We start from the raw sequence: 115,156 nt of genomic DNA, 5'->3' as shown, positions 1-115,156 counted from the left end.
CTATCCCCAACTCCTCCATTTTCTTAAACTCCTCTTTGGCGAGGGCAACTTTCTCGGGGGGAAGTGGCGCACCCTGGCATGGAGTGGGGGGCCCTCTGTGAGGATGTGGTGCCCTCTGTGAGGATGTGGTGCCTTACCTCATGCTTCAGTTCCATGGAGGAAAATTGAGGCACCACGATGGCAGGGAACTCCACCAGGATCCGTGTGTAGGTGTCATCAAGCTTAGCTTCCCCAAGGGGCATCGTTTGAAAAGTTCTGGCATGGACCAGACGCTGCCCTTTTAAGTCTACCATCAGGCAGTGGGTGCGCAGGAAATCGACTCCCAGGAGCAGTTGTGACAGTGAAAGTCCACTTAAAGCAGTGGTCAGCAAATCGTAGGGGCACGGTGGGGGTGCCATAAGTCTGTATGGGGGTTCCATTCTCTGCCCTCAGTGCCGGGCCTGGCTTGGTGTTCCAGGTGTCATAAGCCGTGAGGGGAGTGGGGGGGTGGGGGTGTGGAAGGACACTTATTTCAGCACCGGTGTCCATGAGGAACCTCCTTCCCAACAGAGAGTCCCACACCTGGAGGAGGCTGTCATGTTGGCCAATCACCACAGCCATTAATGACTGATAATAACAATATGGCTGGGTAGGGCGTCCACTTGCCTCTCCACCTGCTGTGGCCTTGTTGCCAGATGAGGTTGGGGCTTGGCGATCTACTCCACCAAAGCATCGTTTTCTTTCTTCACTTTCCAGAGCATTTCCGCTGGCCTGCGACTTACCTCGGGTCGCTGAAGTCCTCATAGATGAGCAAGAGTTGGATATCCTTGGGCAGCTGGTCCAGGAAAATGCTCAAAGAGCAGGCAAGGCCTGCACCCCTCAGTGAGTGAGAGCATCTAGTCCATATGCAACAATTAGGTGACGCGCTCATGCCATGAGATCCCGAAAGTGTGGGTTAATATCTCTGTGATGGCACCGTATTTGCCTTGCTCAGGAGGCTGCCATAGGAAATTCATGACCCTCGCTGTCATGTCCTGGTCGAGAGAGCTCACAAGGTAATAGTAACGGCTATTGGCGGTGGCAATCTGTTGAAGTTGGAACTTGGCCTTGGTCTGTTCAAATCACAAGTATGGGTGTGATGCCCAGAACGTTGTCAACTTTAACGAGACCGCATGGAGAGCTGCTTCGTGTCCAACTGTTGGACCCGCTGGGGTCACCAATATAGCATGCGTGTTACGCAAAGTGTAGAGTAAAAACAACACACGCAGTCGAGTCAAGGTCAAAGACTGATTTATTGCACTCCCAGATTTGTTTATATTCACTCCCTGCCTCTGAAAACAGGAGTGACATCACCACTGTGTCGGCCTCCGACTAGCCGGTGTTCCCGTCGTTGCCCGCTTTTTCCTGCCATGCGGTAGGTCACATGAGACAACGGCTTTGGTCCCTATGGGACCCTCACGTTCGCCAGCCATTTTGTGAGTCGCACCTTGGTTCTCAGGCCTCTAAATTGTTTCATGTAAACACCTCAATCTTTATAGAAAAAGATGCATCTCTGGTCTTTTTTCTATCGTTCTAAACCTGTGCCCTCTAATTTTAGACCCACTCACCCCCACTTTCTCCCCTTAACCTTTGATACCCTGATTAATCAAGACCTCTCCTTTAAATACACCCAATGAGCTGCCCTCCACACTGGCCTGTGGCAACAAATTCCACAGATTTACCACGCTCTGGCTGAAGAAATCTGTTATATAGTCAGGATAAAGTGAACTATTTTGTAACTGCTTAAGAATGAACCCTTCTCACTATAGTAACTGTAGTGAACCAAGTGGTGTGTATGTAGATGTAGCCTATGTAGATATGGGAGTGTGTGAAAAGCTTCCTGAGATGGTGGAAGGCATCAGTGAGTAAACTCTCTTTCGTTATTTGAATCTTGCATCTCTAAGTTATTTAAGAAGCCTCCTAAGTAAAAAAGAGACATAACATGGTGGCAGTGGTATAAGAGAACAAGAATAAAGCCGTACAATTGATTGTAAGTCACTGAAATATGAAGGGGAAGAGGAGAAAAAATATTACTGGAAAAAAAAATGGCTGGAGCAACAGCAGTTCACCTAGTGATGGGCTGGGAGGCTGAAGACAGTGTTGAATCATTTAAAAGTTGCAGCAGAAGTGAAATTTAACATTCAAAAGCTATTTTAAAAATGCAACAGCAGAAGAGAACACAATAATCACATCGACATGATGGAGTGATTAAATTAAATTACCAAAACCTGAGCATTACTGATAGACTACTTGACCAGCTTCCAGGTACAGGAACAAGAGGGGGTAAGTCCAGGCACGCCAGTCTTTATTGTGAAATTTGGGGAGGAGCCAAGCGAGGGATTAGGGAAGGTCAGGTAGATTCTGACTGACCAGTCCGTACATCTATGCAAATGCATTTCACCACAGTTGTATACTTCTCTGGACAGGCAACTGAGCCCTTGACTTGTTTAATAGCTGGGAGCTTACAGAGGTGGAGAAAAATGATCCAGAGCAGATATTTGCAAAATTTGCTTCTCACCTTGAACCCAGGTCTAATCATAGAATTAAATGCTATGTATTTCAAGGCTTAATGCAAGAGACTGATGAAACTGTTGATAACGTCCTCACGAGACTAAAAATTGTTGCTGCAAAATGCAAATTTATGGATATAGAGGAAAGATTAGTTGGTCAACTAATATGTGGGAGTGCCCATCCCGAAATGCAAAAGTCTCTTATAGGGAAGGATAGCTTGAAGCTGGCCAAAGCTATAGACACAGCCAGAGCCTTGGAAGCCACAAGAACACAAATGGAATCCTTATTTATGCAGACCCACCCACAGCAAAGAGAAGGAAGGGTTGATGCTATAAAGAACACAATCAGAAAACCTCCAAGTCCTGTAGGAAGTGCAGCAGACAACTTAACTTCCCTTCAATGACCGAAACAAATGCCCCACATACAGTTCTGAATGTAGAGCCTGTGGTAAAGCAAGTCTGATATGAAGAAAAGAGTAATACCTGTGAAGAAAAAAGACAAGAAAAAGATCCACCGCATAAAAGGAAAAAACAATGAGGATTCCGACACCCAGATAATGGACGTAGAATCCATAGACCTTCATGAGATGTCGGATGAGATGAAAGAAGAAAATGAGTTGCACACAAGGATCCAAATACAGAGGACAATCCAGAACAAGCCTATGATATTTAACCTAAAAGTGAAGCTGGATACTGGATCACAAAGCAATGTCCTTCCACTCAGACTCTACCACCAGATGTTCCCAGAGAACATAATAAAAGGGTATCCAAAAGAGGATGCATTGGAAACCGCAAATGTCACATTAACAGCCTCTGGTGGACCCATGATCAAGCAGCTCGGGAGAGATAAGATCAATGGCTTCCATAAGGAAAAGAACATTATCTGTACATTCCATGTGGTAGATGCAGACAGACCAACAATTCTAAGACTGGATAGCTGACAGGAGTGGCAGTTGATTTCTGTCAATTATGAGATTCAGATGAAGAATATATCCAACATCAACCGAAACATGCAACAAAAAGAGGACATGATTTCCACAAAAGTACATTCCAGGCCACGGCATACAGTGGGAACAGACTTGTTCACTGAGAATCAAATTGGTATTTAATAGTAACCTGTTACTACTCTAAGTTTCCATTTGTATAGAGGGTGAAAGACCTGAGAGTGTCAACTATCACCTTAGAAATGAGAGCGCTCCCTGCTGATCAAGGAATAACCAAGCAAGCAATACGTGACAATGGAACACAGTTCACTTCACAAGAATTCAGAAAACTGGCTGCAGAGCTATCACTCATGGGTTCATTGAAAGACAAGTGCAAACTGTGAAATGCGCACTAGTTAAGTGTTGCAAAGCAAAAGAATACCCATACTTAGCTCTGCTATCATTTTGAGCAACACCTTTAAGGGCTGACGTGAAGTCCCCTGGCAGGAGATATAAAACAACTCTGCCAAGCAAAATACACCCTCCAGAAGACCAGGAGGAAACCAGGAGTCTGGCTATCACACAAGAAGAAGGATGCCAGCATTATAACAAACATGAACAAACACTGCCAGAACTCTTCAGAAGGCAGCATGTGCATATTTAAGAGCCGATTCTGAAAACATGGACCCCAGCAAAGGTCATCAGAGAAGCTGAGACACCAACATTGTCGAGACAGACTCTGGCAATCAGCTGAGGAGGAACAGAATTCACATCCGGCCGACACAAGATGTGATGAAGCAGAAAGCTTTAATACCAGCAAAGCCTGCAACACTAATATCAAGTGAGGTATCAAATGAAGAGACCGCAACCAATAATACTGAAGAATCCACACAGCAGTTGTCAGGTGAAGCATAACAAGTTACATCATCTACACGTGTACCTCTTATAAAGGACTGTGGTAGGTTTCCCATCAATATCACTTTTAGGTACGCCTAAGTTTAACAAGGTTAGAAAAAGGTCCTTTCTTGTCGGTTCGTTATTAGTAGCAGCCCCTCTCTTTTCATCTTGCTTGTCTGATTTAACCTGGGCTGTACGTGAGTGGATTTTACCTCCCAACTCTAATTCTCGAAGCCCAGATAAGGCGTGCACCGCCTCAGACACAGGGTGCCCAATTAGCGGACTACTTACGGACAGAACCAGTCCCCGTACAGTGGGTTGGGCGGAACGAACCAATCTGGTATGCATTCCGGCTGTGAATATCTCTTCATCAGGGCTCCCCCCATGTACCCACAGCCTCAAACGCCCTGCATACAAGGCAGAGGCCAGGGCCTGCTTACAAATTACTGCTATACCCTCCTCTGGGGTGCCCCAATTGTTCTGCAAATGTAAATCCCAATCTACTGGTGATGGGTATACTCGTAGCAGTGCATCCCCTAGAATGGAAAGTAAGTAATCCACCTCTCTTCCTCTACCCCGCAGCTCAGCAGTGACCCAGATATCAGTAGTCAATGTTCCTAATCCCAACAATTCCTCAGGAGTTAAATATACATTACCCCCTCCTTGTTCCCAAACACGCAGGAGCCAGGCTGCCAGAGTTTCTCCCGCCTTTTGCCTAAATCGATCTCCAATGGCAGCCAGCTCTTTTATAGAGAAGTCGCGGATCATTGACTGCTCTTGACCTCTGCTCCCACTTTGGCCCACAGGGTCCTTTGCCCAGTGGACGGGACGAGGCCTAGGCCATCCCGTAGAGGGAGTAGGCCATAGAGCATAAGCAGGGGTTCGGGTATTTTCCCCTGGGTCCGCTTGGGAGATTGGGCTATCTATCCCTTCAATCTCTACCCTTACATTATCTCCCCTTCTGTCTGTTTGGGAAATCTGCTGCCTTATGGGGCGGGCGTGAACAACAGGTGGAGAGGGCAGTATGTTAGGGGCATCCGGAGGAGTATCTGCATTATTACCATGGTCTTCATTCCAGATATTCCCGTCCCATTCATCAATTACATCAGGATCATCACCATTCCTTATCATGGCATGAATATATGATGTGGATCAGGTTCTACTCCGTGCCTTTCTTTATCTGCACAGAGCTGCTGCTGGAGTTTAATATTACGGCAGATCGTTTGGACATGCTTATCTTCCCATTCTTTGGCTCGGTCCTGACTGGTGCGAAAAATCTCGCTCATCGTGGAACAGCATTGTCGCATGGCTTCTAGCTCCTCCTCTAATTGCTCTCTCTTGTGCTGAGATTCTACTTCTCTTTGAATTAATTCTGCTTCACGCTGAACGGAGTGGTGAAAGGCTGTGGCCAGCAGCCAAAAACCATCCGTCAGCATCCCCTTTTTACCAGGAAATTTACTTTCTCGAAGGAGAGTGGCAACCCGTTCTCCCAGAGGTGCACTTGATGGGTCTAACTTCTCATCCCAACTAATGGGTGGTCCCAACAAAGACAGGGTATTGGGCAACATGCCAAACCCATCGTCTTTGAAAGTCCATCCTGGACTGCTCAGGGCTCACCTCTTTCTTTCGGCAAAACATCTTGAGACCAACCCTGCTCGTTGCACCAATTGTCTTAGGTAAACTTATACCTCTCATTTTGTTCGTTTTAGATTGGTCACAGTGTTTGAGCTACCAAAAGAGAATAGACACACACACACCGAGAGCAGTTCAGTTTATACAACGCTTTATTACTAAATCTAAAGCTGAATTCACACTACAATATGCAAGCCCTTCAATGCCTGGACTAGTCCCACTGCCAAAGCGAGGCGACGACTGCACACTTGTAGTAGGTTGTCTGGGCGCCAGTACCAGCTTCTCCACCTCCCCAGACCAGGACATTGGTTGGAATCTTGAAGTTCTTCTTCTTGCTGAGAGATGTTGCCACCTCTTGGAAAGTCTCAAACTTCAGCAGTGGGACCATGGCTTATATTACCCAAAAGTTGTTTACTTCAGATCTTATCTCTTTGAACAAATAATTTAATTATCTTCAAGGTCTCCTGACAGTCTGCGACCAACAAAGCACAACTGCATGTCTGGGCCTCATGGTGGAAGTTGGATAATGTCTACTGATTCATATGCATCCCTGGGCCCCATATAGTGTAAATTTAGATAATGTCCTCTGAATCAACTGCATCCTGGGCCCCATGGTGGAATTTAGGTGTGTCTACTAATTCATATGCAACAAGCAGGTTCTCAGCCTTGTAGAAGCAAAGGTGGCAAAAGTAAGAAACACGGTTTAAATCTTCCATTACAGTTGTGTAAATAAACTAGTCTACAAATTCAGTTACTTAAGTTGCACTGTAAAGAAAATGGTAAAGAACACTATTTTTTTCTTTATCTTAAGAAGGAGGGATGTTGTATAGTCAGGATAATGTGAACTATTTTGTAACCACATAAGAATTCTCACTGTAGTAACTGTTGTACTCCACTGTGGGGTGTATGTATATGTATATGGGAGTGTGTGAACAGCTTCCTGAGATGGTGGAAGGCATCAGTGAGTAAACGCTCTTTTGTTATTTGAAACTTGTATTTCTAAGTTATTTAAGAAGCCTCCTAAGTATCACAGAGACATAACAAAATCCACCTCCCTGTTCTAAGGGGACATCTGAAGTCGTGCCATCTTTGTCCTACACCAGTGATCCTGTGGTTAATAGAATAATACCTAGTGTCGCCGAGAATATTCTCCCAGAATTACAGTGCGGCTTTCGCGCAAACAGAGGAACTACTGACATGGTCTTTGCCCTCAGACAGCTCCAAGAAAAGTGCAGAGAACAAAACAAAGGACTCTATATCACCTTTGTTGACCTCACCAAAGCCTTCGACACCGTGAGCAGGAAAGGGCTTTGGCAAATACTAGAGCGCATCAGATGCCCCCCAAAGTTCCTCAACATGATTATCCAACTGCACGAAAACAAACAACGTCGGGTCAGATACAGCAATGAGCTCTCTGAACCCTTCTCCATTATCAATGGCGTGAAGCAAGGCTGTGTTCTCGCACCAACCCCCTTTTCAATCTTCTTCAGCATGATGCTGAACCAAGCCATGAAAGACCTCAACAATGAAGACGCTGTTTACATCCGGTACCCCACGGATGGCAGTCTCTTCAATCTGAGGCGCCTGCAAGCTCACACCAAGACACAAGAGAAACTTGTCCGTGAACTACTCTTTGCAGACGATGCCGCTTTAGTTGCCCATTCAGAGCCAGCTCTTCAGCGCTTGACATCCTCTTTTGCGGAAACTGCCAAAATGTTTGGCCTGGAAGTCAGCCTGAAGAAAACTGAGGTCCTCCATCAGCCAGCTCCCCACCATGAATACCAGCCCCCCCACATCTCCATCGGGCACACAAAACTCAAAACGGTCAACCAGTTTACCTATCTCGGCTGCACCATTTCATCAGATGCAAGGATCGACAACGAGATAGACAACAGACTCGCCAAGGCAAATAGCGCCTTTGGAAGACTACACAAAAGAGTCTGGAAAAACAACCAACTGAAAAACCTCACAAAGATAAGCATATACAGAGCCGTTGTCATACCCACACTCCTGTTCGGCTCCGAATCATGGGTCCTCTACCGGCATCACCTACGGCTCCTAGAACGCTTCCACCAGCGTTGTCTCCGCTCCATCCTCAACATTCATTGGAGCGCTTTCATCCCTAACGTCGAAGTAGTCGAGATGGCAGAGGTCGACAGCATCGAGTCCACGCTGCTGAAGATCCAGCTGCGCTGGGTGGGTCACGTCTCCAGAATGGAGGACCATCGCCTTCCCAAGATCGTGTTATATGGCGAGCTCTCCACTGGCCACCGTGACAGAGGTGCACCAAAGAAAAGGTACAAGGACTGCCTAAAGAAATCTCTTGGTGCCTGCCACATTGACCACCCCCAGTGGGCTGATATCGCCTCAAACCGTGCATCTTGGCGCCTCACAGTTTGGCGGGCAGCAACCTCCTTTGAAGAAGACCGCAGAGCCCACCTCACTGACAAAAGGCAAAGGAGGAAAAACCCAACACCCAACCCCAACCAACCAATTTTACCCTGCAACCGCTGCAACCGTGTCTGCCTGTCCCGCATCGGACTTGTCAGCCACAAACGAGCCTGCAGCTGACGTGGACATTTACCCCCTCCATAAATCTTCGTCCCCGAAGCCAAGCCAAAGAAAACTTAAGGTAGTGAGTGGGAACAAAAAAGGTTGAGAACCACTGTCCTAGACTCTCACTATGGGAAACAATTTTTCTACATGTACTCTGTCAATATCTACTTTGTCAACATTTGAAATGGTTTAGTGAGATCCCCTCATTCTCCTAAATTCCAATGAGTACAGGCCAAGAGCTGTCAAACACTCCTCACCCTTTCATTCTTGGAATCATCCTTGATTCCAACTTCTGAAATGAGGAGCCCAAAACCGCTCACAATACTCCAACTCAGGTCTCACCAGGGCCTCTAAAGCCTCAAAATCACAACCCTGCTCTTGTATCCTTTTCTTCTTGAATGCCAGCATTGCATTTGCCTTCTTCATCAGTGACTCAACATGCAAGTTTACCTTCAGGCCATCCAGCACAAGGACTCCCAGCTCCCTTTGCATCTGGATATTTTTGTGAGAGATAAGTAAAATTGATATAAAAATATGAAGATGAGGAAACTAGTATAGATATATGTGTAATGAATAAAGCCAGTATGAATAGGATAAGAATAGATATTAGAATGTAGGAAGTAAAGTTAGTCTGAATAAGGTAAGGGCCTTCTAGCCTTTAAGACGGAATCAGCAAGTTCGCCAGTATGAATAAGATAAGGTTAGATAATAGATAACAGAATGTAGGTAAAGTTAGTTTGAATAAGATAAGGGTCTTCTAGCCTTAGACAGAATTAGCAAGTTCTGCATATAAGAAGGTAGCTCTGAGAGTCGGGAAGGTGTGAATTAGAACATGATAGGACACCAACAGGATACCCCCTGGTCCTCCAAGTTCACAGAAACAGCACATAGGCAGACAGGATTGCCTAATGCCAAACTCACCCAGGAGGCAGAAGAATGTAAGGGGGAGGGTATTTCTATACTGAAATCAACTGTATAAAAGTTGGGTGAGCCCCAGTGTATGTGTGTATTCCCAGGGTAAGGGGAAGCACCCAACTTTGCATTGTTGTATAATAAATGTTCTTTGTTCTCAATTTTTGTCTCGAGCAAATTCTGTGAAGGGACTTCTGCTTCTCACATTTTCAATGTTCTCCCCATTTTAAAAAGTCTGCCAGTTTATTTTTTTCTCTACCAAAGTGCATGAAAGTAAATTTTCTGACTTTGTATTTCATTTGCCACTTCACTACCCATTCGTCGAATCTAAGTCCTTCTGCAGCCTCCTTGTTTCCTCAATACTAGCTGCCTCTCCACCTCACTTTGCATCATCTGCAAACATGGCCACAAAGCTATTCATTCCACAATGCAGATCACTAATATACAGTATAACAGTGCTCTGGCGACACTACAACTCCCCCAGAAGGCATCGAACCGTCCATGTGACATAATTGCATGATGACATCAGTGCGTGTCGAGCACATGATTCAGACTTTTAAAAGGTTATGGAGGTGATGAAGAATAAATCCGTTTTATTCACTCTAAAAATGCCTTGTTTGGTTATTTTGTTGTGTCCACTGTGATTCCAGTGGCCACAATTGGTGACCCTGATGAGTCCAAAAACAGATTTTTGGACAAACATGGACTCTGCAGCTGTTGCTGTGAAACTACCACCTTTCTGGGCAGCTGAGCCTGAACTGTAGTTCCAACAGGCTGAAGCACAATTTTACCTTCACAAAGTCGAATTGTTATTACCATCTCATCAGTGCCCTGGACCAGGCCTTCACTAAGAGGGTCGGCGACTTCCTACAGGATCCACTATGTATCAGCAAGTATGACATTTTAAAGGTACTATTATTACATGTATATGGTATGTCCTGTAGGGAAAGGGCAGCCAAGTACAACATTTCAATGGGTCAGGATATTGTGCCCCTTCAGAACTAATGGATGAAATGCTGTTCCTAGCATCTGGCGCAAGTCCTAATATGTTATTCGAGCAGCTTTTTTAAAAGCGAATGCCAGATGATATTAGGCTCTTATTATCCAAGTGTTCATTTGAAGACCCAAGGGCTGTAGCGGAAGAGGCAGACATTCTATGACTGGTTTAAAAGCACAGCAAGGAAAGACAAGTCTGCACAACCAACTCTCCGATACTGACCCCATGTCACATTCTAGTGCTCTTAGCACATCACTCCCTACAAGCAGGCAACACCCCGCGACAAGCAAGCAGCCTGTGGACACCTCGTTTTGGTGTTATTTGGTGTTAGTATATTTCCACCCATCGGTTTTGACACATGACATCCTACCCCAAACCTCCAACTTTGAGCAGTTAACAGTTCCAACATTCTGACCTTTGGCATCAGGAAGATGAATGTCAAGTTCCAGAATCATCTTTACGCTTGGCCATTTATTATAGCAGCGGTACTCTGACCTTTGCTTGGACCAGATTTTATTCGGGCTCATTCATTCCTCATCGACTTGAAAGGGCATCAACTAATAGATAGAAACTACTTTTCACAGTATTCCTCTAGCAGATGCCTATAGCCCTGCTCTGTGCCGCCAAACAGTAGACGAATTCTCCAAGCAGTTGGAAGATTTCCCTAAGATTGCTACTCTACATTTGTCTGCCTCCATTCCAAAGCACAGTATTACTCACCACATTTGTACTAAGTGCCATCCTATCCATGCTAAAGCTTTCCACTTGCCTCCAGAGAAGCTGCATTTAGCTAAGGAAGAGTTTGCCAAGATGGAGGAACTAGGCATAATTCATAGATCCAACAGTCCCTGGACATCTCCATTACATGTGGTTCCGTCCGAAACACAATGGAGGTTGGCGACCATGTGGAGATTACAGATGGCTTAACGATGCCACCATTCTGGATCGTTATCTGGTACCACATATTCAGGATTTCTCGGATAATTTTCATGGAATAAAGATCTCCAAAATAGACGGTGCGTGGCCATGACCAAGTACCTGTAGAGCCAGAAAACATTTCAAAATCAGCAATAATTAGTCCATATGGGTAGTTTGAATTTTTACCAATGCCATTCAGATTAAAGAAAGCTCCTCAGTCATTTCGATGGGTGATGGATACTTTAGGACGTGGTATGACCGATGTCTTCATTTTCCTCTATGACATTTTAGTGGCCAGTGGGACTAAAGAACATTGGGAACATCTTTTTATTCATCTTCAAAACTTTGGACTATCCATCAGTCCAGATAAATGCATTTTTGGACAAGAAATTATTGATTTATTTGGGCATAGGATTACTCAGGAAGACGTGACTCTCCTACCATCCAAAGTTGAGGCCATTAACCAAATACTCAAGACCTGCTGCAGTTAAAAACCTGCAGAAATTCTTGCGAATGGTAAATTTTTGCCGTAGGTTTCTTCCAGGAGCAGCTCATATCTTGAAGCCTCTTTTCAATTTACTGTCCAGTTACACCAGAACCATCCATTAGACTGAAGAGGGAAACAATGCCTTCTTGAAGATTAAAGATTTGCTGATTCATGCCACTATGTTCAGCTACCCAGCTTTAAATGCAGCCACCACCCTTTCTACAGACGCTTCCAGTATGGCCGTAGGAGATGTGCTTCATCAATATGTCAGCAGGCAATGGAAACCATTAGCATTCTTCAGCTATCATCTTCAAGAAGCAGAGAAGAAATACAATGCTTTGATAAGGAGCTTTTGGGGAGTCACGTGATGGAGTAGTGGCCGGACGGTGAACTCCAGCCCTCTCCAGAAAAGTCGGGAAAAACAAAGGAAAACACAAAGGCACAGAAATAAAAGTTACAGAAAAGTGAGTATAAAGGTGGAAAGAAGATGGCGACAAAAAAAGAAAAATCGAAAGCAACGGTAAGAAGAGAGGAAGAGAAGACAAAGGAGGAAAAAGGTGAAGGCCTTACCTGTCTGAAGAGGCCCGCTGCGGAGAGAGAAACCCGCTCCCTCAGGTCGGTAAATAATGGACTACAAAAATGGCTCGCTGAGCCGAGTAAAAGTGCGCAACCGTGCATGCGCGATTCCTCGCGCATGCGCGATGTGAATGAAAAAAAACACACCGACGGGAGGGGGGACCAGCTGGGGTGTCAATCTCCACAGCCGGCAACGACAGCTGCAGAACACCTGCAGCAAGAAGAGACCACAGAAGACAATAGAAACAAGAAAGAAGAGAAGGAAAGGGCACCAAAGAAACAACAGATGGCCAACCCAGAGGAAGAAGAAGAGGAAGAGGAAGAGTACAGTGAAATAGAAGAAGAAAAGAAAGGCAAGATAAAGGAGGTACTTTCTCTTATTAAAGGATACATGGAGTCATTTAAAGAATGGCAAACACAGGAATTTAATGATTTAAGAAAAAGAATAAACAACACAGAAGAGAAAATGAATAAAATAGAGATGACCTTAACAGAAATGGGAAAGAAAATGGACAAGATGGAAGAGCAGGCAGTAGCAGTAGAAATGGAGGTAGAAGACTTAAAAAAGAAATTGGAGAAATCTAATAAAAAAACTAAAGAGACACAAGAACTACTAGCTCAAAAAATAGATACAATGGAAAACCATAACAGAAGAAATAACATAAAGATAGTGGGCCTTAAGGAAGATGAAGAAGGCAAGAATATGAGGGAGTTTATAAAAGAGTGGATCCCTAAGACCCTAGGATGTCCAGAACTACAGCAAGAAATGGAAATAGAAAGGGCACATAGAGTATTGGCCTCTAAACCACAACCACAACAAAAACCAAGATCTATTATAGTAAAATTCCTAAGATATACTACAAGAGGAAAGGTACTGGAGAAGACAATGGAAAAAGTAAGAGAGGGCAACAAACCACTGGAGTATAAAGGGCAAAAAATCTTCATTTATCCAGATATAAGTTTTGAACTCCTAAAGAAGAGAAAAGAGTTCAATACAGCAAAGGCGATTTTATGGAAGAAAGGGTATAAATTTATACTAAAGCATCCAGCGGTATTGAAAATATTTATTCCAGGACAACAAAACAGACTATTCTCGGATCCAGAAGAAGCACGAAAATTTGCAGAACAATTACAAAAATAGACTGAGGGAGGAAGACGGGTAATGAGAGTAAAAATGATCATGATTGATATGTATGTGGGTAAAGACAAAAATAGACTGAGGGAGGAAGACGGGTAATGAGAGTAAAAATGATCACGATTGATATGTATGCGGGTAAAGAGGTATAAGAGTGAATAGAGACAATGTGCATACGTGAATGTATCTGTACTTAGAGGAAAATATAGATAATATAGACAAGAATTAATAAGGGAAGGTAATGGAATAGAGAGAATAAGGAGGGAATTAAAAGAGTGACCTTTGTGACATATGAAAAGTGAAATCTTTTCTGGGGGGGCGGGGTGGGGGGAAATAGCGGTCACTGCAAAATCAGTTGACGCTTGCGAGTGGATTCGCAAATCCAAATGGAGAGGGGAGATGTGGTTGTCCGACAAGGGATAAAGGACAACTCAGGAGGGGAAGGGGAGATTGGGGATAAATAAGATAGAAATAGGAGAATAAGGAAAATGTTGGATGTTGTAGGAATGTTGTCTTATAAAGAGTTGAAAATAAGAAAACAGAAATGGAAAAGGAGGAAAGGTAATGATGGAAAAACGGAAAGAGAAGATAAACAAAATATAAAAGGGCTACGCTGAACTATATGACTTTAAATATTAATGGAATACATAACCAAATTAAAAGGAAGAAACTACTAAATTTAAATGAATAAATGTATTCCATTAGAAAAAATAACATATAGGTTAAGAAATAATATTGAAATATTCGAACAAGTATGGGAGCCTTACATTAAATACAATAGCGAAAACCTACCGGGGACAAACATTACCTAAGTTGATGGAAGGAGAAGGAAAGAAAAGAATGGACTCAGTAGAATTTCTGGTGTATTTTTGTTGAATTACAACATTGTCTGACTGGCTTAATGCAACCTAGATTGTATACCTAAAATGGATGAGAGGGGGGGTGGGGGGTGGCTTGGGAGGAGGGAGGGGGGGGAGAAAAAGTCACTGTATATGTGTGAAAAAGAAATAGTGTATATCATGGCTAATGTGATTTATTGAAAAATAAAAAATTAAAAAATAAAAAAAAAGATAAGGAGCTTTTGGCTATTTACTTATCTATTTGACACTTCCATTATTTTTTGGAGGGCAGAGATCTTACAATGTACACCAACCACAAGCCCTTAACATTTGCATTTTCCAAGGTTGCAGAGCCCTGGTCAGCACGACAACGACAATTATGATTCATTTCAGAATTCTCCACAAAAATAGAACATATTTCTAGAAAAGATAATGTAGTAGCTGATACACTTTTCCACTCTGCTCCACTTGAGGTTTTGTCCGTAGATCAAGGTATTGACGACACAGCTTTAGCTGCAGCCCAAGAACATGACCATGAAACAAATGCATATTGGACTGCAATCACGAACCTGCAAGTGAAAGATGTCCACTTTTGCGTTGATGGCAAACTACTCCTCTGTGATATATCAACAGGACACCCCCACCCAGTAGTTCTGGCATGGTATTTGACTCTGTGCATGGACTCTCACATCCATCGACTAGATCAACTGTTCATATGGTTTTGGACAGGTTCATGTGGCATGGTCTTAAAAAAGATGTTACACAAATGGCAAGGTCCTGCATTGCCTGCCAGAAAGTAAAAGTTCAGCGACATACTAAGGCACCTCTGCAGTCCTTCCCACCAGTTACTCAGTGTTTTGCTCATGTCCACATGGACATTTTTGGTCTGCTTCCTGTTTCAAGAGGATACCATTATCTTTTTACAATAATAGACATGTTTACTCGATGGCCTGATGCTGTGCCTATGGTAGATGTACCACAAACACTTGTGCTCGGGCGCTCCTCAGTTCCTGGGTGTCTTGTTTTGGTTTACCGGCACATGTTACTTCGGATAAAGGACCACAATTTACTTCCTCACTGTGGACAGCCTTGTCTCACTTTCTCAGTACAATTAATCATACAAATGCCTACCATCCCCAGGTTAATGAAATGGTGGAAAGATTTCATCGACATCTCAAGTCGGCCTTGTGATGGCTTGATTAGAGGGTCTGAACTGGGCTGATGAGCTGCCCTGGGTATTACTGGGCATTAGAACAACTCCAAAGGAGGACCTCCAAACCTCATCTGCAGAGCTCATGTACAGTGCACTGTTGGTGGTTCCAGAGGAGTTTGTCCCCTACCATTCCTACTCCAGCGATGATCCTAAGGAACTATTGAGCAGGCTAAAGGGAGACTGTAGGAAAATTGACCCCTATATCACCATCTTCACACAGAGAACACTTTCATTGTACCTGAAACCCTCAAAAACTGTGAATATGTCTTCGTCTGTAGGGGAACACTTGGTCAACCTTTGCAGACGCCCTACGAAGGACTTTATAGGATACTCAAACAAACTTGGTCAACCTGTATTTTGGACATTGGAGGGAAGCCACAGTCTTTCACTATTGACGAGCTTAAACCTGCTCATGTGGACAAGTTTTTCCCACTGCAACAGCCAACAGTCCGTCGCAGAGGTAGTCAGCCTAAATGACAGACAAACCTTTCTGCCAGTTCTTGGGGGGAGGCGGGTCATGTAGTGGCACTAACGCGGCACTACAACTCCCAGAAGGCATCAAACTGGCCACATAATGTCAGTGTGTTATGACATCAGTACATGTTGAGCACGTGATTCGGGCTCTTAAAAGCTTGCGCGGGTGATGAAGAGTAAATCCATTTGATTCACTCTAAAATCACTTTGTGTCATTATTTTGTCATGTCCACTGCAATTCCAGTGGCAACAATAGCATTAAAAGAAGTGGCCCCAACACTGACTCCTGTGGAACACCACTAGCACTGATAGCCAACTTGAATATAATCCCTGTATTCCCAGTCTCTGCTTCCTGCCAATCAGCAAATGCTCTACCCATGCTAGTATGTTTCCTGTGGTACCATGGGCTCTTACCTTAAGTAGCCTCACGTCCAGTATCTTGTCAAAGGCCTGAAAATCAAAATACACAACATCCACTGCATCCCCTTTATCTAACCTGCTCATCTCTTCTTTAAAGAATTCCAATAGGTTTATCAAGCAAAATTTTCTCTCAAAGAAACCATGCTGGCTTTGGCCTATTTTGTTATCTGCCTCCAAATATTCCATAAACTCATCCTTAACAATAGTCTCCAACATCTTTCCAACCACTGACATCAGGCTTACTGGGCTATAATTTCCTTTCTGCTGTCTCCCTCTCTTTTTGAATAGTGGGGTTACATTTGCAAATTTCCAGTCCTCCGGTACCATACCAGAATTTATTGATTCCTGAAAGATCATTACCAATGCCTCTGCAAATCTACTACTACTAATACTTTCAGAACTCAAGGGTGCATCCATCTGGACTAGGAGACTTATCCACTCTTGGACCATTCAGGTTTCCGATTACCTTTCCCTTGAAATAGCAACTGCATTCACTTCCTGAAGTGCACGTCATAACAACCAAAGACTTGTTGATCCAAACCAAGGCTTTTATTAACTAAAAGACTGGAGCATATCACAAGTAGGTCGACCAGTCCAGAATGACCTGGTCTAGATAGGAGCAATCCTTCAAGACCTGCCAGTAGGTGTGGCAATCACAATCATCCTACACTACCATGATAGAATCTGTACTATCATATTCACCCCTTCTTTGAGAACCGATCCCAGGGTGAATGGAGGTTAGGGGCTGTACCGGTCAGGGGGTCTGTCCATCTGGCGTGACCGCCATAGCGCCAGGATTGGGTCGCTGAAGTGTCACTGGCAGGCCCGTAGGGTGCGGCCACTGCTTTGCTCAATTCCCCAACGACGTTGTCGACAGTCTGGCCTGAGCTGGTGGGGTGGTGCTGGTCTCTCTGTTCAAGCACATGACCTGGGGGAGAAGGAATAGGGGGAGGTTGGGTTAAAGGCACTGCTGCGTCTGATCCGGCTTGGGCTAGGTCCCTTACTGAGACTGTGTCCTCCCGTCCGTCTGGGTATTCAACGTAGGCATAATGCGGGTTCGCATGGAGCAGAGTCACTCAGTCAATCAAGGGGTCATTTTTAGAGTACCGGACGTGGCGTCGTAAAAGGACTGGACCAGGAACCGTGAGCCATGCCAGCTATATCGTACCTGACTCAGATTTCCTCGGGAAAGAGAACATCCTTTCATGGTGTCTTGGGTAAACTTATACCTCTCATTTTGATCGTTTTAGATTGGTCAGTGTTTGAGCTACCGAAAGAAAATAGACACACACACACACCGAGAGCAGTTCAGTTTATACAAGGCTTTATTACTAAATCTAAAGCTGAATTCACACTACAATATGCAAGCCCTTCCCAATTATACTTATCAATGTCTGGACTGGTCCCACTGCCAAAGCGAGGTGACGACTGCACACTTGTAGTAGGTTGTCTGGGCGCCGGTAGCAGCTTCTCCACCTCCCCAGACCGGGACGTTGGTTGGAATCTTGAAGTTCTTCTTCTTGCTAAGAGATGTTGCCACCTCTTGGAGAGTCTCAAACTTCAGCAGTGGGACCATGGCTTATATTACCCAAAAGTTGTTTACTTCAGATCTTATCTCTTTGAACAAATGATTTAATTATTTTCAAGGTCTCTTGACAGTCTGCGACCAACAAAAGACAACTGCATCTCTGGGCCTTATGGTGGAAGTTGGATAATGTCTACTGATTCATATGCATCCCTAGGCCCCATAGTGTAAATTTAGATAATGTCTACTAATTCATATGCAACAAGCAGGTTCTCAGCCTTGCAGAAGCAAAGGCTGCAAAAGTAAGAAACACGGTTTAAATCTTCCATTACACATGGGGGGAGGCATTGGTCGCGGTGCATAGAAGGGAGCGGATGGAGTGTAGGGCACTAGTGAGCACATCCTGTCAGGGAGAGGTGGGGAGACCTTTGGGCCGGAGGGCAAACATAACCGATTTCCAGACAGTGGCATTCTCTCTTTCGACTTGCCCATTACCGCATGGGTTATAGCTGGTGGTCCTGCTTGAGCAATACCACGCTCTATAAGGTACTGCCGCAACTCCGCATTCATAAACGAGGACCCCTGTCACTGTGGATGTAACTGGGGTACCCGAAGATGGCAAAGATGCTGTGCATGGCCTCTATAACTGAGGAGGCAGTCATGTCCGAGCAGGGCACAGCGAACGGGAAACAGGAGTACTCGTCGATGGCCATAAGGATGTAGGTGTTACGGTTGGTCAATGGTAGGGGTCCCTTGAAGTCTACGCTGAGACGCTCAAAAGGGCGGGTGGCTTTGATGATGTGGTGTTCTCCAGATGGAAGAAGTGGGGCTTGCACTCAGCACACACTGGGCAGGCCCGGGTCATGGAGCGAATCTCCTCGACTGTGTAGGGCAGGTTGTGAGATTTGACAAAGTGTGCAAAACTAGTGACCCCTGGATGACAGAGCTCCTCATGGAGTTTCTGCAGTCTGTCCAATTGCATGTTGGCACAAGTCCTCCTGGAGAGCGCATCTGGCGGGTCGATGAGTTTACCTGGGTGATACAGTATGTCATAATTAAAGGTGGAGAGCTCGATTCTCCACCTGGCGATTTTGTCATTCTTGATCTTACCTCGCTGGGTATTGCCACCACGGTGGTCACGCCAGATGGTCAGAACCCCTGACTGGTACAGCCCCTAACCTCTATTCACCCTGGGGTCGGTTCTCAAAGAAGGGGTGAATGTGATAGAATCTGTACTACCACACTTCCCCACCCTGATACACTTCGACATCTGGCACACTGCTCATGTATTCCACAGTGATGAGTGATGCAAAATACTCATTTAGTTCCTCTGCCATCTCCTTGTCTCCTCTTATTTCTCCAGCATCAGTTTCTATTGGTCTCACCTCTCTATTACTCTTTACATACATGAGGAAGCTTTTATATCTGTTTGATATTATTTGCTAGCCTACTTTCATACTTCATCTTTTCCTTCCTTATTGTTTTGTTTGTTAACTTCTGCAAGATTTTAAAAACTTCCCAGTCCTCTATCTTTCCATTAATTTTTGCTTCCTTCTATCCACTCTCATTTTGACAGCCACAGTAGTGACATTTTTCCATTTGAATATTTCCTCAATTTTCATGTGTATTTATTTTCCCCCTACTCATTTTGTTTTGCAGAAACTCTATCTATTTCTATTCTTCCGTCTTCTCTACTAGTGCCTCTTTCAATCGACTTTGACCAGTTCATCTTTCCTGCCACTGTAATTCCCTTTCCTCACTGAAATACCAACACAGCTCACTTTAGTTTCTCTTTGATAAATCTCAAATTGAACTCAATTGTATTGTGATCACTGCCCCCTAATGGTTCCTTTACTCATAGCTTTCTAATCACCTGTGGTGCATTACACAACACCCAATCTAGTACAGCCAATTCCCTAGTGGTGTTATCAACAAGCTGCTCCAAGAAGCCACCTCGTAGGCTTTCTACAAATTCTCTCTCTTGAAATCATGTCCCAATCTGGTTTAACAAATCTACATGCATTTTACAATCCCCATGACTGCCTTAACTTTGTCCTTCTGACACATCTTTTCTATTTAGTTGTTGTAATTTGTTGTCCACATCCCAGCTACTGTTTGGAGGTCTGTATATAACTGCCAACAGTATCTTTTTACTCCTGCTATTTCTTAACACAACCTGTAATCTTCTAATCCAATGTCACCTCTTTCTAATGATTTCATATCATTCACACAATGACCATTTCACTTGATTTTACCTTCCTTTTATTGGCCATAGCAAATTAGCCAATTGAGAAATTTAAACAGGCGCCTACCTCTCCCACCACTTTTTAAACTCTTCTCCCCGACGTGAGTGTAGCTCTCTTGCTCTGTGAATCAATTGGTCTTGTTGTTGTTGTTGTTGTTCATGTTCATGTTCATGTTCAGGTTCAGGTTCAGGTTAATGTTCAGGTTCATGTTCTTGTTCTTGTTCGTCCTTCATAGTCGAAGATGACCATGACTTCAAAATCAAATTGGAGATTGGTGGCTGTGGGTCCAGAAGTTACTGGTGAGGCCAATCCGGGCTCTGAAGGCTCGCCCACATGTGGGACACAAGTGGGTGGGTGCTGTCATGGCAGTGGATGCTGCTCGGGCCTTGTGCTCAGCACACTTTTGTTGCGCCTCGGTGATGCACCTGACTTCAGCTGCATGGGCATCCGTGGTGATCTTGCTGTGCCAAGCTGGATGGTCGAGGGCAAGCATCTCCCACGTGTTGATGTTGAAACCCAGGCCTTTGAAGGATGCTTTGAGGCAGTCTTTGTAACATTTCTTCTGCCCCCCCCCCCCCCACCCTCCTGACTGAGCGCTTGCCTTGACACAGTTCTCCCTAAAGCAATTGCTTAGCAATCAGCTGTCTGGCATTCTGACCACATGTCCAGCCCACCTGGCTTGGGCTTTCAGCAGGAGGGTGTAGATGCTGCAGAGCCCAGCTTGTTCCAGGATTTCCGTGTTGGGGGCTTTGTCCTGGCACCTGATGTGGAGGAGTCTGCAGAGACAGCTCAGGTGAAAGTGGTTGAGCTGTTTGGCGTGACTGATGAAGACAGTCCAGGTCTCGCTGGCGTAAAGGAGGGTGGTAAGAATTATTGCACAGTAGACCTTCAGTTTGGTAGTAAGGCCGACTCCTCTCTGCTTCCATAGATTCTCATGGAGTCTCCCAAAGGCAGTGCTGGTTTTGGCAATCCTATCGTTGACCTCAGCGTCTGTGTTCACTTTGCGAAAAAGTTGACGACTGCCTGGAGGTTCTGGCCCTTCACCGCGATGCGCAGCTCCTGGTATGGCTTTCCTGGACATAATTTTCGTCTTTTTGGTGCTGACAGTGAGACCGAAGTTGTCTCAGACTTGTGAAAAGCACTCCATTGCATCCTGCATCTTCTGCTCTTTGCTGATTGGAGAACATGTCTCATGAAGCAAGGTTGAATGAAGTGATGAGAGATGACTTAAGAGAAGTATACAAGGCTAATGGGCATTGACAGGATGGAGAGTCAATGCCTTTTTCCTAGACAATAGTAGCAAATACTAGATGACTTCTGTTTCAGGAAAGTGGAAGAAAATTTTCGGGAGATGTCACAGAGAGTGGTAGGTACCTGGAATGTATTGCTGGTGGTGGTAGCAGAGGGTGGTAGTAGAGACATTTAAAAGACTTTTGGATATGCACATGGATATAAGAAAAATAGTGGTTTATGGGTGTGAGGTAGGGAGGATTAGATTCTTGTGGCAGGGCGGATTAGATACATTGGTCAACACCACATTGTAGGCTGAAGGGCCTGTACTCTGCTGTGATGTTCTATGTTCAAATCTATCTCTGCTATACTTACTCTACACCCACAAATGTATGGCCAAGCATTGCTCCAACTCCATCTATAAATTTGTGGATGACACCACCATTGTAGGTAGGATGTAAGTGAATGTAGGCTGGCTTCATTCCTTGTTCTCATGGTTAGAAAATTCAGAATGTTGTGTGTAAAGTGGGGGCTGGTTACTTCAGGAGGGATGTGTTTTGACAAGTCATGAACTTCATCCAAACCAAAGCTGCATTATCAGTCAAATCCTGCTTCTCATATTATAAGTTCTCAATTATATCTTCCTGAATGCAGAAAAAGTTGATAAAACAGACAAAGTTTGTCCAGTGATAAAAGAATGTGAATGACTGGATAAAATTGAAGCATTCCACTCCCACAAAAATGAATTGGTGTGCAAGCTTTCAACCGAATAGAGAAATGCTTGTCAGTAGAAAAGTACAAAGTAAAGGGAGGAAAGTTTAGGGGAGTCATCAGGGGTAGGTTTGTTTTTACACAGAGGGTTGTGGGTACCTGGAATGCCTTGCCAGGGAATGGTGGTGAAGGCTGAAACATTAGGGGCATTTAAGAGACTTGTAGACAGGCACATGGATGGAAGACAAATAGAGGGTTATGAGGTAGGAAGGATTTAGTTTCTTTTCGGTAGGAATATTTAGGTCAGTACAATATCAAGGACCGAAGGGTCTGTACTGTGCTGTAGTGTTCTACCTATCCGCAGAAGGACTAGAATGTTGTGCTAGGTGCTTACACACCTTGCATCCTGCTTCAACATTTAACTTTTTGAATATTTTTGAAATGTCCTTGAATTTGCCAATGTTTTCTTTCCTATTTTCCTATCTAACAAGTACATTTGTCCTGCAGTTTCACCTAAACACTTGAGTACTTATTTTCATAAAACTTTATCGTTCCCTGATGTACCCTGCATAGCCTCAATAGATTCTATCCAGAGTGAACACTCACAAAGCAACAGGCCCAGATAACATATCTGGTTGGGTGCTGAAAGTCTGTGCGGTCCAGCTGACAGAGGTCATAATGGACATCTACAACATCTCACTGCAGCAGTCTACTGTCCCCACAGGTTTCAAGGCAGTCACTACCATCCCGGTGCCCAAAAAGGTGACAGTGACTGGACCAAATGACTACCACCCAGTGACACTAACATTGCTGATCATGAAGTGCTTTGAACGGCTAGTGATGGACTGCATTAAATCGTAACTTCCAACAACATTGGAGCCATTTCAATTTGCCTCCCATCCAAACCAGTCCACAAATGTTGCAATTACCTTAAACCTCCACTCTCTCCTGACCCACCAAGAGAATAATGTCTCATATGCCATGCTGTTGTTCATTAACTTCAGCTTGGTGTTCAACATGATCATTCCTCAGAGGCTGGTGAATAAACTGTCCTCGATGGGACTCAACACCCCATCTTTTTTTAAATTTTTTATTTTTCACACCATAAATCACATTAGCCATGATATACACTTTTTCTTTTTCACACATATACAGTGACTTTTTCTCCCCCCCCTCCCTCCTCCCAGGCCACCCCCCCACCCCCCCCTCTCATCAACACCCCATCTTGATGGAAAAAACCACACAGCCTTGATGACGTCAACAGTGGAGCTGCCAATAGTCAGCAGAGCATTGTTCCCTGGGCCCTCTTGAAGAAAACAACCATCTCTTTTTTTTTGTATTTTTCTGACATACTGATTCAGGTTGTTGGCTGTGCATCAGTCCATTAGTAAGTGCACTTCATCTTTGTACACTGACTCGTCATTCTTACTGATCAGGCCCACCATGGTTGTGTCGTCAGCAAACTTGATGATGTGGTTTGAGCTGTGTTTAGATGTACAGTTGTGGGACAGCAGAGTGAACAGCAGTGGACTCAGCACACAGCCCTGGGAGCTGCCTGATCAAAGTGATGATCTTGGAGATGTTGTTAACCGATCCAGACTGCCTGAGGTCTCCCAGTCAGGAAGTCGAGAATCCAATTGCAGAGGGAGGGAGGTGTTTAGACTCAACAGGGTCAACTTCCTTATCAGATACTGTGGAATGATTTTGTTGAATGCTGAGCTGAAGTCAATAAACAGCATTCGAACATAGTTCTATAGATGATATGTACTGGGAGCATTGTCTAAATAGAGCTCAAAGTATTATAGAAGGCCCTTTCTATCAGCACACAGTATCTTCAGCCCACTATCATGAAGAAGGTACAAATATGCCAATATCAGGACTGTCAGGCTGGGGAATAGCTTCATCCTGCAGGCTGTGAGTCTGATGAACTGAGAATCCTGTAATTGTGTAAATCATCCCAAATATTTATATATATTTATTATTTATCTCATCATTATGTTATGTGTTTTCCTGTGTGATCTATGGTCTGGAAATACACTGCTTCATTGGGTTACATAAGTACAATCAGATGATAATGAACTTCAACTGGATGTAAATCTATAATTTCATGGATCATAAAGACCTTCTGGAGAATTTAGTTGATTCCCTTTGGATGGTTTGAGGGTACTGAAATATCGTTACCATTCATTTTAGATTTAATTTTTAAAAATTTCAAAGAAATCACACTTAAAAGAATTTTAATGTCAGATATCCCTAAATCACATGACCCTTGATGTTTCTTACATGCACATACCTATATAAGAGTCTTTTAAATATCTTTATTGTCCTGAAAGTTGTATTATTGTAGCTGGTGACTTAAATCACACCAAATTAAAAACACTCTTGTCAAAGTTCCAATGTCAACTTTACAATCAAAGGAGAAAATACCTTAGATCTGATCTATACCAATATCCTGCACTCCCATAGGCACCATAGGTATGGCAGATGGGGCAGAGAACAGGGGCACCACTTGGAGTGGGGTGTCATTGTTCTCGCCTTACCCACCAAATATCCAAGACCCTAGCCCAATAATCTCCCTCCTAGGGGTGCAGTGCTGTGCTGCCGGGGCTCACTTGAGTGCTCCGGAGTGCCGCTCTGGACCAGCATCTCATCAGGCCACTTCGGGGCCACTCTGGCACGGTCGTCACTTCATTCAACGTGGGTTGTATGGGAAAAATGGCCGTCTTTGTCTTCCTTACCCATAATCCCCCACGCAGCTGGAACCACTCTCTGTTTCCTGCCGCTGGCACCTGGCAGAACAGTTCCACCTACAAGGAGGATTATGGGTAAGGAAGACGAAGACGGCCATTTTTCCCATTCAACGTGGATTGTGCGGAGTAGCACATGGGCACCGGATAGCAGAGACGGGCGTGGAGCTCTCTGTGGAGGCTGGTTCCCCGGTGTCTGCTGCGGCAGCATCGGCGGACAAGGCAAGAGGTTACAATACCTCTGCACTGGTCAAGCCCTGCACCTCTTTTCCCAGTCCCAAGGCTGCCACAATGCTGAAGCAGGGGGAGAATACGGGCACGATGCTGCCTATGAACCAGTCAACAGCATCAGGAGAAAAACAGAACATCATACAAATGGGTTGGAGAGGCCATCAAGGTCAGTGAGATATTGCCAGCCAGGTGCGGGCAGTGGCAAAGATCCAGGCTTTGTTCCAAGGTTACCAGATCAGGAAATTATTAGGGAGCATTGGCAAGCATCCGGAGGTGGAGGAGGGAGGCAGCTCCAGGGATAATCCAGGGAAGTATCCAAAGATGTTCTCAGGCGATTACCCTGAGAATGTCCACCTGCACACAAGATCTCAGAGCTGGAGAGATGGCAAGCCGGACAGCTCATGGCCGAGGGACCAGCAATTTGAATCAAGCGCATCACTTGCTACAACCCCCACAAAGTGACCATACATGTGAAGGTGTTGGTGGCAGACATGCGCTGAAATAGGTACCTTAGAAGCACCGTTAAAGCACATCGCAAGCCAGAAATAAACAGGGATATTGGCACTGTGAATAAAAAAGATAATGGCCTACTAATACACTGGGTTGGGTGGGGGGTGTGGGTCACAATACCTTGTTGGGGACTAAGAAATGGCCATGAATTCCCTCCTCCTCCCTTAGTGCCAACCCTGTTGCTAGCTTTAGCCTCACAACAGAGTACAACATTTTCTTTTCCATAGAAAGTTCGACTCTCATTAATATTATCTAATTTTATCTATGCTCTATCATATGATTTCTGAAAAGAATTGTTGCAAAAGTGGCTGGATAGAAACCCTCCAAGTTGATAAATTTAAATAAAAAGAAAAGCAATGAAAGGGCTAGGGGGAATATTAATAAAACCTTGCTCACTCACATTGTCAGAACTTTATCATGAACACTGGGGTTTTATAAAGAAAGCAGCAAAGAGTTTAACTTGGAGGGCATTTTTGTGCTGTTTTTTTTAAGTTCTTTTAAAGGGGGAGGGGTGTAGATGTCATTGGAGGCACTATGTGCCCCCACCCTGAATATTCAGACCAGACCAGGTATCCATTTTGCTAATCCCTGTAGACATACCACTGGAAAAACAAGTCAAACCAGTTCACAGAGCAATCAGGGCCTAGCCAAAAGAAGCTACAGCAATGCTGCAGGACTCTTCGAAAGCATTGACCTGAGTAGACTCAAGGAGGAAGTCGCCTCTAATAATCACATCAAGGTTGATGAATATGCGATCTCAGGTACAGAAGATGTTACAGTACCGTGATCAAAAGCTGCACAGGAAGGGCAAATAAGAAACTTTAGCTAGTGTACTGTCAATAACCACAACAGCAGTGCGAGTATAAGACAGCTTTTAAAAACTAATATGTACACTAAGAGGTCTTGTCTCTCTGCAAGACAAACCTGGAAGGCTAGTCTGTAGTTCTGGACTGCTTTATATACAAGGTCACCAGGATGACCTCTGGTGACCTAGTGGTGTAATTGCATATCACCACATTCACCCCCCCCTTAAAAAATTGTTATCCCCTCCACCCCACCTCCTCCTTCTCTTGTTCATAAGTCCAAAATTTTTGTGGTTTCCATTGCCTTCTGGACCTCCTCAGTTGTGGTATAGGGGTGGGGAGTGCGGTCTGCCTTTCGGCCTTTCTTGGTGGAGGTGTGGGAGTGGGAAGTACTAGATGGCCATGTGGCCATGTGGGCTGGGGATCCTCTTGTATGGGATTAGGTCCTGCCATCAAGTCTAGGGTGGTGATATTTTGTGGGGCGGGCATACCCAGGGTCCTGATTTCCAGGGTGGGTGGTATAGTCCTCTGGGGTGACTCGATGGACGACTGTTCTAGTGACTGCTGCTGTGCTCCTTGTTGATCCGTAGACATCTGTGTTTCCTCCGCGTTGTTCACACATCCGGCCGGCATGAGATCCCTGGTGGCCACCGAGTCTTCTCTTCCTCGGCTGCCTGGAAGAAGCATTTTAAATTCGTGTCATGATCCTCTTGAGTGTGGCCACAGATTGTCTAAGTAGGGAAACACTTCTTTCAGTTGGAACTCATCTACTATTCGGTCCATTTCTCTCTGAAACAAAGACACTCCATTGGTGACACCCAAGGGAAGTCACAGAAATTGATACAGCCTGCCGTCTGCCTCAAATGCCGTGTAAATGCGATCGCTGTTTCTAATGGGCAGTTGGTGGTATGCTGCCTTCAGGTCTATGGTGGAGAACACCTTAAACTGCGCAATATTGTTGACCATGTCTGCTATGCGTGGCAGGGGGTAGGCATTGTTGGAATCTAGGGGTGAAAACATTATGAAAGAAATTATTAATTAATAATTTTATATTTACTGCATAGTTCAGAGAAAAAGAGGAATGCGATTAAGTGGCAATCACAGCATGGAGCAAAGTTGGCTGAGCAAAATTGTCTGCTCCCAAATACAGGGAGAGGAAATGCATAAAACGATTTAGGAGGAATGCTCAAACTGAAGGAGGTGGGGAGTAGCACAGGAGACACAGGCCAGACCAGAACAAAGAATGGCCTGCAAGAAACAAAGGGAATGGAAAACCAGTCTAGGAGGAAGATTAAGGCAGGAGGAGGTGTTAAAGAGTACAGCAGAAATTGGCCAGACAGGAACAGAATGGTGATTAGAAATATCTGGGGATGAATTAATTTCTGATCAAATCAACAGGATAGTCTGGCCTGGAGGATTAAGATGGGAGTGCTACACCCCAGATATCTGCAAAACAGGAGATGACTTGTGATAACCCTTATGAAAAAAGATCTAGCAAAGGAAGCCAACTTTTGTTCTGTATGATAATGAAATCTAGCAAAGGAAGCCAACTTTTGTTCTATATGATAAGGCTGACCTATATAAACTGAGCCAACTGGACAATAGGGGTCAGTCTTGGGGAGTAGCTCACTGTGCAGGTGACCTATGAACTAATGAGTGACCCAGAGCTCTGTTAAGTTTTATTCTTGTGCTGTGTAATAAATTGACTGTTGAACCGAATACCTTCTCCTATCACTTCATTCAAAGAACACGCTGGACTCAGACTACACATAGACTAAATTAAGAGTAAGGTAAAGCCAACAGTAAAAGAGATGCTTTCGTTTTTGGGTTTGTCAGGTTATAGTAGGCAGTTTATCCCATCGTATGGTGAGTTGACACATCCACTGCGAACTTTGGTGAATGAGCAGGGGATGAGGAATCTGGGAGCTACACTTGATTGGACTGCACAGGCTGAGATGAGTTTTATTCTATTGAAGCAAGCTCTTACAACAGCTACAGATTTGGCGATTCCAAATTATAAACTACCTTTCTTTTTGGATGTTTCTGAAAAAGCACACACAATTGATGGTGTTCTTTTTCAGAAAAAAGGGGGTGGAAGATGTGTGCTCATGTATGTGAGTATCACACTAGACCCAACAGAAGACAGACACCCACCATGTACGAGACATGAGGCGGGAGTAGCAAAGATTTTACAAAAGGTGGCACACAGAGTAATGGGACATGGCCTGACGGTATTAACAACACATAGCATTGTAGCATTTGTGAGCTTGACAGCATTTACAATGACTTCACTAAGGCAGACGAGACTAGAAAAGATCCTGAATGCTCCAAATGTTACATTTACCCATGAAGGCATTAACATGGCAGACAATATGGGAGAGGGAGAACCACACTGTTGTGAGAAGAGGGTAGTGAAGGATATTAAAATAAGACCTGACTTACAGGCTACACCCTTAAGAGAACCAGATGAAACCTTGTTTACAGATGGGTGCTGTTACAGACACCCCACAGATGGATTGAAAGCTGCCTATGCGGTGGTATGAAAAACTACAGGAGGATTTGAAGAAATCATTACAGGGACAGTGAGAGGAAAGGAGTCAGCACAACTCGCAGAACTACAGGGAATGATAGCAGCATTAGAATGGGCAGAAGGGAAGGAGGTCAATATATATACAGACTCGGCATATGTGGTAGGGACAATTCAGGTTGAGCTTAGTCAATGGATTAGAAGTGGGTTTTTAACAGCAGCAATGACCCCAATTAAACACGAGAAGGACGTTAGGAAACTGGCTGAGGCTCTCCTGAAACCAAGGGTATTAGCAGTTCTTAAATGTAAAGGACATGATAGAACAGATACGATGGTGGCTCGGGGAAATCAGGAAGCGGACATGGCCGCTAAAAGGGCAGCAGGATACGGCCCTCAGATTATTATGATACAGGCAGACAGAAGAGCACATGACTTATTACCACCATGTAGGGTAGAAGTAATAGTACAGGAACCAGCAAAGGCATCACCTCAGGAAAGGATGGTATGGGAGGAAAGGGGGGCAACCAAGGATCAAGGATTATGGAGATCGATAGACGGGAGGCCAGTCTTACCATCTGGACTCATGAAACCCCTCCTCGAGGAGGCGCATGGGCTAACACACTGTGGAAAGAAGCAGATGATAAGGTACTTGATACATTGGTGGCACCCCTTCCTGCCGGTGATGGTGGAGAACCATATTAGAGAGTGTGAGGTATGTATAACTTTCAATGTAAAGGCGACTGTAAAGCCACATGAAGGTCAGTTCCCGCTACCTAAGTTACCAGGGCAGGAAATCGTACTTGATTATACAGACATGATTGAGAGGGTAAGTGGCTATCGATACCTCTTAGTAGCAGTAGATGTGTTCACAGGGTGGCCGGAGGCAATCCCTGCCAAAAGAGAAGATGCAAGGACGGTATGTAAATTCCTGATCAACCAGTATATTCCGAGACACGGATTTCCTAGAAAAATTAGGTCCGATAATGGAAGTCATTTGGAACGGTGTACCATCCACAATCCCAAGGGAAAGTGGAGAGGATGAACCAAACAATAAAAGGTAAGATCGGGAAAGTACAGGCATGGACCAAACTAAATTGGGTGAATGCGTTGCCCCTGGCATTAATGTCAATAAGGAGTTCGGTAAGTTCTGTGACAGGATTTACTCCATATGAACTACAAACGGGGCATCAGTTTCCGGGACCGGGAGCCGGAATTCAGACTACGAAGCTTTATTATGATAAACTAACGGCTCTGGTGTCAGATTTTTCACAACAGGTCTCAAGTCCCAACAGAAAAGGGGAAACACCGACACCTTCAGTCGCGGAGTGGGTTCTGCTAAAGGTCATCAAGAGAAAGTGGTCGGAGCCCAGGTGGACAGGACCCTAGAGTGGTGGAGAGGACGTCCCACGCGGTTCTACTACAGGGGAAAGGCGAGACGTGGTATCATTGGAGTCAGTGAACAGCAACGGACCCACCGACACGGACACTGGAACAGATTCGAACGGAGATGACTGAGAACCTGTGAAGCAACTACAGATTAAGAACTTTTTGAACGGGTCCCTTTAAAGAGACTATTGGATTACGGTGACTGTATTTCAGTATTTGAAGTGATATTTCTATATTGAAGTCAACAGAATTTAGGGGGCTGTGATGGACACTATGTGGGGACTATGGGTGATGTTGTTCCTAGTCCTTGAAGCATCTGGAGAAGGAAACAACTGTACAAAGGGTTTGTGGTCAGCCTGGGAGGCCCATAACGAACCGAAACAGTACTTTGCGGATTGGACTGATGTTCCTAAACACAGTGTTGGGGCCCCCACTGGACTGAAGTGTGTTCATAATGGCCAAGTTTGTGAGGTTAAGTTTAACAAGGGGTCGGAGATGCCGGTCCTTGCAAAAACTCCTGAGGCCTTGGTCCCATAAGTTAACTGGTGGTTGGTCTCATTTTCATGAGACCAAAAGGGGGACTGTTGGAATCTAGGGGTGAAAACATTATGAAAGAAATTATTAATTAATAATTTTATATTTACTGCATACTTCAGGGAAAAAGAGGAATGTGATTAAGTGGCAATCACAGCATGGAGCAAAGTTGGCTGAGCAAAATTGTCTGCTCCCAAATATAGGGAGAGGAAATGCATAAAACGATTTAGGAGGAATGCTCAAACTGAAGGAGGTGGGGAGTAGCACAGGAGACACAGGCCAGACCAGAACAAAGAATGGCCTGCAAGAAACAAAGGGAATAGAAAACCAGTCTAGGAGGAAGATTAAGGCAGGAGGAGGTGTTAAAGAGTACAGCAGAAATTGGCCAGACAGGAACAGAATGGTGATTAGAAATATCTGGGGATGAATTAATTTCTGATCAAATCAACAGGATAGTCTGGCCTGGAGGATTAAGATGGGAGTGCTACACCCCAGATATCTTCAAAACAGGAGATGACTTGTGATAACCCTTATGAAAAAAGATCTAGCAAAGGAAGCCAACTTTTGTTCTGTATGATAATGAAATCTAGCAAAGGAAGCCAACTTTTGTTCTGTATGATAAGGTTGATCTATATAAACTGAACCAACTGGACAATAGGGGTCAGTCTTGGGGAGTAGCTCACTGTGCAGGTGACCTATGAACTAACGATTGACCCAGAGCTCTGTTAAGTTTTATTCTTGTGCTGTGTAATAAATTGACTGTTGAACCGAATAGCTTCTCCTATCACTTCATTCAAAGAACACGCTGGACTCAGACTACACATAGACTAAATTAAGAGTAAGGTAAAGCCAGAGTCCGACAGCATCTAGTTGTCTAAATTTGTTGATTGTCTGGCTGTAATCTACTACCATGTGCAGTTTTTCTCCTGACTTTACTACAACCACCTGGGCTCTCCAGGGGCTGGTACTCTGCTCTATAATACCCTCCTATAGTAGCCTGCAGACCTCTGTCCTAATGAAGGCTCTTTATCCGATGCCTCAGCACCCTCCACATAATTCAGAAAGCATCTCTGCCAGCTCCAGGATTTCTGGGGTCGAGATCCAGCCTGTCTGGTCGCAGCACATGGCTAAGCCACAGTCTCTGGTCCCTTAGGTGTAGCAAGGGTGGACCCTGGGGTACTGGGAGCTGCTGGTAGAGCCTCTGTGGGGCTTGTGTCTGCTGGAGGAGTAACCTGGGTGCTTGGGGCTGTTGGCTGAGTTTCTGGCTTTGGGACATTTTCAGCAGGCTTAGGGGGATCCCAGTGGTAGCATCAGGGGAAACTGCTGCTGGGGGAGTGACGGTAGCGATGTCTGCTTTCCCTGGCTCTGGAGTGGTTGGGAATTCTGCACATACGTGACGATCGGAAGCACGACTTGTGGAGATCCTTCCACCTGCACTTGTAGTGGCCCCTTTCTGATCGGATGGGGGTTTAGGGTCGGCGGAGCCTGTACCAGCGAACCCACGGGCAGGCAGGGCTCTTGGCCATTTCTTACCTGCCCTATCATACTTCTGTGGTCATCCCTGCATTCCACCACAATTACAGTACAGCGGTTCCTCGCCGTCTCTGTCCTCGGAAGTACATCCTAGTCATCCCCGGATTCCATTCCTCAGGAAGAGTCTCCAGGTGGTCGGGAATGCACGTTGGAGCAGAAGCAGCTTCCATCCTAGTAGCTATCATATTAGTTTATTAAATTGTACTGACAATAACCACAACAGTAGTGCGAGTATAAGACAGCTTTAATAAATTAATATGTATACTAAGAGGTCTTGTCTCTCTGCAAGACAAATCTGGAAGGCTAGACTATAGCTCTGGACTGCTTTATATACACGGTCACCTGGATGACCCCTGGTGACCTAGTGGTGTAATTGCATATCACCACAGCTAGATGCAGAGGTTCGTGCCTTGCTCAGAGAGCTCATGACACTGCCTTTTGATTGGGTGACAAGATGATATTAAGATTAGAAAGGCACCTGTGTGACACTGACAATATGCTTGTGGTAGGGTGTTCAAACCATAACTGACATCAAGACAACCCTAAGGGTCAGTGACAATGATACCTCTCATCCAGACAGGTTGAATACCTCTATGTATGGTTTGATGTTAACAAAAAAATGATGTAACACCAAGAAAAGCACCCCTCTCCCCCTGAAGAACAGGCACCCTGTATAGCTCCAGGTGAGGTGAGGAGGATCCTATTCAAGGTGAACCCACACAAAGCAGCAGGATTAGACAACATATCTCATCGGGTGCTGAAGGACTGTGAAGACCAGTTGACGTAGATCCTAATGGACATCTTTAGCACAGGCCGCAGTCTCACCAAGGTTTTACATAATTGCTTAAGGCACCTTTATACCTGTAATGGTATCCCCTCTTCTTATAATATTTGCCTTTCTCAGTGTTTGTTGCACTTGCATACAAACACCATATGATTTGTGTACAAGGACACCAAACATGAACATTTCCCCATCTGTCACCACTTAAAAAAGTACTCTCCTTTTCTGCTTTGTGCATGAAGGTATACTTCTTTAAGTCCCCATCCCCTCCCACCCTTCTCAGAGCCAGGGAGAAAAGTCCCAGCCAATCGTTGTAAATCAAACCCTCCAGTCTCAGTACAATTCTGCAAATCTTTTCTGCATCCTTTTCCAGCTTGAAGATATTTATTTTTTTCTAACCTTGGCAAAGCAAAGCTGCACACAATACTCCCAAGTGTGGTCTCGCCGATGCCTTTTACATGATATCAGCTCCTCTACTCAAATCCCTGACCAATGAAGGTAAGGGTGCATAATGCTTTCATCACCTCCCCTTTTTATGTCACCACTTAATGGATGACTTTCCTTCTTCGAATATATCATAATTTCAAAGAATCATCTTCCAAATCATGAGCTGCAATATCCCAAATTTAGATCTCTTCAATCCAACAAATCAAACTCTGCTGTTGTTACTTTATGTAGTTTTAATTTGTTGAAAAAACAGATAAACATTTTGCATAGCTTCACATTAAGACGTTCATAACAATGAATAAAGTATTTACTGTACAATGATACAAAAGATATATGGAGATATAAATCGTATATAAAGATATAAAAACTTAAGAGATACAAAAACTTTAAAGAGATACAAAACTATACTTAAAGAGACAAAATTCAAAGAAAAATTTCTTGCACTCATGCTTCCTTCACAGCTAGTTGAATATGAGCAAGTTGTTAGTCTGGGCAGATATTATGACATATTACATCATAGTCACTATGTTAACACTACAAACAATAGTTCTCATTAAGTGACAGGCACAAAATTAACTAAAAGTTAAAAAAACACAAGGTTTTAATCTTTACCTAATTATTATAATAGACATTAATGGCAAATATATAATAATTACTATTACAGATACACAGAGTAAATATAGTAAGTATAAGATTAGAAATCAAAACTTTCAGCTTCCTGTAAAAGACAGATTTTAGTAAAAGGTCTATTTAAGTAACCAGTCTTGATTTTAATCCGCATTTGCCGAATGAAACCTTTCTTGTCCGGAACTGTATCCATAATTTTCTCCAGCAACCAAGAATTTCTTGGTGAAGAATCGTCCATGATAATTACAATATCTCCACATACAAAGTTGCATTTAGCTTTAGACCACTTTTGTCCTTCTTGTAATTATGAAAGATATTCTTTAATCCATCTTTTCCAAAATAGCGCCTTTGGAAGAACACACAAAAGAGTCTGGAAAAACAACCAACTGAAAAACCTCACAAAGATAAGCGTATACAGAGCCGTTGTCATACCCACACTCATGTTCGGCTCCGAATCTTGGGTCCTCTACCGGCATCACCTACGGCTCCTAGAACGCTTCCACCAGCATTGTCTCCGCTCCATCCTCAACATCCATTGGAGCGCTTTCATCACTAATGTCGAAGTACTCGAGATGGCAGAGGCCGACAGCATCGAATCCACGCTGCTGAAGATCCAACTGCGCTGGGTAGGTCATGTCTCCAGAATGGAGGACCATCGCCTTCCCAAGATCGTGTTATATGGCGAGCTCTCCACTGGCCACCGTGACAGAGGTGCACCAAAGAAAAGGTACAAGGACTGCCTAAAGAAATCTCTTGGTGCCTGCCACATTGACCACCGCCAGTGGGCTGATATCGCCTCAAACCGTGCATCTTGGCGCCTCACAGTTTGGCGGGCAGCAACCTCCTTTGAAGAAGACCGCAGAGCCCACCTCACTGACAAAAGGCAAAGGAGGAAAAACCCAACACCCAACCCCAACCAACCAATTTTCCCCTGCAGCCGCTGCAACCGTGTCTGCCTGTCCCGCATCGGACTTGTCAGCCACAAACGAGCCTGCAGCTGACGTGGACATTTACCCCCTCCATAAATCTTCGTCCGCGAGCCAAGCCAAAGACATACAAAGTTGCATTTAGCTTTAGACCACTTTTGTCCTTCTTGTAATTATGAAAGATATTCTTTAATCCATCTTTTCCAAAATAAATTTGCAAGAAATTGGACTTGTTTCCATCTGCGTCTTGCATAAATATCTGCCGTTTGAAAATGACCTGGTGGCATCAAAGGTTTAGATTTAAGAAGTAGGAGATGATTTGGTGTAAGTGCCTCGATGGCATTTGATAGATATTTTTGTTATTGTAACATTCAGATTCTTCTTCAATTTTGATATCTCATTATCAAATGCCCTTTTCTGACAAAAATGAATTATTTCCAATTCAACACTCACAACTCATCAACTGTTAGGTAACAGCTCTTTCAAGTCTTCAGATTTTCTTTCTTGATACAATTTTTAAGCATAGTTTTTAACCTAAAAATCCATGTTACTGCCTTTTTCAAACTAAAACATGAAGAGTGATAGCAAATTAATTGAGCGATTGGATCATTTTCATTAGATATAGTGGCAAGATGGCGTAGATGGAGGACGTGTAGTTCCACCTTTCCCCAGTTGGACTTATAAATGCCTGATTTTAAAAGTTGTGAAAGTGGTGAAAAATAGTACTTACAGACTTCTGAACCGTGGAGAGTTAAAATGGCTGCAAATGTGAAGAAATCAAAAGCTCAGTTACAAAAGAAATTACCTTATAAAAGTGTTGAAAAACTGAGGCCTACCTACCAAGTAGAAGCTACGGAGTCGTCGACAGGAGCTCCCAAGCCTCAATGGACCTCTGCTTGGCTGAGTATAACACCGGTGCTGATCGCGCATTCGCAAGTTGGCGCCGGTTCGTTGTGAGCTCAGCCGACCCTGACTTGCGCTCCTGTGAGCCCGGGTGTGCAGGTGGATCGACTGAATGGGGACAATCGCACAAACCTGCAGTATTGCCTGGTGGTCTAGGGGCGCGCAGTGCAGTGTTGGAAGACGCGCCTGCGTGGTCGGTGACCTTCCTGGGCATGCGCGGTGCATCGCGGGTCAGGGAATTGCTGGAGAAGGTCTGGGCTGTGGGGGAACCCGAACAATGGCGGGCTGATGAGGTGTCGACGAGGATATAGACCCGCAGCCGCACTGGAAGAGGTACAACTGTGCTGGAAGAGGAAGATAGCCCTGCTGTAATGGAATCAACACGGGAAGAATTTATAGAGGCTGGGTAGGCCTCAAGACAGAGTGATGGAACCTGGACTGGATTCTGTGTTTACAATTTTGGAAGGGATTGCACATCAAATGGAAAATATGTCAGTGCAGATGTCTACACATATAAATCAAGGATTTATGGAAGTGAAAAATAAAATGAATAATATTTGTGAAGATATGTCTTCTATGAAGAAAGATAAGACTATGGTTAAAAGTGATGTTAATGATGTATGAAGGCAGTGGATACTATACAGGATAACTTTTAAAAAATTGAGGAAGCTTTCTTTGAATGTAAGAATCAAGTGGATTATAATAGAGAAAAAATGGAAAAAGTGGAGGATTCTTTTGTGGATTGGGGATTCAGAAGAAGGAATTATTGAAGAAGATTGATTCTTTAGAAAATCAAGGTCGAAGAAACAATGTAAAAATAGTAGGTCTTCCAGAAGATATAGAAGACTCGGATCCAGTAAAAATTTTTAAGAAGTGGATTCCTGAGGTATTGGGCAATGATTTTTTTCCAGATGGTCTGGAACTGGATCGGGCACATAGGGCATTGAGGAAAAAACCCTTTCCAGGCCAACCACCAAAAGCAGTTTTGGTCCATCGTTTGAGATACCAAGATAGAGAAATTATATTACGGTGCAGAAGGCGCGACAAAATCAGTCTCCAATGATGGTTCAAAATAACAGAGTGTTCTTCTATCCTGATTTGAGTCAAGAAATTATTAGAAGGAGTCGAGAATTTAATTCAGCTAAAGAAACATTGTGGAGAAAGGCTTATAAATTTGCTTTTCGCTATCCAGCTGTATTGAAAGATTTTTAAGGAAATTTTCAATCTCAATTTTTTGAAAATGATCATAATGCATTAATTTTTGCTAATTCATTGCCAGATTTGTGAGGAAGTGAATGGTTGCCTAAAAGGAAGGTAAATGGAAATGGGAAGAATGGGAAATATGGAAGGAAAGGAAAGAAGGTTGAACTGACGCAAAGTCTTCTTGATATTGAAGATCCGGAACAGTCATTGGGACTGGAATCATTGGATTGGATGTGTTTGACTAAGTATTTGCGAAAGTCTGACTTGGGGGGGGGGAGGGTGGATGACACTGAAAATTTTGACAGTCATCTGCCACTAGTGGGTTTTACCACACTCCGATTTTTAGGGAGTTACTACTTTTTTGTAGTTTGTTGGGGGGGAAGTATATTTTCTTCTTTTTTTTATTTGTGGGACCTTTTATATGGGGGGGTGGTTTAGTGTATTAAGGTTGGAAAGGGGAGCAATATTTTATAATAATGAAAAATTGACTGTTAAGCTAAAGAAATGTCTAATTTGAATTTTGCAACTTTTAATGTTCAAGGATTGAATTAAACGTAAACGTGTGTTGACCTATATAAAAAAAAATGAAAGTTGATATTGCTTTTCTGCAAGAAACACATTTGACTGAAAAAGAACATTTGAAATTGAAGAGAGAATGGGTTGGTCATGTGTTTGCTTCTTCTTTTAATTCTAAGGCAAGGGGTGTAGCGATTTTGATTAATAAGTAATTACTGTTTGAATTGGAATTTTTTGAATTGGAATTTTGAATTGGAATTTTTTGAATTGGAATTTTTGAATTTTTGAATTGGAATGTTTGAATTGATTAATAAGTAATTACTGTTTGAATTGGAATTTGTTGAAGGGAATGCTGGGAGGGTTTTGATGATGAATTGTAAATTTTTTGCTGTATCTTGGACTCTATTGAATATTTATGCTCCTAATGTAGATGATGATCAATTCATATCAGAGGCTTTTTTAACGTTAAATCAGGCCAATGAAAATATTTTGATTGGGGGAGACTTTAACTGTGTTTTAGATCCTTTATTGGACAGACCTCCAAAAAGTATAAGGAAATCAAGGATGGCAATACAAATGGGATCTTTGATGAAAGATCTGAATTTAGTTGAAATTTGGAGGAGAGTAAATCCAACTGAAAAGGATTTTCCTTTTCATTCATCTAGCCACGATTCATTTTCCAGAATAGATTTCTTTTTGATATCGGCACACTTGCAAGGTAGAGTAGTGCAGGCTGAATATAAGAGTAGGGTTATTTCTGATCATTCTATGTTGTTCATTTCTTGTGTGGGTTTAGAAGTGTTACAATTGACTTACAGATGGAGGTTTAATACGATGTTATTGAGGAAACCAGAGTTTACTACTTTTGTTAAGAACAGATTACTTTATTTTTGGCTGAGAATGTTAATTCAGTAAGTAGTAATTTTGTATTGTGGGATGCTTTGAAAGCATATTTGCATGAACAAATTATCAGTTACTCTATGAAAGTTTAAAAAAAAACAATATTTGGAGGAAAGTTTAACATTGGAGAAACAAATTACTGAGTTGGAAAAGGAATTTCAGAGAGATGTTACAGAAGATAAGAAAGCAGCATTAACTAAGTTGAAATTACGTTATAATATGTTACAAACATATCAGTGTGAGATATTAATTCAACGATCAAACCAATGTTACTATGAATTGGGTGAGAGAGCTCATAAAGTATTAGCATGGCAATTAAAAATGGAACAGGTATCACAAACTATTAATGCTGTTAAAAATAATTCAATAGTTACTTATAAACCTCAGGAAATTAATGATCAGTTTTATTCATTTTATACTTCTGAGGGAAAGCAGGACACTGGTTTTATTGAATCTTACTTATCCAAGTCAAAGTTACCTGTTTTAGGGGAGGAGGAGGAGGTCAAGGAATTAGAAGCTCCGTTTACAGGTTTTGGGATCAAAGAAGCCATACAAGAGATGCTGAATGGAAAGTCGCCAGGGGACGACAGATTTTCAGTTGAATTTTATAAAATATTTTATGCAGATTTATCCTCAGTATTTAGATATGTATTGCAACAAATAACTGAGGATCAGTCATTACCAGAATCTTGTTCGAGTGCTATAATTACTGTGATTCCAAAGAAAGATAGAGATCCATTAAAAGTATCTTCGTATCGACCTATTTCTTTATTAAATGTGGATTATAAAATTATAGCTAAAGTTTTAGCGAATAGACTTGCTAAATATTTACATCAGTTGATACACATAGATCAAACAGTTTTTATTAAGAATAGAAATGCGTCTGACAATATCCTTAATTTGATAATATTGGTTAATGCATCGAGGCAGCAATCTGGTTGTGCTGGATGCGGAAAAAGCTTTTGATAGGGTTGAATGGAATTTTTTATTTAAGGCATTAGAGAAGTTTAATTTTGGCCCTTTTTTTATTGGTTGGGTTAAGGCTTCATATAAAAATCTGATTGACAGGGTGGTGACAAATAGTCAAACTTTACCATTTAAATTAATGCGATCGACTTGGCAAGGTTGCCTATTATCGCCAGCCTTGTTTTTATTTGGTTATTGAACCATTAGCTCAGACAATATGGCAGAATGATAAGATTAAAGGGATGAGAATTGCGGATGTTGAATATAAGATTAATTTATTTGTGGATGATGTGTTGGTGTATTTGACAGACCCAGAACAATCTTTGAAATATTTACAAGATTGCTTGTTGCTATTTGGGGAGTCACCTGGATATAAGGTAAATTGGGATAAGAGTGAGATATTGCCAGTTGGGGAAGAAGATTATTTAGAATGTAAAAATATTATAAAATTAAACTGGGTTGATAGAATTAAATATTTAGGAATAATTATAAATAAAGATGATCAATTTTTATATAAATTAAATTATGTTTCTCCATTAAAAAAATTAAAATGGATTTGATTAAATGGAAGATCTTCTGTTAACATTAATTGGTTGAATAAATTGTATTAAAATGAGTATTTAAGTACTGATGTATTATCAGTCCAAAACATAGAGTCAGCTAAATCCATCTGTAATTCTCTTCTTAACATAGTGTCCATTTTGCTCACCATAGTAGTGGCAGTTAATTCCATTCAAGCTATGATGACTGATTTTAATGGAGCCACTCTGGCTTTTCCCACTATAAACCCACAATGTACTCTCTCTTGGTTATTTCGTAGTACTAAATAACTGACAGGACCAAAACCTTGCATCAGCAAAGTGGTGTAACTGAGTAAAAGTGGCAATTCCAAAGTCTGTTGGTTTAAAACATCTGTTGAGTTCAAAATTTTAACTCTCAATCCAAATTATCTAATCTTGTGTGATGGGTTCTGGTATAGTTTCATTGCATCCAAATTTTCTTCTGCATAATTCTTGCAGTATTTTCTTGGCTATTAATACTACTGGTGCCAATATTCCCAAAGGATCGTATATTGAGCTTACGATCGAAAGAATACCTCTTCTTGCTAAAGGTCATTCTTTCAAAACAACTTTGAATCAAAACATTGCACCCCTACAATTTTTTCGACAGGTGGAACGTCACAATCCAAATCAAAATGTTTTTATCTCCTTTGCTCTTTCTGCCTCAGCCAGCACATCTCAACTGTTGCTAATCCATTTTGTAAGGAAGAAACCTCATTTATTACAGATCTCTTGTAACTCTTGATAAATATCTGTTGCTTCTTTTTCTGAAAAAACTGATGTAAGACAATCATCAACATAGAAATTATTTCTGATGATGCTTATAGCTTGAGAACTATATTGTTCTTCATTATCTTTAACACATTTCCTGAGAGCAAAATTTGGACAACTCAGTGATGAAGTTGATCGAAATAGATCACAAGAAGCAGGCCACTAGGCCCATCAAATCTGTTTTGTGACTCTACACTAAGCTGAATTATGCTCACACCTAGTTCCAATTTCCAGCCTTTTCCCCATATCCCTTGATACTAATGTGATACTCATTGATTTCCTTTTTAAATACTCCCAGTGATCTGGCCTCCCCCCTGCTTTGTGCGGCAATGAGTTCCACATATCAATGACCCTCTAAAGACGTTCTTCCTCCTCTCTGTTTTAATTGGATAACTTCTAATTTTAAGACTATGCCCCCTTGTCCTCGATTCACCCATCAAGGGAAACTTCTTATCCACATTCACTCTGTCAAAACCTTTCAATATTCAAAATGTCTCTCAGATTTCCCCCTCATTCTCCTATACTCCAACTAATACTGTCATTTCCATTAGGCCACCATAACAGTCATAAAAAATCATGATCTTCTGATGGTACATCGCTTCAATATCTGCAGCAATTACAAAAGGCTCTTTACAAAATCTTATCAGAACACCTATTAAAATACTGGTTAAGTCTGGACCTTGTAAAACTTGAGAATTCAATGAAATTCCTTGAAATTATGTTCCACAATCAAATACTACACAAAGTTTCTCCTTTTGTTGATGAATAACTCCATGATGAGGTAAATACACTTTTTTTTTAAACCATCTTTACGTTCCAAGATATCTTCTGATACTTTTTCTACATAACCCTTGGTTATCATGTCCAACATGACATTTGTATATTCCAAATGAAAGGAAGAATTTCTCTTGAATTTTCTCTTTAAATTCTGCATATGTTGTTCTGAAATTATTTTATTATTTGGCATACAAATTTCCTTTTTCTTCAAAGGTAATGCAATACAGTGATGACCATCAACATATTTAACAGAATTTGAAACTAAATCCATAAATTGGTTGAGACATTCAGGAAAATCAATTTTAAACTGTTGTTTCCACAGTTTAAGTTTCACAACTAAAATTTGGTTGACATTCATGTTTAATGTCACCTGATCATTATTCAATTTTCCTCCTAATGGTCCATTAATCATCCATCCAAGCAAAGTTCTCACAGCATAAGGTCTGCCATTTTGACTCCTTATCACTTCTCGAGGTTCGAGAGCTTTTGGTACATCTAATCCAATTAACATCTCAATCTTGGCATCATTCTTGGGTAAGCAAATATCTTTCGGATGAGCCCACTGTCTGATATTATCCTGACATGGAATAGTCTCCTTATTCACAGGCAAAGTCTTCTGAGTATATACATTTGGAAGACCACAAAATTCATTGCTATTCAATACAGCAATCTCTAAATCCATAACTATATTACTTTCAATGTTCCTTATGGAAACAGGCCATCTTGGCCCTACAAGTCCACTTCTTTGCATCCTTAGGAACTATTGCTTAATAGTATCCTTAATATTTCCAATTACTGGCATTTTCCATTCCAAAAATTGTACAGCATCTTCAAAAGTGATGTCCTTTCCAGGAAGCATCTTAAACTCTGCATCTTTGGTTCTCCATAAATCCTTCAGCTTCTAAGGCAATTTGTTTATAATAATTGACAATTAAGCAAGCAAATTTGGCTCTTTGTAATACAAAGAGTAATGGGTACACTACTTCCCATTGTATTACAACATCCTCTCAGAAAGAGTGCATATGCTTGTAAAGCATTTCTGTCCTCTGATTTTATTCCTGACCAACAAAGAATCTTGTCTATGTGGGCCCTTCAATTTTATGTTCATCGCCATAATGATGTTGCAATAATTATTTTGCCTTTTTAAAACCTTGTTCTGGATTCATATATTGGCAACTTTTGACTAACTCCTTCAGCTGTCATCCAATATACTGTTCCAAGTAATAAAGTATTATTTTCAATGTGATGTTCAAAGGATTTCATGAATGTCAGATATTGTAATGGATCTCCATTAAAAACTGGAATTTTCTTCTTAGGTAAACCGTATGAACCTTGTTGCTGCGCTAACATAGCAGAGATTTTATTTTGTTTTGCGATGAGAGATATTATATTGGCTTGTCCACTATGGCTTGTGACTGATTGTCTTGAGGTGAATGGAGAAAATGAATCTTGAACTTGTGCCAAGGACCTTGGGTTGTAAGTGATGGCATTGATGTAAATCCTTGACTTGTAGCTGGTTCTCCAGCAACATGAAGAGACATCAAAGGTTGAGTATGATCAACTCACATGGTTGGACTTTTCTGAAATACCCTCCTTTCGGGAAGATCCTTGTATTGTGCGCTTTGGAGAGATTGAATGTCGCTAATTCTTTCCATAGAATTGGTCATTGTCATTTGAGCACAAGCAGCGACCCTCTTGGATCCTTGCTTGAGTATATTTGTTTATTGTGGCTGCATTAGCCATGGCTCTCCTGGAAGGTTAGGTGCTAGCCCTTTGGGTATGTCATTTTGAGGGACAAATCTTGCAGAAGCCTGAGCTAATGCTTTCACTTTGGCCATATTCATAGCACCTTGTTCCTCAAGCTCTAGTCTTTTATTTTGACTATTCAATATTCTATTTTGTTCTTCACTACTCATTTGTAACCTTTTAAGTTGCTCCAATTGCTGTTTCTTGATTTCAGCTTCTTGCCTCAGTTACTGCTTCTTGATTTGAACCTCCCTATCCTCTAAAGCACACATGTCAAACTCTGAAATTTGGCCCGCGATATAATTATATTTGGCCCGCATGATCATATTAAATATATATTAGAGTTGGCCCGCTGGCCGCCGCGCCAGTATAGCGCATGCACACTGAAGGTGAAAATGAAGATGCTGGAGGTGTGGAGGGATCTCAGAGTTCCGAATCCCGGGGATCGGTGTGCCACACTTAGCCCGCCCGGCTCCCGGACACACAGACGCGGCTGGAGTTGGGGACCATCCTCGCTGGGTCTGCGCTTCAGCGGCAACACCAGACCGAATGTCTAGTTGGCGATGCCTTCCCCCTCACTCCGTGTGCGGCGGACCCTGCCTCCCGCTCCTTTTGTTGGAGACGAGCCCGGCGCCGTGAGATCGCAGTTTAATCCCTCTCCAACCATGGGAGGGGGGTGGGAGCAACGCGCTCTTCTCAGCCAATTCCTCCACCACCCCAGACGCCGGCATTTCAACGGGGGGGTTTGGGTGCCTTCGTCAGGCAACCGACCTGTTGGTCCAAGACAAGGGGAGAGCGTACAAACTCCACACAGACAGCACCTGAACTCGGGTGAACGTGGAGTTGCGACCCCACATTCCACATCAGGACTGTGTGTAAGATTGGGAGCAGTGAGACGGAAGCTTATTTTGTTCCTGTGATTTAAGCCTTTCTTGGGGTGGGGGGGGGGTCCTTCTCTGACCACTTGCCTAACAATGAACCTAATCAGATGTGGAGTTACTACAATACAACAGTTCTCAACCTTTTTCTTTCCACTCGCGTCCCTGTGCCATTGGTGCTCTGTGATTAGTAAGGGATTGCTTAAGGTGGTCTGTGGGTGGGAAGAAAAAGTTTGAAGACCACTGCTTTAATCATCCCTCATTGATTCGTCATGTGCACGGTTTCAGAACGCTAAAGGAAATGGGCCAATGATAATTTTTCTCAAGCAAAATATTTCAGTAACAATTGGGTCTAGAGCAGTGATTCTCACCCTTTCCTTCCCACTCACATTCCACCTAAAGCAATCCCTTACTAATTACAGAGTTCCGATGGCATAGGGCACACATGTCAAACTCTGGCCCGCGGGCCAAAAGATATAATTATATTTAGCCCGCAAGATCATTTCAAAAATTTATTAGAGGTGGCCCGCTGGCCGCCGCGCCAGTGTAGCGCATGCACAGTAATACTACAAATCCCAGAATGCATTGGCGTCAGCCCACTAATCGCCCCCACCTCCTCTGTTTATGTTGCAGGGTCTCACCATGGACTCTGGTTTTGGGGCCTGGCCGGTATCAGGGGAAGCCAAGGCCGCTTCCCAGCGCCCGGAACCGGAGGCCTCAGGCCTGACCTCGGCAGGACCATTGCCCACTCCCCCTCCCTGCCGCAGGCCAACCCGCGACTCACGGTGACGGGGCCGCTGATCTGCCGAGATGCCGCCCTGCAGCGAGAGCCGATGCCCCCGCACTGTCGTTGTCCAACCCGATCGCCTGCAAACCCCGCCCTCCCGCACACAGGCCTGAGTAAGTATTATGAACTTTAATCTCAGGATAAAACGATCTTCCAATAGTTTCATGTCACAATGATAAATATATTCCTGGTTAAAAACGGTCCTGCACCTGGATACAAGCTCATTAGTCATAAAACTTGAAAAGTGTGTAAATCAAAGGATATCTGTACCAATGGAAAAAGGGCATGGCAAATAACCCTGCTAGAGTTCATGCCCACAATCAGTCACCCATTTCATTGTTTCAGGAATCATGTTATTCTCCCACATTCTCAATAGCCCTCAGATTTTACTATTCGACAGCACACTAGCAACATTTGACAAATCCTCTATAGAGAAATATTATTTATTGAATATTTTATTTCTCATTTGTTAATGCTTCTGGAAAGAGTTTATCCAAAACTATTATTAAACATTTATTTTAATAAGAAAAAAGTTTAACATTACATATGTTGAAAGAAGAGAAAACATGCAGATGTTGTTGAAAATTTTCAATAAATATTTAGTTCGGCCCTCGACTTAGTCCAACTTTTTAATTTTGGCCCTCCGTGAATTTGAGTTTGACACCCCTGCTCTAAAGCATATCTTTGCTCCACCACTGTTGTTGTGTACAGACAGTAGGCACGCCTGCTTGCACCATAGCAGGCAGAGCTGATAGGCTTGAAACACACGAAGCTGTACTTGCACTCGATGCCTTTGAAGACTTTGAAGATCTTCCGGTGCTTATAACCTTACTATCATCAGGATTCACATCTGAACTTTCAGATACCGCTGATTGAGTCTCTATCTTCTGCATTTTGCTTGGGACTTTGCAACATACATTCATCTGTTCCAGTTCCACTAACCTTTAAGCCAGTGAATGAGGCCTGCAGTACTCTTGACAGAGAGTACAAAAGATATATAAATCATATATAAAGATATAAAAACGTAGAGATACAAAAACTTCAAAGAGATACAAAACTATATTTAAAGAGACAAAATTCAAAGAAAAATTTTTCGTGCTCACGCTTCCTTCACAGCTGGTTGAATATGATGAGCAAGTCGTTAGTTTGGGCAGTCACCATGTAACATCACAAATAGGTTGGCGATTTAATGGGTACATCTCCCTGCGATATGAAAGGTGCCTCAATCTTTGCCCCAGTAATCACACCCAGGTCCCAGGAGGGGCTACCCAGGTGCTGGAATTTGGAAGGGGCTTCTATTCTGCGGCGGCCCTGGCCATTCACTGCATAAATCTTGCCCTGGTTTAACCAAGCAAGACTTTCTTGTCTTCTTCCCATGTGCTTTCTGAGCTGTTTCTCCAGTCCCTCCCCCCCCACCCCCACCCCAGCATATTTTGTTCATATTTCACATTTCAACCATTTGCAACATTCTGATTTTGTTATTGTCACAATGTAATTTTGTTTCTGACTCAGCAATGCAATTGTCGGACTCTGGCTTTACCTTACTCTTAATTTAGTCTATGTGTAGTCTGAGTCCAGCGTGTTCTTTGAATGAAGTGATAGGAGAAGGTATTTGGTTCAACAGTCAATTTATTACACAGCACAAGAATAAAACTTAACAGAGCTCTGGGTCAGTCGTTAGTTCATAGGTCACCTGCACAGTGAGCTATTCCCCAAGACTGACCCCTATTGTCCAGTTGGCTCAGTTTATATAGATCAACCTTATCATACAGAACAAAAGTTGGCTTCCTTTGCTAGATTTCATTATCATACAGAACAAAAGTTGTCTTCCTTTGCTAGATCTTTTTGCATAAGGGTTATCACAAGTCATCTCCTGTTTTGCAGATATCTGGGGTGTAGCACTCCCATCTTAATCCTCCAGGCCAGACTATCCTGTTGTGTTGATCAGAAATTAATTCATCCCCAGATATTTCTAATCACCATTCTGTTCCTGTCTGGCCAATTTCTGCTGTTCTCTTTAACCCCTCCTCCTGCCTTAATCTTCCTCCTAGACTGGTTTTCCATTCCCTTTGTTTCTTGCAGGCCATTCTTTGTTCTGGTCTGGCCTGTGTCTCCTGTGCTACTCCCCACCTCCTTCAGTTTGAGCATTCCTCCTAAATCGTTTTATGCATTTCCTCTCCCTGTATTTGGGAGCAGACCATTTTGCTCAGCCAACTTTGCTCCATGCTGTGATTGCCACTTAATCGCATTCTCTTTTTCCCTGAACCATGCAGTAAATATAAACTTATTAATTAATAATTTCTTTCATAATGTTTTAACCCCTAGATTCCACCACCTTACACTAAAAATCTTCTATTTTAAATGAATGCTCCATCACCTAGCTTATTCTTAAACGTCCTCCCTTCGAGTGCTGGTCATGTAGCGGAGGTCCTGCAACGATCAGAGATGGATCAAGAATGACAAGAAAAACAAAGCGTGTAGCCACTTCGCTCTGCTTGGGTCTCACTGCCAGCGACGACAGAGCCAGCACATTGACAGGTCTGAGTGGGAGGAGAACGTTCGGTCCCTCCTCCTTGTGCTTGCACGGTTCGGGAGCTCCGAGTCAGTCGACGAGCGGAACCAGCGCGGCGAGTTGCGCGGAGCCTGGGACGGCTTTCACAGTCCCTCAAGATGGCACTCCTGAGACTGGGAGCTCGTCGCTGTGCCGGTGAGTTCGATGGACACTTGCCTTGTGATCTGGGCAACGGCAAAATGGCCTTGGGACGGGCGGCTCCGAGGTTCGCCGGCGGGAACCGCCTGGACGTGGCGCGACTGGTGGCTTTGGCATTTCCCCCTGTTGTGTAACTTCGCCGGGAGGTGGGGGGGGGAGCGGCTGGACCCTCGCCGGGGGGTGGGGGGGGGAGCGGCTGGACCCTCGCCGGGGGGTGGGGGGGGGAGCGGCTGGACCCTCGCCGGGGGGTGGGGGGGGGAGCGGCTGGACCCTCGCCGGGGGGTGGGGGGGGGAGCGGCTGGACCCTCGCCGGGGGGTGGGGGGGGGAGCGGCTGGACCCTCGCCGGGGGGTGGGGGGGGGAGCGGCTGGACCCTCGCCGGGGGGTGGGGGGGGGAGCGGCTGGACCCTCGCCGGGGGGTGGGGGGGGGAGCGGCTGGACCCTCGCCGGGGGGTGGGGGGGGGAGCGGCTGGACCCTCGCCGGGGGGTGGGGGGGGGAGCGGCTGGACCCTCGCCGGGGGGTGGGGGGGGGAGCGGCTGGACCCTCGCCGGGGGGTGGGGGGGGGAGCGGCTGGACCCTCGCCGGGGGGTGGGGGGGGGGGAGCGGCTGGACCCTCGCCGGGGGGTGGGGGGGGGGAGCGGCTGGACCCTCGCCGGGGGGTGGGGGGGGAGCGGCTGGACCCTCGCCGGGGGGTGGGGGGGGAGCGGCTGGACCCTCGCCGGGGGGTGGGGGGGGGAGCGGCTGGACCCTCCCCGGGGGGGTGGGGGGGGGAGGGGTATGTGGTGACCTCGGGTGGAGTCGGCGTTCTGCATCAAGGTGTCAAGTTGCACGATGAAGAAGTCTTTCTTACCGGTCTCTTTAAAGACGTCCCACAGCTCAGCAAACAAAGCCTTTGAAATGTATTCACTTTTGCCGCTTTGCCCAGTAATAGACAGGTATTGCATTTTTATTGGCTATTTGAGGGATTCATTTTATACAGGGCTTTGGAGTTAACTCCTCCTTCTTCATCAAGGTGATGTGGTGGTACCTTGATGAATAATAGATGTGTCCTGGGTTAGGTAACACCTCCACTCTGTAATCCTCAGAGTAATGTACCCTAAGATGATACTGGCGAGTCAGTTTACTCTTTTTAACTGCAACTTTGCTCACTTGCCCAAGAGTGCTGTAAATTGATTTGCAACTCACAGTCAAGATCAGCAACAACAAAAAAATCACAACCAGCTGAAGGAACTCTGCAAGTAGAGTATCATGATGGGAGGGGGAAAAAAAACTTTTGGGTCTGAACCAAGATAAGAATCCAGATTGTTCTTTATTCCAGATTGTAGCATCTGCTGTCTCTCCTGTGTGTTCAGTCATTTCAACAATAATTTGATGAGTGGCTTTAATTTTGAATTTTCTTGAGATTTGATCTGAATTTAAGTAGCTATCGAGAAGTCATACACCTGAGAATTAAGGAGATGTGAGGCATCTCATAGGGGCGGTTTAAGGGAATCATGGTTATGCAGCAAGTTGTACTAAATTTCTGCAAGTAAGGGTACAGTTACAAACAGACTTTGGGGAAAAGAAAAATGTTGATAAATTAAGGGCCGACATGGCCTGCTTCTGTGCTGTAAACGGTTATATGGTTATATTGGCCTTTATCTCCAAGACTAGAATATAACACTATAGTTGTGCTACAACAATTCAAGCTTTGTTTTAGATCACATCTGGAATACTTGATGGGACATGTTCCCCCTTGGAAGGGAATGATCTGTATGGAAAGAATTATATTAGGGGGACAAGTTGCATGGGATAGGATTGTATTCCCTAGTGTAGTGAAGATCATCTCATTGAGATGCTTAAGATGATTAAAGGATTTGGTGAGGAAACATTTTCTCTGATCTGGCCTAAACTGCTGAAGATTGATCATTTGAACATTTCACTCAATGTGAAATGTTCAAATGATTTTACGGTTGATGGAGGCCGAGTCCAATATACAAAAGTGCTGGAGAAACTCAGCAGGTCACACAGCATCCATAGAAGGTAAAAGCCAGTCAACATTTTGGGTCTGAGCTCTTCATTGGGAATATGGAAAAACAGGTAGATGCCTGAATAAAAAGGTGTTGGAAGGGAGAGGAGCACAGGCTCCACAGGTAAGAAGTCATTGGTGGATAGAGGTGGAGATTATAAGAGAAAGAAGCTGAGAAGCAGAGGGCTAAGAACGGTAGCTGTCTGATAGGAGAAGGAAGGGGTGGTGGGTGAGCTGGAGGAGAAGAGACAGGGGATAGAGAAAGAGAGAGGGAGGGGGTTGATGAAAATTGGAAGTCGATATTGGTACTGACTGATTCGATTCTGCCAAGACAGAATATAAGGTGTTGTTCCTCCAATTTAGAGATGGCCTTAATTTGGCAGTACATGAGGCCATGGAAAGACCTGTAGTTGAAATGGCTGGCCATTGGAAGGTGTGAAACACAAATGTCTGGAGACACTTTTCTTTGGCTTGGCTTCGCGGACGAAGATTTATGGAGGGGGTAAAAAGTCCACGTCAGCTGCAGGCTCGTTTGTGGCTGACCAGTCCGATGCGGGACAGGCAGACACGATTGCAGCGGTTGCAAGGGAAAATTGGTTGGTTGGGGTTGGGTGTTGGGTTTTTCCTCCTTTGCCTTTTGTCAGTGAGGTGGGCTCTGCGGTCTTCTTCAAAGGAGGCTGCTGCCCGCCAAACTGTGAGGCGCCAAGATGCACGGTTTGAGGCGTTATCAGCCACTGACACTATGATTGTAGTAAAAACTCAAAAATTATGGAGGAACTCAGCAGGTCTCACAGCATCCAAAGGAGGCAAAAATATATAACTAATATTTTTGGGCCTGAACCCTTCAAGGTATGAGTAAAGAGCAGGCAGGTGTCTGAATTAAAAGAAAGGGCAGGGGAAGGGTACAGACCAAAAGACTAAAGATGTTAATTAGATTTGGAGAAGAGGTCAGGAGAGAGGAAAGGTAAGAATTGATTGGGGGTTCTATAAATGAGACAGGGAAAAGGGAAGAGAGAGTGACAGAGCAGGCAGAAAGGAGATGTAGGGCAATATTTTGGTGGGAGTGGGGGGGGGGGGGTAACTGACACCAGAGAAGTTTATGTTAATGCCCATCTGGTTGGAGGGAACCCTAAAGGAATATGAGGTCTTGTTCTTTCAATTTGCGGGTAGCCTGTAAGGAGCTCCTGGCAGTGTATGAGACCATGGACAGACATGTCAGCAAGGGAATGTGGCCACTGGAAGGTCCTAGCAGTACAAAGGTGGACAACAAAGCCTTCTCCCAGACTGTGCTCTGATGTATTGTAGACTGAATTGGGACCAACAGAAGCAGTAAATTAACCCTACAGATTCACAAGTGAAGGATTGTTTGGGGACCAGAATAGTGCTGAGTGCAGCACTTGTGGTCATAGGGGTGTGTATGAAAGGAGTAATTGGTAGGAAGGCTTGATTTTCTCCAGGATCCTCAACTTTGACCAGATCACACTGATTCCACCCCTTGTCTTTTTGTATCACCCTGATGAGTATTGTGTAAATGGAAACAATAAATAAATTGGTATTTATTGCTGTAGATACTTTGGAGTGATGTGTATTTTCTTTATCCATGATATTATTTAACGTAATTCTTGCTATTGAGGGAGTGCAGTGTAGGTTCATGAGTTAATTTCTGGGACAGTGGGACGGTCATTTGTTGAAATGCGACTGGGCTTGTATCCACTGGAATTTAGAAAGATGAGAGGGGATCAGATTGAAACATTTAAGATTATGAAGAGATTGGACACTCTAGAGGCAGGAAACATGCTCCTGACGTTGGGGAGTCCAGAACCAGAGGCCACAGTTTAAGAATAAGGGTTAGGCCATTTAGATCGAAGTTGAAGAAGAACTTTTTCACCTAGAAAGTTGTGGATCTGTGAAATGCTCTACTTCAGAAGGCAGTGGAGGCCAATTCTCTGGATGCTTTAAAGAAAGAGTTGGAGCTCTTAAAGATAGTGGAGTCAAGGGATATGAGGAGAAGGCAAGGAATGGGGTACTGATTGTGATGGTCAGCCACGATCACAGTGAATGGTGATGCTGGCTCGAAGGGCCAAATGGCTTACTCTTGCACCGATTGTCTTTAATTTTCCATCCAAATCATTTCCTTCCAGCTTTTTAATTTCCCTGTTGAGAAATTGGATCTGTTCCAACTACCCAAGTTTCTTCAGATTGCCACACAATCCCACTCCCCTTCTGTCGCCCATTTGGACAGACTGAGAGCCTTTCTCTTCTTGCTTAAACAGAGTGTAGCTCAGACCCCCTCCACCACACGATGTGCTTGTTCTCACATTGAACTATTTTCCTTTTGATTCTACACGCTTCCTGTAAATAAATGAGATCATCTATATTATGGTTTACATTATGCCAGGTTCTTTGGAAAAAAGTCGTAATAATGGAAGAAATGGGAGTGGGAAGCAGCGAATTATTGATCCGAGGCTGCACACAGCAATTTAAAAAAAAGATTGTCAATCCAATCTCAGACTTGCAGCTCTCCCATTCTTACCCTCAGGTGTCTTGACTGATTTGTAGTTGTGTAATTTTCTTTTGCTTTGATCTAGAAATTTTCCTCACTATGACTACTGGATTCCACCCTTGTTTCACTCTTTCATGTTTCATTTCTGACTCATCCCGTTTTGACCTCTATTCTGAAGAAAGGCTGGTGGCAATACATCCCCATAGAAACTTTGATTTCCCCTTCCATTCACCCATTTTCTCCATCTCCTCTCTTTGGACAGTGCATCTTCCACACCTATGCTTCTAAAGTTTAAAAAAAAAATCAGCTGTGGGTTCCTCACCACAGGAGATAGGGCCTTTAACCGTGAGTGTTTCATCTTCCTGACTTTTTTAAAATTTAGGCCTACACCTCCCCATGCTCCCAAATATGCCAATGAACCTGCAATCCTCTTACATTTTTGAAGGATGCAAGGCAGTAGTGGATTATCTGCCAAAAGGGCTGCTAGGCTAAGCTTTAGTAGGGCTACCCTTGACATTGGTTGAAAGAGGTTGATAAATGCGGGGAGAGGTGGTCAATTGAACTTTAGAGCCCGACATCCCTGATCCTGCCAAGCCCCTTGGCTTAAACCTACTCAGCTTAATGGTTAATTTGCCACTGGTGGGAGGAAAGCCATGCAGACACAGGTAGAACATACAAGCTCCTTGCAGACAGTGCTGTATTCAAACTTGGTTGCTGGCAGGGTGATAACATTGTGCTAACCTCTAAGATGATGGAGACTGCCCATCTCTCGGCTGATTTGTATGCCACCCAAGAAAGAGGTTTCCTTGTCCTTGCCTTCCATCCAACCACCCTTCATGCTCAACTGATCATTTACTTTAACTTTCCAACCTGATGTCACCATTTTCCTCTCTCTTTTTACCTTGTGAAGGGCCTGTCATCTTTGGTACCTTTTGTTTCATTCTTTGAAATCAGCTGGTGTTGTTGCTCTTCCTGATTTACCATATCATGGAAGATGAGGTGATGCCATGTCTACTATTTCACTTCCCACAGAGCTGGAGACATTTTTTTTTAAAAGAGCAGTAATAATTAACCTGTACTTCAAACTAATGTGGCTGCTTTGCAGAACAACTGTTTGGTCGAGTAGTTCTCACTGCCTTCTAGTTGTTTGTCATTTTTACCCTTCATCTCCAAACCACTTTGACCCTTGCTTTTGCCCTACTTTGAAACTTGGCCTGAGGACACATATTAACTGCGAGTATTTGGACTTGATGCACCAATGAACAGGTACTCTGAAGAGCAGTACTTAGTTGGGTATTTGAGTGGTGAAACTGAAAGCCAAATGCCAAGCTGGAATTAAAGGGCATTGAGTTTGACTTTGGTTATGTTGAAAATAAGATAATATTTTTTTTATTTCTAAGCAATTTTATTCACTTTAAATATTTCCTGTGGAATTTATATTTAAATGATCAGGTAGATAGAGCAGAGTTTAAATTTGACTTTGCTTTGATTAGTTGGCTGGACTATTTGTAATGTTCACTCTGATTCCTGGCAATTTTGTGATACTAATTGATAAAGGTGAGTTGTACCCTCGACCTTGGTGTTTTAGTCAATTTACTTGCACAGTCCAATTAATCTTTGGATAGAGAGGATGTCTTTGGATGTGTGAAATTGGTGGTGTGATTCATAACTTTTTAACTGATTCGTAACTGTGACTTTTTATTCACATCTGCAGTTTCAAGTAAATGGTTTGCTGTTCGAGTGTAGTATCCAGTTATTTTGGACAAAGGAATGTTTGGGATATTATCGCCCAAGACCCAATGAATTATAACCATGTTTATTTTCTTTTAAAATATCTGTGACCGAGTGTGTTTAAATTGTTACAAAGAGATTGTGCAATATATGTGAAGGAATGTTGTAAAAATGTACTTGTTTGGCACAATGTGCTTACTTGTATGTATCAGTGAAGTAAAGATGTTAATGAAATGTGTATCCTATTCTACTTCCTATGCAGTTGCAAAGAACAGTTTGAATAATTTGTGCCCTCGTAGCCCATGTCAATGGCATTCAGCTACAGCAGTAACAGGGCAGGTGGCTATGAAAGAAAAACCTCTGCTAAGGGAAAGGTAAACTGCAATTTAAATTTCTGATGCTAATTAGTCTTAGAATGGCCGGTGGAATATTTGTTGCATTTTCTGGTTAAATATCAATGTATGTGGTACTTTGATCTTATAGGAACTATTTCCTGGCTGGATAAATTTTAATTCAAATTATTTGTACTATTGTAGTCTTTTAATTAAGTACCTGTTCAGCTGCAGCAAGTAAGAATTTCAGTGCATATGCACATTGTCCAATGTATATGATAATAAACTTGGTGTTCTAAAGGTGGTAAAGTTAATAGTGCCCCACTTTTACACAATATGAAGCTTTACTTCTGAGGCAAAACAAAACATATATTTGGAACTCTTTTAATGTCAGGCTTTTGCAGTGCATAGTTGAAAACTCCTTGGAATTTGGTAAATTGGGTGTGTGTGTTTCTGGATCAGGGTGGACTCTTTATCAGGCATGCAAAACCCATATCTTTGTGAATGCCTGGTTTACTACATTAGGTTTTTATAATTATCTTGCACTTAAACATGGTGATAACTTTCTGTGTACTTCAAATATTGAATATTTTTAAAAATCCACGATCTCTCAATGGACTACCAAAATCTAAACCTGATCCTGATCCAGTACTCTAAATATATTCTTGTCAAATAATACTATATGCCTTGGTGTTGAATGGTGCATTGAGCTTTTAAAAAAAAAGTCTACACTGTTGTGATCCATGAGGTACTGGAATAAAAGCATAAAACATGAGCCATTTAGTATAAAATGAGTTGTAACTATAGCCACTTTCAGGTGCATTCTCCGCCAAGAATGTGCCTGCAGAAGCAGATTCAGACCTGCGTAATGATTGTTAAGATGGCAGCACTAAAAGCGCAGCGCTGGCCATCTGAAAGGGACAGCTGCGTGGGAGGGGCCTCGGTGCGCACTCCGGTTCCTGTCCCTTCGGGATGTCGGGGTTGGGCCCTGATGTCCCGCACCGGGGAGGGGCAGGGGGATCGGGGAGGGGGGCTGTCAGACGTTTGCCAGCTGATTGTCATCCCCTTAGTAGCCACTTTCAGGCGGTTGCATTCAGGTGCCTAGGGGGACTTCAGTGCTCCGGCGATTATCCCACTCGGAGGAGGGTTGGAAAATGCGTCTCAGAGGCTCCTCCTGCTCTTTCAGGTGACCTCTCGACAGCTGCATAGGGGTAGAGTATGTGGCTTTACATCGGGGTATTTTGGCCACCTGAAAGTGCCTTATTAGAGAAATAATTAGCTACTTTTGTTTAACTTCACATGTGCATTTAAATGCATTGAGTATTTGCTGTTGTAATCCTTCATAAGTACAGCATATTGCAGGCCTGGGTTCCCATTCAAACACATTAAAATGCATGAAGTTGCATAAGTCTACCCAAGCTGGTCTGATTTGCCTGCATTCAGCCCATATACCTTAAAACCTTTTATTATCCATGTATCTGTCTAAATATCTTTTAAATATTAAAATTGTACTTAATCCCACTTCCTCAGGGTGTTTGAGACATGTACCTACCATCCTCTGTATGGATAAATGTGACCCTCATATCCCTTTGAAATCGTTTACTTTTCATCTTAAAGCTATGCTCTCTTACTTTAGATTCCTCTACCCTGGGTTTAAAAAAGTATGGCTTTTTCCCCTTGTCTATCCCCCTCATGATTTTGTAAACCTCTATAACCTCTTTTCGGGGTTGGGGTGCAAAGCTCCAGCGGGCTGCTCACCTGGTCTCTGGTTTCAGGTGCTCTTCCTTTGGCTCCCTACACTTGGGAGAAACGGTCCATAATAAACCTAACCCTAATGTCCTGCACCCTTTCCTGCTTAATGATATCTTTCTTATGGCAGTGTGACCAGAACTGCACATAACACAAGCATCTTGTGCAGTTATAACATGACATCCCTTCCCTGATGTCAGTAGTCATTCAGTGTGGAAACAGGAACTTCAACCCAATTTGCCCTCATCAACCAAGCCGTCCAACCCCCCACTCGTCTCATTTGCCCCATATCCCTCTTAGCCTATCCTATCCACATACCATCTGAATATTTCTTAAGTGTTGTAATGTTACCTATTTCAATAAACTCCTCTGGCAGCATGTTCCATATACCCATCACACTTTCTATAAAAAGGTTAGCCTTCAAGTTCCTATTACATTTCTCTCTCCTCACGCCCTCCCCTCCCCTTTCACCTATATATACTATGTCCTCTGGTTACTGATTTTCCTCCTCTCTGGGCAAAAGACTGCATTCAGCTGATGTATTCCTCATAATTTTTGAACATCACCTTTCTTTCTTCACTCCCAAGATGTAAAGTCCTAGCTTGCTTAACATCTTCCTGTATTTCCGACCTGCAACTCCTGATAATATTCTTGTCAATCATCTCTGCATCCTCTCCAACTTGATGGCTTCTTTCTCCAGCATGGTGACCAAAAATGTACCCAATATGTGACCTCATCATGTCCTGACTGATGAAAGGAATCTTCCAATTTTCAAATAACTTCTGTTGCTTGCCAAGACAGATCCCATTCTTGGAGACGTGACCTTGATTGTCTTACTCAACAATCAATACTGGATTTCTTCAATAGACTTGGAATTAATGCACTATTTACCGAGGTCAAAACAAAATGTATTATACATCAGAACAAGGAATAACTTGCTTGCCCAACTTGCAGGTTCCACTGGAGTGCCAGTGGCTCCATTGTATGTTTATCTGCCTGTCTATACTAACTACCACAGTAACTCTCCATTCATTAAGATGGTCAGTATAGTCCACCTTTTTGAAATTCTCTGTTATGTTTTCGCCTCCCCCCCCCCAGTTATAAATCAAAGACAGCCACAACGTCTGTGCAGGCTAACTCAGTGCTTGACTAATTGCATATTACAAGCATTATTATGAAGCATTCAGCATAAATCAGTTCCCCACGTTATCACATTCATGTAATGGTGTCATATCCAACCAGCATACATAGTCTTTGAAACATTCAGGTGCGTGTGTGGTTCGTTTGGATCTATGGAGAGAGATGGTATCGGTCGGGGCACTTGTTGTAAAGGAGCTCTAGGCATGAAATGTTCCGGTTCATCGGTCAGGATATAGCTGGGCGGTGGAGAACATAGGAAGTAGGAACAGGAGTAGGCCAAAAATGGCCCTTCGAGCCTGCTCCGCCATTCAATATGATCATGGCTGATCTAATTTATGACCTAACTCCACCTACCTGCCTTCTCCCCATATCCCCTAATTCCTCTATCATGTAAAAATTTATCTAACCGAATTTTAAATATGTTTAATGAGGCAGCCTCAATCACTTCCCTGGTTAGAGAATTCCAATCATTCACTACTCTCTGGGAAAAACTATTTTTCCTCATCTCTGTCCTAAACTACTCTCCCGAATCTTGAGACTGTGTCCTCTCATTTTAGTTTCCCCGGCCAGCTCAAAAACCCTTCCTACATCTATCCTATCCATACCCTTCATAATCCTATATGTTTCTATAAGATCTCCTGAACTCGAACGAATACAATCCTAGACGATTTAATCTTTCATCATAAGTCAACCCCTTCATCCTAGGGATCAACCTAGTAAACCTCCTCTGGACCGTCTCCAAAGCCAGTATCTCCTTCCTCAAATATGGAGACCAGAACTGGACACAGTACTCCAGGTGCGGTCTCACCAGTACCTTATACAGTTGCAGCATTACCTCCCTACTCCTGAATTCAATTCCTCTAGCGATGAAGGCCAACATTCCATTTGCCTTCTTAATAACCTGCTGCACCTGCAACCTAACTTTTTGCGATTCATGCACAAGCACTCCCAAGTCCCTCTGCACAACAGCAGGCTGTAGTTTTTCACCCTTGAAATAATATTCAGCTCTTTTATTTTTCTTGCCAAAGTGGATAACCTCACACTTACTTACATTGTACTCCATCTGCCAGACCTTTGCCCACTCATCCAGCTTAACTATATCCCTCTGCAGACTCTCCACGTCCTCATTACAATTTGCTCTTCCGCTCAATTTGGTGTCATCCGCAAACTTGGCTACACCACGTTTTGTCCCCTCCTCCAAGTCATCAATGTAAATGATGAACAGTTGTGGGCCTAACACTGACCCCTGCGGCACCCCACTTACCAATCTCTGCCAACCTGAAAAACTCCCATTTATCCCGACTCTCTGCCTCCTGTCAGACAACCAATTTTCAATCCAGGCCAATATACTTCCCCGTACTTCACTTTCCTGTAACTTACTGATAAGTCTCTTGTGCGGCACCTTATCAAACACTTTCTGGAAATCCAAATATACAACATCAACCTGTTCTCCTCTATCCACTGCACCCATTATATCCTCAAAGAATCCTAACAAGTTGGCCAAACAAGATCTTCCCTTTCTAAAACCATGCTGCGTCTGCCTGATTGAACCCTTGCGTTCCAAAAGTTTCACTATTTCATCTTTAATGACGGCTTCAAGCATTTTTCCAACTACAGACGTCAAGCTAATTGGCCGATAATTTCCAGTCTTCTGCCGACATCCCTTCTTAAAAAGTGGCGTGACATTTGCTGTCTTCCAGTCTGCCGGGACCTGCCCAGAATCCAAGGAATTTTGGTATATGACCACCAATGCATCAACTATAACTTCTGCCATTTCCTTCAGAACCCTTGGATGCATATCATCAGGACCAGGTGATTTGTCTGGCTTTAGTCCCATTAGTTTCTCCATCACTACTTCCTTTGTAACAACTATTTTATCAAGGCCCTCCCCAACATTCGCATCCTTAACTCCGCACTTAGGGATGCTGGACGTGTCTTCCACCGTGAAGACTGACACAAAATATTTGTTTAATGCCTCGGCCATTTCCTCATTTTTTGCTACCAGTTTTCCTTTCTCACCCTCCAAGGGTCCTATGTTAACTCTGGCCAACCTCTTCCGTTTTATATATTTATAAAATTTTTTTGCTTTCTGTTTTTATATTTTGTGCCAATTTACTTTCAAAATCCTTTTTCCCATTTCTTATTTCCCGCTTTGTAACCCCTTGTTGTCTCTTAAAATTTTCCCAATCTTCCAGTTTCCCACTGCTCTTTACAGCTTTGTACACCTGTGCCTTTAATTTTATACTCTCCTTTATTTCCTTTGTTAACCACGGTTGATTTTTCCCTCTTTTGCTGCCCTTTTTCCTGACCGGAATATATTTTTGTTGAGCATTACAAAATATTTCTTTGTAAATCTTCCACTGTTCCTCAACTGTTTCATCAATTAGCCTGTGCTCCCAGTCCACTCTGCCCAATTCCTCCCTCATCCTATGGTAGTCACCCCTGTTTAAGCATAATATATTAGTTTTAGATCTAACTATTTCCCCTTCCATCTGAATGAGAAATTCAATCATACTATGATCACTATTTCCCAGATAGTCTCTGACTATAACATCATTTACTCTACCTATCTCATTGCACAACACTAGATCCAGGAGAGCATTTTCTCTTGTGGGTTCCTTAACATGCTGCTCAAGAAAGCTATCGCGGATGCATTCTATGAAGTCCTATTCCAGACTCCCACGACCAACTTGATTTTCTCAATCTATGTGGAAGTTAAAGTCCCCCATGACTACTGCCGTATCATTATTACATGCCTCACTTATCTCTCTATTTATTTCCTGTGCCACTAAACTATTGTTATTTGGTGGGTGATAGATAACACCCACCAATAATTTTTTCCCTTTGTTATTCTTTATCTCTACCCAAATGGACTCAACATTATGCTCTTTAGATCTTGTATCATTCCTCACTACTGCCTGGAGCTCATCTTTGATTAAGAGTGCAACTCCACCTCCCTTACCACCCTGTCTATCTCTTTGCACCACCCGATACCCTTGAAAGTTTAATTCCCATTTAGGGTCACCTTGTAGCCACCATGTTTCCGTGATGGCTACCAAATCATACGCATGGGTACCGATTTGCGCCTCAAGTTCACTAACTTTATTTCTAATACTGCGGGCATTCAGATAAAGTGCCCTTATGCTCTTTGTCCTTTTAATATCTAGTGACTTCTGTAACCTTTTCTTTTGATTTTTCTGCCCACTATTTTTCTTTGTAATTTTATTTGACCCAAAAACTCACTGCACCATCTGATTTTTTACTTTCTCCTCCCAACATTACTTTTCCTATTTTACTTTTCCTGGCCATTACTTTATCTTCCCTACCCTTTTCCCTATCACTCTGGTCCCCATACCCCTGCCAAATTAGTTTAAACCTTGCCCCACTTTTGTACCAAACATACTTGCCAAAATGTTGACACCTTTTGGATTTAGGTGCAACCCATCCCCCTTGTAAAGATCATGCCTTCCCCAAAAGAGATCCCAATGATCCAAGAAGCCAAATCCTTGCCTTGTACACCAGCATCTCAGCCACATGTTCATTTTCCTTATCCTTACATTCTTTTCATCACTTGCATTTGGAACAGGTAGTAATCCCGAGATCACCACCCTAGCGTTAGATCACCACCCTAGCGATGATCTTGGCGGTCTTTTCAGGGTTGGGGTGTAAAGTTCCAGCGGGCTGCTCACCTGGTCTCTGGTTTCAGGTGCCCTTCTTGATGATATCTCCTTGGTTGGTGGTCTCGGCCCTTCTCCATGCCTGTTGACGTGTGGTGGAGATGCTTCTACTGGTAGCCGGGTCGGCCCCTTGCTGAACACACCGTCCTTTCTGGCTTCGGGTGTCATTGTGTCATCCACTGGTCTTAGTTGATCAATATGTCTTTTCCATAACATGTCCCCCACTAGGATGTGATACAAGTATGAGCTGAGTTTTTTTTCAGGACTATTCCCCGCACCCTTGGAGCTTTGTGGATGCAATAGTCCCGCATCGGACTTGTCAGCCACAAACGAGCCTGCAGCTGACGTGGACATTTACCCCTCCATAAATCTTCGTCCGCGAAGCCAAGCCAAAGAAAGAAGAAGTCTTGCACCAACACTGGTTCCCTACTTCAATCGATCTTGGGTCTCTTTTAGCAGAAGCTGTCTGTTGCAGTCTGAGGCTGATATTTGGATGTATTGCTAACAGTTTTCTCCCGATCATTGGCTCTGCCTGTGTTCATTTGGTGGTAGAGTGTGGTGTGTTCTGCTAACTCAGCAGGAAATCAGTGATTTTAAGGGAAAATGACGAGTCTGAATTTTGTTTCATTTTCACGGCTTTCTTGAAAGTTTGTATGAAACGTTCTGCTTCTCCATTTGAACTGGGATGGTCTGGTGCAGACAGTATGTGGCAAATGTTATTGTTACGCATGAAAGCTTTAAATTCTGCTGATACCAATTGTGGGCCGTTGTTGGAGAATAGTTCAGTGGGTAATCCATATGATGCAAAAACTTCTGAGTTTTTCAATGGTCTGACCCACAATCGTTTTTTCCATGCAGATTACAATTGACCATTTCAAGTGCGTGTCGACTACTATCAGGAAATTCTTTGCCATGAATGGCCCTGCAAAGTCTATATGGACCCGATGCCATGGTTGTGATGGCCATTTCCATGGGTTTGCTTCAGTCTGAGGTGCTTTGGGCTGTGCCTCTGGGCATGTACTGCACCTTCTGACTGTGTGCTCGATATCTTCCCCTATGGAAGGCTACCAGACATACATCCTGGCTATTGCTTTCATACGCACTATCCCTGGGTGGTTATTGTGTAGTTCGGCCAGGACATCTTGCTGCCATTTCTTGGGAATGGCAGTCTGGGTTCCCCATAGTAGGCATCCTTCTTTTTTTTTAAATTTTTTTATTTTTCACACCATAAATCACATTAGCCATGATATACACTATTTCTTTTTCACACATATACAGTGACTTTTTCTCCCCCCCCCTCACTCCTCCCAAGCCACCCCCCCACCCCCCCCTCTCATCCATTTTAGGTATACAATCTAGGTTGCATTAAGCCAGTCAGACAATGTTGTAATTCAACAAAAATACACCAGAAATTCTACTGAGTCCATTCTTTTCTTTCCTTCTCCTTCCATCAACTTAGGTAATGTTTGTCCCCGGTAGGTTTTCGCTATTGTATTTAATGTAAGGCTCCCATACTTGTTCGAATATTTCAATATTATTTCTTAACCTATATGTTATTTTTTCTAATGGAATACATTTATTCATTTAAATTTAGTAGTTTCTTCCTTTTAATTTGGTTATGTATTCCATTAATATTTAAAGTCATATAGTTCAGCGTAGCCCTTTTATATTTTGTTTATCTTCTCTTTCCGTTTTTCCATCATTACCTTTCCTCCTTTTCTATTTCTGTTTTCTTATTTTCTACTCTTTATAAGACAACATTCCACAACATCCAACATTTTCCTTATTCTCCTATTTCTATCTTATTTATCCCCAATCTCCCCTTCCCCTCCTGAGTTGTCCTTTATCCCTTGTCGGACAACCACATCTCCTCTCTCCATTTGGATTTGCGAATCCACTCGCAAGCGTCAACTGATTTTGCAGTGACCGCTATTTCCCCCCACCCCGCACCCCCCAGAAAAGATTTCACTTTTCATATGTCACAAAGGTCACTCTTTTAATTCCCTCCTTATTCTCTCTATTCCATTACCTTCCCTTATTAATTCTTGTCTATATTATCTATATTTTCCTCTAAGTACAGATACATTCACGTATGCACATTGTCTCTATTCACTCTTTACCCGCATACATATCAATCGTGATCATTTTTACTCTCATTACCCGTCTTCCTCCCTCAGTCTATTTTTGTCTTTACCCACATACATATCAATCGTGATCATTTGTACTCTCATTACCCGTCTTCCTCCCTCAGTCTATTTTTGTAATTGTTCTGCAAATTTTCGTGCTTCTTCTGGATCCGAGAATAGTCTGTTTTGTTGTCCTGGAATAAATATTTTCAATACCGCTGGATGCTTTAGTATAAATTTATACCCTTTCTTCCATAAAATCGCCTTTGCTGTATTGAACTCTTTTCTCTTCTTTAGGAGTTCAAAACTTATATCTGGATAAATGAAGATTTTTTGCCCTTTATATTCCAGTGGTTTGTTGCCCTCTCTTACTTTTTCCATTGTCTTCTCCAGTACCTTTTCTCTTGTAGTATATCTTAGGAATTTTACTACAATAGATCTTGGTTTTTGTTGTGGTTGTGGTTTAGAGGCCAATACTCTATGTGCCCTTTCTATTTCAATTTCTTGCTATAGTTCTGGACATCCTAGGGTCTTAGGGATCCACTCTTTTATAAACTCCCTCATATTCTTGCCTTCTTCATCTTCCTTAAGGCCCACTATCTTTATGTTATTTCTTCTGTTATAATTTTCCATTGTATCTATTTTTTGAGCTAGTAGTTCTTGTGTCTCTTTAGTTTTTTTATTAGATTCCTCCAATTTCTTTTTTAAGTCTTCTACCTCCATTTCTGCTCCTACTGCCCGCTCTTCCATCTTGTCCATTTTCTTTCCCATTTCTGTTAAGGTCATCTCTATTTTATTCATTTTCTCTTCTGTGTTGTTTATTCTTTTTCTTAAATCCTTAAATTCCTGTGTTTGCCATTCTTTAAATGACTCCATGTATCCTTTAATAAGAGAAAGTATATCCTTTATCTTGCCTTTCTTTTCTTCTTCTATTTCACTGTACTCTTCCTCTTCCTCTTCTTCTTCCTCTGGGTTGGCCATCTGTTGTTTCTTTGGTGCCCTTTCCTTCTCTTCTTTCTTGTTTCTATTGTCTTCTGTGGTCTCTTCTTGCTGCAGGTGTTCTGCAGCTGTCGTTGCCGGCTGTGGATATCGACTCCCCAGCTGGTCCCCCCTCCCGTCGGTGTGTTTTTTTTTCATGCGCATCGCGCATGCGCAACTCCTCGCGCATGCGCGGTTGCGCACTTTTACTCGGCTCTGCGAGCCATTTTTGTAGTCCATTGTTTACCGACCTGAGGGAGCGGGTTTCTCTCTCCGCAGCGGGCCTCTTCGGACATGTAAGGCCTTCACCTTTTTCCTCCTTTGTCTTCTCTTCCTCTCTTCTTACCGTTGCTTTCGATTTTTCTTTTTTTGTCGCCATCTTCTTTCCACCTTTATACTCACTTTTCTGTAACTTTTATTTCTGTGCCTTTGTGTTTTCCTTTGTTTTTCCCGACTTTTCTGGAGAGGGCTGGAGTTCACCGTCCGGCCACTACTCCATCACGTGACTCCTCCAGTAGGCATCCTTCTTCGATGGACATATTGTCACGTCTGGTGTAATAGGATTTCATCTCCCCTGACATTTCCCAATCTTCTAGCCAGCCATTGTTTGTGAAATAGAATTCTCTGGACAGTATTATATCTATCTGGGTTTCCTTACTGATCCCCCTTTGCCATTATCAGAAGTTGATTCAGTTTGCTTTGATTTATTTCTGTTGCTTCTGATGTCCATTTAGCGATTGTTTCGTTCTGCTCCGTAGCTGGGAGCGGTCAGCGGGAGGGGGCATCTGCGTGGTTATTCTGTGGTGCTGGTTTGTGTTTTAAATCAAAATCGTATGCTGCCAATAGCATTACCCACCTTTGAATTTGGGGTGCCGACACGATCAATATTCCTCTTTTTGATCCCAATATTAGACTCAGTGGTTTGTTGTCTGTCACAATGTATACTTGTGTCCGTTCAGGTATTAGTGAAATCTTTTTACCTCAAAGATGATAGCTAGTCTTTCTCTTTCCAAGTGGGCATAGTTCTGCTCACAAGCAGTTAGTGATTGGGTTATTCTCCTTTTTAGTTTTCTGTGACAGTACGGCACCCAATCCCACAGGCGATGCATCTACTGCCAGTGTTAGTTCTTTGTCTGGATTGTAATAAATTAAGACATGGTTATTGCTTGTTAAAATTCTTTTTAGTTCATTAACAACTTGTTTGGTTTCTGTGTTCCAGTGCCATTTCTTATTTTTCTTAAGTAGTTCATTCAGGAGATTACGTAACACATACATATTTGGAATGTGTCAGCGAAAATGGTTTATTAGACCCAGAAATGATTGTAGTTCTGTTTTGTTGGTCTGGTAAGGAGCATTCCGTACAGCTTCTGTACTCTTTTTGTCCATTTGTACCCCTTCCTTATTGATGGTGAAACCTAAGTAGGTCACCGATGGTGCCATGAACGCACATTTGTCTTTTTGTAGTCGGATGTTTGCCTGCTGTAGTCGATTCAAAACAATGTCCAGGGTAGTTAGATATTCAGAGTCATCCCTGCCGGTAATGATGATGTCATCTTAGTATCAACCTACGTTGAGTCCTTGCAGTAACTTGTCCATAATTACTTGGAATATGGCTGGCGCTGCTGATATTCCGTATGGCATACGGGGTGGTGGTGGGGGGGGCAATATGTAAATAATCCCAAATGTGTGTTTATGGTTACATATTTCTGCGAGTTTTAGTCTAGCTCCACCTGTTGGTAGGCCAGTGACAGGTCCAGTTTAGTGAATTTTTGTCCCCCGGTTAATGTTTGGAATAGTTCTTCAGCCTTTGGAATGGGGTGTTCTGGAATTTATAGTGCTTGATTAATGGTCACTTTGTAATCACTGCAGATATGTATTTCTCCATTTCTCTATTTGCTTTGTATACTGGTACGATTGGGGTTGCCCAATCAGAGTACTAGATTTTTTCTAATATTCTTTCTTTTTGCAGTCTATTAAGTTCCGATTCAATTTTTCCCTTTATTGTGAAAGGGCTCTGGGTTTTCAAAATTTGGGTTCTGCTTCGGGTTTCCTAAACCATTTTTGAAATCTGTGCCGTAACGTTTAAAAATTGGAGCCAGTTTGGTTCCCGCTGCAGGTGCTCATCTGCTTTTCTTTGTTCTTTTGGCTGATTGTCTTCCTTATTTCTTGCCAATCCAGCTGAAGGTTGCGTAACCAATTGCGACCGAGCAATGCTGGCCTCTCGGTGTCCACGATATAGAGGGCCAACTGGTTAGATTGATCCTTGTACTTAATGTGTACTTTGCACTTTCCAAAAGTATTTCCTCCCCAGTTTTTAAGATGGTGTTCGTTTGGAGCATCTTTTGCATGCGGTAGCAAGCGCTCCTTCATTGTTCTGGGTATTAGGGAAACCGCTGCTCCCATTTCTAGTTTCATCCATATCGGTTTGTTGTTAATGTGGACATGGATGTAAAAAAATTTGGCTCTTCGTGGCCCAGTCCATGGATGTGGATTACTTGTATAACATGTTTACTTTCATTTGGTTCCTCATCTTATTCATTGGTATCTGTGTTCTTGTGCAAATTGTATTTTTCTGGAGCCTGGCTGGTAATCTTCCTTTAGTTTAATCATTGAGCATCTTTCCTTGATGTGCCCCTTCTCATTGCATTTGTGGCATTTGGATTTTTTGAAATAGCAAATATTCATCTTTCTGCAGCGAAAACATTTTTGGCGGGCAGGCTCTCGGTGGGATGAATCTTGGCGCCAAGATTTATTGATAGCCAAGTCTCTCTGGCAGACATCTGCATTGCTTGCCGCTGTCTGGGCGGCAGTAACAATGTCTAATGCCACTTCAAGGGTCAGATTTCATGTTGCCATTAGCTTTGCTTGGGTAGTTTGTTCAGCTAAACCCGTTACTAATTGATCTTTTAACACAGTCTCTGAATTGTCCAAATGCACAGTATCTAGACAGTTTGCATAAATCAGCCATGAAATTTGGGACAGACTCTTCGTGCTTTTGTTTACGTCGGTAAAAGTTATGTCTTTCTGTCATTTCTGGAGGCCGGGGGTTAAGGTGCTGACCAATAGCTTGACAGATTTCATTCAGCATGTGTTTTCGTTGAAGGCATGTGTGAGCTAGTTAGTAATCTTAAGAGCTCATAGGGTGCCTCCTCCCATTATGGTTAAAAACAATGCCCGTTTTTTATTCAATGGAGGATTTTCAGTAATATGTATAATGCAATGATTAGCAAAATGTTCTACATACGATTCCCAAGTGTCTTCATCCTCATTGAATTGTCAAAGTGAGCTACTTCCGCTATCTCTTGGGATTCCCAGCTTTTAGCTGTCTTCTGTAGTTAGAGTTGATAAATGTGTAATGGTTGAGTGAGTTCTTAAATCCTCGTCGCCACTGTTATGTTTTCGCCTCCCCCCCCCCCCCCCCCCCCCCCGTTATAAATCAAAGACAGCCACAATGTCAATGCAGGCTAACTCAATGCTTTACTAAATACATATTACAAGCATTGCTACAAAGCGTTCAGTATAAATCAGTTCCCCACGTTATCACGTTCACATAATGGTGTCATATCCAACACTCTTGACTGATTTCTTTCTTCATGCCCTGCTTTCATCAGGGTGACACAGTTAGCGCGACATTATTATCTGAGGCGCCTGCAAGCTCACACCAAGACACAAGAGAAACTTGTCCGTGAACTACTCTTTGCAGATGATGCCGCTTTAGTTGCCCATTCAGAGCCAGCTCTTCAGCGCTTGACGTCCTGCTTTGCGGAAACTGCCAAAATGTTTGGCCTGGAAGTCAGCCTGAAGAAAACTGAGGTCCTCCATCAGCCAGCTCCCCACCATGACTACCAGCCCCCCCACATCTCCATCGGGCACACAAAACTCAAAACGGTCAACCAGTTTACCTATCTCGGCTGCACCATTTCATCAGATGCAAGGATCGACAATGAGATAGACAACAGACTCGCCAAGGCAAATAGCGCCTTTGGAAGACTACACAAAAGAGTCTGGAAAAACAACCAACTGAAAAACCTCACAAAGATAAGCGTATACAGAGCCGTTGTCATACCCACACTCCTGTTCGGCTCCGAATCATGGGTCCTCTACCGGCACCACCTACGGCTCCTAGAACGCTTCCACCAGCGTTGTCTCCGCTCCATCCTCAACATCCATTGGAGCGCTCACACCCCTAACGTCGAGGTACTCGAGATGGCAGAGGTCGACAGCATCGAGTCCACGCTGCTGAAGATCCAGCTGCGCTGGATGGGTCACGTCTCCAGAATGGAGGACCATCGCCTTCCCAAGATCGTATTATATGGCGAGCTCTCCACTGGCCACCGTGACAGAGGTGCACCAAAGAAAAGGTACAAGGACTGCCTAAAGAAATCTCTTGGTGCCTGCCACATTGACCACCGCCAGTGGGCTGATAACGCCTCAAACCGTGCATCTTGGCGCCTCACAGTTTGGCGGGCAGCAGCCTCCTTTGAAGAAGACCGCAGAGCCCACCTCACTGACAAAAGGCAAAGGAGGAAAAACCCAACACCCAACCCCAACCAACCAATTTTCCCTTGCAACCGCTGCAATCGTGTCTGCCTGTCCCGCATCGGACTGGTCAGCCACAAACGAGCCTGCAGCTGACGTGGACTTTTTACCCCCTCCATAAATCTTCGTCCGCGAAGCCAAGCCAAAGATTACAGCGCCAACGACCCAGGTTCGAATCTGGTCCTGTCTGAAAGGAGTTTCTCCTGTGTCTGCATGGGTTTTCCCCTGGTGCTCCAGTTCCTTCCTACACTCCAAAACGTACAGGGTTGGAGGCAAATTGGGTGGCATGGATTTAAATGCCTTGAATCAGCTTCTACTATGCCCTAAATAAAAATGAAAATAAAAAAAAATATTGTCCTGATTAATTATCCTAACGTTCTTGAGAAATACATAAAAGTGCTGGGGAAATTCAGAAGGTCATGCAGCATTTGAAGAAGTAAACGCCAGTCAACATTTTGGGTTTGAGCCTTTCATTGGAAATGTGGAAAAACAGATAGATGCCTGAATGAAAAGGTGGGTGGGAGGGGGAAGAGGAGAGGAAGGGGCAGGAGCACCGGGTAAGAGGTAATGGGTGGATACAGGCAGGAGGATAGAAGGAAAAAAAAGCCAAGGGGAGAGGTCAAAGTGCTAAGAAGGGTAACCTCATTGATAAGAAGGGAAGGGGTGGGATGCTGGAGGAAAGGAGGCAGAAGGTTAGAGAAAGTTGGCTAAATTGACGCCATCTGCAAATTGAAGGAAAAATCACAAAGAGCAAGGGTCCCAGAACAGATCCTTCCACTAATCACTAACCTCCAGGCAGAAAACATTCCTTCCACTATTATTCTCTGCTTTCTACCTGCAAGTCAATTTTTTTTTTCCACTCAGCCAGTGTTCCATGGTCCCATGCCTCATGACTTTCTGGTGAGTCTTTCATGGGGGACCTTGTCAAATGCCTTGCTAAAATCCATGTAGACTGCATCTACCACCCTACCCTCATCAATTTCTTTTGTTACCTCCTCAAAAAAAAACTCATTGGACTCATGAGGTAAGACCTTCCCTTCACAAAGCCATGCTGACTATTCTTGAATAGACCAGTCTTCTCCAAATGCTCATAGATCTTCTCCTTAAGAATCATCTCCAATAGCTTGCATACCACTGGCGTAAGACCCATTGGCCTATAATTTCTAGGCTTCTCCCTATTTTTTTAAACGAAGGGACTAAGTTTGCTATTCTGCAATCCTCTGGGACCTTCCCTCTGGCCAAAGAGGACTCAAAGATCATAGCTACTGCTGCAGATGTTTCAACCCTCACTGACCACAGCAACCTGGGGTGTATAACATCTGGCGCTGTGAACATTCATCTTGCTGTTTAAAGAAGAGGACATATTGGATCTTCTTAAAATCTCAACATTATCCAGCACACAAGCCTGTTCTATTCTGACCTCACCTTAATCACCTCCAGGCACATGTTGCCTCCTTTAGCCACCCCACCTTCATTCTCATCTTCTTTCTGTTCTTAACATATACATAGAATGCCTATAGGTTCTCCTTAATCCTACATGCCCCCTTTGAGCTCCTTTCTTAAGCTCCTTCCTGGCTACCATATACTTCTCATGAACCTTTCCTGTTTCCTGCTTCCAAAATCTAATGTATGCTTCTTTCTTCCTCTAGACCAGTTGCCTCACCTGCTTCATCAACGACGGTTCCCTTTTCCTACCATCTTTTCCCTGTCCCAGTGGGACAAACATCCTGAACCTAACACAAGTGATCCCTAAACTTCTTCCACATTAGTTCTGTGCTTTAACCCTTGAACATGTTTCCAGTTTACTCTTGCTAGGTCCTGCCTCATCCCATCATAATTAGCCCTTCCCCAATCAAACACTTTACCATTTTGTCTACTTTTATCCTTATCCATAGCTCTGCTAAAGCTCACGGAGTTGTGGTCACTCTCATCAAAATGCTATGCCACTGAGAGGTCTGCCACCTGACCAGGTTCATTACCTCGAATTAAATCGAGAATGGCTCTCCCATTGGCTGGTCCACATACTGTGTCAGGAATCCTTCTTGAATACACCTGACAAATTCAGCCTCATCTATCCCTCTTGCAGTCAGGAAGAGCAAGTCAATATTGGGGAAGTTGAAATCACTCATAACAACAACCCTGTCTTTCCTGCACCATTCCAAAATCTGTCTGCTTTTTCTTGTCTTTTAGAGGTCTTTTTCGTTTCCTTTTAAAATACTTGAACTCTTACTTCAGTAACAATTTGTGCAGAGAATTCCCACAATCAGGTTCAAGGCTTTTTTCCCCTAATCTCAACCATGCATGTGTGCTGAAGTACTTGGATACTGTGTTATAACTAGGTAGCAGGTACCACTGATGGCTGTATATTTGAAAAATAACATAGACTGGATGCAATTCAGGAATTTACTTGTTAATTTTTTTAAAATTTGCAGCACGTTAGAAGCTGATTTCAGCCATTTAAACTTGTGCTGCCCAAATACACCAAAATTAACCTACAATCCCGTTCGCTTTAGAGGGTGGGAGTAAACCAGAGCACCCAGGGAAAACCCATGCCGACGCAGGGAGAACGTGCAAACACCTTGCATGCAGCGTTGGATTGAAATCTGGTTGCTGGTGCTGTTAATAGACTCGCACTAACTGCCAAATTTTGTATAATAAACTGATTCCCCTTCTGGTTAAATTAATTGTCATGTGTATTGATTGCTCCTGCTGGCATAGACTCTTGTATCTTCCATTGGACCATTCCACAAAATGGATCTCTTCAAAATTGAATGGGTAAAATTGTTGTTGTTGGCTATTATGATTACTTATATATTTTAAATAATTAATACTGAAAATGATCCATTAATATGAAAATTTCTAAGCTATGATTATTTTTGTTATTTTGGGAGTATTGTCTGTATTTCAAGGAAAAACATCTAAACAGAAAAAAAAATCATTGATTGCTATTCATTTATGAATAGCTATGTTTTCTGCAAGATGGCAGTTTCTACCAATGTGCATTCTTATGACAAAAGAATTGTACTTACATGTGTTATTCGACTTAAAATTTTCCATGTCCTATCATTTTATCAGAAAACCCAAGACCGGCATCCTCATGTTAAACATGGGAGGTCCTGAAACATTAGATGATGTTCATGATTTTTTGCTTCGGCTTTTTATGGATAAAGACCTTATCCCCCTTCCAGCCCAAAGGTAAATGCTACAGTTTGTAATAATGTTAACTAATGTAGGTTTTAATTTCAACATTAAATTTTATTTGCTGGAAAATCAAATGATTTGAAGTAGTTGAATCTGTATTTTTAATTCTAAGACCTCATCAGAAGAAATGTTGCTCCTTGACCTTGCATTGGGTTTTGTTTTAATTTCTTATGTTTAAGTCTGTGTTGCATAATTTTTATTAGACTTCTGATCTTTGCAATTTTACATCTTTGTCTCCATTTTATTGCGATGCTGTGTTTAAGCCTCCATATAATGGTCAAATATTCACATAAGGACGCAAGAAATATATTGATGTAGAAAATTATATTGTTCTCATCTATATCCTACATTTATAACCTTAGTCATCCTATCCTTGCATAAATTTCTCCAAACATTTTTATCTATCTTCCTGTTTAAGTCATATTCCCATTTTAATCTTGATTTATGAAACATTTCAATTTTTTAAAAATTTTTTATTTTTCACACCATAAATCACAATAGCCATGATATACACTTTTTCTTTTTCACACATATACAGTGACTTTTTCTCCCCCCCCCCTCCCTCCTCCCAAGCCACCCCCCCACCACCCCCCCCCATCCATTTTAGGTATACAATCTAGGTTACATTAAACCAGTCAGACAATGTTGTCATTCAACAAAAATACACCAGAAATTCTACTGAGTCCATTCTTTTCTTTCCTTCTCCTTCCATCAACTTAGGTAATGATTGTCCCCGGTAGGTTTTCGCTATTGTATTTAATGTAAGGCTCCCATTTTTGTTCGAATATTTCAATATTATTTCTTAAACTATATGTAATTTTTTCTAATGGAATACATTTATTCATTTCTATATACCATTGTTGTATTTTCAGATTATCTTCCAATTTCCAGGTTGACATAATACATTTTTTTGCTACGGCTAGAGCTATCTTAACAAATCTTTTTTGTGCATCCTCCAAATCAATTCCAAATTCTTTGTTTTTTATGTTACTTAGGAGAAAGATCTCTGGGTTCTTTGGTATATTGTTTTCTGTTATTTTATTTAATATCTGATTGAGATCTTCCCAAAATTTTTCTACTTTCTCACATGTCCAGATTGCATGAATTGTTGTTCCCATTTCTTTTTTACATCGAAAACATCTATCAGATACTGTTGGGTCCCATTTATTTGACTTTTGAGGTGTAATGTATAGTCTGTGTAACCAGTTATATTGTATCATACGTAGCCTCGTATTTATTGTATTTCTCATCGTTCCAGAACATAATTTCTCCCATGTTTCCTTTTTTATCTTTATATTTAAATCTTGTTCCCATTTTTGTTTAGTTTTACCATTTGTTTCCTCATTCTCCTTTTCTTGCAGTTTAATATACATATTTGTTATAAATCTTTTGATTAACATTGTATCTGTAATCACATATTCAAGGTTACTTCCCTCTGGCAAACTCAAACTGCTTCCTAATTTATCCTTCAAGTAGGATCTCAATTGGTAATATGCCAGCGCTGTATCTCCAGTTATATTGTACTTATCTCTCATTTGTTCAAAGGATAAGAATCTACTTCCTGAAAAACAATTTTCTATTCTTTTAATCCCTTTTTTTCCCATTCTCTAAAGGAAAGGTTATCTATTGTAAAAGGGAGTAACTTATTTTGCGTCAATATTAGTTTTGGTAATTGATAATTTGTTGTATTTCTTTCTACATGAATCTTCTTCCAAATATTGAGGAGATGATGTAATACTGGAGAAGTTCTATGTTGTACCAATTTTTCATCCCATTTATATAATATGTGATTTATGAAACATTTCAGAAATAAACTTATTTGTTTCTTCCTTAGTAAGTAAATTGTCTAGGTAATTTTAAACTGTGACCTAATTTTTCCAATAAAAAGTTGTTTTTTTACAGCAAAAAAAATATTACTAGGAACTTGAAATTTTTCCTTCATCTGATTAAAAGATACCAACTTCCCTGCTTCAAAACAATCTTCAATTTTTAAAATCCCCAGTTGATTCCATATCTTTAAAAACTGATTATTGACAGTAAAAGGAAAAAAAAATATTTTGATATAAAGGCATTTTCGCTGAAATTTTTCCTTTTCCACCTATCTCATAGTCAATTTTATTCCATATTTCAATTAAATGTTTCAATATTGGTGGGTCCCTACTGAATAACAGTTATATTTAACCCCTCCAAAATTAATTTAATTTCTTAGGATTTGTGTTTTAAGTGTGGAGAAAAGATGGGTACTTTTTTTTTTACATTCGATTTGGACCTGTTCTAAGGTTAAGACATTTTGGATACAAGTTAAATTATTTTTGGAGAAAGTGTTAAAAGTGAGCCTTCTGTCTGATCCAATGTTGTTTTTATTAGGGTACATTAAGTTGATTGCCTTAGGATTAAGATTGACTCTGTATCATATCGAATTTCTATGTTTAGCTTTGGCTGTTTTTAAAAAATGTTTGGCCATCACCTGGAAATCTGATTCAGCTTCAGGAATGCAGAGATGGCATACTGAAATTAAAACCTGTATTCCTTTAGAAAAGATAACGTACAATTTGAAGGATAAATATCATTTTTTTTTGGTAAAAGTATGGAGACCATATGTAAAAATACTTGGTTTGAAGATTTAATCTCTCCATTCTTTCAGATGGGTGTCTTGGTTTCCACAGCTTAAAAAGTTGAATACTGTTTTTAAGTGATGTCCTCCTTTCTTCTATTTTTTAGTGGGTAGAAGGGGGAGGAGGGTGGGTGTTAGTGGTGGATGAGGGAGGTTGGGTTTTTTAATTCATTTATATATTTTCTGTATGAAAATGTTATTATTGATGTTATGATTCAAAAATTATAAATATTAAAAAAACAAAAAAAAGAACGTAAGAAATAGGAGCAGGAGTAGGCCATTCAATGTGATCATGACTGATCTGATGATAAACTCATCTCTACCTACCTGCCTTTTCCCCATATCTCTTAATTCCCTTACTCTGTAGAAATCTATCAACCTTGTCTTAAATATATTTACTGTCTCCACTGCTTTAATGGGCAGTGAATTCCACAGATTCACCACCCTCTGGGAAAAGCTGTTCCTCCTCATCTCTGTCCTAAATTTACTACCATGAATCTTGAGGCTATGGGCCCCTAGTTCTGGTTGTCCTGGTGTAAACAGTGAAACTCCATCTAACATTGTACGTGGGTTTTGCATTAATGTTATTTACCAACTATAGGGTTCACTTTCTTTATTTTGGTTGTCAAATAATTTTACAAACTTAGTTCAACGATTCTTTTAGGTAATTTTTAATGTGTAATTTTTTTGATAAATTGACTTTTTTTGGTTGTCTCAGGAAAGGAATATTAAAAATGCTGTTAGATTTTGCCATATAGAAAGGTACTATAAATTCTGTTATGTCTTGATAGTGATCAAATAGCATGCAACTTGTATTCCTTTTTGGATGGAGTATGGTGCTCCAAGATACGTTAAAGGGAAGGAAAATGGGCAGTTTAACTTTGGAATTTTTTTCCAGCAAACTTGCTCCTTTTATTGCAAGACGCCGCACTCCAAAGATTCGTGAACAGTATGACAGGATTGGTGGAGGATCACCAATTAAAAAGTGGACAGCCAAGCAAGGAGATGGCATGGTAAAACTGCTTGATGAAATATCTCCAGAAACAGGTATTGCATTAACTTGTAATGTTCCATCAACAAAAATAATTGATGCATCATGAGAAACTTGGTAATGATTTTAATACCCAATATCACAGCAATGTTACTTTGCCTATTTTCTGTCATGATTGAGTATTAACATACTTTAAGCCCATCCTCAACATTCATTGGAGCGACTTCATCCCCAACATCGAAGTACTCGAGATGGCAGAGGCCGACAGCATCGAATCCACGCTGCTGAAGATCCAACTGCGCTGGGTGGATCACGTCTCCAGAATGGAGGACTATCGCCTTCCCAAGATCGTGTTCTATGGCGAGCTCTCCACTGGCCACCGAGACAGAGGTGAACCAAAGAAGAGGTACAAGGACTGCCTAAAGAAATCTGCCACATTGACCACCGCCAGTGGGCTGATCTCGCCTCAAACCGTGCCTCACAGTTCGGCGGGCAGCAACCTCCTTTGAAGAAGACCGCAGAGCCCACCTCAGTGTCAAAAGACAAAGGAGGAAAAACCCAACCCCAACCAACCCATTTTCCCTTGCAACCGCTGCAACCGTGTCTGCCTGTCCCGCATCAGACTTGTCAGCCACCAACGAGCCTGCAGCTGACGTGGACATTATCCCTCCATAAATCTTCTTCCGCGAAGCCAAGCCAAAGAAAGATTGACCTCTTAAATGACAGCAAGGATCAAAAACCTAAACCGATCTTGTTTCATTTGTCATCTGAAATCCCAGTTTCATTTCATCTGATGAATTTCAACCTCTGCAAATTCCTATCTAATGTCATTAATGTTCACCCTACCCCAATTCAGGACATTAACTGGACCAGTCCTAATGTTTTCCACAACTATGTTAAAACTAAAAGAATTGTGGTCATTGGTCCCAAAGTGCTTCCCATTGATACATTTGTTGGCTTGTTCTGCCTTATTTTCTGGGAGAGGTCAAATGTTGTCCTTCTTGTAATTAGGCAATCTACATAGGACGGCATGGTTGGCGCAACACCTTTACAGTGCCGATGATTGAGACCAGGGTTTAAATCCCACGCTCTCTGTAAGGAGTTTGTACGTTCTCCCGTGTCTGCATGGGTTTTCCCTGGGGAAAAATGTACCGTGGATGTAGGCTGATTGAGCAGCATGGATTCTTGAGCTGAAATGGCCTGTTACTATGATCTATGTCTAAATTTAAAATAATTTAAAATTTTAATTTAAATATTGTTTGAGAGAACTTTCTGGAACACAATTAACCAATTTGACTCTATCCAAGCCCTCCACCCTATGGCAATCCCAGCCAATGCTTGGGAAGTTAAAATCTCCTATTATTACAGCCCTATTATTCTTGCAGCTTCCTTGCTGAATGAAAGGCTGGCTCTTGACAGTGAACTTTATGCAATTAGGTCAAATCTGCCCTGGTAACTTACCTAAAACTTAGAAACACACACACTTTGTGTGTGTGTGTGTGTGTGTGTGTGTGGACACAATGTTATGAACCCAAAGGACCCCAAAACACAGCAGCCATAGATATTCACCACAACAAGTAGTTACATAAACAAAAGTTTTTAATTTTCTTTAAACATGAAAACAGAATCAAACTTTACCTTAAACTTAACTAACCCAACTTAACCCTCTTCTAATTCTAAGTGCACATGTAGGTAATGTGTCTCTAAATTTAAGAAATGTTCTTTGGTTCACAATTCACTCTCACTTCTCAATCCTCCATGTTCACTGGTTGCAGGCAATTCTTATACTGTGCACAGAATTTAACATGTATAAAGTTTACCAGGCTTTAGTGCTCGAAAGATAAATGTTTACTGCTCAGGAAGGTTCTCGTAGGTTTGCAGAGAGAGATGTGTTGTTCCAGGATTTCCACAACTGAGGCACCACCATTAGTCACCTCAATGTCACGCTGATGAATCTTGTCCCATCAGGGTTCTCCAGATGATAACCTCCTTCTTTCATGTCAGCACAGAGCTCCTTTCTGTTCCGCTTATTCCAAGAGAAACATCAGACAGATAACACTTCCAGCCATCCACCACTCTGGAGCTTCTGTTTCAGTTCCAACAAGCTTCTCCTGGCTGACACTGTTCTTTCTCTTACTCTCTTACTTTGTTCAGTCCACACAAATTTGTGCCCCTTTCTTCAAAAGGTTGGCTAAATGAAGAGCAACCTCAGCAAAATTTATGCAAAACTTCCTATAATATCCTGCCATTCCTAAAAACCTTCGCACTGCTTTCTTGCCATTGGGAATAAGAAATTCAGAAATTGCATTCACCTTTGCTGGAAATGGTGCAACTTTGCCATGTCCAACTACATGACCCAAGTATGTCACAGTGTCATTTGCAAATTCACTCTTTGTTAAGTTAACAGTTAAGTTTGCTTTGGATAATCTTGCAAACAATTTGTCTAATTCCTTCAAATGTTCTTCCCATGTGCCACTTTTTGTGACCAAGTCATCAATATAAGCATCTGTATGTGTTAACCCTTGGATTACCAAATTAATCATCCTTTGAAATGTTACAGGGGCATTTTTCATGCCAAAAGGTAACACATTATATTCATATAAACTGGATGGAGTAACAGAAGCAGAAATATTCCTTCCTCTCTCAGTTAAAACCACACACCAGTAACCCTTCAAAAAATCCAACTTAATTGGAAATTTAGCTTTTCCAATTTTATCAATAGTCATCTATTCTTGGAATAGGGTAAGCATCTGTTCTAGTTACTGAATTAACCTTCCTGTAATCTGTACAAAACCTAACAGTTCTATCTGGTTTTGGTACCAGAATACAAGGAGAACTCCAATCTGAGTTTGAAGGTGTAATAATATCATTTCTCAACATGTATTCCACCTCCTGATCTATGATTTTACTTTTCTGAATGTTTATTCTGTATGGGTATTGTTTAATGGGATTTGCCTCTCCAACATCCACATCATGATGAATCACTGATGTCCTTTTTGGAATGTCAGGAAACAGATTTGTGTATTTTAAAATTAATTCCTTCAACTGCATCTGTTCTTGTGACTTAAGATGACTTAACTTTTCCTCCAAATGTTCTAAAATTTCTGAGTTAAACAGGCTCACAGGAACCATGGTTTCTTTAAGGTTACCCTCACAAGATTCTGTTTCCATAATCTTATGATCCATTACTTCCTCAACACTGTCAACAGCTAACACCTCTGAGATTGTTCTCCACTACCTTTATTCTCATAATAAGTTTTCAACAATTCACCCTCCAAGTCATTTCTTTAATCTCCTGTTCAGTTACTGCTTTGTCTGTTAAGTCAACAAGAGTTGTTTCTGTTCTTTGTTGCCGAATTAACTCTTTCCTTGACAAGGAGAAATCCTTGCTCTCAGAATTACCACGGTCTTTCAAAACCATTTCAGAAGCACTGGACACATCTCTGTCAACTGGATCTTCTTCATCTCTCAATAATTTCTTAGACACTGACCTTGTTACTGCACACGCAGAATATATCTCACAATTCTCTTCCACCTCATTTGAAATTACTCCAACCTCAACAGGTCCTTTAACTAATTCTGAATTTAGCACAATATTGTGAAGAGATGTTGACTCTACGTCACCTCTAAAACCTTTAATCAAAGTTGTCTCCTCTGTGTCAGTCCTTTGATCCAGAGATAAAATCCCTTGTACCAACAATGACTGTGCAGTACCAGTATCTCTAAGAATTTTAACTGGAACTGTGATTCTCCCTCCTTTACGGAAACAAAGCCCTCTGAAATAAAAGATTTGAAAACCTCCATGATACCCTTATCAGGTTTGCAACAAATGCTCTGCCCAAATTCAACTGTTTGAATACATGCTCCTGGTAAAACCTCCTTTTCTCTTTTGTTTTTCAATACTAGACAATTTGCAATAACATGACCAGGTTTCTTATAAAAATGACTTAAAATCCAGAATTTATGTAATTTCCAACACTCTCTCCAGACTTAATTTCAGGCTTATTATCCTGCTCCATATCAATCCTCTGAACAGGTTTATTAATCTGTTCCACATTAACTTTCTGAAAATGCCTACTATTCTGAGATGTATTTTTATGAATCAGAGCAAATTCATCTGCTAATCTAGCTGTATGTCCCCACGTCTCTCATCCAGGTATAATTTAATTTCCTTTGGGACACACCTTTTAATTTTCTCAATCTGTCAGAATCATTATTCCTTTAAGGTGCACCAATGGACAAACCATAAATATTTCTTCAGAGCAATGGGATTTCAAACAGTATAAACTCAGTTCCCCTTCCACTGCACTAGATAAAGACTGAGCAAAATCCATATAAGATTGATTCCATGTTTTTATCAAACTCCTAAATTTTTATCCATATGCTTCTGGAACCAACTGATACAATACAGCTTGTTTAACAATATCATAATGTGCCACTTGCTGTGCAGTCAAGCTAGAGAGTGCAATTTGTGCTTTTCCCTTCAATACACTTTGGAGCATGCACGCTCACTCGCATGCACACTCATTCACACATATTTAAATTTTGATGTCTTTTCAGTCTTCATCTAGTGCAGTGGAAGGGGAACTGAGTTTATACTGTTTGAAGTTTTATCTTGATATATATACATATGTGATATTGTATTTTAATGTTTATTCCCTTTTCTTCATTGTATAAAAAAAAGAAAAAATATTTGTTATTTGGAATTGTGAAAGGTTTATCTTAATTGTTTTTAAAATATACTTATAAAGAAATATAATGTTGGAACTGTGAAGAAAGTAATATGAGAAAATAATTTCACAGCCTTTTTACCTGAGTGTAATTTGTATAGGAATAATCTCATTAAATGTTGGTGGGTTTTCTGCCCACTTGAACAACCCAAAAGACAATTGGTTGTCAATTGAATGTCTATTTCAGCAGATAAATGTTTCATGATTTGAGTTACAAAAATATGCAATGAAATGAGCTTAGAATACTTCTATCAGTTATTTATTTAAAAATCAAGAGATTCTCAAGTATTTAATATTATTTATATGTTTCTGATTGTACTAATGTTAAGCTTAAAAAAATAATTAAATAGCTCAGATTTTCCCTGGGAGCCTTTTGATATTTTGCATACCTTTTTGGAATCTAGTGTATATATTTTTGAAAGTAGCCTGCCGTAGTGTGGGGCATAAATGTTGCTTTGGATGTTGCCCTAGAGTTAGTGACTATCTCCAGTAGATTTTGCCCTGTGGATTTTGTATTCTTCTAGCTCTGCCTTGTTTGATTGTCCAAGACTCTAAAATGTTTTCTTAAAATTCTGAGAATGGAAAAAGGCACACCCTTAAACCCCTCCTTGATTTAGACACTGTATTTCGGGGATAATATGGAGCAAGAGTCAACTGAGCCCATGGGTGAACTCCTGAACTGAATAGATAAGAGGAACTGAAGCCTAATGGATTTCTGCAATTTCTTTGCTCTCAAAAATTCATGGAACAATTTGTTTTATGAACTGCTGTGCAAATTAAACAAAATATATCAATTATTCACTGCTGATATATTAATTTTAATCCTAAGAGACTCATCGCACTTTTTGGATTCAAAAGAACTGTCTTGTTTATAAGTTCTCATGACAGAAAATGCATTATTTGAATGGGTGGAAAATGTCTGCTTGAGAACATTTGTCTTTATAAACAATTCATGCAAGTTTAACAGTGAGTTTTTTTTTAGAAAATGGAGAAAATATTTTAAAAAGCAGTGTGATTCATGGAGGGAATGAGCAATGCAGAGAGTAAGGCAAGGTCCTCGCCAATAACAGGACAGAAACAGCCAATGAGTGATTTCTGGGATGTAGAGAAGTTTGTAACTTTAGAAGCTCACAGAATTCTGGAGATAAGAGGTAGTGAAAGATTTTAAGTTTATTCGCATTTGAGATCTGGATATTTTGGCTGTTTCTGGTAGAATCATAAAACATAGGTGCAGGAAAAACCCATTCATCCCTTCAAACCTGGCAACACCATTCAGTACGATCATGGCTGATCATGATCATGGCCTCAGTACCCCATTGTTGCTTTCTCACTGTATCCTTTGATCCCTTTAGCTAAAAGGACCAGAATTAACTCCCTTTTGAGCATATCTAATTAATTGTTCTATGGCAGAGAGTTCCACAAGATTACATCTCTACGTGAAACCCCTCCCCGCCCTAATGTTTCCCTGAAACATTTCACCTTTCACTCTTATGCCATGTCCTCTATATTTTGTCTCAGCCAATTTAAGTGGAAAAAGCCTGCTTGCATTTACCCAAGCTTTTGGATCCCTTATAATTTTGTGAACCCCTGTCAAATCTCCCCTCTTTATTAGTTGTTTTTTTTTTGTTTAAGTTCTTTTTGTTTTTGTTTTTTCATATATATTCTTATATAATAATTTTTTTAGATTAATAATTAATACTTAATTAATATTTTTTGTTTTTTTATATATATCGATCTTTTTTCTAAGATATATATTTTTTATTTTTTTTATTATACTAATAGTATTAATTCTTCACTCTTTATCGTGGGGGTGGGGAGGGGGGGTTTAGGGTTTAAAAATAGTTTTTTTTTAGTCTTCGTTTTTAGTTGTTAGGGGGAGATGCCGAGATTGGTATTGTATTAACTATGTTACTTTGTACTTGTATTACTTTATTTTGTATTTTTTCTGTACGTGAATTACTTACTTTCTTCATATGTTAAAATTAATAAATAAAGTTTCAAAAAAAAACTCCTCTCTTTGATGCGTCAAGGAATGAAGTCCTAACCAATTTAACCTTTCCTTTAGTCCTGACAACATCCTTGTAAATTTTCTCTGCACTCTTTCAATCTCATTGATATTTTTCCTGTCAGCAAATTACATACAATGCTCCAAATTTGTCCTCACTAATGTCTTCTACAACTTCAACATAACAGCCCAGATCCTGTACTCAATACTTTAATTTACAAAGGCCAAAATGCCAAATATCTTCCCTATCTATATGTGGCCCCACATTCAAGCAATTATGTACCTATACTTCTAAATTCCTTACCATTTACTGTAAGTCCTACCCTGGATTCATTACCACGTGAAACACCTCCCTACTTGTCCACATTAAATTTCATTTGTCATTTTGTAGCTCATTTTCCAAGCTGGTCTATTTCCTGCTTAACTGTCCACTACACCCCAAATCTTGGAGTCATTAGCAAATTTACCGATCCAATTTATTCTTATTTTCATCCAGATCATTGATGTCGATGCCATACAACAATATACCCAACACTGATCACTGAAGCACACTACTAATCACAGGCCTCCAGTCACAGAAGCAATCATCTACTCCCACTCTCTGGTTTTTCTGCAAAGCCAATAATTAATACACTTTACTACCTCATCCTGAATACTGGGTAACTGAACTTTCTTGACCAATCTTTCATGCAGAATGTTATCAGAGGCCTTACTAAAGTCCATGTAGACAACATCCACAGCCTTTCCTTCGTCTACTTTCCTGGTAACTTCCTCAAAAAAATTCTACAAGATTGGTTAGGTGTGACCTACCATGCACAAAGCCATGTGGACTATTTCTAATCAGTCCCAGTTTATCCAACTACTTGTATTCCTGGTCTCTGAGAATTCTTTCTTCTTTGGCTTGGCTTTGCGGATGAAGATTTATGGAGGGGTATGTCCACGTCTGCTGCAGGCTCGTTGGTGACTGACAAGTCTGATGCGGGACAGACAGGCACGGTTGCAGCTGTTGCAAGGGAAAATTGGTGTGTTGGGTTTTTCCTCCTTTGGCTTTTGTCAGTGAGGTGGGCTCTGTGGTCTTCTTCAAAGGAGGTTGCTGCCTGCCGAACTGTGAGGCGCCAAGATGCACGGTTGGAGGCGATATCAGCCCACTGGTGGTGGTCAATGTGGCAGGCACCAAGAGATTTCTTTAAGCAGTCTTTGTACCTCTTCTTTGGTGCACCTCTGTCTCGGTGGCCAGTGGAGAGCTCGCCATAGAACACGATCTTGGGAAGGCGATGGTCCTCCATTCTGGAGACGTGGCCCACCCAGCGCAGTTGGGTCTTCAGCAGCATAGATTTGATGCTTGCGGACTCTGCCAGCTCGAGTACTTCGATGTTGGTGATGAAGTCATTCCAATGAATGTTGAGGATGTAGCGGAGACAGTGCTGATGGAAGCGTTCTAGGAGCCGTAGGTGATGCCGGTAGAGGACCCATGATTCGGAGCCGAACAGGAGCGTGGGTATGACAACGGCTCTGTACACGCTGATCTTTGTGTGTTTCTTCAGGTGGTTGTTTCTCCAGACTCTTTTGTGTAGTCTTCCAAAGGCGCTATTTGCCTTGGCGAGTCTGTTGTCTATCTCTTTGTCGATCCTTGCATCCGATGAAATGGTGCAGCCGAGGTAGGTAAACGGTTGACCGTTTTGAGCTCTGTGTGCCCGATGGAGATGTTGGGGGGCTGGTGGTCATGGTGGGGAGCTGGCTGATGGAGGACCTCAGTTTTCTTCAGGCTGACTTCCAGGCCAAACATTTTGGCAGTTTCCGCAAAACAGGACGTCAAGCGCTGGAGAGCTGGCTCTGAATGGGCAACTAAAGCGGCATCATCTGCAAAGAGTAGTTCACGGACAAGTTGCTCTTGTGTCTTGGTGTGAGCTTGGAGGCGCCTCAGATTGAAGAGACTGCCATCCGTGCGGTACCGGATGTAAACAGCGTCTTCATTGTTGAGGTCTTTCATGGCTTGTTTCAGCATCATGCTGAAGAAGATAGTAAAGAGGGTTGGTGCGAGGACGCAGCCTTGCTTCACGCCATTGTCAGAAATTTGCACACTACTTGCTTGCTAGCTTATCATTTCCTGGATTATTCTTCGAGCCTTTCTTAAACAACAGAGCAATATTAACTCCACTCCTCCAACATCACAATTTTCTTGACACCCTTTGCAAATGGTGCAAAGGCCGTGGAGTGTCAAGGGGTGAGTCACACTGCTGAATCCACAGCTGCTGACCTGGAGAGGACTTGTAACTCAGTTTTAATTGGCTGGTCCAGTTGACTTAAAATTTACAACAAAGTACTTTTTGAATTTTACCTCAGTTATTTCACTGCCAACTTCATTAGATGAAAATACCAACATTTCAAAAATTTTTCAATGGATTTTTATATTTTTCTTTTAGCACCACATAAATTCTACATTGGCTTCCGATATGTTCATCCATTAACAGAAAAGGCAGTGGAAGAGATGGAGAAGGATGGGATTGAACGAGCAGTGGCATTTACTCAGTATCCTCAATATAGCTGTTCTACCACAGGTAACACTTTATGAATCTGTATATTGAAAATGGATGTAAGAAAACTCTCTATTTCAGTGTTAGGCTCATTTCTGAATTTAATATTTATTGGTTTTTATTTAGTTTGGTTTTTTTTTGCTTGCCGATTCCCTAATAATGGCAGAAAAGAAGATATGAAGCAAGGGTTTGCCTGATAACTGTCAAAATTCATTGTTCAGCTTGTCCTTAATATACTGCTGCTTCGAGTTTATGATCAGTATTAATTATTGTAGATTTGAAAAGAAGCTGGAATCCCTTGAATGTTTGAGTGTTAACCTATTTTCAGCTCTGAAATTTACTTTGTTCTTTTTTTAAAAGCTTGGATTAGAGCAGAGTTGCAAAAATGAACGAATGTTACTTCTAATTTGAGCCCATTTTTCACAAGACAGAAGAAAATAATATTGTGAGTAGGCCAACAGGTCATTCAAACCTGTCCTGCTATTCAATTTGGTCAGAGCAATATTGGTCCCAATCCTTTTTCTTTTGCCAGTTCTCTATGGACATCAATTCCAAACAAATAGTTATCTCTGTCCTTTATATGTGTGTATGTGTTTATGAATCTTTCTATCTAGCTCTGTCTAAATCTAATGATCTGACCTCCACCTCCCTCTGAAGCAGAGAGATCCAAAGGTTCACTATCCTCCGAGAAAAGCTTTCTGTGCAGCTCAGTTTTAAATTTGTTAATCTCAAAACTGACCCAACTTTATCCTCTGCCAAATCAGTCCCTAATAAAAATGAGACACCCTGAATGGGTAACTTTGAAATTACTCCAACTTCAACAGGTCCTTTAACTAATTCTGAATTTAACACAATATTGTGAAGAGATGTTGACTCTACCTCACCTCCAACACCTTTGATCAAAGTTGTCTCCTCTGTGTCAGTCCTTTGATCCAGAGATAAAATCCCTTGTACCAACAATGACTGTGCAGTACCAGTATCTCTAAGAATTTTAACTGGAACTTGTGATTCTCCCACTTTTACTGAAACAAAGCCCTTTGACACAAAAGGTTTGAAAACATCCATGACACCCTTATCAGGTTTGGAACATCTGCTCTGCTTAAGTTCAACTGTTTGAATACATGCTTCTGGTAAAACCTCCTTTGCTCGTCTCTTTCTCAATACTAAACAATTTGCAATATCATGACCAGGTTTCTTACAAAAATGACATACAAATCCAGAAGTTCTGTCCTTTCCCACCTTACCTTCATCTTTTCTCTTAACATTCTCTCCAGACTTAATTTCAGGTTTACTCGTCTGCTCCATATTAATCCTCTGAACAGGTTTATTAATCTGTTCCACATTAACTTTCTGAAAATGCCTACTATTCTGAGATGTATTTTTGTGAATCAGAGCAAATTTGTCCACTAATCTAGCTGTTTGTTGCCACATCCCCTCGTCTCACTCATCTAGGTATAATTTAATCTCATTTGGAACACACATTTTTATTTCCTCAATTAACATCAATTCTCTCAATCTGTCAAAATCATTATTTATTCCTTTTGAGGTGCACCAACGGTCAAACTATACAGATTTCTTCAGAGCAAAATCCATATAAGATTGATTTCATGTTTTCACCAAACTCCTAAATTTTGTTCTATATGCTTCTGGAAGCAACTCATAAGCTTTCAATACTGTTTGTCTAACACTATCATAATTTCCCACTTGGTCTGCAGTCAAGCTAGAGTATACAATTTGTGCTTTACCCTTCAATACACTTTGGAGCACAAGAGGCCATTTTTATTTTGGCCATCTTGAGCTCTCAGCAACCTTTACATCTCCTTCATCAAAAGGAGGAACTAGATTTACCTCTTTACTAGCCAAAAACCTCCCCCTAGGAGTTACAGGCTCAATTGCTCAATTCTCTTACCTCCCTCCATCTCAATTTTTAACTTCTCTAATTGAAACCATCTGTCCCTTTCAATCTTTTCCAAGTCATATTTTCTTTGTGTTTCATCATCCTCCCTCTGTTTTCAGCTACCTTTGCCTCATATTGTCTCTGTTTCTCATCCTACAACATCCTCCATTTTTCTCTTTCTTCTTCCACCCTCAATTTCTCCAATTCCAATTGCAACTCAACAAATCTATCCTCTGGAAAAATTTTAATAAGTTTTCCCTCATTTATATAATATTTCACTATAATCCTCTGTATTTGTATTTTCCTCATCCAATGCTTAACTACAGTCAGTTTTAATGCCTTAGAAATAACCATCTCTTGCTCTTCAGCTCTGTAGGTGATGGTTGTGACAAAAATTTATCAACATCCATTGCTGCTGTTTTTCCACACACAAGCTTTAAAGTAGCTTGGGAAAAAACAAATTAACTAATAAATCACAAAAATTCAAATTTTCAAATTGAATGGATGAGCCCCCATAAAGTGTTACGAGCCCAGATGACCCATAAACCCAGCAGCAATAGATATTCACCAAGACAAATGGTTATTTAAACAAAAGTTGCTTTTAATTATCTTTAAACATGAAAACAGAATCAAACTTTAACTTATCTATTATTAACTTAACCCCCCCCCCCCATTCCTTCTAATTCTAAGTGCACATGTATGTAATGTGTGTGTAAGTTCAGAAAAGTTCTTTGGTTCACAGTCCAATCTCACTTCTCAATCCTCCAAGTTCACTGGTTGCAGGCAATTCTTATACTGTGCACAGAATTTAACATGTACAAAGTTCACCAGGCTTTGGTGCTCGAAAGGTAAATGGTTACCGCTCAGGAATGTTCTTTGTTGGTTTTCAGGGAGAGATGTGTTGTTCTAGGACATCCACATCTGAGGTACCTCCATCAGTTCCCTCAGTGTATTGCTGACAAACTTGCCGCATCAGTGTTCTCCAGATGATAACCTCTTTCTTTCAGGTCACCGCAGAGTTCCTTTCTGTTTCCCTTATTCCAAATGAAACCTTAGACAGCCAGTCCTCTCCTCTTCCATGAACCACAAGGGCTTCGACCAGGCTGTCTTCAAAAAGCTTGTCTGCTTATTCTGTTCCAGTCCCTGCAACTTCTTGCTGGTTGTAGCACTGTCAAGTGCTGTGTGTGTGTGTGTCTCTCTCTCTCTCTCTCTCCTCTCTCTCCTCTCTCTCTCTCTCTCTCTCTCTCTCTCTCTCTCTCTCTCTCTCTCTCTCTCTCTCACTCTCATACACACACACTGAGATGGAGAGAAAGCCTGTTTGATTCTCTCTGCTTGCAAAACCACAGGACCCTCTTACAACAGCAAGTCTCCTGCAGACAATAGCAGAGCCAGCATTCTGTTTCATCTTTTGCTTTTGGGTAAACAAGAATCCATTAGTGACGCCTATTGAACACTCTTCAAAGGTCTTGCAAAAAGGTGTGAGAAGCCACTATGCCTAGCAGAGCTCCAGTATTTCAAATAAGATCTGTTTTAAAGTGTTTGCATGTGACCTACTCTAACAAACCTTTCCCAATTTATCTCCCAAAAACATATCTATATACTCTGTTACGCTGTCCTCTTGTAATTATGTCTGTCTGTTTTTGACTCTCCCACTATTGAAAGCATCTACTCTGGCAAGTTCCTTTCTTCATTTAATTAGTTCACCCCGCATTCTTACAAAATGCAAGGAATACTGAGCCAGGATGTCTAGCCTTTCTTGATGGGGCAACTCTCTCAGCACAGGAATTAGTCTGGTGAATTGTTTTTGGATTATCTCCAATGTCTTTCTCCCTTTTTAAGCTTAGAGGTCCTCTATTGAGCACAATATTATAGGTCAGCCTCACCAACACCCTGTGTAATTGTAACAATACTTCCCTGTGTTTGAATTCCCATCTCCTTCACAATGAAGGGCAAGATGCAATTTTCCTCCTTAACTAATTGCTGGAACTGTCTACTAACTTTTTGTCATCATTCACTAGAATATCTCAATCCCTCACTTATTTGCAGATTTCATGTTTTGACTTTATGCAAGTTCTAAAATTTTCATTCAATTTGCTCTTTTTGGAGTATAGTTCTTGTATTAGCATTGAATTTCAATAAATTATGACTCTTAATTGCAATAAGATGCCAGAGTGCAAGTTAAATATCTTGCATGAAGTTGCATTAGTCCACATTCCCAGGTTAAGGAGCTTGACCTGTCATTCATGGTGATCCAATAACCCTCTATGCCCATCCCTGATTAAGTGGCCAACTAATACTTCCCATGGCAGCTATTGTGTCCATTGTTTAGGTGAAGTTCTATTTGACATCGGTAGAAATAGACTGGATAAAGAGATTGAGTTTGGCCAATTGTCTCTCAATGAGGTGTTTTCAAATGTTCTTCTGAGTTGCACTTTGCCTTTTGAAAGTTTTTCATTTATAATGGTAAAAAAAAACGATAAATTAAAATACTGGAAAGAGATTGAATGTCCAGTATGCATGGTACCAAGATAACCGTGCTCTTCAGTTAATAAGTCTAAGGAGATAATCCTATACTTCAAGAGAGGGGACGGAATCCACATCCCTGTCTAGATGAATAGTGCTGAAGTTGAAAGAGTAGCAGTTTTTCAAGTTCTTGGGAATAAATATCTCCAATGACCTGACCCGGGAAAAGCATGATGATGAGACTGTCAAGAAAGCACATAAGTGCTTCTACTTTCTGACAAGACTACAGAAGTTCAGAATGTCCCTGGTCCCTCAACAACTTCTATGTTTCTCCTGATTGCCATTCCACTGCCCCTCCGCTTTCACCTTTTCTTCCCCTTCCTGAAACAAGATAGTATACTCCATATTCTTGCATTCCAGCCTACCAGTTGATAATTCTTTGCACTGTACGTGCCTAGAGAATGATAGTATCGTATCCTGCATCTCCCTTCTCGTTGTTGTGTCCCAGTTATCAAGTTAAAATTATTGAAACAATACTATTTCATATACATTTGAATAATCTAATGCAGACCAGTCGTGAGGACTATGAGCCAATTGCAGGAAAATTAGCTAAAATGGATGAGTGAGGCTGAAGGGCCTGATTCCATACTATATAACCATATGACTTTCTTTTTAGGGAGTAGTTTAAATGCAATTTATCGATATTATGATAGCAAGAACATTGTGCCGAAGATGAAATGGAGTACTATAGACAGATGGCCAACACATCCCTTGTTAATTCGGGTAAGGATAACAGTGGGTCAAAAAATTTCCAAGATATTTTCCTGTCATCAGTTTGTTTATAGTTTGCATTTGAGGGAAAACCGATGAGTCATGTGATATTGCGATATACCTACTCAGGCATCAAAGAAACAGGAAATGTGAATTTATGTGGGGAGTTTTAAATACAAAGGCTCGAACCTCATGTTAGTTCTGTTGATGGATGTCCAGATTCAGAAATTTAAACAACTGAAACATGAGAGGGTCTGCTTTTACAATATGCATGCAATCTGGGAAGCACAGTTAGCATACTGCTATTACAGCACCAACGACCTGGTCCCACAGTGTCCTCTAAGGGCTTTGCGCACTCTCCCTGTGTCTGTGTGGTTTTCTCTGGGTGTTTCAGTTTCATCTCCCATTCTATGGTCACATGGTGTATTTGGGCAATGTGAACTCATGGGTTAGAAGGACCAGATACTGTTCTGTATTTCTAAATTTTAAAAAAAGCTATAATCTAGTGAAGTCATTTGAGGAATTTTCCTGTCTTAATTTGGTCTGGATAATGATCTTATGATCACTAATATTTTCTAATGTGATTACTGGCATTTAATATCTTTGGATAGCAAATAATCTTTTTAATGCTTGTTTAGAGCAAACAGATCAGTTTTCTTGGGTACATCTTTCTGGTGATGTTCATTGCAATTATTAAGTGACACAAGTTTTGATTTGTCTTCCAGTGTTTTGCAGATCATATACAGCAAGAACTTGATCGGTTTCCACCAGACAAAAAGGCTGATGTAGTTATTTTGTTCTCTGCTCATTCATTACCTATGTCTGTAAGTGGCTTAAACCAATCTTGCATGAAAAATTACTGGAAAGACAACATTATGGATATTTGATGAGCCCAACCTGTTCAGATAAAGACCTAATATTATAATCACTTCCTGTGACAATCAATAAAATATATATCAGGTGTACTTTAAACACTATAAACTTAAAGATGATTGGATTATCTGAAAGGACCTTTGAATATAAATTAATTGAGGATTGTACTTTTTAAAATATGAAAGTGGGTTGAGATGTAAATATGTTAATTTGCAATTGAAAGAAACAGTCGTGAGCAGCTTTGTTGGAGTTATAATTCACCCTCATTGTCACAAAGATTTTAAAATGAGAAAATATCAATGACATAGGAATTTCTGTGAAGCTGAGTAGAAATTTCAGAAGAATCTTTTAATATTTCCCGGAACCTGGGAAATGCGGGGTGGCGGCGCTGAATGGGAGGTGAGGGTTGGCAGTGGTGCTGAGCGAGGGACAGGGGTAGTGACACCAGTGCAACAACTCTTGCAAGACCGTGTCATTTATTTTGCTCACTTATGCCACCATGAGTCTGGCTGCGGCAACTGACTGCAACACCAGAAAATTGCTGCATTGGCTTCCTTATTAAACTTTGCAGCAGAGTGAATAATAACAAGACTGAAGGTTCGGAGTGCCTTGTTTTTCCTCTCTGCCTCCTGACCGCCACCTTGGATCTTTCCACTGCCCACTTTGGGAATGACTAATCTACGGGAAGAGCAGAGTGAACATGTTAAGTCAAAGGTTTTTGGTCAGAACTGGGGAAGGAGAGAATAAGCTTGTTAAAATGCAGAGTTGGTGGAAAGGGGAAGGTGTCTTGATAGTATAAAATTGGGGGTAAGCAACTTTAGTTGGTGAATGCAAGTGATTGGAGAATAAGAACATCAGGATGACTACAGGAATTGTGAAATGAAGAGCAGGAACATGTGTCTGGTAGGTCAGGCTGAGTGAATAGCACAGATGTATGACTGATGCAGACAGAGAAATTAAGTTGCCTAAAGTTGAAGAATTAGAGTCCTGAGATTACAATAGGCCCAGAAGGAAGATGAGGTGTTGATCCTCAAGCTAGTGTTGGATCTTATTGTAACAGTTTTATGCAGCATAAAAGCTGGTTTTGTCACCTTATTGTTTCTTATGAAGGGTTTTCAAACTAAAACTCTGACAAGTGCAAAGTGATGCATTTTTGGGGGTTAAACCAAGGTAGAACATGCATAGTGAATAGCAGGAGCTTTGGGAGTGTTGTAAATCAGAGAGACTTGGCGGTTACAATTATTTAGTTTCCTGAAAGTGCCAACATCAGTGGATAGGGTGGTGAGAAAGGAATATGGCATGTTTGCCTTCTCCCGTGGCACTGAGTACAAGAGTTGGAACATCGTGTAACACTTGCACTGAACACTGAACATTCTAGCCTGCACCTAGAATATCACATGCAGTTCAAGTCACCATACCAGGGATGTGAATAATCTGGATATGGTGTAGAAAAGATTCTCACAACTATGTGGCATGGACTTGAATTAAAGGGAGCAATTGGATAGGCTGGGTCTGTTTTCTGTGGAGTAAAGAAGAATCATGGATGCCCTATAGAGATTTGTGAAATTATGAGGGGCAGAGGTGGGGTAGATGCGGACAGGATGGAGCAAGTCTGTAGCTAGATTTAAGGTAAGAGGAGAAAGGCTTTGAGGACCAGGTTGTTCAAACTGCAGGTGATAGGTGTGTGGAATAAGCTAGTAAGAAGTGGTAGAGTTAGGGGCAATAGCAACATTTAAAAGATAATTGGACAGGTACACAGATAGAAAAGATTTTGAGATGTAGACAAAAGACAAGCAATTGGGCCTAGCTTAAATAGGCAATTTGGCCAGCATGGATGAGTTGGGTTTAACTGCCTCCCCCACCTCACGAAGTGGGGTATAATCAAGGATTTCAGATTGCAGCCACTCTCTGGGTAAAAATATTTTTCTCAATCCCCTTTAAACCTTTTACTCCTCATCTTAAATGTATCCTAATACAGTAATAGTCCTAAAATTTGGATTGCTAGAGGATTGGGTTGATCCTGCTTTTCTGGATTCTCGGTCAGCTCTTTTAAAATTCAAATTTAAGGAGAATAAACGGGTGCATTTTGATATTTTATTAAAATTGATTTTTTCATATAAAATACAAAGTACATATTTTTTTTTCTTTGCATTTCTGCAACTACCTTGTGGTTGCTTGTTACCGCTGTGCATCTGTGCCGGTTACTCATGCAAAAGCCGAGAGTTTTCGAGGTTTGGATTCTCGGACGGTCTGAATTTCTGGCATTTGGAATCTAAAACTTTTACTGTAAATGCTTCCATCAGTTTCTCCTCAGCTTCTTCAGCTTCAAGGAATAAAGAAAGATTATCCTTGTACTTGAAATGTTGCATCCTATTTGGTTACAAACAAATCCATTCCTATACTGTGGAATGCAGGAAGGATCCATGAAGAAGAGAACAAGTTTAAGATTGATAATCACTTATATCAAAATTCCTACCATGAGTTTCTGTGCCACATTCAAAATTCTATAAATTCATTATTCCATCTAACAAAGCAAAGTATCTTTTTAAAAAAATATGTTATTTTTATTTTAGGTAGTGAATCGAGGTGATCCCTATCCTCAGGAGGTGGGAGCAACTGTCCAAAGAGTTATGGAAACACTTAATTTCAGTAATCCATACAGGCTGGTGTGGCAGTCTAAGGTAACTTCTAATTGTATATTAAATATTTTTCTTCATTAAGGTTATTTCACTGATGTAAAATATTCAACCCCATGACCTGTACCTTTACTTACAACTTTACTCCATGCACCTTCCCAAGTGCTACACGGTGTCTCTTATTGAAGGTTCTCCAATTCACAATAAAAGAAAATTCTGGAAGAGCACAAGTAAGGTGGAGTTTGTGATGAAAAGATGTGTCATTTCTCAATCCAATCCTCTATGAAAAAGTAGTGGGGGGGGGGTCATTATTTACTTTGCTAAAAAAAAGCTAGACTTGTGTAAAACTGGCAGTAAATGGAGTCATGTACTTCTACATGTGTTTTGTGGAAGAAAATGAAAGTTGTTCATTGCTCTCAATTCATTGTCTCAATTCAGAGCTTAGCCTATCAGACTAAAGTCAAAAATTCTATCCGTAAGTTGTGGGTGTTTTGTTGGCCAACCATTGTTCAAAACATTCTCAAATAATTGGAGGAGAGAACCAAGTGTAATGTTTGATTGATGATTTAAATAGCAAGACATTGCAGGATTCTGTTGTGCAGAGAAACCTGGCAGTGCTTGTACGTGAAACACAAAATGGTAATCTGCAGGTGTGGCACGAAAAATCAAGAAGAGATTGAATTAATGAGCAAGGAGGTTCTGCTGTAACTGTATAGAACCATAGATCTCTACAGCACAGAAACAGGTTCTTTGGCCCATCCAGTCCATGTCAAACTATTTCTCTGCCTAGTCCATCAACCTGCACCTGGATCATAGCCTTCCTTGCTTTTTTCCATCCATGTACCTATCTAAATATCTCTTAAATATTGAAATCAGACCCGGACCCACCACTTCCGCTGGCAGTTCAAACCAAACTCACCATCCACTGAGTGATGAAGCTCCCCTTAATGTTTCCATTAAATATTTCACCTTAACTCGCGTCCTCTCATTTTTGTCTCGCACTTCAGTGGAAAAAAATCTGTTTGCCATGCCCCTCATTTGATCATAATTTTGATCAAATCTCCCTTATTTTTTGATGCTCCAGGGAATAAAGTTGTAATGTATTCAACTTTTCCCTATATCTCAGCTCTTTGAGTACCTGCAGTATACTTGTAATTTTTTTTTCTGAGCACTCTTTCAATCTTATAGTTATCTTTCAGTTAGATGACCTGAATACTCCAAATTTGGCCTCACGGATACCTTGTACTTAAACATAGCATCCCAACTCCTATGTACTCAATACTTCGATTTTTGGAAAATTTTATTTTTCATTTGCATCAATTCTTCATATAACAGTACAACATCATAAAAATGATACATAAATTTTTAAATTTCCCCTTTCTCCCTTCCCCCTCCCCCAAAGAAAAAGTAAAGAGAAAAAAGAGAAAACACCAGAATTTATTTATTATTCACTTTACATATATTCCTAACATATTATTCTATCCTGTACATATTAATTGGGAGGAATGGGTATTATGGATGATGTGGATGGACACTTACTGATGTTTCTAAATCATATAAAAATTCTCAGGTTGATTACTTAAATTATAAGTAATCTTTTCCAATGGTATACAATTTTGAATTTCAGTATGCCATCTATCCAACCTTTATAAAATTATCTGACTTGTTACAAGCACAAAGGACCCGAAAACTCAGCAGCAATAGATATTCACCAAGACAAATGGTTATTTAAACAAAAGTTGCTTTTAATTATCTTTAAACATGAAAATAGAAACAAACTTTAACTTATCTATTATTAACTTACTTAACACTCTTCTAATTCTAAATGCACATGTGTGTAATGTGCATATAAGTTCAGAAAAGTTATTTGGTTCACAGTCCAATCTCACTTCTCAATCCTCCAAGTTCACTGGTTGCAGGCAATTCTTATACTGTGCTTAGAATTTAACATGTATAAAGTTCACCAGGCTTTGGTGCTCGAAAGGTTAATGTTTACCGCTCAGGAAGGTTCTTTTTAGGTTTTCAGAGAGAGATGTGTTCTGTTTCCCTTATTCCAAATGAAATATTAGACAGCCAGCCCTCTCCTTGCATGAACCACAAGGTCTGTGACTAGGCCATCTTGCACACTGAAGCTTCTGTTTCAGTTCCAGCAACTTCTGCTGCTTCTCTCTCTCTCTCTCTCTCTCTCTCACACACACACACACCACTGAGACGGCCTGTTTTACTCTCTCTGCTTGCAAAACCACATGACCTTCTCCAGAAAACAATAGGAGCTAGCCTTCTCATTCATCTGTTGCTTTTAGGTAAACAAGAACCTCTCTGAGCAGTCTTCAAAGCACCTGCGAAAAGGTGTGAGAAGCCACTATGTCTCCTCTGTTCCTTTAAATACAATAGTTCATTTATTCCACAACATCTGTCCAATTACACCTACTTGTGAAGTCTCCATAGGCATTCTTCAAAGTTTCTGTAAAGTCACTGTGGACATGAAGTCTCCAGTATTTCAAATAAGATCTATTTTAAAGTGTTTGTATGTAACCTACTCTAACCTTTCCCAATTTATCTCCCAAAAATATTTCTATATACTCTGTCACAGACTTCCATGTTATTACCATACATTTCCATGCCACTGATATTGCTACACTCCAAAATTTTTGTTGATATTTATCTAACTTCAATTTAGAATCAGTGCCATATAAATCACTAAGCAAAAATATTCTGGGATCTTTTGCTATCTGTATCAGTACTTGGATTTTTGGAGCCCACTGTGCCAAAATCACTTTCAAATTATGCATCCATATTCAGAGAATCCCCTGTTCTACTGCACTCATCACTGTGATCTATCGTTTACCACACAAGTCCTACCCTGGTTTGTCCTATCAAAGTACAACACCTTGCTCTTGTTCCACATTAATGACATCTTCCATTTTGTAGTTAGTTTTACCTGCTGATTCAGATACCACTGCAATCTTTGAAAGCCTTCTCCATTGTTCACTAAACCTCCCCAATAGAACATAAAACACTATAGCACAATACAGGCCATTCAGCCCTCAATGATGTGCCAACCCATATATTCCTTTATTTAAAAAAAATCTAAACCCTCCCTATCCTGTAACCCTCTAGTTTTCTTCCATCCATGTGCCTGTCTTAGAGTCTCTTAAGTGCCCCTTGGCGTTATCAGCAAATGTGCTGATCCAACTTACCATGTTATCATCCAGATAACACTAATCCCTCAGGCACACCATTAGTCACAGACCACCAGTCAGAGAGGCAATCATTTACTACCACTCTGGATTTTCCCACAAAGTCAATGATTAATTCAATTTGCCTCCTCATCCTGGATACCGAACGACTGAAGCTTTTTTACCAACCTCCCATGGAGAACTTTGTCAAAGGCCTTATTAAAGTCCATGTAGACAACATCCATTGCCTTTTCTTCATCATCTTTCCTGGTAACCTTCAATACCTTCCAATAACTTGCTTACTATTGATGTTGGGGTCACTGGCCTATAATTTCCTGAATTATTATTATTATAGCCTTTCTTAAACAATAAAACAACCTTGGGTTTCCTCCAATCCTACAGCATTTTACCTGGGCCTAAGGCTATTTAAATACCTGTGCTAGAGCCCCTGCAATTTATGTACTAGCCTCTGAAGATCTGAGGAAATATTTTGTCAAGTCATGGGGATTTATCCAGGGTAGTGGTGAAGTCCTACTTGGAGCACTGTGTGCAATTCTGATCTCCTTACTTGAGAAAGAATATATACTGCCTTTAGAGGCAATACAGTCGGGGTTCATCAGGTTGATTCTAGAAATGAGGAGTTAGCTCAGAGGAGAAATTTAATAGCCTGCGACTATACTCTGGAGTTTATAAAGACAAGGGAGGTTCATATGAAATTATTAAGAGGAATAGATAAGAGAGAAACAAAGAGGTTGTTTACACTGGCAGATGATTCCAGATCTAGGGGATGGAGTAGCAAGATTCTGAGGATTAAATTTAAAACAGATCAGGAGGAACTGCTTTACATTGAGAATAATGAATCTGTGGAACCCTCTGCCCAATAAAGCAGCAGAGACTGCTTCATTAAATGTATTTAAGGCAGATTTTGGAACGTTGGGGGAAATAAAGGGTTACAGGACACAGCGGAGGGTAAGTGGAGCTGAGTCCATGGCCAGATCAAGACATCATTTTATTGAGTAATGGAGAAGGCTCAGCAGGCTAGGTGGCTTCCTCCTGCTCCATTTTATTATCTTAATTTAAGAGAATTGTCTGAGTAATTTCAAAATATGAAAGATAGTTGCATTATTAAACCTTGGTACAGAATTAAATTGAATGCATTTGACTGTATCAGGATGAACTACTATTTTGACCATATAATTCCACTGGAGAATTTTACCTTTGCTGCAGATAGCCATTTGGCATTCATACCTGCTGAGAATCTTGTTGCCATCTCCTGGCCGATTTCTTCTGGGAACTGTTTTATTCAAACTGTTTGTGTATTGCTTTAATTTTAGCTGACCAAGTGAACTAGATGCTAATTAGTGTTTGAGGCAAGATAGATGAGCTGTTTAAATTGTATGGTGAGAAGTTGTTTTAATATAAAGCAGAAGAGCTTGTTTGAGAAGTATTATGAATTGATATAATCATACAAAATTTGCCAATGTTTGGCATTTATTAAAATCAGTTTTGTTTTGTTGTATATTTAATGGCATTGAGTTTGTCATAAATGAAAATGACCAATGACTTAAACTGATTACTGCAGCTCTTGGAGATGAAAGGATACCTATTTTGCCATAATGGACAGTATTACTTTGTACAGGTTGGTCCTATGCCATGGCTTGGTCCTTCAACCGATGACGCTATCAAAGGATTATGTGAGAGAGGAAAGAAAAACCTACTGCTGGTCCCTATAGCTTTTACCAGTGATCATATTGAAACACTCCATGAACTTGATATAGAATACGCACAACTTTTAGCCAATGAGGTAAGTTGGCAGGGTGTTTGCAACAGATGGTGCTTTTGTTGAGGTTACATTATAATTAGATGTTTGGCTTTTTGGGGTAGAGAATTAATGATCGTCATAGTTCTTTGGCATATTGCTAAATTGTTTGTCAATAGAGTTTTTGCTGTAGGCTATGGGTTTGGGGGTGGGGGGGAAACTATCTTCTTAAAATTCACTACCTTAAAGGTCTGCGAAACTGAATCACCATATCTTTTTAAGACTGAGATTAATTTCTTGTCAGTGAGGGAATTGCATATCACTGGAGACCATGCAAAGTGGAGTGGAGACAATGTTCAGATGAGCTGTGATCTTATTGAATATCTGTTCTTTATCACATGTCAAACTATGAATGCAAACTTCTGCAATTTTCACATCAACTATGATTTAAAAATGTGCATATTCCATTGCCGCAATAGAAACATCTAGATGTTGGGTGGTTGAAAATCACATTAAGTTGATTGAAAATCTGAAAACCAACATTCATCAGCCCAAGCTGGATAAAACCTCTGATAAATAGTGTGATGAACAATGGCTCACATTGTTTGCTAAAATGCCAAGTTATGTAGAGCTGGCAATGAACACATTCTTACTGACACTTTTAGACATACAGCATGGTAACCAGCCCTTCTGGCCCACAAGCCTTTGCTGCCGCGACCCCCCCACCCCCCCAAATACACCAATTAACCTACAACCCCCATTCATTTTGAAGGGTGGGAGGAAACCGGAGGCATGGGTAGAATGTACAAACGCCTTACAGACAGCACCATATTCGAACACGTGTCACTGGTACTGTAATAGTATTGCACTAACTGCTACACAAATTGTGCCACTATGTTTTAATCTGTTAATTTATTTTCTTGTATGAAATACTTTTCAGTGTGGAGTGGAAAATATTAGGCGCGCCGAATCATTAAATGGAAATCAACTTTTCATTAAGGTAAAATATTTCTGTGGTAATAATACAAGAAGGATGTTTCTTTCCTCTGATGAGATTGATGTGAATGGTTCAGTGAAATAACAGAGCTTAATTTCAAACCTTGAAGTAGTCAGCCAAGGCACAGATTTCACCTTTTGCAGGGTGTTTGAAATAGATGGTGCTTTGTAGAGGTTTCATTCTAATTATAAGTTTGGCTTTTTGCGTTGGAGAATTAATGATTACATTAGTGTTGCTCAGATGAACTGCACAACATTATCTTCCTCCAACCAAAGGATGACCAATAATAATAGTGCTTTGATGTTCTGGTAAACTTTTTGTCAATAGAATTTTTGTTGTAGGCTGTGGGTTTAGAGGGGGCAGGAATACTGTCTTAGATTGATCTTGGATAGATATTTTTAATACAAGGATCTATGGTTTCCAGCAGTATCAATTATTAAACAAACCAAGCAGCCAGTTCCTCTGAAGGCTCCTTGGAAACAAGTCAGAATATAAAGGCACACTTTTCAAGACATTTGGGAGTGCATAAAAATCTTTGAGAAAGATGATCCACAGCCAGAACCAGAGAAGAGTGGATTTGGCTTGGTAGACTTGTTGAGAGTGACAAATTTAAAATTCATCGCAGTAAGAATACTATAGTTTGTAAATTTACAGATTATGTTGTAAATCAACATCCACTGGGAAAGAATTGAGCATTGCGAAAGCAGCTTTGGATTTTCTCATTGAACAACGGCTGTTGTTGGGATATGATAAAAGAAATTTTATAAATTGAAACAGACCAGTAAAATGAATTGTGTGCAACTTGGAACAATATTTTTCTTTCGGTAGAGTGTGGTACATGATTAAGGTGAAAAATGGACTTGTAGATTAAAGAAACCCTGCAGCAAACTTTGTCACTGTTTTTGTGAAGGAATTCTCTATTGTCAACAAAACAAAAACTGCAGATCAGGCAGGATCTGTGTCGAGAGAGTAAATGAAAGCATTTTGAATTTATCACCTTGCATCAGCATCTTTTGAGTGTTTCTCTCCTCATATGCTGCCTCACTTGCAGAGCACTTTTAGACTTGCAGGATCTGCAGATATTACTCTTTTAGCAGACTTTGGTCAGGAGGTGAAAGAAAAATAAAAAGGTTGATTAATTATTTAGCCAGTAAATTATTTTTCACAAGTTCAATGGCTGCTGAAATGGCTAATACAATACAAGTGACCCCCAAATTAAGGGGGATGGTGAGGGAGGGGGGAGGGGCTGCTTGGTTGTGGTCCCAAAAAAATGTCCATAAGTAATCTTCCATGGCACCAAACCATGCCAACTGTGAGTGCTTCAAGAATTACAAGTTGAAAAAAGAAGTTGACAAATTCCATGAGTGCAAATTTTTATTCTATTACTTTTTTTCATTTGTGAATTCCATAGGAATGGGTTTTTATATCCCATAAAGCTGTAATGCAAGGTTCGCCTGTATATAATATGAATACAGAAAATACTGCAAATACTCAGCAGACCAGGTACACAAAATCGACCCAGGTCTGCATTTGCTCGTCTCGATGTAGAGGAGACTACATCAGGAGTACCAAATGCAGTAGATAAGATTAGAGAAGGTGCATGTTAATTTTTGCCTCATTTGGAAGTGCTCTTTAGATCCCTGGATGGTGTTGAGGGAGGAGGTGTAAAAGTAAGTGTTGGACTTCCTGAGATTGAAGGGAAAAGTACTGAGGGTCAAAGTACTTTCAAAGTGAGGTGGGATGAGTAGACAAGGGACAACCAAAAAATGGCGGTACTGCCAGAGCTGCTATAAATGTAGCACTGCCACCGCAGGAGAGCAGAGACATAGGGTTCCTCTGAAGAGTCCAGCCACCTGGTCTTAATGCCAACAGCTCTGTACAGGCTGTAAATGGGCTATTGATAGAGCTGATGGTGTTTTAATTTAAATTGCGCCCAAGATGGCGGCGCTTGTGCTGGCAGTGGGCTCAAGGATTTGCAGGCTTGGGGGGGAGTAATGGACTGGAGCAGGGCACCAGAAACTGGGAGATCACCCACTGTTGAGAATGAGAAGCAGAGGAGACTATTCTATAGCACGGTGACCATGCAGCAGATCAGCAAAAGGCTCAGTGACGAAGGACCCACATAGGCTGCGGGCTGCTGTAGAGTGGCTCACGGAAACCAGGTATTGGTACCGGATTCGAGAGAGTTCTGAGGGCAAGAAGGACTCCCAAAGGGCCTTGGATGCTGAAGTCTTCCTGATCATATTGGAGGTTTGAATATGGAGCTCAGGTTGCCACAGTATAGATCTGTGGTCTTTGTGACTGCAGAGGCTGTGGAAATGCTGGAGGCGAATCCATAGATTCTGTGACTCTGAAGAGACTTTTGCTTCTCTTACTTTAAGGGGTGCCAGGCAATATTAAAAGTGACTTTATCTGCCATATAGCAGACTTAAATGACATTTTGAGTTTATTACATCTTCTGTTCTATTACAAAAATAAAAGAATCTTGAAATCAAAGGGAGTAATCCCTGCGAAAGCTAGGAAGTGTTGGGGAGGGGTGGATGTGATTCGTGGTGGGGTCTAGTTGTAGATGATGGAAATGATAATGTGCTGAATGCAGAGGCTGGCGGGATGAAAGTTGAGGCCTAGAGGAACACTATCCCTATTCTGTTTGGAGGGAGAGTAGGATATGAGAGAGAAATGCCAAGAAACTGAGGAAATGCAGGAGGTGGCTCCATTGACGTATTCTCTGAAAAAAGACATTTTTGAAGACCTGGAATGGAGGGCCTTAGCTTGAGAGGAGAAAATCTGGGAGAAATGGATGGCATCCTTATAGGAGACCGGGTGGGTGGAAGTGTAGTCTAGGTAGCTGATAATGTCATGATGTAGCTATCTCCTGAGATGAAAACAGAGAGATTCAGAAAGGGGAGCAAAGTGTCAGAAATGGTCCAAATGAATTTTTAGAGCGGGGTAAGGTTAGGAAGCAGCCCCAGTGCAGTCATCAATGTATCAGAGGAAGAGTTGGGATGTGGAGCCGTGTCAGATTGGAACGAGGACTGTTGTGCTTGTGGCAACATCAGTGGTTCTCAAGCTCTTTCTTTCCACTCACATATCACTTTAGGTAATCCCTTTGCCATAGGTGCTCTGTGATTAGTGAGGGATTGCTTAAGGTGGGATGTGGGTGGAAAGCAAAAGTTTGAAAACCATTGTTTTAATCGGATCTGCACCACACAGCACATGCTCTGTTCTTGCTGCTACCATCAGGAAAGAGTTATAGGTGCCACAAGATTCACACCATTGAACTCTTCAACAACAAACTCAATTAGGGACTCATTTAAGATCTTTCACTTTTGCACTTTATTGATTATTTTTTCACTGCATTGCACAGTTTGTTTACATTTCTTTATTTGTTTACATGTATGTCTTGAGTCAGTTATTTTTTGCACTGCCAATAAGTGGCAATTCTGCCTCACCTGCAGGAAAAAGAATCTCAGGGTTGTATGCACTCCGACAAATATGAATCAGGTTGTTAAGAGTGTTAAGAGGGAGTGAGGTTAGAGTGGGCGAGGGGAGTGGAGATATCGAGGCAGTTAATGCCACTTTGGCAATTAGAACTGAGAAGATCAAGAAAGGCTAAAAGACTTGAAGGGGGTGCCCAAGAGAAAGAGGACTGGTGCAAGAGGGGGTATCAATTTATGCGGGGGGGGCAGCAAAGTCTCCTTGCCAAAGCAATAGGCATAGAGGCCACAGAAGAAGAACTTAATGTCCTGACAAACCCAGAACTTCTTGTTTGCATCTCTGCATGAGCATCTCATGAGGTCTCTATGACAGACCGACCACTCTGCATTGGATAGCAGAGATTGGGAGAGATGGTGAACACCCAGAAGTTGAAGCCAAGCATGGGATCACAGTGGAAGGAAGGTGATCGAAAAGGGAGCTCCAGGGAAAGAAGGGTGTGAGAGGGAAAATCTGTGCTAGGGTGGGATGTGGAGCCAATGGAGGGTGGGGTGGGCCTTTGTGAGAGCAGTGACGTGGGAAGTAGGAGAACAAACTGGCAGGGTGTAGAAGCCAGGGGCAGGGCTGTAGACAGCATGTTACCAACAGAGTGTCAGGAGCCTGACATTGGAAGGGAGAGTGAGGGGATCCAGACAGAGTTACAAGAGCCAGAAGTTGGGTCAGAGAGCCAGGAAAAAGGTAAATGTGTTTGAATTTTTATACTAATTATTTACTACCTATTTACAGGCTCTGGCAGACTTGGTAAATACTCATCTAAAATCTGCTGAAACTTCTTCCAAGCAGTTGAGTTTACGTTGTCCACTTTGTGTTAATCCAGTGTGTCAAGAAACGAAGGCATTTTTTGCCAAACAGCAACTTTGAAATGGTATACAGCAGCCCTGGATTATTCTGCTCTTGAAGAAACTTGGTCAAACATAATTTTGATTTGATTTTTTTTTTGCTGTGAGAATACATGAAGTACCATCAGTGCCAAGTTTGAAATTCAATGTGATGGTGTTGGACTATTCACAAGCCACAGTGTGTAGATAAAGATGCTGAAGTTATATCAGCTCTTTACATTCTCCCCACCCCCGCCCATGGTTCTTTTTGATTGCTAGAAAGGGAGGAAGAAGACTTGAATATGACTTTCAAAAGTTTATTTCCATGTATATATTAAGCATTAGCTTTAAGCATATTCATATTTTAGCAAAGAATTTTTGTACACCCATTTGTTTCTGGATGAAAAGGCTTAATTTTTCAAACCTGAAATTAATTTTCGTTTTGCTTACACCAAAGGCCAGTCAATTGAGATAGTTGAAAAACACTGGGGTTCCAACGAAATAAAAGAGAAATAACTATCAACAACTAAACACTTTTTTAATAACACAAGATTTTAAATTAAAAATTTAAATTGAAAGATTCCGAGTCTATGTCTAAAGGGGGGGTGAAGAAAATTTGAGGGTGGGCATGGCAAGTAAAATAGTTCAAAATTAGCTTTGGGTCGGCACGATTAGCGCAGCAGTTAGTTTGATGCTATTTCAACACCAGCTACCAGGGTTCAAATCCAGCGCTGTCTATAAGGAGTTTGTACATTCTCCCATCTCTGCATGGGTTTTCCCCAGGTGCTCCGGTTTCTTCCCACCCTTAAATGTACAGGGCTGTAGGTTAATTTGGGTGTACTTGGGTAGCACTGGTTTAAGTGGCCAGAATTTGTTTCTTCTGCATGGTAAATAAAATTAAATTTAACCAGATATGTGAAAAGTGTGGAAAGTAATGTCCTAAATTTCAAAGCCAAACTACTGAGAAATCTATTTGTATAATACAGGTACACAATCCTTTATCCGGACATCTAAAATCTGGAAAGCTCCAAAATACGGCAAGTAGCGCGAGTCGGGCGGGCGGGAGACCGGCAGCGCGAGTCGGACGGTTAAGGGGGTGAGACCGGCAGCGCGAGTCGGGCGGTTGAGGGGGTGAGTCGGGCAGGGGTGGTGTGGGGAGACAGGCAGTGCAATTGAAAGGGGGTGGGGTGGATAAGGCAGCACAATTCAGGTGGGCTTAAATCTGGGTTTCCAAAATCTGAGATTCAGAACACACTGTCCCCCAAGAGTTCCGGATAAAAGATTGTGTACCTGTATTGGGTAAAGAGAGTAATCGCCCTTGTCTTAAGGAACATAAGAGATAATAACAAGAAAAAGATGACAAAGCTTATCCATTGGGCCCGCAGACTGCAAATACAGATCTGTTTTAAGATTCATGACATGTGTTTTGTGGCAACCTTTGGTCATCTGGTCTTTATTGCTCATCATTTTCCTTTTTCCCCTCCTCCACTTCCCTCTTTTCCAAATCCTCCATTGCATTAATTCATGATTTATGAGAATCCGAATCCCATTCCAAGAAATTTTTTTTTTCTTTATTGTGAATGATTTCTTTGGAGTATAATCTCTTCTCACCAGTACAGCGGGGGACAGGTAATATACTACATGTTAAAACATGATTAGAAACATAGTATCTATTCATACTATATATATGCATTGCCATGCACACTATATATTCTGTGGTTGAAAATGAGCTAAAATGGTCTTGTACCTCAGTTTGTGAAACCCAAACATTGTTCATCAAAAAATTCTTCATATGATGATGTAAAGGGAGCAACAGTATGCTATAGGATACAGTAACAATTATTAGTGGAACATTTATATTGGATGAAAGCTGATACTGAGACTGATGTTACATATGAATTAGGAAGTATGCTTCCATATTATAGACCTACCTCATTTTTTGTTGCCTACGAAACAAACCATGAAACCTATGGCATTTAATGAATATACCGTAGATATTATATGTTGTTTGTATATACAATAAGGTTCTATCCTTTATATCCAAAGCTTTGTTTTAGTCACTTAAGTATACATTTTGTTTTAAATGGCTATTAGATTGGCAGTGATCTGCCAGAGTTGCATGTTTTACCCATCCGTGCTCGACATTAGGTCTTTGCAGCAACTCCACCAGCTTTGCTTAATTGCTGATGAGAACCTATAAAAGTAGGTTGGAGTAGCAAGCTGTTTCTGACCTGTGACTCGTGCGAATAGATTTTGTATTTATTGAACAAATAACTCTTCAATATCATCTAAGATAAATTGCATGGATAAAGGATCAGCATTCTGCATTGGCCTACTAGCTGCCTCTTTGGAAGTTGTTCAGTTTTTTTTCCCTCCATCCCCTGCTTTTGCACTCTTATAATTTGAGCATCTTGTGTATTTTCCATTTTTAAGTATTTCACCAAACCCCTCGTGATTTTGGCTCAGTTCCTCCTTTCAAGCAATGGATGTCAATTCATCATAACTCACAGATTGTGTCCCATTTGTCTTCATTTATTTTATCCCAACAATGAATTTAAATCTGCCTTCTGGTCCCTTCTACAAACCGTTTTTCCCAATTTGATCTGCCAAAAATCCTTTAGCATCTTGAATTCTTCTTCTTCTGTGTCCTTTTGAGGGCAAAACTTCCATCTTCTCTGGTATATATCAGATTCCTCATCCCAGCTATCATTTCACAATATTTTTGAAATCTTTACAAGGCTAGGAAAATCTTCTGATACATTATGCTATCTATCATTGGATCCAACATTCTGCCTGAAACCTAATCAGTGATGGTAGAAATTTTGTATAATGTTTGCACTGTCTCTACTTGTGAAGACAAATATCCAAACTGCTTCAATAGCCTTTTTAACTAGTTTATCATCTTCTTGTTTAGATATTGTTAATTCTAAGTCTAATCTCTGCATGTGCAAATCTCAATGTTTAGTATTATAGATTTTTTGCCGAAATGACTGTTTAAACTCCATTCATTTGAGCAAATGTGAATTATGTAAGATTAATGAGGGACTTTTCCAACGTTTGCATGTTTTTATATCCATGCCAACTACACCATTCTCAGCATTGTGCTCTGTAATTTCCCTATTTTATATATTTTAGTGTCTTTCTTTTGATTAGTTGCATGAAATTTTCCCTGTTACTATTAATGAATCAATTTATGCTTTCAAAAGCCATCTAGGTCATGAAGAGGAAGGTTGGTTTTTTTTTTTGGACCATGTATAATTCTTCCATAATGTCTTTAAGGGAAGGTTCTTCCTGGAAGCAATCCCTAATTTTCCTCAGAGTTTAAACAGTATTTAGTGCCAGTTGTCAACTTCTCTGTTTAAAATTAGAAAATAAGTTTTGGGCAGAATTTCTGTTCTGTGTTGAATGCTGAATGATGTATTTTTTTGCTGTAATACAAGGGCATTTCTTATGTGGACATTGCTATTTCAGTGAAATATGAATTTTAAGACAATTACACATCATTAAATCACTGAATGAGGTATTTTATTTGAGTGTTTACATCATTCAAACCACACATTGCTTAAAGAAACTAGGAGAAAGTCCTTCATGCTGAGCTAACACTGAATTGAAATGGGACCTTTCCATTTATAAGAGTATGCAATTTGATTCTTGTTTCATATTATTCTTAGAATTGATTAAAGTGAACAAGTCATTTGAGTTTTGACCTGGAAAAACAGATAGGCCTGAGCAAAAATCTTAGGAATTTGAACCCATTTCATGTAAATCTTGATGTTGCTATTATTTGAGAAGTAAACAAATAATTACTGGAAAGCAAATCTTTATTTTGCGTCCATGTGGCTCTGAGCCTTTTAAAAAAAAAGTTCTCTCCTATAAGCTAATCCCCTGCTTACTTCCACATACTTCCACCAATTCTTTACAACATGGAACTATACCATTGTTCATAATAATCACAAAGTCCACATTTAGTAACTCAGCGGGTTGTATTATTACACATCACGGAATCAAAGCAAGGAGAATAAGAAAGTTAAACATGTTTCTCACAGTCGATTACACACTTGAATAATGTGGTGGATGGGTGGAAGAGGAAGTGTGGGAACCAGTACATTGTGCAGTTGTTCACTAAAGCTCAGTAAAGTGTAAAGTGTAACACGTTGCGGCTTAATTGTGTTCAGTTGTTTGTTCACTTGAATTAGAAAATCAAAATGCATTTTGCAGTCATTCTTGTGCCTTAACATTGTTTCTTTTGTTTTTCTTATTGGCTCAAGCCATGATTATCTTTCAAGTCTGTGCTTTCTGATCTTGAAATAATAATATAGAAATATGTATCAAAGCTCTTGTATTGTCTTCCCATGACTCATTGATTTTAGCCTAAAGTCTGATGTTCTTTATGGTATGAAATGTGGAGTTAAAAATTGAACATGGAATTAAAGGGGTGTGGGCACTGTTAACTGTAGTTTTTAAGTGACTGAAGAATTTTAAAATTGTAATAAATGTTTTCTGAAACCTCTTTTGGCAACCAAATTTTTCTGTTCCAAAAACGATGTTGCAAGCTGTTACCGTCCAGTGTGTTTATGGTGAAAGAATATAACCCAATAATAAAAGATATCTATGTCAATAGAGCAGCACAATTGCATCATTTTTGAAAGTGTTTTAACTGTCAACTTGACATATTTGGTCATGTGACAAAGCTTTGATAGTTTGACTTGCATGGCAAGATGACTATAGGAAATCTCAGCTGGAATAGATCAAGTCAACTTTATTACCATCTGATTGCACAGCTACAACCTGATGAAACATTGTTCTCCATCACTTTAAAACAACATTGACTAAAAATCACTTCATTTGCCCATAGTATAAGACTTCAGTTAGACCTCCAGTGTACTGGAAGCAGTATGGGCTCTAAATAATGTTGACACATTGAGAACATACAGGCAAGGTCTACAAGATTTATGTCCAGCCCAAAACCTTGTTTATCCCGACAGGTGAAATGATTAGAGAAGTGTATGAGGACAAGAGAATTTGTGTGAATGTACAGCTGATTGAAGTTTTTATGACAATATTGCAGAGGCACTTGCAGATACGCTTGCATTATCTTTGGCCTCGTGACCTGCTAGAAGATTGGAGAATGGCTAATACTGTGACATTTAAAAAGGGGATCGAGGGATACAGAACTACAGGCCAGTGGGCCTGACAGAAGCATTGGGAAAGTTGTTTGAGGAAATTCTGAGGGACAGAATCCACTAACACTTTTTTTTGTGTGAAGAAGTAACCAAGAAGATTGAAGGTGGTGCTGTAGATATCGACTTTAGCAAGTACTTCAACAAGGTCTGGATGTCAAATTTGTCTGGAAGGTAAGGTCACATGTTGAGATGGCCAAATTAATTTAAAACTGGCTTTGTGAAAGGTAAGAGGGTCGTTCTGGAGGGTTGGTTTTCTGATTGGAGGCCTGTGGCCTAGGTATGCTGCAGGGATTTGTGCTTGATCCACTCTTCTCCATCCAAATAGTTAATATATGTAATGTCATTACTACAAATAAATTTGTCACCAGAACTGGTGGACAGTGAAGAAGGGTATTTAAGTTTCAACAGATTCAAGATGAGTTGGGAAAGTGGCCTAAGGAGCAGCAAATAGAATTTAACTGACAAATGTAAGGTATTACACTTTAAAACAAGTGTAGGGTCCTGGAGCATATTGTACAACAGAGAGACAGGGGCATATTTCCTTAAAGATGTGACTCATGTGGATAGGGTGGTAAATAAGGCATTTTGTGTGCTCGCCTTAATTGGCTGGGGTATTGAGTATAAAAGCTGGGGCCTTGTGATACAGCAGTACCAAATACTCATGAGACCACATTGAATACTGATCACCCAGCAACTGGAAGAATACCAATAAGTTGGAAGATATACTGAGAAGATTCACTAATATATTATGAGGACTTGGGAGGGTGGGGGGGGGGGGGGGCTTTAGAGAGAAATGGGTTAGGTTGAGTGTAAGAGCCCTGAAGGGTAACCTTTATGGAGTTTTACAAAATTGGGGCATAAATGAAGTGAATCCAAGGGTAGAACTAGAGGAAATGGATTTAAGGAGAATTAAGAGGGGCAACCTTGACATTCAGAGATTAGACTGTATATGGAACAAGTTGCCAGAAGAACCTATAATTTAAAGGTCCTTTGGAAAGATGTATGAATAGGAATGGCTAAGGAAGATATGATTCAAATGCAAGCAAATAGAACTATCTCAGGAAATCAACTTGGTTGGCATGGACATGTTGGTCCAAAGGACCTGTTCAATGCTCTGACACAAGAGTTTGCTTAACATTTAGTGAACTAAAATTTCCAATTGTTACATTTAAAAGGCCTAATTATTAATCATTCTAAATGGTTTATAGGAATTGAAGCCATATGTGGTCTTTTATCTGTTGAAGCACAAGTAAAACTCATTGGATTACAATTTATTCTCTCCAATACCTTTTGTAGATGGGCATTCAAGCTGTAGAATACAATTTTCCAGGTAAATCTCTGAGGTGACATCATAAAGGATCCCTGTCTCAGCTCATAACCTCTTCTCACTGGTACCTGCAGCCAAAAGCTTTGTGTCCAGCATCTTGAGATTTAGGAACAGCTTTCCACCCCCACGCACCAACCCCCCCCCCCCCCCCAACCAGAGAGCAGGCTCCTGAACATCCCCATGCTACCCTAACCCTAAACTACTCAGAGACAATTAAAAGGTGGACTGTTGAAATGTAATTTTTTTGTTGCACTAACAAACTTTATCCTTTCATGTTTATTACCCCACCCCCACACCTTTTCTGTTGTGGCATATTGTGTTTTTTTTCCCTTCTATTTAGTTGAGACAGTATCTCACATACCTGTTTGGCTGCAAAAACTAAGAATTTTTGTGCATTGTAGTTGAGTAAAAACACCAATGCTGGAGAAACTCAGCAGGTCGATCAGTGTCCTTTATATAGCAAACTGGCCCTGCTTGTATTGCCTAATGGCAAACCGGCCCTGCTTGTATCGCCATGTGGCGGGTCAGCCATTAGGAGATGGTGTCGTCAGGGGCTTCTTCTTGACTCCAGTGTCCCTTCCAACGCACATCCTGGGCAGCGATTATGATGTCACAATGCATCAAGTGACTGAGCTCACACTGCCATTAAAGGGGTGCGCTGAATTTGAATAAAACAGTCATTACCGACTGTCGGTGTGGTGGCAGTGATTTACTTCAGCTTCTCAGAGTGCCACATTGGTGACCCTGATGGGCCCAGACAACCTTCTGGACCCAACCAACGATGGACACGGCAGAGGTTAACGCAGTAGCCCTCAAACCTCCCCCTTTCTGGCCACATCGCTCATGGATGTGGTTCGGCCAAGCGGAGGCACAATTCCACCTCCACAACATCATGGCTGTTGTCACCAATTTTTACCATGTCGTGGGTGCCCTCAATCAGGACATGGTGGCGAGGGTGGATGATATCATCCATCGGCCACCAGTGACCAAAAAGTACACAGCCCTCAAGAATCTGCTCGTGGGGAAATTTGGCCTTTCACCCCAGCAGCGTGCGTCAAGACTTGTATCTAGACGGTTGGGGGACCGCAGCCCCTCAGTCCTCATGGACGAGATGCTGGCCCTGGCAGAGGATCACGAGCCATGCTTCCTCTTCAGATAGATCTTTCTAGAACAGATGCCAGAGGACATTTGGCTCCATCTGTCTGAAGAGGACTTTTCCGACCCCTGCAAGGCAGCAACCCGGGCAGATGTCCTCTGACAAGCTAAGCAGGAGAATGAGGCAGCACTCAGCCGACGCCCCATCGTCAGCTGAAATAGTCTACAGTGCACCACTCTCCCTGCCAGGGGAATTCTTCAGCCCGCAAGCGGAGGCCACGCACAACAAAGGTGAGAGGTTTGCCGACCTCCGTAAACGCCTGGGCAACCTGACCCCACTGCCCCCGTCGCACCATGGCATCCGACCATCTAATTCGGCCCAAAGAACTCAATGTGGTGCAATTCATTTTTGTCAGAAGGGGACCACAGAGAGCACTGCTGCAGCGGCCCTACGAGGGGCCGTACAAGGTTTTCCGGCGGTCAGGCGGAACTTTTACTTTGGATGTGGGGGGCAGGGAGGAATTGTTTACCATGGACCGCTTGAAAGCTGCCCACCTAGACTTATCTCAACCGGTTCAGGCAGCCATGCCCATATGGCGGGGCTGCCCGCCCAAACGACAGGACGCGTAGCTGGTTCTGGAGAGGGTTGTGTGGTGGCGCACAGCCTAATGGCCAATTGGCCCCGCTTGTATTGCCACGTGGCAGGGCAGCCATTAGGAGATGGCATCATCAGGGGTTTCTTCTTGACTCCAGTGTCCTTTCCATCGCGCACCCTGGGCAATGATATGACGTCACAAAGCATCAGGTGAATGAGTTCATGCTGCCCTTAAAGGGGTGTGCTGAATTTGAATAAAAAGTCATTAACGACCTGTGTGGTGGCACCAATTTACTTCAGCTCCTCAGAGTGCCACAATACAATGTTTTACTTCTTACATTGTACTTATGTATATGACAAACTCTCATCTGTTTGCAGTGGGAGCAGGTTGCTGGTGGACCTTTTGTGTTGCAGATATTAAGCTCAAAGTCCATTCTCTTATATAACTCAATTAAGAAGTTGGCAATAGTTGCATGTCTCGGAATGCTTCCTAAAAGCAAGCATCATCTGCAAGGACCAGCTGCCTAACTGTAGATTGGGTTACCTTGAGTCAAGAGTTTAATTGTCATTCTGAAGTGGGAGGGTGATCAGCCAAATGTCATGGTCCATGTTGGTAATAGTGACATAGATAGGGAGTAGGGATGAGGTCTTGAAGAGGGATAATAGGGAGGCCCCTGAAAAGTAGATCCCCAAGGATGGTAATCTCAGGGTTGCTGTCTTTGCCACATGCCAGTGAAGATAGAAATAGGAAATTGTAGCAGATGAATGTGTGACTGAAGTGTTGGTGCATGGATAAGGTTTCATATTTGTGAATCATTGGACCTACTTCTGGGAAGTTATAACTTGTACAAAAAAAAGGTTGCCCTGATCTGGAGAAAGACCATTATCCTTGTTGCTAGAGCTGTTAGCGAGAGTTTCGATAGGAACCTACAGAGAAGAGATGGAAAATCCCATATTATGGTGCGAGAATAACAACCTCAGTCTCGAAGTGAATAAGACAAAGGAGATGATTGTGGATTTCAGGAGAACTTGGGACAACCACCCTCAACTACACATCAATAACTGCAGTGGAGTGAGTAGGTCCTTGGAGTCCACTTAAGTAGTGAACTTTCCTGGATACACACCTCCTCACTTGTCAGGAAGGTGCAACATTGACTGAACTTCCTGAGAAGACTGAGGTGGGTAAGGCTGTCAACCTTCTACAGGAGCTCTATTGAGAGTGTCCTGGCCAGCTGCTGCACAGTGTGTGGTACAATTGTTGTAGAGCATTGGATTGGAGGTGAAGCCACAGAACCATAAGAGTGGCAGAAAGGATCACTGGTGTCTCCCCCCACCAAACTACCAGGATAGTTATATGAAGTGGGCTCACAAAATCATTACGCACCTGTACCACCCTGTATATAACATCTTCTAGCTACTCTTGTTGGGAAAGAGATGCAGAGGTATCAAAGCTAGAACCACCAGGCGGAGAAACAGTTTCTTCCCACAGGCAGTGAGATTGTTGAATGACTGAGAGGCTGTTCATACAATCCTTCTGAGACTTTAATATTATGTATCAATATTTCTTTATACATGGACTGCATTTGAATCATTTGTAAATATGTGTACTATTTCTTTATATGTGCTTGCATTTTTTACACTGAGGAGGAACAACACTGTCGTCCATTTGTACTTTACAATTGTATGATTGAACAGAGAATAGAGTAGAAGGTGGAAAAATTATGCAATGTGTTGTGGGTTTACAGGCAGCAGAAATGTAGTCGGTTGGAGGGTTTGAAATGAGTATTAGGGAATAAAGGGGGTTAACTTAGAGCAGTGGTTCTCAACCTTTTTCTTTCCACTTACATACCACTTTAAGTATTCTCTATGCTATAGGTGCTCTGTGATTAGTAAGGGATTGCTTAAGGTGGAATGTGGGTGGAAAGAAAAAATTTTGAAAACTACTGTTTTAATTGTACCTAATTAACTTGTTATGTGCATGATTTCATAACGCCAAAGGAAATGGACCAATGACAATTTTTCTCAAGCAAAATATTTCAGTAACAATTGGGTTAGAGCAGTGATTCTCAACCTTCCCTTCCCACTCACATACCTTACTAATCACAGAGAACCCATGGCATAAGGATTACTTAAAGTGGTATGTGAGTAAAGAAAAAGGTTGAGAACCACTGACAGAGCATGGATCAGTACATGGAATTACAATGTTGTGGCTGTTAGAGACATGGCTGATGTGGGTACCAGGTTTAGATCTTTTAAAAGAAAGGATGGGTGATAAAAGAGTGGGGGGACGGAAGCATTTCTGGTCAGCGATAGTATCACAGCAGCAGAAAGGTAGAATGCTGACTACTGAGTCAGTGTAGGTGGAAGTTAAAAATAAGAAGGGAGCAATCATGTATCAGGAGTAGACTATAGACCCCCAAATAGCCCTCTGGATACTGAGGAACAGGAAAGTGGGCAGATTTTGGGATGGTGCAGAAATAACAGTTGATGGTTATGGGAGACTTCAACTTACGAAATATTGATTGACACCTCTTTAGTGAAAGAGGGAGCAGAATTTGTCTTAAAAAGGATTCAAATTGATAATTTACACTTTGATCCTAAAACCATATTTCGTTTAACCCATATCCTTAACAAATGTTTTAGTACCGGCATATTACATTCCCGCAATAAATTCCCATTCCACTTAAATATAAACTGGTGTATCTCAACTTCAGATATACAAGCCATTTCCACCTTTGCCCAACTCAGAGGTTGGTCCATAACTGAGCTGCTTCATAATAATTTTGAAAATGAGGTAACTGCAATCCACCTAAAGCATATTTCCATGTAAGTTTATCCAAAGCTACTCATGCTATTTTTCTCTTCCATAAAAACTCCCACACTGCTCTATTCAGATCCCGATTAAAAACCCTTTGAAAGTAACATGCTATCGACTGAAACAAATATTGGATTTGAGGAAAAATATTCATTTTAATGCAGTTGATCAGTTAATGTTAATGGCAGATCTTTCCATTTAGTCAAATCCATTTTAATCCTTTTTAATAAAGGAACATAATTTAATTTGTATAAAGATTGATAATCTGCATTTACTACCACCCCTAAATATTTAATTCTATCTGACCACTTTAATTTTATAATACTTTTATATTCTGAATAATCTCCATCCCCAACTGGCAATATTTCACTCTTATCCCAATTTACTTTATATCCAGACAACTCCCC

At 41.5% G+C, this 115,156-nt stretch overlaps 1 protein-coding gene and 1 long non-coding RNA gene across 4 annotated transcripts; one reads left to right on the top strand and one right to left on the bottom strand.

Moving 5' to 3' along the window:
* Positions 1 to 47,836: 47,836 nt before the first annotated feature.
* On the top strand, positions 47,837 to 104,859 carry fech (ferrochelatase). Of its 3 annotated transcripts, none has more exons than XM_069923981.1 (11): positions 47,841 to 47,985; positions 54,493 to 54,604; positions 71,847 to 71,966; positions 75,485 to 75,633; positions 84,736 to 84,870; positions 89,883 to 89,989; positions 90,703 to 90,801; positions 93,424 to 93,531; positions 98,305 to 98,469; positions 99,365 to 99,424; positions 103,643 to 104,859. In XM_069923981.1, exons 1-11 carry the CDS (start codon positions 47,949 to 47,951, stop codon positions 103,775 to 103,777), a joined length of 1,227 nt encoding a protein of 408 aa, XP_069780082.1. In that variant the 5' UTR covers positions 47,841 to 47,948; the 3' UTR covers positions 103,778 to 104,859. The 3 variants fall into 3 exon arrangements, with proteins under 3 accessions (XP_069780081.1, XP_069780082.1, XP_069780080.1); XM_069923979.1 differs by lacking the exon at positions 47,841 to 47,985 and adding an exon at positions 48,816 to 48,923; XM_069923980.1 differs by lacking the exon at positions 71,847 to 71,966 and having other exon boundaries at positions 47,837 to 47,985.
* On the bottom strand, positions 91,381 to 110,815 carry LOC138757137 (uncharacterized). Its single transcript, XR_011353363.1, has 4 exons — positions 110,606 to 110,815; positions 110,205 to 110,312; positions 93,015 to 93,173; positions 91,381 to 91,528 (listed from the first exon to the last, which is right to left on the bottom strand). It is a non-coding gene; the product is annotated as an uncharacterized lncRNA (long non-coding RNA).
* Between the last annotated feature and the right edge of the window lie 4,341 nt (positions 110,816 to 115,156).

Source organism: Narcine bancroftii, chromosome 3 (assembly GCF_036971445.1).
Source record: "Narcine bancroftii isolate sNarBan1 chromosome 3, sNarBan1.hap1, whole genome shotgun sequence".
Classification (NCBI taxonomy): domain Eukaryota; kingdom Metazoa; phylum Chordata; class Chondrichthyes; order Torpediniformes; family Narcinidae; genus Narcine; species Narcine bancroftii.
The sequence above is the reverse complement of the archived record's forward strand: the minus strand, read 5'-3'. Positions and strand labels throughout refer to the sequence as shown.

Excerpts from the sequence above, each read along its gene's own strand:
- fech (XM_069923981.1), top strand. The coding sequence starts at position 47,949 with ATGGCACTCCTGAGACTGGGAGCTCGTCGCTGTGCCG. Across the intron at positions 90,802-93,423 it reads CTCATTCATTACCTATGTCT|GTAGTGAATCGAGGTGATCC; the intron begins GTAAGTGGCTTA and ends TTTTTATTTTAG. Across the intron at positions 99,425-103,642 it reads GAAATCAACTTTTCATTAAG|GCTCTGGCAGACTTGGTAAA; the intron begins GTAAAATATTTC and ends ACCTATTTACAG.